Source organism: Balaenoptera musculus, chromosome 13, assembly GCF_009873245.2.
Source record: "Balaenoptera musculus isolate JJ_BM4_2016_0621 chromosome 13, mBalMus1.pri.v3, whole genome shotgun sequence".
NCBI classification, from domain to species: Eukaryota; Metazoa; Chordata; class Mammalia; order Artiodactyla; family Balaenopteridae; genus Balaenoptera; species Balaenoptera musculus.
In genome coordinates, this window is record NC_045797.1 from 65,270,055 (window position 1) to 65,406,848 (window position 136,794).

The window sequence follows — 136,794 nt, forward strand, 5'->3', positions numbered from 1 at the left end:
AATCTTTATATAAAATGGGATGCAGTGTGCACCTCCAAGTGTAGGTGGGTGACATGACATAAGGTATTTGAAACTCTTAGCACAATGCTTGGCGTAAGTTCTCAGTAATTGATAGCATTTACTATTACTTGTTATTTTTCAAAAAGCTCTGAATCAGCAGTTGCTGCTGAACCTGATGATAAAGTTGGTTTTTTTTTTTATATATTTCTTTTTTTTTTCACACACACACACTGTATTTTATTTTTACAAGAGATAAATAGACTGACACCAAGCATTGTACATGAATGACCACAACAAAAGCAACAATGATTGCAATTACCAAACATGAAACACACTCATACTATGTCATAATATTGACATTCAGTCCAGTAATCCTCCACTGTAACAGCTCCTTTACTTTGCAGTGAAAATTGATTTGTATATTCTTTGCCTCTGAGTCCTTGTGGGATATTTTTTTTTTAAATTCAGACAGAAAGTCACAAAAATTATACTCATCCTCATCAGTTCACTCAGTCCCATGTAATTAATTTTTTTTTTTTCATCTTGATCTTTTGTTAGCACTTTTATGAGTTCATCAGTTTTTCATTAGAGTTCTGAAACTCTAATTCAGAACTCTGATGATAAAGTTTTAATAACACTCTGTTTGAAAGCAGTGGTACTTTGTGGATGAATATCAGATGGATGAATCTATTTTCCCACAAATCCTAGTTTTCCAGTTTTTTATTCTTTTTAGCTAACTTTATAGTTCTGCACCTTTGAGGCCCACAGTAGGCAAACCTGAATGCTATGTTTACTTTTGGCAGTTCTTAGTGTGCTTAGAATTTTAGAGTCAGGGTAATGCAATATGTCTTTTTTAGCATCCTGGTCAGAATGGTCAATGTCTCTTGGCCATGCCTAGACCGTCTAACATGATATTTGCATAAAACTCAGAATCTGAAACCATTAACTCTTTAAAAAATTTCTTTCATCAGTGGTTGCCTGTTTATATGAGCTGCCATTTCATTTTAAGAGATTAGCACCAAATGTGGCAAGGATTCACAACAGAACAGGTCCCAGTGCATTTCTGCTATCTGTCATTTTTAAAATATTTCAATAAATATTTACTAAATTCTTCTTAGATGACAGACACTTTTCTGTGTCAGGCATAGCAGAGAGCACAATCATGAATAAGTCATGATTCCTACTCTGGAGGATCTCACTGTTTAGTGGGAGAAATAAGGCAGATTAAAAAAAATTACTCTCCCTAAGATCAGGAAAAAGGCAAGGATGTCTACTCTCACCACTTCTACACAACACTGGTCTGGAGATAACCAGTGTAATACACAAAACTTTAAAAAGAGAAATAATAACATAAATAATGGAGATGAATAATTAAAACTCTTTATTCTCAGACAACTAAAAACTTCTTGTATTTTGTCACAGTCTTTGTTTTAAAGTCTAGTTCGTCTGATACAAATATTGCTACCTCAGCTTTCATTTCATTTCCATTTGCATGAAATACCTTTTCCCATCTCCTCACTTTCAGTCTCTGTGTGTCTAGATCTGAAGTGAGTCTCTTGTAGGCAGCATGTACATGGGTCTTGTTTTGTATCCTTTTGGCCACTCTACGTCTTTGATTGGAACATTTAGTCCACCTATATTTAAAGTAATTATTGATAGGTATGCAATGTTGCCATTTTGTTAATTGTTTTGAGGTTGTTTTGTAGTTCTTTCTTGTTCCTTTTTTCTTCTTTTTCTCTCTTCCCTTGTGATTTAATGACTATCTTTAGTATTATGTTTGGATTCCTTTCTTTTGTGTGTGTGTGTGTGTGTATATCTATTGTAGATTTTTGGCTTGTGGTTACTATAAGGTTTATATATAGCAGTCTCTCTCTCTTCCCATTTATATATATATACTTATATATATATGTATATATGATTATTTTAAGTTGGTGACTTCAAGTTCAAATGCATTTTAACAGCCTTGAATTTTTACCACCCCCCCGTTTAATGTTTTTGAAATCATATTTTACATCTTTTTGTTTTGTCTATCCCTTAACTACTTATTGTAGATATAGATGATTGTACTACTTTTGTTTTTTATCCTTCCTACCAGCTTTATAAATGGTTGATCTACTACCTTTACTCTATGTTTGCCTTACCAATGAGACTTTCCTTTTGTAATTTTTGTATTTCTAGTTGTGGCTTTTCTTTTCTGCTTAGAGAAGTCCCTTTAACATGTCTTGTAAAGCTGGTTTCTTGTTGCTGAGCTCTTTTAGCTTTTGCTTGTCTGTAAAACTCTTGGTCTCTTCTTCAGATCTGAATGATGGCCTTGCTGGGTAGAGCACTCTTGGTTGTAGGTTTTTTCCTTTCTTCACTTTAAATATATTGTGCCACTCTTTTCTGGCCTGTAGAGTTTCTGATGAAACTTAAGCCGATAGTCTTATGGGCGTTCCCTTGTATGTAATTAGTTACTTTTCCCTTTCTGCTTTTAGTATTCTCTCTTTATCTTTTGTCTCTGCCATTTTAACTACAGTGTGTCTTGGTGTGATCCTGTTTGGTTTGATCTTGTTTTGGACTCTCTGTGCCTCCTAGACTTCATGCCTTTTTCTTTTCTCAGGTTACAGAAGTTTTCAGCTATTATGTCTTCAAATATGTTCACTGTCCCTTTCTCTCTCTCTTCTCTTTCTGGGACCCCTATGATGCAAATGTTAGTATGTTTGATATTGTACCAGAGGTACCGTAAACTGTCCTCATTTTTAATTTTTTTTTTTTTTTTGCTGTTCAGCTTGAGTAATTTCCACTACTCTGACTTCCAATTTACAGATCTGCTCCTTTGTATCATCTAATCTACTCTTGACTTCTTTAGTGTATTTTTAATTTTAGTTATGGTATTCTTCAGCTCTGTTTGGTTCCTCTTTATATTTTCTAATTCTGTTAGAAACTTCTAACTTCTTACTGTGCTCATCCATTCAACTCCCAAGTTCTTTGAGAATCTTTATAATCATTACCTTTATAATCATTATCTTTATAATCATTACTTTATTGGTAGATTGCTCATTTCCACTTCACTTAGTTCTCCTTCTGGGGCTTTATCTTGTTCCTTCATTTGGAACATATTCCTCCGTTGCCTCATTTTGTCTAACTATCTGTTTTTATTTCTATATATTAGGTGGGTCAGTTATGTTTCCTGATCTTGGAAAAGTGGCTGTATGTAGGAGATGTCCTATGGGGACCTGCAACACACTCCCCTCTGGTCACCAAAGTTATATGCTCTAGGGCTGTGCTCTGTGTGGGTTGTGTGGGCCTTTTATTATAATGGGTTGACTGCTGTGGACACACTGGAAGGCATGGTTGGCCCCCAGCCCAGTTGGTTGCTAGGTCCTGCCTAATGCAGAGGCTGCCAGCTACTGGTGGCCAGGACCAGGTCCTGGCATAGCTGGTTACAAGGCCTGAGGAGTCCCATCTTGGTGCTGGCCCACTAGCAGGAGGATCCAGGTATTTAGGTAGCTGCTTGCAATACTGGGGTTTCCAGGGCTCATGCCCACCCACTGGGTGGCAGGGCCAAGTCCTGGAGCTGGAGCTGGCCCACTGGTGGTTGCGGCATGATCCTGAGGTGGCTGGCTGAAAGGCCTAAAATGTTCTGGAGCTGGTGTCTGCCTGCTGATGGGTTGGTGGGGTCAGGGACCAGGGGGGTCCAGGAACGAGCACTGGCACACTTGTGGGTAGAGCTGGGTCCTGGGGTTTCTGGCTCAGGGTCCTGGAGATCCTAGAGCTGGTGTTGGCCTGCTCTTGGGTGGGTCTGTGTCCCAACAGTGGATAGCTCGGCCCTGAGGGTCCCAGGTCTAGTGCTGGCCCAGTGGTGGGTGGAGCTGGGTTCTGGTCCCTCTGATGGGTGGGGCCATGTCCTGGGGTGGTTGGGGAGCTAATGGGGGCCCATGGTGGCCAGTCTCCTGGTAGGTAGGGCTGTGTCCCCATGCAGCCAGTAGCTCATCCTGGGGTGTCCCAGGACTGGTGCTGACTGGCTGGTGGATGGGTCTGCGTCCCAAGGCTAATAAACTAGAGAGAGGATTCCAAAATTGTGCTTACCAGCACTAGTGTCCTCCTGGTAAGATGAACTCCCCAAAATGGCTGCCTCCAGTGTCTACGTACCCAGGGTGAGTCCCAGTTGCCTCCTGCCTCTCCTCTCTGGGAGGCTCTTCAAGATAAGCAAGTGGGTCTGACCCAGGCTCCTTTCAAATTACTACTTCTGCTCTGGGTCTCAGCGTGTGTGAGATTTTGTGTGCATCCTTGAAGAGTAGAGTCTCTGTTTCCTATAGCCTTCTTGTTTTCTGCAAAGCAAGTCCCTCTGGCCTTCAAAGCCAAACATTTGGGGGGCTCATATTCCCAGGGCAGGGGTCCTGGGCTGGGGAGTCCAATGTGGGGCTCTGACTCCTCACTCCTTGGGGAGAATCTCTGAAATTGTGATTATCCTCCCATTTGTGGGTCACACATCAGGGGGTGTGGGTCTTGACTATACTGCATCTCCCCCCAACTCCTACCCATTTTGTTGTGGTTCCTTCTTTATATCTTAAGTTGTAGAAGATCTTTTGTGCTAGTCTTCAGGTCATTTATATTCATAGTTGTTCTGTAAATAGTTGTGATTTTGGTGTGACTTTGTGAGGAGATGAGCTCAGGGTCTTCCTACTCTGCCATCTTGGCCACTCTCTCCCATGTATTAACTTTTTAAGAACCCCAAAGTAGAGTATAATACAGAAGCTCTACCTGTTTCTCCCCACTACTAAATCCAAACACCTGGTGACATTACCACCCAGTTGTCTTTCTCTTCTGTGTCTGGGAAGAAGTGTCCCTTCCCCTCCTCTGCAAAGCTAGGTTCCCTATTTGTGCTCTGGATCCCACCCCTTTTTTTTGCCTTATAAGGCTGTGCTTTCCTTTATTAGGGATTCTGCCTCCACCTCTCTTTAACCCTTCACTCTCCATTGGATCCATCCAATAAATATTCAACATTTGTATACTATCCTTGTTATTCTCATCTCCTCCAAGTATTGCCCCAATTTTCTGCTTCCTTACTTAACTACACTTCATTCAAGAGCTGTCTGTGTCATGTCCTCACCTCTTATTAATCCTTCAGTGTATTCACTTTCAGCTTCTGCATCCTCCACTCCATAGAAACCCATTTTCCTAGGTCACTACATGGTGCCAAAGCCAACGGTGTTTTCTCTGTCCTTGTTTTACTGGACCTTTTTGTGGCATTCTAAGCTGTTGGCCACTTCTTCTTTCTTGAAATATATGTTTCCTCTCTTGGCTTCCATGACACCATACTACCCTGGTTTTCTCCTAACTCCCTGGTCTTCTCAGACTTCTTTTCCAGCACCCCTGTTCTTCCTCCCCTCATCTGAACTCTAATACTTTGAGCTCTTCAGGGAGCAGTCCATGGACTTCTTCTCTTCTCCCTTTAAATCCTCATCCCATCCATTCCCATGACTCTTGACATTACTTTATATACTATGACCCTTAAATGAGTATCTGTAGCCCAGACCTTTCTTCTGGGCCTCAGACTCTTATATTTAATGACTTATTTGATATTTCTAATATCAAATGAAATGGCTCACAGGAATCTCAGAATTAACATGTACCAAAGAAACTTTTCATTCCCCTATTCCTGGCCCTTCATCATTCTTCTTCATCTGGGTAAATTTCATTCAGGCAAAACCAGCTCTATCTTTCCTGCTACTTTTCCTCATTCACTGCTCCTCTTCTCCCAACACACATTCTAATTCATCACAAAGTGCTATTGATTCTATATCTAAATCAATAGTCTTGGAATCATTACGGATATGTCCATCTCCATCTCCAGAGAGCTACCTCAGGCCATCACCATCTTTTGTTTGATTCCTGCTTAACGTCCAACCTTGTTTTCCTGTTTCAACTCTTGCCCCACTTCAATCCACTCTCCATGTAGCAGTAAAAATGATTTATAAATGGGTGTAAGATAATGTCTCACACTTACACATAAATTGCACCCACCCCCCATGATGGAAAACTATCAATGGCTTATTTCACTTAAAACACAATAAAACCCTTACCATGGTCTCAAGGCCCTGCATGGTCTATCTCCTCACTAACCTCCCCTTGAACTGCTTTTCCACTCACTCACTACACCAATTTCCCTCCTCCCATCAGTACTTCAAGTAACCAATCCCTTTTTCCATCTCAGGGAGTTTTTACAACCTGTGTGCTCTGCCTAGAACATTCTTTCCACCACTCTTTGCTTGGCTAACTCAGTCAACACTCGGTTCTCTCATCACTTCCTCAGTATGGCCTTCTGTCTGCTTTTCTGTCCCTGACAGCCCAGTGTTTTCCATTTTAACAGCCCAATTTGTAAATATATATTTATTTGTGTGTTTATTGGTTTAATTTCAGTTTTTTTCTAAATATATTTAATCTCTGTGAGGGTAGAGACCAGGCCAGTTTTGTTTGCCGCTGTACATCAGTGGGTTCAGTTCCTGGTCCATAGTAGATACTCAATAAGTATTTGTTGAATGAATTTATTGTTGAATATAATATACATAATGATAAGTTCTCCAACTCTAGGCCAGGATCAATTGTCTGTTTTTCTGTGTAACTGTCCCTACTCCCTTAATCTCTAGTACAGGCAGGATGTACCATCTCTTCCTACAAAGTTCTGTTTTAAAGCCCTCTGTATTTGCATTTACAGTGCTACTAATGTCACATGAATGAGAAATAAATCACTGTTCCTATAAATTATTGAGATTTGGGGGGCTGCTCATTGCCACCATTTAACCCGAACTACACTGACTGATGGACTCACTTCCTTGAAGTTAGATGTAGCCAGTGTTACTAGTTCTGCCAAGAAAATGTGGGCAGAAGTCACATGTATTACATGTATCACTTGGTCATATCTCTCCAGGCTTCAGAAGTCATACTTCTGGGTCTAAATGCAGTGGGGCGGTAAGGAATCAGGAACAAAATGCAGAGATTAGGTATTTATGACTTGGTAAAGAGAGAATGAGATTGCCTGGAAGAAGATCTTTTACATCTAATATAAGTGTGCCTTGACTCTCTCACCCAAATCCTTACTTCTGCCTTTGGGCCACCCAGCATTTTCTTGGATAGAAACAGACCTAAGGGTCATGAAGTCCTGGATGTCAGAGACTTAGTCCCATCTCTGCTTGGCTCCCCACATGTGAAGTGAAGGGACGTTGTGTACTTACTGCAGCCGTGTGGCCTAAGGCAGGCTCTCAGGAGGGGTTCATTCTCCTCATGCCTCCTGGTGGTTGCTGGTGTGTCCCAGTGTGGGATTCAGGAACTCTCCCCTAAGAAGTGCCTAACTGACATCACCAGTTTATTGACAGATGCATCTGGCTGGTAGGTTCTTGGGAGAGTGGCTAAAATACAGTATAAAATACTGCCAAGCTCCAACTTCTGCTTCAGGAAACATTTCCTGAATACCTGCTCTATTCCTGGAAATTAGCAAACATTTCTTCTTGCAACCACCAGATAAGGAAAGTATTATCTCCGTTAGGCAGATGGGGATGTTGGTTCAGAGACCATAGGGATCTTATCCATGGGTGCAGAGCTAGTGAGTGAAGAACAAAGGATTTGAACACAAATATTTGAATTTCTCTTTCTCTGTCTCTCTCTGTCTCTGCCTCTCTCTGTATGTTAGTGATGTTGTACATACAACTAAATGTACAACTAAGCTCTTAACATTCCCTTCTCTAAATCTCATCCCTGGAATCTTTTTCTTGAAAGCTCTTCCTACTAGCCTGGTGTTAAAGGACATTTTTCAGTCTCCTGGAAATTATTGCTTTGTGACAAAAATTAGTTCATAGAAGTTTGATGGAAGAGCCCAGAGGGACAAGCCTTGGGAATCAAAATAGTAAAACCTTCTTTCCTGATTCCTGTTGGTTACTCCAGCACAAGCTGTGCTGGGCTGATGTAGGGAACCAGGGATTCATAGAGCTCCCAGCTGGAGCCACTGGACTGACACAGTCCTCTCTGGGTTACTTCATACACCTGAGCCATCACTGTTGTCCAACTGAATACAGTAACATAATCCAGAAGAAGAGACCAGCTGTGGGGTCCGTCTCCCCAGGACACTTCTCAGAACTAATTGTGGGCTTCCCAGGTTGGAGGGCATGCCATAATTAAGGGGATCTGCTGGGGCAGCCACAGGCACCCACAGCTCAGACAGTGCCTCCCATCCCTCCCAACTGCTGCTGCCATACCTGTCCTCAAGGTGCTCTACCAGCTCTTGAAGGTGACTAATTATTATGTGGTGGCTCTGCTGGACATTTCAGGGCCTGTGGTCACTTGGGCCTTCAGAGAATTCCTGGTGTGAATTTGAATGGCATGTCTGTGTTATGTTAATCTTTGTACAGAACAGTGTCTTCCCACCCTCTTCCCTGACATTTCCCTTCCTTTCAGTGGATGCTGGTAGGAGGGGGCTGGATCTCCAGGCCCTTACTGAAGGAGAAGGCAGGTACTAGGTGTATGAAAGTGGAAGCAAAGTTGGGCTCTTTAATTTAGATAGTGTCAATTACCGCTTCTTGGAGTTTATATCTGCTTACATACCCTATTCTTTTTTTTTTTTATTTGAAGCAAAATTTATTTTTGTTTTTTAAATTTATTTTTTATTGAAGTATAATTGAATTACTATGTTGTGTTAGCTACTGCTGTACAGCAAAGTGACTCAGTTATACATATATATATACATTCTTTTTTATATTCTTTGCCATTATGGTTTATCACAGGATATTGAATACATTTCCCTGTGCTATAGAGTAGAACCTTGTTGTTTATCCATTCTATATATACCAGTTTGCATCTGCTAATCCCAAAACTCCCAATCCAACCCTCTCCCACCCTCCTCCCCCTTGGCAACCACCAGTCTATTCTCTGTGTCCCTGAGTCTGTTTCTGTTTCATAGACAGGTTCATTTGCATCATATTTTAGATTCCACATATAAGTGATATCACATACCCTATTCTTACACTCTGGAAAACTGGCCTTTACTGACAGGTGCTGGGCTTTAACTTATTCCTTATCTCATCTACAAAGTCCAGTACAACGCTGTGCTGCTTCCTACATAATGTAAAACTGAATAACATCTTCCCCACCCCATGTCCAAACAGAAAGGGACTGAATGCGAGAGGGCACAGAGGGAACATGGGGAGACCTTCTGGAGGAAAAGGGAGGCTCTGCTCTGACAGCCCAGCAGGGCAGTTGTTCCTTTCCAGAAGGGAAATAAGAAGAGATTGTTTTAGCTTTCCGGGGGTTTTTGTAGGGTAGGAGCAGTCAAGCCTGTGGTCTACCCCTTCCGGTCAGAGCTGACTCGGTTGGGTGCAGTTAGGTTTGCATCATACCACTGGAAACCATGAGGCCATGGGAGTGGGCAGATGTTCCTGGCTCATCCTCCCTCTGCCTGGGGTTGGCTTTCTTTGAGCTACTTCCTGGTTTCCTTCCTCTTCCTCTGCCCAAACCAGTTTCCCCATTTTTCCTTTCTCACTTTCCTTATAATCTTTACTTGTCCATTTCTGGACCACTTCCATCCCTTTAACAAACACTGTTTCCAAACCCCTTTCAAAATATTTCTTATAAGAGAGCACCCAGCATTGCCCATGACAGATTTCCAGACCATGAGTAACTCCCATTTGACCTACTGTTTTCTGGAAAGTCCTATTTCACTTAAGCTAGCATTTCTGGTGACTGGGGTTTACTTAAGCCAAACTCACTTCCCAATCCCTGGATTTTCATTGTTGGTTGTTCCTATTTTGTTTTATAAATGTTGAGGGTTTCCTCCCTGACTCCTTATTTGTCCAAATCCAATGTTGATTAGATCTCTGCACTGGTCAGTTACCAGGGTCTACATGAGCTTGTCAGTCATAAGAACAAGGGGGGTGTTACAAGTCGTAATCTCAGGGATCCAGTAGAGAGGAAAGAGCACTGAAACTGGAATTAAAACCTGGGGTTCAAGTTCAAACTCTGCTGTTCGCTCACTCTCAGATCTATTTCTTCAGATGAAAATGGGGCTTATAACATTATGTAATACTTACGAGGATACCATGAATTGATGTACATGAAAGAGCTGTAGTGCTGTACAAACCGTAGGGCATGATGACAAGTGCAGAGAAGTGTCACGATAAGAATAAGTGTGAGATTAAGATGATTTTCTCTCTGGATGGGAGGGAAGCAGACTTAGGTAAAACATGTGAGAAGAATCAGTGCCTTTCCCTCAGCCCTTTATAGCTGAGCAGAGGTCATTGAACAAATACTGATTGACCACTACTAGGGATACAAAAAAAGTAACATCTAGTCTGTTTTATGCCGTACTAGAGGTAGACATAAAATACATTGGAAATAGACGAGAGAGCAATGAATTTTCCTTGGTGTGGTTGTGTGCAGAAGTCTGAGGCTATGGCCTTTGGGGAGCTGATTGCATTTAAGCTGAGCTTTCAAGGATTTCATTATAGGGAGAAATGGGGAAAAGGGGTTCTAAGCTGAGGGAGTGAACTGGGAAAAGACATTGAGGTTTGGTGGTGAGTTTAGGGATTGGGGAATAGCCTATTAGCCAAAAGATGGGTTGTGTGGGCTGGGTCCAGATGGGTCCTGATGGCACAACCCTGTATGCTAAGGCAAAGTGGTCTGTGCTGTGGACTCTTGGTCCTTCTCACTGCACTTGGAATCTTTCTGTTTGCATTGGTTTGAGTTTTAGGAGAGGTTTTCCCTTAAAGCTGTGAGTCTTTGCCACTGCTCACCTACTTTCCCTCCTCTTTAATAATATTTATACAAGCTGTTGGAAGTGCACCACTTTCCAGACTCACTCCCAATATTTGCAGGGAGAGGGTACAAGTGGAAGCCCATTTGCTATATGTTTACGTATTTAAAAGTTGTAAACCAACTTAACAAATGTTAAATCAAGAGGTTCTATGCTCCTCAGTTGACAAATGCACCTTCGTAATCACCTTGAAGGCTAGGTTTTAATTTATAGTTTACGGACTCTCCAGCGAACTGCCCTCCCCCGCCTCATAGTGCATCTCCCCTTTCCACCTTGACTTCCCATCCTCAGCTCTATCCCACCCTGTGATGGTCTTCTCTCAGGCGGATGAGTGGATAAGGCAGCTCACAAATCCAAGCTATGCCCACTGTCCCCAGGAGTCACCCTCCGGGGACCTCAGGTTGTACATATCAGGAGCCAAGGGGTGGTCATAATAAGATCACAGCTCTCCTTTGCAGGAATAGATCAAGGAAAATGGCCAGATTGGGCCTTGGAGTGAGCTGGGGCCATTTGGTGGGAACCCAGGTACTTAGGGTATGCTATAAAAGGGGGAGTGATATAGGCTATGAGTGGTTACTTTCCTTAGGCCTAAAGGACCTCTCAACCTGTGGGGAGGGGAATAACCACAGGAAAAATGGAGAAGGGTCCTTTAAAGGGCAGGCCCAGGGCAGGGCCACCTCTTGCTTGGGCCTCAGGGTGGGGCTGTGATGAGCAGCTCCTATCCTTGGTGAGTCCTACTTTCAGGGTTACTGGGCTGACTTTGTAGGCGCACCCAACCTTGCCGGCAGGAAGACTTCTTGTCACCTCCATCCCCCAATAGATCTTTTAAGGGAGTCAACTCTATGCATTGGTGGACAAGAGTCTGACAACATATTTCATAACACCATACAATGTTATGATTATTTCAGAGGCTTACTAAGGAGAGGATTACTCAAGGATGCTCCATATTAGGAAATCCTGGTCCAAACAGTTATATGAAAATGATAAGCATAAAATAAACTAAAGCACTTCTATCATCTGATATTATTTTCCTTTCCTTAACACTCTGGCTACACTGATGTTGCACAAGAGTTGGGAGTGTTGTGATAGCAACGCACAACTTGCTCAGAGATGAGTGAGACTCAGAGGACATGAATATAAAGCACTGTTGCACACTTGAGCAGGCTATGCCATTGGAAAGAAGGATGCAAAAAACAAAAACAAAAAAGTCCAAGTATTATCCCACACCATAATACCCTAGTATGACAGAGCTGGAAGAATATGTGGAGTTTTATAGATAGGAAAGGGTCTTGCTGAAAGTGTCAAGGAGGAACAGATCCTTGGTTGTCACCTGAGTCTCTTGTCTCTTAGACTGAGACTTCTTCCATGGCTTCATCTCAACACAATGTTTGGTTGCCAAAATTCTCTAGATCAGTTGAATGAGGGCTCTGTTTCATAACAAAGGGATGGGAAGCTAGAAGATTTTGCCTTGGAAAAAGATATTCTTTTTTTTTTTTGGAACAAGTTCACAAACTCTGCTCACAGACCCACCATTGAGGCACTCTGATTTAGCCTCCAGGCAAGGTGCTTCATGCATTTCCTGGGAGCTGCTACTTCCCTGGCACCCAGACATGGCTACTGGGGCTGTGTGATTCATTCACAAGATCCTTGTCACCGTAGTTCCTACTTCCATATGAGATTCTCAGAATAATGGTGATAATTAGATAGAGATGATGAACAGGGGGTATTTAATATCATTGATAGTGATCAAGACTGAAAAATTATAGTTGCCAGGTCACTAAGGACTGTTAACGATTCTGGTCTGGCTACTCACCTGGCTCTAGAAGACGTCCAAGAATCACAGAGGTAGGAAATTAGACTAAGAGGCCATGGAGTGGTCCCTGAGGTAACTTCATCATCCTTGGGAACAACTCTATTTTTCCTCCCTTTGGGTCTGTCTTCCTTCTTGTCTCCTTATGTCCTAAATCTATCAGGCCCACAAGTATCACCTATGGGGGGTTAAAACTTTTCCCATCCAGGTTCATGTTCCCTTCATGCTCCAGGAAGCTACCAAGCCACCAAAGGGTACTGTTTTCCAGAAGCTTCCTTGTTCTCCTAAAGAAAAATGGCCAAGTCCAAGTGTCGGGTAGACCCTGCAAGAAGACTCCTGCCTTTGCCCTTCTCTGCACATCCTGGGCCTGGGATTCTGGAGGAGTGGTGACAGTAGTCACATGGCCTGTTTCATCTGCTTCTCTCCTGGTAGAGTGAGGCTGGGACCTGGGACCTTTTTCTTGGTCCCCAGCGAGTCAATTGTCAGATGGGTGACAGCTAAGATTGCACTGAATTCTTACTGTCTGTTTCTTCTCTCTCCCTAGAGCTTTTTTACACTTTACATTTCCTTTGGGATTATAGAATCCCTTAAGATTCTTGTACTCTGACACCTTGTAGTCTGACAATTTCTGTTCACTGGGTGATCTCTGTCTATGAAGCACTTTATGGGGACTGTAAGAGTAAAGACAGAGATATAAACCATCTCTGTGTATTTTCAGAAGACAGACCTGAACGGCCCCAAGCCTGCTTCTGCCATACTGCACACCATTCTCCTTGTTGTTTCATCCCCTACTCTACTCCTCTGATTCTCTCAAGGTCAAAGTTTCTCACTGCTGATACCTCTTCAGTGTTAAGTGAGACTTTTATCAATGAAGCAGTTTCTCCCCTGCCTCCAGCCCCTATAATAGGTGGTGTTGAGCTAGGAAAGCCTAGTCTCTGCTCTCTATTGCTTTCAGAAGATTCTAGAATCAGAGGAACTTGGGTTCAAATCCTGGTTCCCCCTTACCAGCCATGTGAATTACATAACCTCTCTGAGTCCAGACAGCTTTTTCATATAGAAAACAAGAAATGATATCTATCTTATAGGGATATTGTAGAAAGTAAATGAGATCCATATAGAATGCCTAATTTAGGACTTGGCATATATTAGTGGCTTCATAAATCTTTGTCCTCTTCAAAATGTCTCCTACTAGGGAGGTGATTTAACTTTGACCAGTAGACTAGCCTTAGGACTGGAGGCCTTCCATTGCAGCATTTATAGCAAGAACTATATACTCTCTTAAAAGACCTTAAGGTTACTTGCTAGATCAGTGAGGAGACGTGGTCGTCTTAATTTCTCCAGTCATCACAAAATGTACTAAAATAAAGCTAACAGTATAAGAAATCTCCTTAAATCACTCAATGAGAATCGCTCAGAGTGCTGTGATGTGGATGCAGCATTATAGCTCATGAGATTACAATTCACGCTTCAGGAAAATGGCAAATATTATGCCATGAAACTTTGGGATTATCCACAAATGGCTAAAATCTCAAACATTAATCCACAAATGCCAAGGATCAACTAGCTTTCAAGACTCTGGAGAGAAGGGTAGACTTCTTCCAAAAGTGCAAGAAAGGATGGAAGGGAAGGTCCCATCAGCAGTGGACAGCATCGGCCAGGCATGGATAAGACCACCAGGAAGGACTCGTGCAGAAGGGAAGACTCTATGCAGCAGATTGCTCCAGTTTCCTTTTCCTCTCCTTGAGCACTGGGAAGACTGAACTTAGTCTCGAGAACAGGTCTGAGGTGGCCAGCTTGCTCTCTGTCCCTGATTGCTTCGGGGACTATGCTCCCTTTTTGGGCTGTATGCCTTGGGATGTAAACAGTAGTTTAATGGATTTTTTTAAAAAGCAGGAGAGATGGTGTTCCTTCTTTTTTAAAGGAAAAACAAAGCAAATAGCATCATTAGCAACACTATGTTCCTGTGGAGAGTTCTGGTTCAAGGACTGATTTAGAATGGGAACAGCAGGTGATCTTCCTATACACTCTTGCACCCTGACTTGACTTCCCAGAGGCTACTGTATTAAAACTAGGGAGGCAGCCCTGGGAGGTCTGAAGGAAGCTCTCAAGTTTTCAGATCATAACTATTTAAAAAATATCAATATATATACGGGACTCCCCTGGTGGCGCAGTGGTTAAGAATCCACCTGCCAATGCAGGGGACATGGGTTCGAGCCCTGGTCTGGGAAGATCCCACATGTCACGCAGCAGCTAAGCCCGTGCACCACAACTACTGAGCCTGCATGCCACAACTACTGAAGCCCGTGCGCCTAGAGCCCATGCTCTGCAACAAGAGAAGCCACCGCAATGAGAAGCCTGCACACTGCAACGAAGAGTAACCCCTGCTTGCCGCAACTAGAGAAAGCCTGCGCACAGTAACAAAGACCCAACGCAACCAAAAATAAATAAATTTATTTTTAAAAAAATCACTATGTAAGCCTGAAATCTGCATCTTTGCTTTGGGGAATGGTGATATTTAGGAGGGAAGGTAATGTTCTGAAATGTTCAGTTTCTGAAATGTTGGCTCAGAAATCATGGATTACCTATAAGGTAAAATGAGGGTGTTCTTTAAGCCTCTTTGACCCTACCAAAGCCTGTCATAGTGCCTGAGACAGGGCAGAGTCCTATTAAAGTTGATAAATGAATGGGTGTGTGAATATTGCCTTGTATAGAAGTTGCTCTGAGCCCATCCTTAAAACAGAATTGAGGATGGGGACACTAAAGGCCAAGGATCTGGGAAGGAGACCAAAATTGTCTTCTGCTCAGGGACCCACAATCCTTGGTGGCCATCATTTACACACGCAGCTTTGCACATGGGTCAAGCCAGACATCTGAGCCGTGCTCCCTTGCCTTTAACTAAAACCAGGTCCCCTCATTGCTCTAATTCATTCGTTTGTTCATTCAGTATTCAAGAAATATTTCTTTCTTTCTTTTTAATCATTTGCTCCGTTTACATGAGAGAGACAGATCTGAGCTTATTTATAGAGAATTTGATTACTCTTGGGACTAACAAAAGACTACAAAGAAGAAATTTCAAAATACTTCTTGAATAAATATAGTGTTCACCATGCCCAGGCAGTGTTTTGCACTGACAAAAACACATTAACACATCTGTCTTTGGGGAACTTATTGTATTAGTGAATGTAATCCTAGATGTTGTAACAGACAAACCCAGAAATCTCAGTGGGTAAATACAATACAAGTTGATTTCTTGCTCCTAAAAAGTCAAATAAGCAATAAGGTAGGGGAGGAGAATGCTCAGATCATTGTAATATTTATTTAAGGACTTTGGCTGACTTGAAGCTCTGTTATACTTAGTGTGAGTCTTCCAAGATTACCCTGGACGTTGACATTAGCGATCAGAGAGTGGGAGAGAAAATGGCAATCTGGAGATTGTGAACATCACTTTCATCCATATTTCATTAACCAGAACTCAATAGTATAGCTTTATCCACATGTAAGGGGGCTGGGAAATGTCGCACCTGGCTGGCAATTGTTTCCCAGCAGAAACTCTCTATTAGAAAAGGAGGGCATGAATATTTGGTTGGCAGGTAGACACATCTGCCACACTTACCTTCTATTAGGTTCAAGTACATAGACAATACACATTTAAGTGAGTACATTATATAGTATTTCAGATGATAACAAGAAAAATAAATCAGGGGAGAGGAACAGGGCTGCAAACAATTGTGAAAATAGTTTTCCCTAATGGTACACATTCGGCCATATTGCCTACAGAGTGTATGTGAGTTGATCCTTTGAATGAGCAAAGTAGTAAGGACTCTCCTTCCTGAGTTGTGCTGGAGCAGCTCAGATTGGAAAGAGAGACTTTACTTGGTATCCAGACAAGCCCACATTTTCATCATCACAATGATGATGAGATTATAGAGTTTATTGAAAGATATTATTGGAAAACATAATAGGTGCAGACAGATAAAGCAGGTTTACATTTGCTTCTGGGCCTTTTCTACTTTTTGAGGTTTTGTTAGCAGTATTGACCCAGGCAGAAGTTCAGGTGCTTTTAGTTTTGACTCTGTATCCACTTTTGGATAATACCACCTTGTTGATTCTAAAAGGATCTACTTCGCAGATGTACATAGAAAATCAAGGGTTGATTTTCTCAGTAGTAATAGAGTAATGTGGCCTCTATGCTGAGGAATACTAGCTGGTTACCTAATATCAATGACAGAAGTTTAGTTGGAAAGAAGCTGGTGAGGGACTTTAAATGGTTCTAAGAATGTATGGAGTGATGGGAGAGAGTTCCATATTTGGCAAAAGACAGAGGCTTAGACATTTCTGAAAACTCAGTTCATTCCTTGCATTGTGGGCTTAATTCAATGGGCATTTATTGATCCTTTTTATATACCTGGCCCTATGCTGGGCACCAACAATATAGTAGTAAACGGTTCTGCTCCTGATCTCAGGGGCTCACCATCCAGGCCTGAGAGAAATACTTCAACATCCAGAAGGCTGAATTTCAGCTGGACTGAGAGTACCCATGAGTGCTATGCTAAAAATCTTGGGTTTTATGCTCCTAGTTAGTGAAGAAGTATCAAAGAGATGCTTTCTCTGCTGGGTAGTGGGTGACAGGTGTAGAAACCGGTACTTGCTTACTGTGAGACAGTTGGCAACTCAACTTATCGGACCACCATTTTCTTTGTCTGGAAAGGGAAGATAATAATAATTTCCCTGCTCATCTTGCAGGGCTTTTATAAGGATGAAAACATATCACATTGTGTGAAAGAAATGTTATTCAGTTGTTAAGAACTATTATTAGGATTGGTTAATAATCTAGACATCTGGGAGAACAAGGGAGGACTTAGGTGCTGGGCAGTGACGCTCTGAGAATATAGCAAAATCTTTCATCTAGAATGGGCGTATGTAAGAGGGAAACCAGTCTTAGCTAAAAAAAACAGAAAACCCAACAACTTAGTAAAAGATAATCTAAACAATGGAATATTTTGAAAGAAAGGTGATATTTTTTCAAGTAAAGTTTGTTGTAAGTGAAGGAAGTGAACAGGGGATGCCTGTCAGACACAGAAAAGATGCATATCTGGATTCAAAGAGAGGGAGTGAGCAGACCAGAGGCACTGCTGCCCAGGCAGGTTAAGGGCTGGCAGTGAGACTTCTGAAGGGAGCTGGGGATCTGCCAGGGCACAAGCTACCAGAGAATCAACTCAAAAGCAGCAAAGGCTCTACAGCTGTCGACCCAACCCAGCCTAAGCCTTCAGAGAACACGCCAAAGCTTTCCTGAATCGCTCTTCCTCTTTTGCAGGGAGTACTTGGCCCCAAGGGGGCTCACTCTTCCAGAAATAATGACTTGGTTCTTGGCAGCATTTTCTCTCTTCTTATCTTTTATGATTTCCTAACAGTGTTGTTCCAAGAGGAAGAGGTCTGTGTCCAGGAGGCCTCAGGGTTTATCTGACTTTTCTGTGGACTTTGGGACCTCACATGCCAATGCAGTGCATATTATAAACCAAGCTGTCCTTAGGAAAATGAAGGAAATTAATGTCATGTAAGTTATAGTTGCCCTATTTCAAGACCATGAAATCCCATTATTCAGCCCAAATTTGAGAATGCATCCCAACGTTGAAAGCATATACAGAAGGTCTTCAGCATGGGGAAGACCTAATTTACAGCATCTTGAAAAATTGCAGAGAAAGACATGGTCACAAATATTCTTCTGAATTAGAAGTAATCATATTAAGTCAAAGTATCAATATGTCAAAGTTTTGTTACATCTCAGTTTTATAGAAACTAGTTATTACAGAAATAAAATCTGAATGACAACATAAGCCTTTATCGAATTGTTCCATAATAACAGTGGAACTTCTTCTCCAGATAAGAGAAGGAAGCTAATGATTGGCTGAGTGGGAAGTAAATCAATCCTTACAATCAGTTCTCTGTATCCACCTGTTTCAAATCCACAGATTCAACCAACCAAGGGCAGGACATTTGATCCAAGATTGGTTGAATCCGCATATGCTAAACTGTGATTAGGGATATGAAGAGCTGACTGTATTCATTGTACTCTAGCCATTTTACATAAGGGACTTGAGCATCTGTGGATTTTGGTATCTGGAACCAATCCACCACAGATACTTTGGGACAAAAGTATATGTTGAGTATTTACTATGGGTAAAACATCTAACCTCTGCCTCATTTAATTCTCACCAGTGTGGATTCCTACACAGCTGGTATAGTTAGCCCCATTTCATAGATAAGGATGTTGAAGCCAAGAGAGTGATTTTTGCCAAAGGTCACACAGAACTGGTGGAGCTAATATTCAAGTTGTCTACCTAACACCAAACCTGAGCTCTTTACTCAGCCTTCCCCCTTTACCGTGAGAGTGTCCTGGTGCTTTGGCTAGAGACTGGCTAGGAGGAAGTGGAGGTCTTGTAAAGCTGGGTAGATCAGTGAATAGGGGAAAAGCCTCTCCATCACAGAGGTGTGGGCACTGTTGGGAGAATTGACCCATTACAAAACACCTACCCAAGCTTAACTCCTCTACCTCTCCCAAACTCCTTCCCTCTTATTCCTTTTAAGGCAGGATTTCTCCATTGACATTTTAGATCAGATAATTATTGCTTATAGGAGGCTGTCCTATGCATTGTAAGGTGTTTAGTAGCATCCTTGGCCTCTATCAATTAGATACCAGTAGGAACTTTCCCCAGTCATGTCAATAAAACTGATGGAAGAAATGTTCACATATTGAGGTATGGGGAAGTAATTCTGGCTTATATAAGATTTAACTTAAACTTTATGCTAACTAGAACAGCCTGTTTTGTGACCTATTAAACTACATTATACATATGCTTTAACCATTAAAGAAAAGAGTGCATTGACCAGAAGTAAAAATGTCTGTTTTAAAGATAAAGATTAAATGCCTCCATTCCTGAGACACCAGTGCTAGTACACTTCAATGACAAGGATCCTTTCCCAGGCGCCAAGGCTGTACTGACTTTTGGTGTACATGCTGATCTGTCGTCTTTGAAATCTTGAAATAATGTACGCTTGTCATGTTTGATGTTCTTTGTTCTGACAGGATATAAAACTGTGCTGAAAACCATGCTTCTCAGGATCAGTTCCTCAAAGCAATCTGAGAGTCTGAGGCTATAGTCCTCAGTTTAGCTCGAATAAAGCTCTCTTCTATTTGTATGGTAGATTGATTATTGATGATTTCCTTTGACGTTACTTTGTGTAGTCAGCAAGTTATCAGAAAAACCCACCTGAGGTCACCTGGAGTCTACTTTGGACTCAGTACCTAGCACAGACCCCTTGAGTCCCCACCGCCCTGGCTTCAGAGAATTCTTCCGATGCTTTGGTGAGTTCTTCCTGATATATGGACCTCCTTATCTTAAGTTTGACATTCCTGTGACTTTTGTTCAAGTTGTCATCTCAAGCCTTGGAGTTTTATTGCGGAACCGGTACAATTCCTAGGTAGAAAGGATCTAGGAGGAATCCCTAGGCAGGAATAGCCTAGAAGAAATTTTTGTTATATTTCCTAGGTGAAAAGGACCTAGGGAGAATTCCTAAGCAAGGAAAGCCTAGAAGAAACTTTGGAGTGCTTTCCTAGGCAGGGACCTAGAGGTGATTTCTTACCCAGGAACCTAGAGGGAATTCCTAGGCAGGAAAAACCTAGAAGGAAATTTAGAGTTAAATGTGTTGGCTGACCTCTTTTTCAAATTTGGCTTAAATTGGAAAGATTTGTATGTATATATTATGAAGAAGGTGTTTGAGAGCAAAATGAGAGACTGAGTCCATTCAGCTCTCAAAAGAAGGGACACTAGTTCCTTCCAGACCAGAGGCATTCTCAGGCAACTGACAACCTAGAGGAAGTGTCTGAGAAATGATCATCATAACGAGTAGTGGTCCCATAGGGAACCCCATCATGACACTTTATGTAGTTTATAGCTGTCCTGGGGATGCACATAAGAATTTGTCATTCAGTGCTCTGAGCCCGCACAGTGGTTTTAGACAACTGGCTGGAGAAACCGAGACACAAAAGAGCTGAACTGACTTGAGGGCAACACCTTGATGAGCTAAGCTCACAAGCAGCACACTTCTTTTTTTTTTTTTAAGTTTCAGTTAAAGTTAAAAATTTCTGCCAAGCCAAAACCTCCCTTACTCTACTTTCCCTTGTCCTATAAAAAGCCTGATCCTACTTAAATGCCGGAATCATCTGGTCTTCCAGTAGCCTCGATGCTCACCAGCTGAATAAAGCCTTTAACAAATTTTATTCTGTCATGCAAATCATTTTGTTTTGACAACTAACATATTCACTTTAGACTTTCATTTATCTTTTCTCTCTGGAGTCATGTTTTCTTCTTTTTATTCATTTCTGTTGTTTCATTCTGATTTATAAAAAACTTTTATTCTTCCTTGCCTTCCTCTGCATTTTTTACTTGAATATTTTTTAGATTTTATTTTGCAAATTATACATATTATTCTTTTTCTTTTCTTAGGCAGTTTTAATATTTTAACAAGCATTCTAACTTGAAATATAAAGTTTATCAACACCCCTAATAATACAAAGATTTAGAGCTTTGTAGTTGCAATCACTTTAAAAAATTTGCATTACTAATTTATTATTTATATTTATGTTGTTTTGCTTATACCCACAATTAGATATCGGTGTTGGTGTTTTTGTTATTATTGTTAAATAAAATTAATTATTGCTTGTATTGTGTATTTTTTCATGACATATTTTCTAATATTTCAAATTTCCATCCAGTTAATCCTTTCTTTCTTTCTTTCTTTCTTTTCCTTCTTTCTTTCTTTCTTTCTTTCTTTCTTTCTTTCTTTCTTTCTTTCTTTCTTTCTTTCTTTCTTGTGAGTTGTATAATAAAAAACTGAAATTAGTCACATTTATTGATAACAGTAGAGTCTATCATAAAACCATAATTGTGAGTTACTGAAAAGGGGGGAAATTGAGACCATTGGAGTACACAAAGTCTAGAAATTTAGATGCCAATATGTTGGAGAAATCGTCTAAATGAGTTATAAAAATCACCAAGAATTACAACTGGGATAGCATTGGAAAAAGTGACAATAATCTAGTTGCTAAGACATTCAAGGAACAATGACCAGGGTATGGCAGATGAATATTACAAGGAAAGGTAGCAGTCAGTATGACCTGATGTACTGTCATAGCATTCTTTTTTTTTTTTAAACATCTTTATTGGAGTATAATTGCTTTACAATGCTGTGTTAGTTTCTGCTGTATAACAAAGTGAATCAGCTATATGTATACATATATCCCCATATCCCCTTCCCCTTGCGTCTCCCTCCCACCTTCCCTATCCCACGCATCTAGGTGGTCACAAAGCACCGAGCTGACCTCCCTGTGCTATGCAGCTGCTTCCCACTAGCTATTTATTTTACATTTGGTATTGTATATATGTCAGTGCTACTCTATCACTTCATCCCAGCTTACCTGTCCCCATACTCATGTCCTCAAGTCCATTCTCTGCATCTGTGTCTTTATTCCTGTCCTGGCCCTAGGTTCATCAGAACCAATTTTTTTTTTTGTTTAGATTCCATATATAGGTGTTACCATATGGTATTCATTTTTCTCTTTCTGACTTACTTCAGTCTGTATGACAGACTCTATGTCCATCCACCTCACTACAAATAACTCAATTTTGTTTCTTTTTCTGGCAGAGTAATATTCCATTGTTTGTATATGTGCCACACCTTCTTTATCCATTCATCTGTGGATGGGCACCAAGGTTGCTTCCATGTCCTGGCTATTGTAAATAGTGCTGCAATGAACATTGTGGTACATGACTGTTTTTGAATTATGGTTTCTCAGGGTATATGCCCAGTAGTGGGATTCCTGGGTCATATGGTGAGGAAACACAAGCTTTAAATGACACATTAAACAATTTGAACTTAATTGATATTTGTAGGACAGTCCATCCAAAAACAACAGAATACGCTTTCTTCTCAAGTGCTCATGGAACATTCTGCAGGATAGATCATCTCTTGGGTCACAAATCAAGCCTTGGTAAATTTAAGAAAATTGAAATTATATCAAGTATCTTTTCCGACCACAATGCTATGAGACTAGGTATCAATTACAGGGAAAAAAACCTGTAAAAAATACAAACACAAGGAGGCTAAACAATATGCCACTAAATAACCAAGAGATCACTGAAGAAATCAAAGAGGAAATCAAAAAATACCTAGAAACAAATGACAATTTTAAAAAAATGACCCAAAACCTATGCGATGCAGCAAAAGCAGTTCTAAGAGGGAAGTTTATAGCAATACAATCTTACCTCAAGAAACAAGAAAAATTTCAAATAAACAACCTAACCTTACACTTAAAGCAATTAGAGAAAGAAGAACAACAACAACAACCAAAAAAACCCCAAAGTTAGAAGAAGGAAAGAAATCATAAAGATCAGATCAGAATCAGAAATAAATGAAAAAGAAATGAAGGAAACAATAGCAAAGATCAATAAAACTAAAAACTGGTTCTTTGAGAAGATAAACAAAATTGATAAAACACTAGCCAGATTCATCAAGAAAAAAAGGGAGAAGACTCAAATCAACAGAATTAGAAATGAAAAAGGAGAAGTAACAACTGACACTGCAGAAATACAAAGAATCATGAGGGATTATTACAAGCAACGATATGCCAATAAAATGGACAACTTGGAAGAAATGGACAAATTCTTAGAAAAGTACAACCTTCCGAGACTGAACCACGAAGAAATAGAAAATAGAAACAGACCAATCACAAGCACTGAAATTGAAACTGTGATTAAAAATCTTCCAACAAACAGAAGCCAAGGACCAGGTGGTTTCACAGGTGAATTCTATCAAACATTTAGAGAAGAGCTAACACCTATTCTTCTCAAACTCTTCCAAAATATAGTAGAGGGGGGAAAACTCCCAAACTCATTCTACAAGGCCACCATCACCCTGATACCAAAACCAGACAAAGATGTCACAAAAAAAGAAAACTACAGGCCAATATCACTGATGAACATAGATGCAACAATCCTCAACAAAATACTAGCAAACAGAATCCAACAGCACCTTAAAAGGATCTTACACCATGATCAAGTGGGGTTTATCCCAGGAATGCAAGGATTCTTCAATATATGCAAATCAATCAATGTGATACACCATATTAACAAACTGAAGGGCAGAAACCATATGATAATAGATGCAGAAAAAGCTTTTGACAAAATTAAACACCCATTTATGATAAAAGCTCTCTAGAAAGTAGGCATAGAGGGAACTTACCTCAACATAATAAAGGCTGTATATGATAAACCCACAGCCAATATCGTTCTCAAAGGTGAAAAACTGAAACCATTTCCTCTAAGATCAGGAACAAGACAAGGATGCCCACTCTCACCACTATTATTCAACATAGTTTTGGAAGTTTTAGCCAAAGCAATCAGAGAAGAAAAAGAAATAAAAGGAATCCAAATTGGAAAAAAGAAGTAAAGTTACCACTGTTTGCAGATGACATGATACTATACATAGAGAATCCTAAAGATGCTACCAGAAAAATACTGGAGCTAATCAATGCATTTGGTAACGTAGCAGGATACAAAATTAATGCACCGAAATCTCTTGCATTCCTATACACTAATGATGAAAAATCTGAAAGAGAAATTAAGGAACCACTCCCATTTACCACTGCAACAAAAAGAATAAAATACCTAGGGATAAACCAAACTAGGGAGACAAATGACCTGTATGCAGAAAACTATAAGACAATGATGAAAGAAATTAAAGATGAAACAAACAGATGGAGAGATATACCATGTTCTTGGATTGGAAGAATCAACATTGTGAAAATGAATATACTACCCAAAGCAATCTACAGATTCAATGTAATCCCTATCAAACTACCAATGGCATTTTTTACAGAACTAGAGCAAAAATTTTCACAATTTGTATGGAAACACAAAAGACCCCGAACAGCCAAAGCAATCTTGGAAAAGAAAAACGGAACTGGAGGAATCAGGCTCCCTGACTTCAGACTATATTACAAAGCTACAGTAATCAAGACAGTATGGTACTGGCACAAAAACAGAAATATAGATCAATGGAACAGGATAGAAAGCCCAGAGATAAACCCACGCACATATGGTCACCTTATCTTTGGTAAAGGGGGCAAGAATATACAATGGAGAAAAGACAGCCTCTTTGATAAGTGGTGCTGGGAAAGCTGGACAGCTACATGTAAAGAATGAAATTAGAACACTTCCTAACACCATACACAAAAATAAACTCAAAATGGATTAAAGACCTAAATGTAAAGCCAGATACTATAAAACCCTTAGAGATAAACATAGGCAGAACACTCTATGACATAAATCACAGCAAGATTCTTTTTGACCCAGCTCCCAGAGAAATGGAAATAAAAGCAAAAATAAACAAATGGGACCTAATGAAACTTAAAAGCTTTTGCACAGCAAAGGAAACCATAAACAAGACGAAAAGACAACCCTCAGAATGGGAGAAAATATTTGCAGACGAAGCAACTGACAAAGGATTAATCTCCAAAATATACAAGCAGCTCATGCAGCTCAATATCAAAAAAACAAACAACCCAATCCAAAAATGGGCAGAAGACCTAAATAGACATTTCTCCAAAGAAGATATACAGATTGCCAACAAACACATGAAAGGATGCTCAACATCACTAATCATTAGAGAAATGCAAATCAAAACTACAATGAGGTATCACCTCACAGTGGTCCAAATGGCCATCATCAAAAAATCTACAAACAGTAAATGCTGGAGAAGGTGTGGAGAAAAGGGAACCCTCTTGCACTGTTGGTGGGAATGTAAATTGATACAGCCACTATGGAGAACAGTACGGAGGTTCCTTAAAAAATTAAAAATGTAGCACACTTCTGATTCCCTACACTGTCCTTCGAAATTGTTAAGACCTTATAAATAAAATGAAAATAAAAGGTAAACAGTACTTCCAAAGCCTACCATCTCCCAGATGGGCAGCCACCCACTAGAACTCGAGCTGGGTTCATGTACCGTTGGTACTGAACCAATACAGTACTATCAAGTACTTATCTGGCCCTAAAATGACCAGGATGGGGCTCTTTTGACATTTTGAAACTGGTTTTTACATATGCAGCTAGAAAATAAAGCTGGCTTGATATAATATCTTTTCAAAATTCTGACCCATAGGGAACAAAAGTATTTCTAGGAGAAACCTTGAAGTTATAACTTTTACCATGTCTGTGAAATGTAAACATAGCCTACATCTCCTGAGACTATGGCCTTGGCTTAATCAGTAGAACCTAAAACTTGAAACAAACAAACAAACGAAAAAAAAAAAAAAAAAAGGGAGAAGAGACCTTTTCAAACTCAAGTAGGAAAACTGTGAGATCTCTGTCTGTGTATATCTGGATGTATGTATGTCTATGTATATGTCATAGACATGATATGTCTCTACCTTCAGGTGGTATTATCAAAATTAATTTGTAAAAGATCTCTATTTAAATAGCTTAAACAAATAGGTGTTTATATAAATTCTCAGAAATATAATAGAAATTTACTCAAAGGACTTTTGGGTTCATGAGATCTGGGAAATATTCAATATTAAATTAATATTCAGTATTAAAGTTAGTTTAAGTTGTTGGTATAATTAATACAGACATGTTTTTAGAGTCATCAACATTAGAATAATACTTTAATTGTACCTGGGTTTATGGGAAGTCAATAGACTCCTGTTATCTCTGTTGGAAAATTTGTCAATAAGAAAATTAACTTGGTATGATGATACTTTCATAAGTAATAAAATAGAAATAAATGGTTTTTAGGTAGATTCTTTAAGAATAATTATGTTTTATGGTATGTTTACTTAAAAATAGTTTCTCCAGATTTTTGTTTACTTGAAACTTTAGAGTTTTGCTAAGTTAAGTTTGATGATGGGAATTCATTTAATATCTAGATCATTTTTAATAAGATAAAATACTGAAACATTAATGCTAAGCAAGTCAATGTTTACCTACTTTTGTCTTTTATTAGAGAAAAACTAAAGATGTTTAGTTTATTGGACACACATCTTGTACCACATTGAGGAAAGAAATTATGTTGTGAGAATATGTATGTTTCTAGAGGTTATGGAATATGTACATAAGTTTGCCAGTCAGGAAATGCTGGTATACAGACAGTTTGCAATTGTTGCTTCTTGGTTTTTTGCTAGTGATTGAGGTTCTTAAGGATTAAAAATTGTAACATATATGTAATTAAACATACTAGAAAAATAAGAGAAACATTTCAATATGCAAGGAAAGTAGGATGTGTGATTCCAGTAAAAAAAGATATGAGGAATGGACGTGCATTTTGTTAAGGTAAAAAGAAAGTGACTTTGTCCTGAATCTGGTTATTTCTAATGGGAAAGAAAATAAGAGACAAATTTGGATATAGAATGTTGTGGGAGGTTTGTGGAAAAGGCACCCTGAGAAAAGTGGTGGTCAGGACTGGCTAAGATGAGATTGAATTTAAAGGTAAGCTGCTGCAAAACTAGAATTTGGTTCTCTCCCTGTTAGGAGGACAAAGTTTTCTTGGAATATTGATCTGTTTTGATAACAGATTGTAAAACTTTCTTTACATTTTAAGCAATCTGTTGTCTTTCTGTATTTGTCTTTGAAATATTTTATTGTCACTTTGGCTAAGTGAATGACTAAACATTTTTTTCACAGTGACTTATTTGACTGTTTTAAAAACCTTTTTGATATCTTTGAAAAACTTTCCCAAACTCAAATTCTAAATGAAGTCTTTTGGTTTAGAACTAACTTTGAGATATTTTTCTCTCCTTATAAAAAGAGAGATATTAAACTAATTAGGCATGTTGCCATGGGAAACACCGTCAATAAATAAAATATTCAGCTTTCTTTATGTAGTAATAAAAAGTAATATTCAGCTTTATGTAGTGTTCATACATATGGACACTACATACGCATTATAAGTGTTCCAGACACTTATATGCATTATAAGTGTTCCAGAAATTATGTGAAATTCCTGGAAGTCTTATATGTCCTGACATAAAATGTTATCTGTCATCAAAATTGAGACTCACACTGAAGGGACTGAACTCAAGTATAAGGGAAATGCCCAGCAGACTTTCATGCAAAGGCAAAAACAACAGAATCTGTAAAGATTATGGCATGTATAAAGTCCATTCTACTTCTGCAAAAAATTAACCCCTCACTGTCAGACTTTTGCCATCCTGATGTCCTTGTAACATGGCAACAGCCTGCTCCTAAGTCAGAGAAATTGAGATGAGTAAGGAATAGCTGTAAATTAAATAGTTGGGCCTTGGGAAACCCAAAACGACTGCTTGGCTCTTCCTGGATCCCTGGCAAACTCCATTTTTCATTTAATGGGTTAAAGCCTTCCCTTACTGCAAGGCTGGTGCCCTCACAATGACAACGAAACTGTTAGAAAATGTTTTCTGCTTGGGGTATACCTTCCACGGTCTCCAGTGATCAATGCACCCACTTTCCTGCATAAATTGTAGGAGCCTTAACAAAAACCTTGCAAACTTCTTGAAATTATCATTGACACTATTGCCTTCAATCATCAGACAAGATCAACAGAACTAAAGGAAATATTGGACTCAAGAAGAACAAGAATTAGTTACATGGGATTGAATGAACTGATAAATATAATGGTAATTTTAGTGATTTTTTTGTCTGAACTATTACTGACTCATGGATTCACATCTCTCATTTAAAAAAGTCCCCTCCACCCAGGTGGACTTTGACACCTATTTCTGACCTGGCTTTCACTGACTGAGGCAAGTACCATCAAACCAAGATGAGAAGAAGACATCAGTGGTAGGCAACGGACCCAAGTATCTGGACCAAGCCTGTAAGACCCGCTCTACCAGTTCAATTGAACTGTTTACCAAATGTTTATCTCTCTATCAAATTGAAAATTATTATTTCTAGCTATGCTTTTGCCCCAATGTACAGGATGAAAAGAACATTGTCTAGTAAAGTTGTCACAGCGTATAGCTACTGAGGGCAATTTAACAGATTGTTGGATCTGTCATCAAACTCCTCAGTGAATGCAAGACTGATTTAGGCCCCTCTTAATACCTGCCACTGACTTTCTGATGTTCCAAACATTACCACTCATCTAGAATGGCCTCTCTCTGGCCTAACATTTCAGGTTCAAATTCTTCTACATATTAATGTGTCCATCCCTTGTCTGATACTGTCCTCAGTCTTTAGAGACCAGATACAACGTACCCTAGGACTGCTTCACTCTGTTCCTAACTTAATTAACAGATGTCTTAAAGAGAAAAACACGAGTAAATTATGCCAGCTACTCTTAAATGTCAAATGCCATACAGATAGTTTTTGGAAAAGCTGCAAGAAAAATGATCCGTGGTTTAATACTATGTTAAGAAAACTTCCAATTAACAAGGCTATCAATGAGACTGCTTGTGCTTCCCCAGGTTTTATCTTAGCATGTGGTATTAGAATTGACCCACTTTCGCAAAGATGGGCATATAGATGTCTTAATAGCTGACAAATAGAATCATTATGTTTACTGGTACATTATGCTACACCATTGTTTCTATATAAGGCAATAGATGAACCTCCTTTCTCTGTTCATTACAGAGTCAAGAGATCCATTTTAGCAGGATACCAAGATACCTGGTGGGAAAGTCTTTTGGGAATCTCGATTCGTAGTGCAGGAGTATATGTAAGCAGAGAGATGATCAGAAATCTATCAGTCACCATTGGCCAAATAGCTGAGGACACTGCAAAAAGCATTGCAGCACAACAGACAGCCCTAAACTCCTTCGCCCAAGTAGTATTTGATAACAAGGTTGCCTTAGATTTTCTGCTGGCTTAACAAGAGTTGTTGTGCTATTGCTCACGTTACTTGTTGCACTTATATCAACACCTGTGGAAAAGGAGGCATACACTTAGGAAAAAAATTCCCAAAAGACAAAAAGGCTAAAAGATGTGTGGGAAACTAACCCTTTAAATAATCTTTGGTTAGCTTCCTTCAGTAATCGGTCTTTTTTTTTCCTGCTTTGCTTTATAGATGATTGTCATTGTTGTAGTATGTATTATTATTCTTTTCCTAGCTGTCAAGGTACTCACGACATGTATCACTGTTTGCTCTAAGTTGACTGCTCCAAACACATGTATAAAGTTTGTGCAACAATTTGATATAATTGATAATATAGCCTATGTTTATCCATCGTCCTATACCTCTGTGTTTACTTTGGTTGATGAATTAATTACTCCCCAATGAGAATAATTAGGCAACTCTTTTCCTAGAAAAAAGAAAAAGAGAGGAAGTCCTAGCACTGAGGGCCATGTTGGACAGGCAGCAACCACTCTGGCATCAAGGGACAAATATTTTGGTCATCACTGCTTTCTTTTGAAAGATTTTATTCAATCAAAAAAAGGAAATGATGGAAGAAATGTTCACATATTGAGGTATGGGGAAGTCATTCTGGCATATACATGATTTAACTTTATACTAACTAGAACAGCCTGTTTTGTGACCTATTAAATATACGTTGTACACCTGCTTTAATTGATAAAGAAAAGGCTGCATTGACCAGAAGTAAAACTGTCCAGTTTAAAGATAAATAGTAAATGCCTCCCTTCCTGGGACACCAGTGCTGGTACTCCTTTGATGGTAAGTCTCCTTTCCTAGGTGCCAGGGCTTTACTGACTCGCTGTGTATGTGCTGATCTGTCTTTTCTGAAACCATGAAGGGATGTACTCTTGTCATGTTAGATGTTCTTTTTTCCAACAAGGTATAAAACTGTTCTGAAAACCATGTTTCTCTGGAACTATCGGAGACACTGTCTCCTGGAGTGTAGTCCTCAGTTTGGCTCAAATAAAACTCTCTTCTATGATTATTATTAATTGATTATTGATGATTTCTGTCAACAAAACATATCCCCAGACATTGCCAAAAAGGCTCCTGGGATGAAGATGTCCCTTCCCCAGTTAAGAACCACTGTTTTGTGCTGACCAATCATCCTAGTTTGCCTTGGACTGATTTGGATTTGCCAGGGATTTAGTGCTAAAACCAAGACAGTTGGGGACAAATTGGGATGATTAGCCATCCTACAAGTGGAATTTCATCTCCTGCTTAAATAAAGTCTGTTGTGGAGAGGGGCATTGTGTTGATAACATGGTGGTTGTCCTGGCAGTCTTCAGTTTCTCTAGATTATTTCTGTACCAAGCACATCTGCCCAATACTGCTTTCTTCCCCGCTCATATTTTTCAAGGGGTGTAGGGGAAGTGACCTACTTCACAGAGGCTAGCTTAGTAGAAGAAGACCAGAGAGAATGCTGTTGTGTGTGTGTGTGTGTGTGTGAGAGAGAGAGAGAGAGAGAGAGAGAGAGAGTTGGGAGGGGCAGTTGGACGCTGGACTTTAGAGCCCATTGGTGCTGCCTGAGTAGGTGATATGCATGTGTGTTTACACCAGGAGTTAATGGACACTGGATGGGGGAAGGTTTTCAGCTCTGTATTAATTTGGCCTATGCCTATGAGATATGCACATTTTATTTGGTACAGTATTTTGAAATATTTTTATGAGTTATTCTGACAATTTAATCAAGGGTATTTCCCTGAGAGAAACAAAAGGAAAACCTCAAAAGTGGTTTGTTATCAGGATTATTTTTGCTGTGCTGTTGAGAATATATTTGCAATAGTAATAAAAATTTTGGTTGTTTGCTTATTTACGAAGCACTTCCAAAAATACATCATTTGTCACTCAGCCTTTTGCTCTTGATGTCATTCATTTGCCCATTTACAGGATGAAAATAAGTGAGTTCTGAAAGTGATAAGAGACCTGCTGAGGTCAAATGCAAGATTTTGTATCTGAATAACTGGACTCTGCCTCTTATGACTCCAGACCCCTCCAGGCTCTGGGAGAATGAGTCCTGCATGTAAGTTCTGAGTCTGGGTTGCTGTAAACCTAAATGGTAAAATGACAAGTGTAGGGCTTCCCTGGTGGCACAGTGGTTGAGAATCTGCCTGCCAATGCAGGGGACACGGGTTCAAGCCCTGGTCTGGGAAGATCCCACATGCCGCAGAGCAGCTGGGCCCGTGAGCCACAATTACTGAGCCTGCGCGTCTGGAGCCTGTGCTCCGCAACAAGAGAGGCCGCGATAGTGAGAGGCCCACGCACCGCGATGAAGAGTGGCCTCCGCTCGCCGCAACTAGAGAAAGCCCTCGCACAGAAACGAAGACCCAACACAGCCATGAATAAATTAATTAATTAAAAAAAAAAAAAAAAAGACAAGTGTAGACGCGGAGGGTGTGAATCATCTCTATTGCCGGGACTGTCACTATGACCGTGGCCCTTCCGCTTTCTCCGTCTTCAGCAAGTGGGAGGTTGAAGCAGGTTCTGTGAGGGTGGCGCCCAAGACCCCCAGTCATCTGGCACCAAGGCATCCTCCTTGCTGATATCTGCCTGTGTCTTCCTCTGTGCTCTTCGACACAGGTGTTGAGGGTGTGATTTGCTGTGTGTGATTGCATTTTCCTTGATTATGTAAACGGGTGGCTTTTGCCAAGAACTCTCCATGCCCCGAAGCTCTGAGCTTGGTCCCTCCCATCGGCTGACTTCATTTCATTTTTTTGGGAGGCGTATTTTTCAAGTTGCAGAGCAGTAATAACTGGCAGTGCCTCTTGGGCATACGGTACCTGGAGTTCAGGGACCCCCAACCCGTGACAATGACAGCAGATGAGTTGGTTTTCTTTGTGAATGGCAAAAAGGTAAGCAGAAGCTGACCTTTTCTCTGGTTTCCCTGATCCCTGGGAGGGATGTGTGTCCTCTGGAAAAGACCTGTTCTTGTTCTCTCTCTTTTGTGTTCTCCCTCATTTGTTCGCCTTCTCTCTTTCTCTCTCTTCCTTCAAACCTGTTGCTGCATTTGGGGTAACACTGGGGAAAGAAGACCTTCTCAGGGTTAGAACACAGTCAAGATACTCACAGGGCAAAGGGGTGATGGGGAGGGAAGCGAGAAGAAAGGCGTCTGTGAGTTCCACCCTTGCTACCTGCAACCTCTTCTCGGTAATAGAGACATTGGCAGGAAGCTGAGAAAGGTGGACAGGGTTCTAGGTGAGATTGGAGGTCGTCTCCGTTTCTGTGTATAATCAAATGTATCCTAAGGCTCTTGTTGCTTTCTTTACCGAGAAAAGGAGCAGGAAGGTGTTTTCTTGCTAATCTCAGGGTATAAGATGTACACAGCTTTGAGTCTGATATTTCATCGGTGTAAATGTAACAGCTAAGTTGTGTGAGGACGTATACTGACATCTTGTGGCAAGCCACAATTTTTTATTTCTTAAAGGGCACGCTTCTCTCCCCGCGCCCCTCCACCCCACACTTAGTTATACATATAAATATTGCAAACCTCTTACTTTGATAAAAATTGCTCACTTGGATTAACTTCATTGGTGCACAGGGACCTAGGGAAGGTGGGGATGGGATAGGGCAGAGGGCGGTCTTATGAAAAGGGTACCAGTCCTTGCAGCACCGGAAGGGTGAGAATCTTTGCAGATTTTAATGCAGGTGCAGGGAGAAGAGGGGGCAAGCACATCACATTGTCTCCACCGTCCACTTGCTCTCCCTACACAGGTGTTGAGGTGCTTGCGTCTGCTTCAGCTCCCTTGTTGGAAAGGAAAGCGACAGTAAAAGGGTAGCCTTGGTTGCACATTGTGAATGGCCGTGTGCACAGTATGAGTGATTATTATACCCCGTCATAAGAGCAATTTTATTTGTTTTGCAACATTGGCAATTTTGAGTTGAGAAACTGGGTGACTTTGGAGGCAACGTTCAAGAACTAAAATGCATCTAGTGCTTAAATTGTCAGAATATATTTGGGTGACTAGCAGGGGAATTCCATGAGCCATCACAATGTCAGTGCTCCCAGGACTGTTGGATTCAGTTTGAGTGGTATCACTGGGTGGCCCTGGGAACTGGGGTCAGCTGTGCTCTTCCAGGTGCAGAGCTGTCTCTCTGTGCCGACTTCTTTTCAGCATTGGTCTCTGGTAGCAAACTAAGAGGCAGGGCAAATCTTCCTTGTTGGTGGCTGTTAGACTTGCAGCCAAGAATTCCAACGACTTTGTCACATTCAGCAATTACATTGTAGAGATTTAAGAAACAGTCGTTGAATTGGCTTTCTCGACCCATTACTTACACAGTGGCATCTTCATGGCATTTTTCTAAGCAATTTTTATATTGGGTGAGCAAACGGATTCAGTGACTTCCAAGGAACAGTCTCACTCTAAGGTTTGATTATTTATTAAGCCAACAGTTCACATGTGACGGTGCAAGCTTCTGTTCTTCTTTGGGGACGGTTTGCTATGATGCACCGGATCTAGAAGCGAGCATTTCAAGGTGAATCTGGTTTGGTGAAAATTGTTTCCCCACGTATTTTATTTTCACCTTAGGAAAGCAATTTAAAATTTGTAGTTAGTATCATTACATCAAACCCTACTATCTCTTGAAGCTTCTACTACTACAGGTTTCTGTGATGAATATCAGTGCTTTTAATTTTATAAACACACAGACTTTTGAGAATCTGCTGGAAAGGTGGTGAGGCAATGCAAGGAGGGATGAGGTGAAAGCAGCGCTATAAAAACTAGACCAAGCAAGGGAATTCCCAGTCAAATAAAGACAGCTGTAAGTTTCTTCCCAATTCGATTCCCAAGATAATCTAGATCTTTTGTTACCAGATATTGTGCAAGGAGGTTACCAAAGAAGCTGTTGGTACTTAGTGACTCACTCTTAAATATGAGCTTCCTACTCTCCCTGTTTCAGGCCACTGTCCAGGACTCTGTCTTCACTCGCTGTGGTCCTGGAGAAGGTGTAAGATGTAAATGATCAAATACCTCGAGGGCCTTCTGTGGTGGTGACAGGCCTTGGTGACTATGGTTTCCACATCTGATCTAGAGTCAGAGTCGAAGGGAAAGAGCTGCCCAGGATTTTGGTATCACCGTAGTGATCGTCCTCTTGGAGGACAGGATTCTTGTTTTTCTGAACAGTCACTCTCTGGTTAGTGGAGATGGTGGCCCCGAGAGGAGTCTGGGAAGATTCGGCATGTAGGGTGCAGCTGAAGGTGTCCAGGAGTGACCCCCATGAGAAGCAGCAGTCAGTGATGAGACAACACTCACTCAGTCACTCAACCACCCACCTACCCATGTCGTCAACATTTACAAGCTCCTCCCAGGCCTGAGCCTATGGGACACATATGCGCTGGGGGAATACAATCTCTAAGACCAGGCACTTACCATTCGGGAGTTTATGAACTAGTTGGTAAAGTGGATTGTGATTAGGTAAGGTACCATATTCCAAAATGTATTTCAAAGAAAAGTATCCCCACCAGATACTCTTCTTAGATATTCTTAGACCACGTTGTATAGTGTTGGCACATAGTAGGTGCCCAATTAATGTGGACAGAATGAATGGATGAATATTAAAGCCCTGAGAAACCCTCTACTGAAGAAATTTATTTTTCAAACTTTGTACTTTAAAGGTATTTTAAATTTACAAGGAAGTTGCAAGAAGAATAAAAAGAAATATTAAATAGACTTGCCCACGTTCAACACCTAACATTTTGCCACATTTGCTTTAACATCCTCTCTTTAAGTATACATACATGTGTGTAGATCTATGCATATAAATAGATATATAGATATAAGAATACATAATTTAATATATATATTTATGCATGTAATTAATTGGAATAAATACATAAAGTATAAAATTTTCTTTCTGAAACATTGAGGATAAATTTCAGATATCAGGGACTTCCCTCATGGTCCAGTGGTTGAGATTCCTCCTTCCAATGCAGGGGATGCAGGTTCAATCCCTGGTCAGGGAACTAAGATCCCACATGCTGCAGGGCAATTAAGCCTGTGCACTCTAGAGCCCATGCACCACAACTAGAGAGCCCGCTTGCCACAACTACTGAGCCTGCATGCTCTGGAACCTGCGTGCCACAACTAAGACCCAATGCAACCAAGTGAATAAATGAATAAATAAATAAGTATAAAAAATAAATTTCAGATATCATACTTCTCTATCCCTTAAACTAAGAATAAGTGTATTCTTACATAACCACAATCTAATTATAAAAATCAGGAAATCTAGTGTTAATATAATACTAGTCTAATCTATAAACTTTATGCAGAGCGTTATTCCAAGCTTCCCAGTAAAGTCTTTATGGCTTTCACCCCCCAATCCCAGGATCCAGGATCATGCCTTGTACTTAGTTGTCATATCTCTTTAGTTTCCCTTAATCTGGAACAGCTCCTTAGCTTTCCTTTGTCTTTTGTGACATTGATGTTTATGAAGAAAACAAGACATTATTTTTTAAAATGTCCCTCATTTTGAGCTTGTGTCGTGCTTTCTTCTAATTAGACTCAGAGTCTGCATTTTGGGCAGGATACCAGAGAAATGACATGTCTTTCTTGGTGGATTATATCAGGAAGCACATGTTATCAGTTTTCCCCATTATTTGTGATGTGAACTTTGATCACTCAGTTAAGGTGGTGTCCACCAGTAGTCTTACAATCTCCACTGTAAGATTACTTTTTTCCCTTTATAATTAATGAATAATCTGTGAGAAGATACTTTGGGACTATGTAAATACCTTGATTATCAAACTTTCATCTGCTAGTTGCAGCACCCATCGATAATTCTTGACCAGATCAGTTATTGTGCTGAATTACAAAATGGCCACCCAAAATGGCCACTAGTTGGTATTCTTCTGTCAGGAAGAACTTTCCTTTCTCTCCTACTTGTTTGTTTATTTATTAATGATCGGTTTGGACTTAAGAGTTTCAATTCTATTTAATGGTTTGTAATCCATTATTGCTATTATTTGTTTTGGTGCTTGAGTTTTACCAGAGCAATCTGTTTAACCCAGCATTTCCTAAGCTCACTTCCCCACAGTGTTTTTCTTTTAGAATACACATTTCCTTTGGGCATCCTGTTGAGAGAGGGTTCTGTGGAGTTTGCTAGGACAAACACTACAGCCATACCATGAGAGTGGTATGGTCATTCTCTGAGGAATTCAAGGAAGGTTGGACCACTTGTGGCTGGGGTGATAGGAAAGTGTTTGGGGTCTTCTAATAAGTCAAGATGCAGGTGAAAGAGGAATGGAATGGCCAAAGGCACAGGAGTTAGAAGGTTTAAGTTGTATTTTCACTGGAGTATGAAGACCAGCTTGGCAGGGAAGCAGGAGGGGGACAGGCTGAAAATGAAGACTGGGGACACATTGAAAAGGGTCTTGAAAGACAGCCTAAGGAACTTGGATGCTACCTTGAATACGTGGGAGGTCACTGAAGGCACTGAGCAGAGAACTGATGGGATATGATAAAAGGAGAGCAGCAGGGCAGGAGGAAAGGGAGGCAGGAGCCTCTTAGTAAGCTAAGAGGACCTTATTGCCATCTATGAGAAAGGTAATAAAGATTTTTATTTTGTGCATTTATGATTTCATTTCCAAGAGAAAAGAAACAACTCCTTGTGTGAAATTTGTAACCAGGAAAATTTGAACAAGCTGGACCTGTGGGGTGTAATCATAAAAGAAAATTAATTTTATCTTCCACTTTCCTTTAGACTTTATTCAAGGGTAAATTTTGGTAGTTTCATGACCTTCTGGATTACTCTTAGTGAACAAAAAATCCTACGGGCAATTATAAGTTGCCAAACACAGTTTCATTTCAGGACAGAGAGGAGAGGGTAGTGAGAAAGTTCTTATTTATTAGGTGCTGGTGTAGGATGGCTTCCCACTGCTGGGAACCTTCAATTGCAAGCCTCATGACATGGTGCGGGGGGCTGTTTTCTCAGTCTGGCTGTTCTCCCTCAGCCTCCAGTTTTGGGAGGTCCACTCCACACAGACTCTGATGGAGGTCCCATCACCTCCTGTAGTCAGTCTTTCAGGAATGATTTAAACACCTCCAAGCAAGTTCTCTCTCTCACGTATGGGCTGTGCTAGGTCCACGGCACAACAATTTCACATCCTTTGCTCTTCCAAACTCTGGAAGTGCACATCAATCCTTACACTACAATTCTACCTCAGCTTGTCTGGTAAGACTTTCTCTAGCTTTTAGCTAAGCCAGACCACCATATGCCCTGCTGCATGTGAGCTTTACATGTAGGGCTATAGAAGCCCCTCATGAAGCTGGACGGGTGAGGCAGATACCTCCTCCTCCTACTTTAGGAAGATGTGAGACTCATAATACAGGTCTCTCTAAAGAAACTCTTATCACACATTCTCTCCCCTTAATCATCCCAATCACCCAGACCCTTTTAGGCTTGATGATGCATGAGGAGAAGTGAAACAGGTTTTCATAGATTTCCTTTGATGATTTGCATCTGGAACTGACACCACACCTCGTGGACAACCTTTCTGCCTTACTGAACATTCTGTTCGTGGGCCTTTGGTTGGAGATTTCTCCTCCATTTCTAACCTGTGTTAGTGCTGTTGACTGTGAGGACCCAACGCATACCACACTCTGCTATGAGCACGGGACGGCAGACTGGCCGTCCACCGCCTGAGTCCACCCTCCAGGATGCAAAGCCAGAGGTCTGCATGCCCCTGCTCCCAGCTGTCCCTGGCGTTCACAGATGTGCTCCAGCAGCTGGAAATGAAATGACTTGTTCAATTTGAAGGGAACTTTGCCTTGGTCAGCCCACGGCCGGCGCCGCACCTAAGTGCTCTGTGGTGGGTGCAGAATTTTAGAATTGCAGCGTGTCCGCAGGTACACGATTTGGCTTGCAGCTAATATGCTCATCTTATAGAATTAAGAAAAGCACCTCCGTTTTCATGATATATGTAGCACATCTCCATCAACTCTACAAATTCTTGGGTGAGACGATGGCTAAGTATACCTCTGATATAGTTTTCTTTGGTGTTTGCTTTTATAGGTGGTGGAGAAAAATGCAGATCCAGAAACAACCCTTTTGGCCTACCTGAGAAGAAAATGTATCCTGACTTTGGAGCCGGGGTGAGGGAGAGGGGGCACTTGGGGACTCATTCTGTGGGCCTTACGCCATTTGCTAGTGACTGGTCTGGAGGCCGTGAAGTGCAGAGGAAAGAGCACTGGGTCAGGGCTCTGGACCCCTGTGTCTTAGTTGGAACTCTGCCACTTGGCAGCTGTGTGACCCTGGGAAGTCATTTGAGCCTGGTGGGTCTGAAATTCTCAGCTGCCGAGTAAGAATATGATTCTTGATGTTCTTCAAGTCTCCTGCATTTAAGGTTCTAGTAATGCCAAGGTTTTATCCTGGGCCTGTAAAACAAGCAGCTCCAAAAGACCCTCCTTAGCTCTGGCAAGCTTCATGGTCATTCCCCTCCCCCCACCCCCAGGAGGAGCAGAGCCTGCCTCAGCAGACCTTTGTTAATACATAAATGGGCTTCCCAGGCAGGGTTTCTTGCTCTGCGAAGGTGGAGGGAAAGTCAGGGGAAAGGGTATTTTTTTGGGAAAAGGATGCCTGAGGTGGGAATCGTGTAGAGGTACCATCCACTGTGGGAAGGGCAGGCACTGGGAAGCATGGGGTGGGGGACTCCTGAGCGGGGTTGGGGTGCTGCTCTGCTCCCAGGGTGGGGAGGACTTCTGTAAGATCCCCCATCCCTTTTGTTGTTTCCTAGTAGGAAAGTATTCTGAGGCTCTTGAACAAAACCAGCAGTAAAGCTAGAATAGGAGCCAACATTAATGGGCACTCACTACATATGGGTGGAGTTCAAGGTGATTTATGTAGGCTCTCTCACTGATTCACAGCGATCCCTTTAACAGAGGAGGAAGTGAGGCTGGATGTGTTAAGGGACACAACTCTCCCTCGTGTGTTCTGGGCAAATGCTGGCAGACCTGGACTGAAGCCGGGAGCCATGCTCTGAACTTCCCACCCACACTGGAAACTCTCTAGGGGTCTGTTGTAGAATGACACCCATCCTGACCTCTGTCAATAAACCCTGTGGCTCCCAGAGGCAGGGATGTCTGGTGGCTCCTTGCAGTGACATACTTTGGAACAACAAAGGATCGTTTCAGCACCCACAGAAGCCAGCCTGGAATCCATGGCCTTGCCTCTGGTTCTTTCACCTCCTATCAGATAGCGGCTGGCTCTAGTATACTTTGCCCTGGATTTTTGACCTGGCGGGGGCAGGTCTGGAGGTTCACAGCTCATGGACCTGATGGCGTTCTTTGTAGACCTGGAGTCACTCAGTGGGATCAGGGGACTGCATGGGACTCCATTTCCAGCCCATCTACCTGGGTGGTCTGGAAAGAGAAGCTCACTCTTAGAGATTGTTGACGTCAATTTTAGATTTCTAATACAGTTTTGAAGACCTGACAGCCTCAGAAATTCCTGATCATAGCAGTTGGCTGGTTTAAAGGCCAAATCTCAAATGAAATCCAAACCTGAAAGTTGGCACGTAAATATGAAGTCCTCATGACTTGCTGTTGCCTGTGTTGAGAGTTGATTTGTGGGAGTTCCAGGCAAGAGAGAAGACCCTAGCCTTGACTTCTACCCTGGCTTCCAGAAGGATGCCCAGGTTAGCAGAAGACCTCTAGACTACTTTGAGCTGCTTCCATTTGTCCTCATGTGCCCCTAGAGTGGTCTAAGCTGCTGATCTCATACGTCCAGACTAGTGAAAAGAATAACTTGAGATCTAGAGATCCCTCCCCAGCTGTGCTTTAAAAGAGGCAGCAGCATGGTGGAGGAGGAGTCAGATGGCCGTGTTTGTGCCCTAACACTCAAGGTAACACAAGTGACTGTCATCTTGCAGGGCGCACATTACATCTTGGGTCTCAGTCTTCCTCCCTCCCTTCCTTCCTTCCTTCCCTCCTTCCTTCCTTCCTTCCTTCCTTCCTTTCCTTCTTTCTTTCTCTCTTTCCCTCTCTCTCTCTCTTTCTCTCTCTCTGTCTTCCTTCCTTCCTTCCTCCCTCCCTCCCTCTCTCTCTCTCTCTTTCTCTCTTTCTTTCTTTCATCAATTCCTGCCCTACCTGCTAACCACATTATTGTGAAGATCAAACGGGTCCGTGGGTATAGCTGCTTTCCAAGTAGAAGATGCTGTATCATTGTTAGTTATTAATTTTATCTTGAAATTAGGGAAGTGACCAGGGATAATAGCCTCAGCTCCTTCCATCTTCAGTAGGAAGACAGATGGCCTGGAGGCCTGTGGACCTGAGGGAAAAGCAGCAATGGAGCCTGTGTGTCCCAGGGAAAGAGGCCACCATAACTGCTGTTCTCCGGAATAGCCTATTAGTAAGGCACTTTTCAAGCACAAAGTATCAGAGATTTTGTTTCCCCCAATATATAAGCGGTGGCTCCAATATTGGTTTCTGACCTCAAAAATATCTTCATTTAAATTTCCATTCACATATCCTATGGGATGGATATTCAGAAGCCCCTGGTCCAGCCTTAACTTTGGTCCCTGGACTTCATCAATCCAAAAGGTTCGGCGGGGGATGAGGGAAGCCGAACTCAGCAAGTCCCATGCTGGCCTGAGTGGCTTCCTTGCACGACCAGCTGGGGTGATGTGAGGGCTGCCCCACGTGCCCAGTCTTTGAGGTGCCTGATTTACCTGCCCAGTGAGGCCACAGGGTTGGGGGACTGTTAAGACCACACCTAGAAGACCTTGATCCCAAGAAAATCTCCAGGATTAGAGAGCAGTGGAACTCCAGTCCCAGGGGATGACACGTGGGTGCTGGTGCCTTTCCTTTTCTGTACAATGGAACTGGCCTCATTCCCTGCTTCCCCGGGATGCAGGGCAGCCTGTCTGAATGGGAGGCCGTGTGGGTCTGCTGCCTCCCGGGTAGAGAGGCCTGAGCCTGTGTGTGGACGAATGGCTCTTCACTCGGAGCTCAGTCCAGGCATTTCCCAGCAGCCCAACAAAGACTTTTTTTTTTCTCTGAGTTCATATTCTTTAACCCTTGACCATCCAGTGGGGCTGAGAGGGACAAAGCTGGGCTGCGGAGAAGGCGGCTGTGGGGCTTGCACGGTGATGCTTTCCAAGTATGATCGTCTCCAGGACAAGATCATGTATCCTTTGCCTGCTGGCTGCTGGCCTTTGAGGACTGTGACGCAGGGGTCAGCTTTTGTGTGAGTGTGCGTGTGTGCGCATGTGTGTAAGCTCTTGCGTTTCTAAGTAGGCTTTGGTCATGAAGAGGGACATTATAGAATGATGTCTTAGGAAGTATCTTCCTGGCTTATAAATATGGACAAGATTCTGAACTGCTGAAAAAAAATCATCTTTATAAAATTCAGACTTATATCACATCCCATGAAATCCTTCAGTAGGCCTCCATTGCCCCCAAATTAAAGTCCAATCTTTTTGTTCAACATGTGAGGTCCTTCAATTTTCCCCACCTTTCCTCTCCAGTTTTCTTTCTCTTCGTGGGTCCAGCACTCTGTTCATGCAGAAACAATTGTGAACTACCAATGCTCCATGCCCATTCATTTCTTGGTCTTTGCAGAAGCTGTTTCCCGTCTTGAATGTCCTTTTCTCAAGGACTTCTCTACCTGGCTAACTCTTACTAGCACTTTAGGACTGGGCAAAATATCACCTCCTCTAGGAAGGCTTCCTTGACCTCCCAAGATTGGGTTAGGTGCCCCTTGTCTCTGCTGGTCCCATGGTGCCCTGTGCATAGCCCTTCTGAAACACTTACTGTAAAATATTTAAATTTCATCTTCACACTGGCTTCTGTTTTCCTGAGTTGAAGGCAAGCTATTAGAGGACAGAGATTCCATCTTATTCACCTTTATTTCCTCAGCCCTCGGCAGGGTGCCTGGCACTTGGTTGGCCTTCAGTAACTGATGTTGTCTGTATGAGTGAATGAGTGATGCATAAAGGGATGGATGTGGGGAAGCTATGTCTAAGGGGTTGGTGTCCCATGTCACCTGGGGATTTCCCCTCCCTCTCCCCACAGAGGAATGGGAGAAATGGAGGAGGTGAGTGAAAGCAGAGAAGCAAAAGTGACAGGACGTTCTGAAATTGAAGTGGCTAAGGACGGGCCCTGCAGAGAGAGGAGCACACTTTGGGCCTGGAAACTGCCAGAAGCTTCCTCTTGACTCAACCTCCAGTGTCGGGCTAACAGGCAGCTGAAAGAGACCCTGGCTCCCATGCTCCGGCTCAGAGGCCTAGGGCGCACTGATGTCTGACTCCACAGGACGCTGGAGGGGCTCGGGTGCAGAGTCTTGGGTAGAGAGGTGAGGACACCTGTAGAAAAGACAAGAACATAATGTAGTGAAGAGAAGTGACACAGGCATCACAGATCTCCCAGACCCTGCACTCAGGTCTGCTCTGATGACCTGAGTTGTCAATGGAATGACCTTAATCTGGGTTCCAGTCACTTTTCTGCCAATGCCTGCCTGGCCCCCATTTGCTCCTTGCACCATGTTGCCGTGACAACTGTGGAAGGAATCGGAAGTACCAAGACGAGGCTGCATCCTGTGCAGGTAACCAGAGGCTCTTACCAAGGCTGCAGACTTGCTCTGGGTTATTGGGCTGAGTGTCACTGCCCAGGGCAAAGGTGGCATTCTGGCCCAGCCACCTCCCCAGATCCTCGTGGAGGTGAGGGGATGGCTGTGAGGCAGAAAGTGGAGGCCCCCGAGCCTGAAGCTCCCTCCTGTGTCTGGGTGAATGGTGACATTGCATGCCCCATGGGAACCAAGAGGTCAGCTGGATCTGGTGGCTGGTAAGTCCAGCTGTGTCAGAGCTGGAGGGAGGAGGGGCAGGGGAACTTCCTCACCTTGTGCCCGAGTGTGCTTAGGAAGCCCCCTTGCCGTCTCAGATTGAAGATTCCAAATGCTCTGTGCCCCTTGATAAAAAACCCACCTACTCCCTGCTCCCTCCAATGGTAATTTCATTGCACCCCTCACCTTCCACCCACGGATCATATAGACATGGGTTCATTAAAATGGAGGTTAGCAAGGGCTGAGTCAGAGAGCAGAGACACATGGGTGTCTGACCAGTGCTTTCTCCCTGATGGTATCAGGCACCTGAGGATGAAGCGAAATTGGGAACACTTTGGGGAAGAGTGGGCAGTAGTCTGAGGGGTTTGTGGAGAGAGAAAGGATGCTCGTAGACAAGGTGGGATGGAGCCCATGTGGGAGCAGAGCACAGCGGGAAGGAAAAGCCACTGTTCCCGGTGCTTACGTTTAGGGAAACTGAGGCAGGAGGTCCTTAGGAGACTGCATCACGGAAGGTGCCTGAGCCAGGCCCTTTTCTTAATCTTCCCTTGACCGTGTCATTCAGATCCTGCCACCCTTGTGCCCCTTATGAGAGTCTGGAGCCAGGGTCGCTGGTTGAGCAAACTAATTACACTCCCTAGTGGGAGCATCCTGGGCCAGTTATGTGGGGTCAGAGTGGGGTGGGGTGGTATTGCTTCACTTCTGTGTCTTTGCTTCCTAGACAGGAAAAGGGCAGATTACTAAACTTGTCCAACCTGCAGCAGATGTGAGAAGATTAATGAGGGCTTGTAATTTTCTTTGAAACATAGATGAAAGAAAGAATGAACCGTTTAAACACAGGGATCATATCCATACAATCAGGCGAAAACCCTCTCTTTCCAATGGTACAGATCCTTATTCCTGACGTACTTCTTTTGGCTCCAAATAAGCTGTAGATTCCACTTCCCCTTGTCCATTTATGTTTCTCTCTTGGCTTCTACGACACCACACTTTCCTCGTTTTCCTCCTGCCTCCACGCTTGCACCATGTACAGCTCTTCCTCGGCTCAATCCCTAATTGCTGCAGCACCCTGGGCTCTGGCCTGGGTCCCATCCCTTCTCCACCTTCACACTCTCCTGAGGTGAGTTTAATGCCATCTACATGTGAATGTATCATATTTGTATCTTCAGCTTCGACCTCTCCTCAGAGACCAGACTCCTATTTCCAGCTGCCTACTTGAATCACTAGATGGATATGTCTAATCTCAGACTTAACAAAACGCTATTTCCCCCCCAACTTCTTTCTTCCCTGGTCTTCCTCCATCTGAGTCAGTGGCAAAAGCATCCACCCAATTGCTCAAGATAAAAATCTAGGAGTCACCTATGATTCTTTCTCTTATACACCACACCCAATCCATCCAGAAGTAGTAACTATTCTACCTCCAAACTTTACAATGAAATCTTCATTTTTTTTCTCTGTTTCCACCATTAATGTTTGGTTCAAGTCACTATCCCCTCTTGCCTAGGCCACTTTAGTGTCCTGTTCCCCTGTTTCTTCTCTTGCCCCTACAACTATTCACTGCCCAGCAGCTAGAGTGATTCTTGAAAAACACAAATTTGATCATCTCAATCCCTGCTGAAATTCCCCTTAAAGGCCTCTCATTATCACACCCAGAATAACAATCCGGATCCTTAACCCTGGCTTATGAAGAGCTGCATCGACTGGCTGCTGCCTTTTCCCCCAGCTGACATCCCTTGTCCCAGGATTCCACCCACCCTGGCCTGTCAGCAGCTCTAGCACATCAGACTTTGGCACTGTCTGTGCTCAGAGCCTTTGCACTTGCTGTTCCCTCTGCCTGGGATACACTCTTCCCTGCTCCAAATTATGTCATTAAGTTCAACTCAAAGGTCACTTTTTCAGAGTGGCTTTTCTAACCACTCCAAATAGCCACTAGTCACGCTGGGTCATGTCCTCTTGTACTAATTCTCTGCATAGAACTGACCTCCACCTCAAATTTTCTTCTTTGTTTTTGTCAGTATTTCCCCTGCTAGGATATGAGCTTCATGAGACCAGGAACCTCATCTCTCTTCTTCACTCTCTGTCCCCAATGCCTTCACCACTCCTGGTACATGATAGTGTCTCAGTAAATATTTGTCAAATGAATGACTACCCATGCTAGGCACTGGGGATACAACATTCTAGCAATTTTACTTAATGTAAGTTCCAAGAGAGATTCCCAGAGATTAAAAAATAGTGTAGATGAGGAGAATCTCCTTGTAATAAAAATCTTGCAGGTTTGAATGAAAATTCTGTGACATTCAATGCTTTTAGTGAATTCTATATCGCACATTTCCCAATTCTTAAGTCCCCACCCATTGGACTTCAAGGATTGCCTTCACATAAGAATACAGCAGCATTCTAATTTGGAATAAAATGCATTCATTTGGTTGATTTTGGATTGTGGGGTAGTGTAGTTAAAAGAACCTGACACAGCTCTTGCATTCACCATGTGTGATCTTGCATACATCTCTTAAATCTCTGAGCCTGCTTCCTCCTCTCTCTAGTGAAGGGAGTGAAGGTTGAGAAGCCCCTCTGGCTCTAACAGTCATTCTTTGAGGGGGCTGTCCTATTAATAACTCCCATGGGTTGACTGCCTCCTCTATGCCAGGGATGATGTTAAGAGTTTTACGTGAATGATCTCACTGAATCCTCTAAGTGCTAGGATGGTCCTAAACATATAGACAAGGCTTAGTGAGGCTTGGTAACCTGGCCAAGGTCACAGCCGGGAAGTGGCGGCACTACGATTTGGCTTCACGCCGTCTGCTACCCTACACTGCCTGTCGACATGGGCTGGCTCCAGTTGAGTCACAAGGGAGCCTGGGAGGGGTTCTGCAACACAGGTGTCTACGTCATCTGCCCCTTTTAGGAGAGGATCGCCAAAAGCCACGGCTCCCAGTGTGGCTTCTGCACCCCCGGCATCGTCATGAGCATGTACACGCTGCTTCGGAACCAGCCCGAGCCCACTGTTGAGGAGATCGAGGATGCCTTCCAAGGTATGGGCGTTGAGGCAGGGCCCGGGAGGTGGAGTGGCAAGTGGGGCTCTGAGGAGGGCAGGGCAGGGCCAGAGTGGATGCCAGGAGTGGACCAGGAGTTCCAGGCACTGCCTTTTGAGGGAAAGGCTCAGGCCATCCCACCATGTTGGTTACGATTGACTGGAAGGTTGGTGCTTTCTTAATTTGAAGAACACTTGGGCGGTTTGGAGACCTTCTGGGGTCTCCTGCCTTAGCGATCATCTTCCTGAGGTGTCTTCCTGCTCCCACCCCGTGCTGGGATGGGATAGCCATGAGTGGCCGGAGTGGGAGGAGATCGTTTGGGAAACCGCACAGAAGCTAATGACATGGCGTCTTCCCTTGCTGCTTCCTCAGAGCAGGATTCTGCAGGGCAAAGGCCACATATGAGGAAGGAGGCCATGACTCTGAGCCTTGAGCAGTGACTGGCTTCCCACTTTGCCTTCTGTGAATGGGCCCAGATGGTTGGGTCTGGTATCTGTTCCTCTGAATTGAGTAGAGAAGGCTCCCCACTCATTCAATCCATTTCAATGCATCATTTATTCTGTCATTTATATGAAGTCCTATCATTTGTCAGGCACTATACAGGGTACAGGGGACACAGGGATGAAAGACACAGTCCCTCCTCTCAAGGAGTTCATACTCTGAAGGGGAAGAGAGCTTATAATGTAGTTTGATAAGCTCACTGATAAAGCTATGACTAGGCACCATGGGAGGACTTAGGAGGAGCACCTGATTCAGTCTAGGCATTATAGCAAGGCTTCCTGGAAGAAGTGGTAGATGTTTTGAAGTCAGGGATACAAGCAGGAGGAAGGTCATTCCAAGCAAAGAAAATCGAATATGTAAAGAGAGCGTTTAACTGAGCTAGGAGCAAAGCCACAAACCCCTTAGCTGCTCCGGGGCCTGCGCTGACACTGCAGCTTTTTCCTTGGCCCACAGGAAACCTGTGCCGTTGTACAGGCTACAGACCCATCCTCCAGGGCTTCCGGACCTTCGCCAAGGTAAGTTGGGGCCCTGGGACAGCAACGGCCCTGCTCCTGAAGCAGTAACACTCAGGAATCACAGCTGGGAGGGATGCCAGGGGCCTCTGGGTTACAGAGAAAAATGATTAGATGGCCAGCTGGCGGGTCCTTCTGCCACAGGTACCTGGCAAGGGCGTTGGGCTCTGCCGTTCTTATTCTTGGGGGTGGAGGGAGGTGGTGGTTCTCATCAATAGCACGGAGACTTTCCTTCCAGGGAAGGCCTGGAGAACTGGTTACTGGAAGACATGCTGCCTAAGAGCTAATTTCCTCCAGGGCATTCGGGCTTGGCATCCTTCCTTGGTGACTGGCATGCTCAGCCCATGGCACAGGAGCTGAACGTGGCAGTTAATAACAACCCAGCCTGACTCAGCACTCGAGCCCCTCCTGCTTTCCTGTCCCGGCTGCTCTCTGCAGCTGGCACTCTGCTGGGCTTATGAAACCGCTAATTAGGTCTTCAGACAGTGTGTGAACCCCTGTAGTGTTCATATAACGCTGAGTGAGAAACCACAGCTGGGGTGCATGAGCATTGATTACATAAATGCAGACACACACCTGTCATCTGGCAAGGAGGACGGAGGGCTAGCTTCTCCTTTCTTGGCTTAATCTCCCCAGATTTTACCCGATTTCCCAGCTGGGTCAAGTTGATCCTGACTCCAATCAAACTGTCTCGTCTCAATTTGATTCTGGGTTGAGGGGAGAGTCACAGACTCCTGTGCCTTTCACTGGCTTTTAGAGTTGGCACAGTACAAAAAGGAGTATTGTGTCCAAATAGCCCAAAAGGGTGGAGATGGAGATGGAGCCTCTAAGGATGGAAAATGCCACATCCTGGTGAATGCTGTTGATGATGAGGAACCAGGAGGTACGGATTTAAATGAAAATGATTGAAAGCTTAGATTCAGAATCTGCAGACCTGGGTTCAAATCCCATTCCATCACTTAACTGACGCATGATATTGGGCAAATTTCCTTGTTTCTAAAATGGGGATTGTAGTAATACCTACCTTACAGTGCTTGTGGAAAGGACTTCTTGTAAAGCTCTTAGGACAATGCCTGGCACTTCTTACATTTTCAGTAAATGGCAACATAAATTATGATGCTGGTACATTTTTTCCGTTACCCATATTTGATCTTCATGTATTGCTTAGGCTCCCCTGAGAACTAGGGATTGTTAATCTTGTGCATGTACTTATTTCATAGGAGGCTTCTCAAAGAAATACAATCTGACCAGCTCTCCTAGTTTCTCCAGAGAGAAGGGCTTTTGAGTGTAGCTGACAATTATACTCCTTCTGTGGGTCAGAGTTTTATCATCATTTACACAGTTCCTGAGTCTATTGTGACACCATGGGAGGAGGTGAGCCGCACCCCCTTCACTCCAGCTGCCTGGCAGTGTACAGCAGAGCAGAGTAGAGCTGGATGTTCCAAGCAGGCAAAGTGACTGACGCACAGAATGTGCTCAGAAGCTCATGCATGTTACTCATTGGAGGCCCCCAAGGCCTTTATTCAGAGCCTTTTAATTGTTACCTTACACACAGTTCTAAAAAGCTCATCTATCTAGTTTTCATGGCCGTAGCACACACCGGAAGAGGGTGAGGAGAGCATGCTATAGCGAGGCAGCCTGTTCACAGCAGGAAATGACAACGTTCATCTAGCAGCAAGGAAGGAAATGGGGGAACCATAAAAATAAGCCCAGTAGTTTTAGCCTACTGAGAAAAGTGGAAATCTCACTGGGGAAAATCCCTAGCCTCATCCAACCGCAGTAGACCTTGAGGGCAGTGACACATTATTGTACGTTACAGTAATTTATGTCATAAACACATCAATGAATTATCGAGGAAAAAGATCTAAGTAAGAAAGTGCTGGCACTTTCATTATCTGAATAATCCACTTTTGCGAAATACATCCTTCCCCACAAGGACCAGGTGAGGGAGGCTGTTGTCTTACTGTAAGCAGGGCCTGGTAATTCTCCACATCACTCCTCCAAAAAGAGAGATGTGAAGAGACCCTCTCCTTTCTGTCCAAAGACAGAGGGGAAGGGCAAGGTGGAGGTGTGGCGGTATAAGATAGACGGAGCCGCTCTGAGATCCAGTGGCAAAGCAGTGAATGCAGGAGGGGTCTGCACGCAGGGCAGCATGTGCAGGGGGGCTGAGGCAAGTCTGACAGCGCTTGCACGTTCTCAGAGGCTACACCTTCGGCCTCCTTGGCCCTCTGAGAACTTCCTCAGGGACGCTGGTAGGTGGTGACTCACCCTTTGGGAAACGTCGGCGTGAATGGTGTCTTCCGCGATTCACATTCGGAAGGGCCACTCCCAGCCTGCTCCCCCAGGAACAGCTGCCCTGGAAATGTGTCCCAGGTCTATGCCTGGGAGTTCCCCCACTTTTGCCTCTTAGCACAACTCCACGATTCTGTAGTGTCTTCTGGGGCCCTGAGCTGAGACTCCTGCCTCCTTGGGCTAGATCAGTCAGGTGAACACACCCTTTCCCACCTTCAGTGCATTGGTTTTGGGAGGTAGCAATCTGGGCTCTATTCTGTGCTCCGCCATTGGCACCCCAAGAGGTTCTGAGCAAGTCCTTTCCCCGTAGGTGATGAGTCATCAGACCTGTACACATCCTCCAGAACAGGCCTGCAGTGAGGGGTAAAGAGTGGGAGCTTTCTGGCGAGAAGTGCCTGATAAGGAGTGGGAAGGCCATCAGGCACGCTGGCCGGGCACACCTCTGGTCCTGAACGTCTTTGGCAGGAGCCCCACAAAGACTCCAGTCTGGGAGGCGCCCAGCCAATTCCCATAGAACTTGATGGTTTAGAAGTAGAGGCATGAGGGGCTTCCCTAGTGGTCCAGTGGTTAAGACTCTGTGCTTCCCCTGCAGGGGAGGCAGGTTCGATCCCTGGTCAGGGAACTAAGGCCTCCTCAGGAAGCAGTACTGAAGAGGAAAGTGGGCACAAAGAGGTGATTTGATAAAATAGGACTAGCTTTTATGGAGACATTTTCTCATAATTAAATATCCCTGCTGCTTCCAGGAGAGGTCCGGTTTGTTTACTCTCAAGTTATTTAATCGACGTTAACCAAGTGAATGTGGTTAAAGCAGAGGCCTTGCCTCTGTGCAGAGGCAGGTGGGATGGGGTCGGGCATCTGCTGCTCCTTTTGATGCTGGAATAGGTATCACACCCAGATTTCATTTGATAGTAATACTCTAGGTTCTTTAGCTTCTGTGAAAACTCTTTGCAAATATCTTTGTGTGAATGTTGGTCATCTCTCTAGGATGGTGGATGCTGTGGGGGAAATGGGAACAACCCAAACTGCTGCATGAACCAGAAGAAAGACCACAAGGTAAGTGGGTCCTTTTCAGCCTGGAAGCCTGAGGGCCAACCTCAGATCAAAGGAGCCAGTGGGCTCTCTCCACACTCTGGGCAGTGGTGGCTGGAAGAGGAAACAGTTACGCCCCAACCATGAGGGTGGTGAATGTATACATTAGCCCTGGATCCTCTGTCAAGACCTCCTTGTCCCTTCTTCCCAGGAGATACCAGCTCCTCCACCAGCCTGCTGGGGTCTGTGGATGAGCTCGCTTGGACAGAGGGCTAGGCCAGCCCTATGGGGCATTTTAAAGGAGGGGACAGTGTATCACTCATCTGTCCCCTTTTCCAGCAGGTCACTCTCTCGCCATCTTTATTCAACCCAGAGGAGTTCACGCCCCTGGATCCCACGCAGGAACCCATCTTCCCCCCAGAGTTGCTGGTAGGTGATGCCCCATGAGCCCCTGGAGACCTGTTGGGTCCCACTCGTACCCACTGGGACCTTTGTGTCCTCCTGGTCCTGTAGGTTTCAGCCTGAATTTCCCTTCCTTTCTCTGACACCCAAACATCAAGTCCCTGAGCCACATACTCCCACAGGGACCCACACTTCTCTCCTTCTCACACGTGTCACTCTGAGGGAGTGGATCCCTTTGGCACACTGTGTACAGTAACAGGAGCTCCAGGAGTATTTGGTGACCTCCTGGCTAAATCTCATGGATAAGCCCTCAAGCAATCCATTCTTCTTTCTGTTAGCAGTCCATTTATATACGAAACAAACAAACAAAGAGAGCTGTGTTCAAAGGACACAATCCATGGCCTGCAGCCACGTCTTAAGGACACCTCTCATGCCTACTTTCTCACCTTGATGATTCTGCTCCTTCACTCCAACATTCATGACCAAAATAATAATAATAATAATAATCAAGCCACTCTCAACGTTTCTCAAGTGCAGATTTCTCAGGCGGTGGTGAGCTCATGAAGCTCACCATGAGCTCATGAATTCATGCTGTATGAATTCAACAGGCCAGAAAGAACGGCTTTGCAGCAGACTGCCAGCATGTCTTTCTCTGGATTGTGAAACCTTGAAAAACCATCAGTTTGATTTGGGGGTTTTCTCTCTCAGCCCCGCATCACCCCTCATGCTCTAGAGCCAACCTTCCATTGCATTCCCTTCTGATACCCCTCTCGTACCTCCTGGAGACAGTGTGGGACAGTTCAAGTCACCTTGCGGCAGTGACCTTCAGCAGGTCCCATAACCTGATCGTCAGGTTCCTCCTTCACCTGTAAAAGATGAGACTAACAGTGCCTCCTTCCCTGAGATCTTCTGAAGACTAAGTGACATAATGTCTATAAAAGAGCTGCAACGTAATTCCTGCCTCAATACATGGTGTTCTCCCTCTCTTCTCCCCTGACGTGCATTTTCCGTCTGAATTCAGTATTAAACAAATCCATAGAAGAGCTGATCCCCTTGCAAACTTAAAGCAATGGCCCTGGGAATGGCAGTGGGGAGGAAGAGGCAGCACAGTAAGAAAACTTCATTTTCCAGAGGCTGAAAGACATTCCGCAGAAGCAGCTGCGTTTTGAAGGGGAGCGTGTGACCTGGATCCAGGCCTCGGCCCTGAAGGAGCTGCTGGACCTCAAAGCGCAGCACCCCGAGGCCAAGCTGGTGGTGGGGAACACGGAGATTGGTAAGGGCGCGGGGTGGCCCTGGGCCAGTCTGCCCAGTTCAGTCCCTGTGGCTGTGTGTCCTCTGTGTGTCCTCTTCTGCCCTCACTTCCCCATTTCATATGTGGAGTAATGACACCTCCTGTAAGGGTTGTTCTGAGTATTAACCGAGCTCCTTGCTGACTGTTCTCCGTAAACACTGACAGAGAGCCGGCTCTGCGCGGTACTATGGGAGAGCCAGGGGTACCCAGATCACCTGAACCAGACCCCTTCCCTTCAGTGTCTCCCAGTCTAAAGGCGGAGGGAGCAACGTAGCTCACATGTCTGGGCCGGTGCCTGACGGACACTAGGGGTTCCATAAAGGTCACTCTCTTGCCCTCCCTTTTCTGGGGGTGATGTGGTAAGGCTAGGGAGAGGAGATGTCCACGTGTGACTGTGCTGGGTTGCCCATGACTGTGGCCACCTGCTGTGTGGTGCCACCACCTGGGACATGAGGCCCACAGTACGTGAACAGGTCAGGGAGACACCAGATGTGCAGCTCTCGGGCTTGGTGCTTGAAGACACAGGAGCAGAGTTGCCCAGGTCCCTGCTCGTCTCCATCCATTTATAAACCTGGCTTGGCCCGTTTCCACTTGGCTGGGACCCAAGCCCAGTGAGGATCCAAGGAGAGGATGGTGGCACAGACGAGGTCTGCCTCAGAGGAACCCTGGTTTGGGGGGACTTGACATGCTTTTAAGCAACCAAGTCCAGCTTGTGGGGGACTCCTGGCTCTGGCTCTGGAGGGACCCCCAGAGCCCTGGGTTCCGGTTGGTTCTTCAGCCACAGAGAGGAGGGCCTGGCTCAGGTCTGTGCTGGTGAAGTGCTGACCTGGGCCACCCTTGTGAGCACAGGTGCTGTACAGAGTCCCCTGCTGCCGTAATGTGACACATCAGGATGGCAGGGTGGCCTGTGAGACGTGCCTCAGGTGATATGACCACAATGGCTGGCCTGTGTAGCCATGACCCAAGGGCCCAGGGTCCCATGAGTTAAGGTGGAGAATGAGGGGCTGGAAGAATATTTGGGGTCCTTGGGTATATGACATGTTCCTCGCCACGAGTCACACAATGTCCTGGGTTCAGTTAGATTCTGAGAGAAAGGCATTCACAAAGATATGATAAGCTCCAAGTTAGAAATAATTGCTTAAGACCATGCCCAGCTCCACCCCGGCCTCCCTCACACACAGTCCTCACAGCGTAACCACCTACAACCACGATGTCGGGGGAAGTGGGTCATAGAGAGCCCCTCGTCAAAACGAGCCACTTAGTGCCTCCCTCTGCATTCTTCGTCCTACGAGCTGATATTCAAACAGGCCAGACTCCTCAAAGCCTGCGCCTGCCTTCAGAGACCCTCAACAGCACCGGAAAGTGGGGGGGAGGGTTGATGCACAGACATTTCCTTCTTACCCTTTTCCATCTACAGCCCTGTGCGCGGGGCTGGGAGAGGTGCTGTGCTAACTGGGTCTGAGGAACAGAAGCAGGTCTGTTCGCAGAGGTTTCTTACTTGACTCACCGGAAGGACAGAATCCAGAACACAGACATTCGGTCCCACCAAGCCGTGCACCTTAAGAACTCAGACAGCTACTGGGAACTGGGAGGCCAACTTGAAGTTTTCTCTCTCAGTCAATTTTCCTGTTTTGTCTGAATGTTAGACTTTCATATCATATTACTATTACATCCCAATTCTAATAATTGCTCCGGTACTGAGATATGCCCTTTCTTAGCTGTGTAATTTGGGCAAGAAATTTAACCTCCCTGTGCCTCAGTTTCTTCATCTATAAACAGAGAAAATCACAGTGTTTCATAGGGTTATTGTGAGGATTAGATGAGTTAAAATATGTAAAGTGCTTAGAAGCATTCCTGACTTATTTTCATGCCCTTTTTCTAATATTGTGATTAAACACACATGCACATATGCACACACGCACACACACACCACACACACGAATTCAAGTTCATCTTATTTGAATTCCGATGGGGTTTTTTGAGAGGGAGAGAAAGACATAGCTTTCAGGCTGATTGTGCGGAAACTGCACTTAATCCCACATCTTGTCCACTGCACCCCCTCATCCCAAGACACCCACGGAGCATGTTATGATCGTGAATATATCCTCCGTCCTGTGTGCAGTGGTGGGAAAAAATGCCCTGGTGATAAACAACAGACCTATAACTTGAGGCTTCTCGTTTGTCTTGAGGCATTGAGATGAAGTTTAAGAATCAGCTGTTTCCTGTGATCATCTGCCCAGCCTGGATCCCTGAGCTGAATTCAGTGGAGCACGGACTGGAGGGTAAGGGGAAGTTTGCCTGAGCCCACAGAGGGGCTGGGATGCTGGAGGTGGGTCATGCGGGGGGATGGCGAGTGCCAGGAAAGACTCCTCTTTGGCTCCCGCTGCCACCTGCTTTTTTGGGAGCCGCCCTGCATGGGGGAAGCGGGCACCCTCAGTGCCCTCCTCCACGGAGCATCCATGGTAGGGTGCCAGCGGGCAAGGGGCTTGGGATTCTCCGTAGTTGTTCTCTATCCTGGCTGCATGCTAGAATCGCTCATGGAAATAGGGGGTAGGTGGGGGGAATTTTTGGGGTGCTTTTTTTAAAAACATGCCAAGACTTCACCCTCAGAGATCTGATTTTATTGAGTTGAGGCCTGGGGTTGAGTCCTGGCTCTTTTATTAGCTGTGTGGCATTGGGCAGGTCACTTGACCTCTCTGAGCCTTAATTTCCTCATCCATATAAGGATGTGTGTCCTGGTTTAGCCTTACTGGGGTTGCTGTGTATGGAAGTGCTTTCCGAGCTGTGACGGGGGCTGCTGTGTATGGAAGTGCTTTCCAAGCTGTGACTGGGGTTGCTGTGTATGGAAGTGCTTTCCAAGCTGTGACGGGGGTTGCTGTGTATGGAAGTGCTTTCCGAGCTGTGACGGGGATCGCTGTCATTCCGAGCGTGTGTTCCCAGGTATCTCCTTTGGAGCCGCTTGCTCCCTGAACTCTGTGGAAAAGACCCTGCTCGATGCGGTTGCTAAGCTTCCCACCCAGAAAACAGAGGTGTTCAGAGGCGTCCTGCAGCAGCTGCGCTGGTTTGCCGGGAAGCAGGTCAAGTCTGTGGCGGTGAGTCCCTATTTAGGGGCCCAGGATGCACGTTTTCATTGCAAGGCGAGGGGGGCTAGTCTGGACTCTGCTGCAGACCCAATGGGTGTCAAACTTAAGTGCTTAGAATTGCCTGGGGTGTTTGTTGAAAATGCAGATTCCTGGGCCCCACCCTCAGAGAGTCTGATGGCGGGTCTGGAGTGGAGCCCAGGGGTCAGGGTTTAACAAGCCCCACAGGTGTTTCTGATGAAGGTGGCCTGCGGGCCACCCTTGGAAGCACCCACGCTGTGACTCAGTCTTTACCCCTGAGGTTGGAGCCACCTGCCCCCCTCTTCCTGGACTTGGCCGAGGCTGCCAGCAGGTAGATGAGAGATAAGTTAGGGACAAGCCGAAATAGGAAAGGGAGACTGCCTTTCAGAGCTGTGGAGAGAACCAGAGGTAGACCCCCTGAGAGGAGGGAGAGGCCCACCTGTTGACTGTTTGTAATAAGTCTTCAGCCTAGCCCCCAAATTCTGGGTTTGCAGACGGCGTTCTCACACCTGGCGCCATTTCAGTCTCACAGTGGTTGATGGAGTTGGGAGAAAAGCTGGCCCTTCCATTCCACTGCTGTTGTTGTTTTAAATTAGAACAAAAAACAAAGCAAAACAGCCTACTCCCATTCTCATCACCCTACCCCAGGCACCTGCCTCCTTTGATTACAGTTAAGGAGACATAAACCCAGAAAACTCTACTGAGTTCCCAAGCTCAGATGCAATCTACTTCTGGGAAGGATTTTTTTTTTTTTTTTTTTCCTGGAGCAACTGGTTTTCTTCCTCTTTTCTAATAATAGGAATCCTGTGTCTGATTCTCCTTACATTCTTTGCCAAGGAAGCTCAGTTAGAACACACTGTTCATCCTTAAGGCTTCCTCCTCATTTTCCTTGATCTTTATCTTTTATTTCTCTTTTACTAAATCTCTATGGCCTCTGTGATAAACCACCTCAACCCTTTCAGAAAAAGTTTGAGTGAAATCGATCAAACAAACAAACAATTTAAAGGGGCTGATCCCGGTTTACCAACAGGTAAACTTCAGAGCTGAGCGCCAACCCCAGGCATTGGAATCTCTTGCATGTTGCCCGAATGCCCGAGCTCTTACTGTGCTGATCCTGTGTCTCCACAGGGGTGGAGAACCTCAGGGCTCTCCGTTCAGAAGGTGTCCCCCACCTTCTGCGTGTTCGGGAGCCAGCTGTGTGAGCAGGGCTTCCCTGGGGTGGGCTCTCTCACGTGCTCTCTCTGCTTGTCCTAGTGCATTGGAGGGAACATCATCACAGCCAGCCCCATCTCCGACCTCAACCCTGTGTTCATGGCCAGTGGGACCAAGCTGACCATCGTGTCCAGAGGTGAGCTGCCTCACTCAGTGGTCAGGAAAGAGGGCTGGGGATGGGGTGGAGTCTCACAAGATAGGTCACTTTCTGGAGAAGCAGGGCCCAAAGTTCAATGATGCAGCTTTCCTAAAGTTTGGATCCCTGGCAACTGCAAAGGGAGATGTACCCAGGTTGGGGGCCAGGAGAGCTGGACCATCACTTTATTAAGAATTCACAACAGGACCTGTCAACCAGATGCCTTACTTAGCGGTGTGTGCTGGGGCCAGAGTACACTGCTCACCACAGCTGATGGCTGGGTTTTCAGAGAGTCTGAGCATTTGTTAAACATGGCAGCGATTAAAACTTAAACTATGTAACCTTACAATGAAATAAGGTATATGAACAAAGTATTAATAAAGTATAATAAACAAAGGTAATGGACTTATATACACTATCAAATGTAAAATAGGTAGCTAGTGGGAAGCAGCCGCATAGCACAGGGAGATCAGCTCGGTGCTTTGTGACCACCTAGTCACAAAGCTATGCATATACATATATCCCTAGTGGGATAGGGAGGGTGGGAGGGAGATGCAAGAGGGAGGAGATATGGAGATATATGTATATGTATAGCTGATTTCACTTTGTTATAAAGCAGAAACTAACATACCATTGTAAAGTAATTATACTCCAATAAAGATGTTAAAAAAAAAACCAAAGGCAATAAGTACTTAAAATTCACCACTTCCTAATTATTTTATTTCATTTTACAGTTGTCTATGCCCTTGAGGTTATTTCCATTTATTATATTTGTAGAGTGGAAATGCTACATAATGGTGTACTCCTGTCCATCTTTCCTCATTGGAGGGTCCCCAAGACCACCTCTAGGTTTGATGACTCTTAGGAGGTCAAGGAAGACTCACAGGACCCAGCATAGAGTCTTACTCATGGCTATGACTTATTACAGCAGGAGGGTAGAAAGCAAAATCAGCAAAGGGGAAAGATGCATGGGGCAGAGGAAACCAGGCACAAGCTTCCAGGGCCTCCTCCCAGGGGAGTCACACAGGACATACTCAATCTCCCCAGTAATAAGTTGAGCTGTGACAACACATGTGAAGGGTAGTCTACCAGGGACGCTTGTTAGAGACTCAGCACCCAGGGCTTTTACTGGGGGCTGGTCATGTAACCCTGCCTGGCACATACCAGAAGTCCAGACTCCCAGAAGGAAAGTCAGGTGTTCAGCATAAACCATATGATGTGTACAAACATTTCAGGCCCAGTGAGCCGTTCTTATCAGGGCATGGTGGGAACTCTCCTGAAATCCAAGGTCCCACAGGATAGCTAGTGGCCAACCTTGTAAGCAGGACTTTCAGAGGAGGGCAGGTCTGCTGTGTCAACTCTTTGCTACCCGCCTTCCAACATCACACTGAGCGATGTTGCTCTTTTAGCTTTACATTGGCCGTGGTAGGAGTATTTATACCACAAAAACTAGCAAATACTTTGAATCAGGGCTTTTTCTCAAAGAACTGGTTGTTAAACAGTCACCAGCACACCAGTGCTTAAGGATTTCAAACGGAGCACCTTGGCCCCCGTTGTGCCAGCCACTGCCTCTGACTGTGGGCATCAGAGACCAGGATGGAGAATTCCACTGGTGGTCTGTCCTATGCTTTCCTCACATTGGTCCCTCTCTATCTTGCCTCTGTACAGGCACCAGAAGAACAGTTCCGATGGATCACACCTTCTTCCCTGGCTACAGAAAGACCCTGCTAGGTCCAGAGGAGATACTGCTCTCCATTGAGATCCCCTACAGCAGGGAGGTGAGATGCTGTCAGAAACATCCTGAATCACCCCTACTCCTGCCAGGCTCCAGACAGGGAGACCAGAGCCTGCCTCGGGAACCAAACTTAGCATATCTTCACTTTAACATTGATGTTCTTGGCTCTGAACCTTGCCTTTGACCAACCGTATTACCCTCTGGACAATGAGGAGTTTCAGGGTAGGGGGCACAGGGCATAGTCAATGAAACCAGACAGGAGATGTGTGATCCTGAGTGAGTCATTCATCTTTCTGAGCCCCAATTTCCTCATCTGTAAAATGGGCCCATATTACTGACTGTGTGGGTTATTGCGAAGACTGAAAAGAAGGAATTCATAAGGTTCCTGGCAGATATCCAGGAGCTGGTGGAGATCACCAGCTAGTGCTAGCGACATAATTCCAAGAACACATCTAGTTGTGGAGTATCCCTGCCCCAGTTTTCGTGTGATGAAGTGTGGAGTTTGCGTGCTGGGTAGAGAAGCTACCTGTGAGTCAGGTCCTCACATGCTGACCTTGGGCTTGACAAGGTGCTTTTTCACTGACCTTGCCCTGTGTTGTCTTGGATGGATTTCTGCTTCACGAGACGGTTTTCTGGCTTGTTGGGGCAGGTCTGGGTTCCTCTGGCTGCCTTGCTCTTGTTCCTTGGGGCCTGTGGTGTCTTGAGCTGGTGTGGTTTTGTCCTATACATTCCTCAGTGGGCCTTTTAGAAAAGTGATCTGTGAGAGCCAGGAACCAGCTGTAAAGGAGAGTATTAAGGGTTTACCAGAGCTTGTGCTTTAGCGAGTGTTAACAAGGCATCTTGCTGATTTTGACCTCCTTAATGAAAATACTAATTAAATTAAAGCAGTTATATCCCTAGTAGTGGTTTCTTAATGATTTTCCAGCTTGTCCTTATAGACCATTTTGAACAGGGATTCCCAGAGTTTTTGTATTTCACAGATCAGTAGATTTTTTTTTTTTTTTTAATTATGAGGTGGGGAAAGGAAGAGGAAACAGGCGTAGCACTGCCCAGTTTTTATATTGCCAGGTAGGGACATTAACAAAAAACATTTTATAAATGAAAAGAGGTTTTAATACCCAGAATTAGGTCTTTCTCAAGAAAGAACAGCTGATGACCTGATGCTGACACTGCATGAACCCCGGGAAAAATGTTGCCGTGGGCGAGCACAGTCCTGGAAGTGAGTGGCTGGAACCTGTTCCAGAACCGAGCTCAAGCTCTGGGCTCATGGCCCCAGGGCCATGTTAGACATCAGAGATCTAGACAAGCTTTCTCATTAGGAGGGGTCTCCGTGGCTTCTTCAACAAAAGTCTGGGGCCATTTTGAACCTGAACAGTGGGGCTCCTTGTTTCTCCAATAAACCTTTCCTAAAACCTCCCACCTTTGACATTCATCAGAACTTGTGGTGCCAGGGTGAGCTCAGACCTCGAGCAGAACCTGAAACAGATGGTTCTTACCTGGAAAGTAACTCACGCTCTCCTCCTATCGCCAATGACAGAGATTGGCTTGGATCTGGGGGAGATGTATGTTCAAAGCACAAAGGCAGCTACTGTTTCATAGTGAGTCTTTCTTTCAGGAAACAAGATTTCTAACCATAGCCAGTAGACTGGTAGGAGACACAAGTCAGGGAGAGCATCTGCAGAAGCCACAAACACCTCCATCTGATGCTGGGTTTCAAACACCCTTTGGCATCGCACTGTACCTGCTTGAGAGGTGGTCAGGCCAGTGGAGCCTTCAGAACAGCTCTGGGGAGGCCGGGTGGACATGATACTGGGCACCAGGATGGGGAAGCCGTGGTGGGGCTGAGCCACTCTCTCAGGAGCCTTCGTGGAAGCACCTTGCCTCCTCCTGCTCTTTGGTTGAGAGCACCCAGTTCTCCTGTGTCCCTGATTTCCCATTTTCCAGACTGATAGGCAGAAATCCTGGCCCTGTCGCAGCTTCCAGGAACATTATCTGGAACTTCTCCTGAAAAGGTGGTAGTTATGTCCCGATCTTTGACCTCTACCACCAGCTCTTGGCTGCTCTGTGATGGTCTTACCACCTCACCCCATCTTGTATCCCTGCTTCAGGCTCACCATTTGCAGTCCTTGCAAAACAAGGTAGGAAACAGGTATTTTTCCGTTATTTTTAGGGTGAGTTTTTCTCAGCATTCAAGCAGGCCTCCCGGAGAGAAGATGACATAGCCAAGGTGACCTGTGGCATGAGAGTCCTGCTCCAGCCAGGAACCACGCAGGTAAAGGAGCTGGCCCTTTGCTATGGTGGAATGGCGGACAGAACCATCTCAGCCCTCAAGACCACACAGAAACAGCTATCGAAGTAAGAGCTAACAACAAAATAAAATTGCTCCTGCTGCTACTAATATTATCACTGCTGCTGCTACTACTATGACTACCAGCAGTATTACCATTGCTGCTACTACTGTTACTACTGTAGCTGCTTCTACTACTACTACTGTGATTACTGCTGCCACTAGTGGTATTACTGTTAATAGTGTTGCTGCTGCTGTACTACTATTAGCATTGCTACTACTGCTGCTTTACTAATACTATTACTACTTATTGCCGCAGCTACAACTACCGTTACTATTGCTACTACTGCTGCTGCTTCTACTACTCCAATTGCTACAGCTAGTGCTACTCATGTTATTTCTGCTACTATTATTACTACTGTTCTACTACTACCATTACTGTTATTCCTATTGCTATCACTACTATGACTAATATTACTATTGTGGCTACTGCCACTATTATAGCTGCTACTACTACTGCTGTCTCTTCTACTACTAATATACTATTATTGCTGTTACTCCTAGTATTACTACTACTGGTGTTACTGCTGCTGCTACTTTTAAAGATGCTACTATTAATGCTATTATTATTGCTATTACTACTACTGTTACTGCTACTACAACTATTACTATTGCAACTAGCATTGCTGCCGCCACTATTACTACTAATAGTATCACTACTGCTGCTGCTGCTACTTCTACTACCAGTAGTATTACTGGTGCTATTGCTATTACTACTGGTTCTTCTCCTATTTCTATTATTACTTCTGCTTCTACTATTACTATTGCTTACACTACTACTACTATTACTGCTTCTGTCATTGTTAGTATTACTGCTACTAGTATTGCTGCTGCTACTATTGCTATTGCTACTATTACTGTTACTGCTGCTACACTATTATTATAGCAACTACTATTACTATGGCTACTATATGGCAGCAGTTCTACCAAGCACTTTGCTGGCACTGTCCAATGTAATCCTTACAATAACCATATGGATAGATAAAGCTTAACTTTGGAGTTTGCTTCCTTGGTTCCAATTCCTGGCTCCAATACTTAACAGATGGGTAATATAAGTCAAGTTACTTAATTTTTCCATGTCTCAGTTTTCTCATTGGTAAAATGAGTATAAAAATTTTCCCGACTATACCTTTTAATTTAAATTAAAAACGACGTTTCATATAAAGCACTTGGGACATTATCTAGTACATTATAGGAACTCAATAGATTTACCTATTATTATTTTTGTGGTCTTTAAAAAATTGTATCTATTTTTAAAGAAGAGAAAACTGAGGCTCAAGGAGGTTAAGTGACTTGCCTAAAGTCACTTAACTATAAGTGTCTGAGCCACATTTTGAGCTGAGGTTCATGACTCTAAGGCCCTGTGCAAACCACTCACACAGTGGATTCTGAGAGCTGGGTGGGAGCGCTCTCCCACAGCCTGCTCTCTGTCAGGTTCTGGAATGAGGAGCTGCTGCAGGACGTGTGTGCAGGCCTGGTGGAGGAGTTGCCCTTGTCCCCAGATGCCCCAGGTGGCATGATTGAGTTCCGGCGCACCCTCACCCTCAGCTTCTTCTTCAAGTTCTACCTGACAGTGTTGCAGAAGCTGGGCAAAGAGGACTCAGAAGATGTGAGTGTGGGGCCTGGGCAAGGCAAAGACTTCCTGCAGCACTTGTGTTTAGGGATCTGGGAAGTTGGCCGGGATAGGAGAGTGCCGTGGACCAGGTGGTAAACGTTCCTCTCCTCTGGATGTCTAAGGACAGAGGAGCAGGGACCAGGGACACAGCCTAAAGAGCCACATGGAGATGGGAGCCAACTGGGTGGCTGAGAGGCAGAGCACTGGGCTGGGAGTCGGGGGTGTGGGTTCTTGTCCTGGCTGTGTCATTACCTCAGGTGAGAACTTGAGTAGGTCACCACTGTTTCTATGTCTTAGCTATAAAATCTGGGGGGCGGGTACACCAGATGATCCTTCCAGCAGTGTAGCTGATACAACTGTGGTTGAGTAGTTAGAATGGGAATGTGATGTGATGAGAACGTGAGGTGGGGCTGCTACAGCCAGGGGAGATGTGCATCCAGGAGAGGATGCTAGTTGAGGTAGAGTCCAGCTCCTGAGATGGGTTTGCCAGCAAGTATTTATTTTGCACCTATTACATCATAAGATTCTACTGTGTGCACTAGGGGTGGCAGGGGGGAGCCTAGTGTGGGAGAGAACGGGATCAATAAAGGTCAGCCTGGTGTGACAACTGACGAGATGGAATGGGGGGTGGGGCACAAAGGAGAGAAGGCTTCACAGCTGTGGGTGCAGTGGAGTGAGATCCCTTTTTATAAACATTTGTAATACTTAATTTTTTCTGATTATGTAAGTAAGAAATTTGTGGAAAACTTGAGAAATTCAGAAATGTATAAAGAAAAAATTAAAATTACTCTCAGATCTTAGATAAAGCCACTGCTAATATTTTTCCTTATTTCTCTCATCTTTTTCCTATGTTTATCTGTCCATCTGTCTGTCATCCTATTTGTCTGCTCCATCTCTCTCTCTCTTTCTATCTGTCCTTCCATCTGTCTATCTAAATATCTATCATCTTCCTATCTTTTGATCTGGATATATCATTTTCTAAATAGATTTGGTGTCATGCTGCATACAGAACTTCACGTTCCCCTTAATCTCGTTGAGAAGATACTATGAGAATTTCCCCTACCACTAAATATTTCCCACAGAATTGAGGAGAAAAAGGATGACTTTTCCAGGAAGACTGAGGGAGAAGGATATTCCCAACAGAGAAAGCAACATGCATAAATGCAGGAAGGAGGGAAACTTTGGTTTGGTGTGTCAGAGGAAGTAGGGTGCAGGGGTGGGGGAAGAGAAGCTGTCAGAGCCCACGTTCGGATGTTGAGATAGATACAGCCAGTACCAGGAGTGTAAATGAGGAGATGAGAAAGTTGTTACTTTTACCACTTGGGAACAACCAAGGATGGGACCAATGATGGAAATAGTCATGATCACCTCTGTTATCTTGTCTCCACAGAAATGTGGTAAACTGGACCCCACCTATTCCAGCGCCACCTTACTCTTTCACAAAGACCCTCCAGCCAACATCCAGCTCTTCCAAGTGAGTACAGACGGTATGTAGCTAATATCAGTGGCCCTTGCAGGACAACTTAGATGATGCTGACCATTGGTGAATGACCGACTCACCTTGTATGTGGGTGCTTAAAGGTCCTTACCGTTGTGCATAAATGTCTAGTGAAGGAAATGGGAATTATATTAATATGAATGAAGCCATTTACCCCCTTGCTCACCTAAATTTCTCTCTTGGGATTCCTCTCATCTTCACCTGCTCCTTAAAAAGCTTTTTTTCCCCATTTTGTTTTTTTCTAGTTCCTGTGTAGGGCTAATGTGCAAAGCTAGGAGTTCTCTTGAGCATGTAAACTAAACAAAATTTAAAAAACCCAATTTCTATCAACAGTAATTTTTTGAGAGGTATTAGTTAAAGGGTAAATGTTTTGGATTTTTGTGGGCCACAATTCCTCAACTCCATCATTGCAGCACAAAAGGAGCAAGATGCAATACACAAATGAATGCGTGTGGCTATGCACCAATAAAACTTTATTTGTAAAAACAGGGAGTGGGCCAGATTTGGCCCATTGTCAATGATTTGTAGACCCCTTCTCTAGAGTGTAATGGTCCAAAGCATGAACTCTGGGCCTGACTGCCAGCACTTGAATCCAAACTCTGCCATCACATAACTGTGTAACCTTGGACAAGTTACTTTCTCTCTGTGCCTCTTGGGCAAGTTAATTATGCCCAGCTGCAAATGTGGCTAATGAGGGCCCCTGTTTCACAGTATGGTTTTGAGGATTCAATGGGTTAATAAAAGTGAATAGCTTAGGTAGTTCCTGGTATATAGTAAACTCTCAATAAATACTAGCCATCATTATTATTACTTTGAAAAAACACACAAAACAGAGTTTTATTATAAACTGAATACATTTTAGAACATTTTGGAAAATATAGAAAAACATAAGAAAATAAAAATCACCCCAAATCTCACCTCCAAGAGAAAATCATTATTATATGTTTGTATACTTCTTTCCATTTTTTCCTATGCATATATGGACATATTTGTACTATATTTATAACATTTTTCCACAGAATTTTGAGTCATTACACACACACACAATGTTGTATGCCCTGCTTTTACACTTAGCATGAGCATTCTTTCCTTCTAATTAAAATTCTTCAAAACTGTCTTTTAACAGTTGTATGTTATTCCATCCTGTGAGCATAGCATAGTTTATTTACCCAACCCTCAAAAACATTTGGTTTCCTTGTTTTGTTTGCTCCTGCATACAGTCAGCCCTCATCTGTGGATGTGGAACCCATGGATACAGAGGGCCAACTCTACTGCCCCATTTTATATAAGGGACTTGAGCATCTGCAGATTTGGGTATCCATGGGGGGTCCTGGGCGGATGCCCATGGATGACTGTATAGTGATACTGTGACCACTCTTCTCAATGCCTTCTTACCTGCCTTCTGTCTCTTTCACCCTGTTCCCCGCCTGCCTCCTCCATTCTCACTCCTCACATTTGCTTTGGCCTGAAGCTCTCCATGGCTCCCTGGGGCCTCTAGGGGAACTGTGTCCTCTGCAGCTCAGCCTGATTGGTGGCCATGTTGTTCCAGGAGGTGCCCAAGGGTCAGTCTGAGGAGGACATGGTGGGCCGGCCCCTGCCCCACCTGGCCGCGGCCCTGCAGGCCTCTGGGGAGGCTGTGTACTGTGATGACATCCCTCGCTACGAGAATGAGCTGTTCCTCCGGCTGGTCATCAGCACCCGGGCCCACGCCAAGATCAAGTGCGTGCAGTAAAAACACTTGGGAAGGGGGGTGCTGGGAGCACCTGCCAGGCCCTGGAGATGCCACGACGACAAGCCTCCTCCAGGGCCTCCTGGTCCAGAGAGGAACATGGGAACTCTTGTTAAAACCAGGCTGGAGAGGAGCAGGAGATGTGAGGGGCTCAGGGGTGCTGGGAGGGTGGGGGGATGACATTGGAGAGATAGGCAGGGGCCAGATCAGGAAAGCCTTGGGGTGTTGAACAGGGACGTTACACTTGGCCGGAAAAGCAATGAGGAGCTGCTGAAAGGCCTTTCTTAGATCTGCACTGTGGATATTGGGCTAAACTTCAGTGTAAGTCTTCAGGAGAACTTGAGTCAGCACCAAAGGGAAGAAGGAGGCTTCAGCGTGCCTGGCATTGACTTCCTATTCCAGTGCTTAGCAACTTGACCTTGGCTTGTGTGCTTAAGCTCTCATTTTCTCCATAGGGTACTTTTGTGAGGATCAGTGATAGTGTCCACAAAGGACCCAGCAGAGAATAGTCACTTGTGGCCATTTGTTGAACTTTGAGAGCCCAAATGGCAAGAATTGCTACCTCGATGATGATGATGATGATGATAAAAACACTCACATCACACAGTATTTGCTGCAGCCTGGTTTAAAGCATTTTACACACGTGGCCTTATCTCTTCCCCACCACAACCCTATAGGCAGGTCATATTATTATCCCCATGTTCCAGATGAGGAAACTGAGTGGTACAGCAAGGGCCCTAATGTGCTGAATCTGGATAGGTATTAGCTGTGATGTGGGTGTTGGAGCTCTCCAGAGTAAATGCTTTTCGGTTCTCTTATACTTGGAGACCAAAATAGGGCATTGTACAAGGTCCATGGGGACAAACATGTCCTATTCATCTTATACCTCTCACAGCACTCAGCACGGTGGCCTCCATGTGGTAAGCATTTAATCAGCATTTGCAAAATAGGATAGGATAGGATAGAAGGTAGAAAAGGGAAGCGTTAGGGTGGAGGAAAAACTGTCAAACAGAAGACAAGGTTAGGGCTTCCCTGGTGGCGCAGTGGTTGAGGATCTGCCTGCCAATGCAGGGGACACGGGTTCGAGCCCTGGTCTGGGAAGATCCCACATGCCGCGGAGCAACTAAGCCCGTGCGCCACAACTACTGAGCCTGCGCATCTGGAGCCTGTGCTCCGCAACAAGGGAGGCCGCGATAGTGAGAGGCCCGCGCATTGCGATGAAGAATGACCCCTGCTTGCCGCAACTAGACAAAGCCCCCGCACAGAAGCAAAGACCCAACACAGCCAAAAATAAATTAATCAATTAATTAATTAATTTAAAAAATATATATATATATTTAAAAAAAAAAGAAGAAGACAAGGTTATCCAATTGGGTAATGGGTCTTTTTTTTTTTTCCCATTTAAGTTCATGGATCCCTGAATTCTATCAATAGACCCTTTGAGAGTATAGATCCCTGTTCTAGATGATAGTATCTGTTCTCCCTATGGAGGGATGGATGGGATTGGATGGGGAACTACAAGGAGCAAGATTTATAAGATATAAAAATATAGCTGAAGATATTTTAGAAATTTTCTCTATTATACAACCTTTTGGGAAAAAATTATTGATACACAGGTAGAAGAACAGCATAGTTCATCATTGTGTCAGGTGACAGGTCTTCCGCTTCAGTTTTCCTCCCTGGCTCCTCACATTCCTCCTCCTTCTTGCAGGTCCATTGATATTTCAGAAGCTCAGAAGGTGCCAGGGTTTGTTTGCTTTCTCTCCGCTGATGATATTCCTGGGAGTAATGAAACTGGACTTTTTAATGATGAGACAGTCTTTGCAAAGGATGAGGTACGTCTTGGATTTTTTTAAAAAAAATATGAAGTTAGTGGAATGAGTATTTAAGTTTTAATTTGTGTTTTTTCCTCCAAATCCCTGATCTTGAAAAGAGTATACATTTGCACATATCACGGCCATCATCCAATTAGCCAGTATCCAGGACAATCAGTAAAGGGATAGAATATGCCTGGTAGCACTTTTACTTTTAACTTAATGTTTATTTATTTATTTAATTGATGGCTGCAGCTTGTACATAGTATAAGACATAGTAGGATGACTCCATGCCAAAGTGGCATTAAAAAAAGGCTGGTGACTGTATTTTAACTAACAATCAGGTTTTTTTTTTTTTTTTTTTTTTTTTTATTCACACACACACACACTGTATTTTATTTTTACAAGACATAAATAGACTGACACCAAGCATTGTACATGGATGACCACAACAAAAGCAACAATGATTGCAATTACCAAACATGAAACACACTCATACTATGTCATAATATTGACATTCAGTCCAGTAATCCTCCACTGTAACAGCTCCTTTACTTTGCAGTGAAAATTGATTTGTATATTCTTTGCCTCTGAGTCCTTGTGGGATTTTTTTTTTTTTTTTAATTCAGACAGAAAGTCACAAAAATTATACTCATCCTCATCAGTTCACTCAGTCCCATGTAATTAATTTTTTTTTTCATCTTGATCTTTTGTTAGCACTTTTATGAGTTCATCAGTTTTTCATTAGAGTTCTGAAAATGCTTATTCATTCAGTTCAGCAGTACAGTCAGTTACCAGAAACCTGTACTTGTCAGAGTCTTTTCCATGAATTTCTTGAAGATGAAACCCTTTTATAGGAACATATTTGCAAAATCATCAGAGTACACCCAGAACTGTCTGTAAATGACAAAAGACTTAAAAATGACCACGGTTAAAGATTTGATGAAAGTTCATAATAATGCAATTGACAAGAAAATTAGTTATTTCTGAGATATACATTTTAAAGTAATAACTAGGATTATTACTTATAACATTATACCAGAACATATAAGATTTTTAGAAATTTCATGTAATGTCTGAAACATTTATATTAACATATTTCCATACATATTTCCATACAAATACAAATATAAGATTTTTAGAAATTTCATGTAATGTCTGAAACATTTATATTAACATATTTCCATACATATTTCCATACAAATACAAATATAAGATTTTTAGAAATTTCATGTAATGTCTGAAACATTTATATTAACATATTTCCATACAAATAACCCAATGAAAGTTTAGTATTAGTTGTTTTGTTTGTTTTTTTTATACTGCAGGTTCTTATTAGGCATCAGTTTTATACACATCAGTGTATACATGTCAATCCCAATTGCCCAATTCAGCACACCACCATCCCCACCTCACCGCAGTTTTCCCCCCTTGGTGTCCATATGACCATTCTCTACATTTGTGTCTCAACTCTGCCCTGCAAACTGACTCATCTGTACCATTTTTCTAGGTTCCGCATACATGCATTAATATACGATATTTGTTTTTCTCTTTCTGACTTACTTCACTCTGTATGACAGTCTCTAGATCCATCCATGTCTCAACAAATGACTCAATTTCGTTCCTTTTTATGGCTGAGTAATATTCCATTGTATATATGTACCACATCTTCTTTATCCATTCGTCTGTTGATGGGCATTTAGGTTGCTTCCATGACCTGGCTATTGTAAATAGTGCTGCAATGAACATTCGGGTGCATGTGTCTTTTTGAATTACGGTTTTCTCTGGGTATATGCCCAGTAGTGGGATTGCTGGGTCATATGGTAATTCTATTTTTAGTTTTTTAAGGAACCTCCATACTGTTCTCCATAGTGGCTGTATCAATTTACATTCCCACCAACAGTGCAAGAGGGTTCCCTTTTCTCCACACCCTCTCCAGCATTTGTTGTTTGTAGATTTTCTGATGATGCCCATTCTAACAGGAGTGAGGTGATACCTCATTGTAGTTTTGATTTGCATTTCTCTAATAATTAGTGATGTTGAGCATCTTTTCATGTGCTTCGTGGCCATCTGTATGTCTTCTTTGGAGAAATGTCTATTTAGGTCTTCTGCCCATTTTTGGATTGGGGTGTTTGTTTCTTTGATATTGAGCTGAATGAGCTGTTTATATATTTTGGAGATTAATCCTTTGTCCGTTGATTCATTTGCAAATATTTTCTCCCATTCTGAGGGTTGTCTTTTCGTCTTGTTTATGGTTTCCTTTGCTGTGCAAAAGCTTTGAAGTTTCATTAGATCCCATTTGTTTATTTTTGTTTTTATTTCCATTACTCTAGGAGGTGGATCAAAAAAGATCTTGCTGTGATTTATGTCAAAGAGTGTTCTTCCTATGTTTTCCTCTAAGAGTTTTATAGTGTCCAGTCTTATATTTAGGTCTCTAATCCATTTTGAGTTTATTTTTGTGTATGGTGTTAGGGAGTATTCTAATTTCATTCTTTTACATGTAGCTGTCCAGTTTTCCCAGCACCACTTATTGAAGAGACTGTCTTTTCTCCATTGTATATCTTTGCCTCCTTTGTCATAGATTAGTTGACCATAGGTGCGTGGGTTAATCTCTGGGCTTTCTATCTTGTTCCATTGATCTATGTTTCTGTTTTTGTGCCAGTACCATACTGTCTTGATTACTGTAGCTTTGTAGTATAGTCTGAATTCAGGGAGTCTGATTCCTCCAGCTCCATTTTTTTCCCTCAAGACTGCTTTGGCTATTCGGGGTCTTTTGTGTCTCCATACAAATTTTAAGATGATTTGTTCTAGCTCCGTAAAAAATGCCATTGGTAATTTGATAGGGATTGCATTGAATCTGTAGATTGCTTTGGGTAGTATACTCATTTTCACAATGTTGATTCTTCCAATCCAAGAACATGGTATATCTCTCCATCTGTTGGTATCATCTTTAATTTCTTTCATCAGTGTCTTATAGTTTTCTGCATACAGGTCTTTTGTCTCCCTAGGTAGGTTTATTCCTAGGTATTTTATTCTTTTTGTTGCAATGGTAAATGGGAGTGTTTCCATAATTTCTCTTTCAGATTTTTCATCATTAGTGTATAGGAATGCAAGAGATTTCTGTGCATTAATTTTGTATCCTGCAACTTTACCATATTCATTAATTAGCTCTAGCAGTTTTCTGGTGGCAGTTTTAGGATTCTCTATGTATAGTATCATGTCATCCGCAAACAGTGACAGTTTTACTTCTTCTTTTCCAATTTGTATTCCTTTTATTTCTTTTTCTTCTCTGATTGCCGTGGCTAGGACTTCCAGAACTATGTTGAATAATAGTGGTGAGAGTGGACATCCTTGTCTCGTTCCTGATCTTAGAGGAAATGCTTTCAGTTTTTCACCATTGAGAATGATGTTTGCTGTGGGTTTGTCATATATGGCCTTTATTATGTTGAGGTAGGTTCCCTCTATGCCCACTTTCTGGAGAGTTTTTATCAGAAATGGGTGTTGAATTTTGTCAAAAGCTTTTTCTGCATCTATTGAGATGATCATATGGTTTTTATTCTTCAATTTGTTAATATGGTGTATCACATTGATTGATTTGCGTATGTTGAAGAATCCTTGCATCCCTGGGATAAATCCCACTTGATCGTGGTGTATGATCCTTTTAATGTGTTGCTGGATTCTGTTTGCTAGTATTTTGTTGAGGATTTTTGCATCTATATTCATCAGTGATATTGGTCTGTAATTTTCTTTTTTTGTAGTGTCTTTGTCTGGTTTTGGTATCAGGGTGATGGTGGCCTCATAGAATGAGTTTGGGAGTGTTCCTTCCTCTGCAATTTTTTGGAAGAGTTTGAGAAGGATGGGTGTTAGCTCTTCTCTAAATGTTTGATAGAATTCACCTGTGAAGCCATCTGGTCCTGGACTTTTGTTTGTTGGAAGATTTTTAATCACAGTTTCAATTTCATTACTTGTGATTGGTCTGTTCATATTTTCTGTTTCTTCCTGATTCAGTCTTGGAAGGTTATACCTTTCTAAGAATTTGTCCATTTCTTCCAGGTTGTCCATTTTATTGGCATAAAGTTGCTTGTAGTAGTCTCTTAGGATGCTTTGTATTTCTGCGGTGTCTGTTGTAACTTCTCCTTTTTCATTTCTGATTTTATTGATTTGAGTCCTCTCCCTCTTTTTCTTGATGAGTCTGGCTAATGGCTTATCAATTTTGTTTATCTTCTCAAAGAACCAACTTTTAGTTTTATTGATCTTTGCTATTGTTTTCTTTGTTTCTATTTCATTTATTTCTGCTCTGATCTTTATGATTTCTTTCCTTCTGCTAACTTTGGGTTTTGTTTGTTCTTCTTTCTCTAGTTTCTTTAGGTGTAAGGTTAGATTGTTTACTTGAGATTTTTCTTGTTTCTTTAGGTAGGCTTGTATAGCTATAAACTTCCCTCTTAGAACCGCTTTTGCTGCATCCCATAGGTTTTGGGTCATCGTGTTTTCATTGTCATTTGTCTCTAGGTATTTTTTGATTTCCTCTTTGATTTCTTCAGTGATCTCTTGGTTATTTAGTAACGTATTGTTTAGCCTCCATGTGTTTGTCCTTTTTACGTTTTTTTCCCTGTAATTCATTTCTAATCTCATAGCGTTGTGGTCAGAAAAGATGCTTGATATGATTTCAATTTTCTTAAATTTACTGAGGCTTGATTTGTGACCCAAGATGTGATCTATCCTGGAGAATGTTCCGTGCGCACTTGAGAAGAACGTGTAATCTGCTGTTTTTGGATGGAATGTCCTATATATATCAATTAAATCTATCTGGTCTATTGTGTCATTTAAAGCTTCTGTTTCCTTATTTATTTTCATTTTGGATGATCTGTCCATTGGTGTAAGTGAGGTGTTAAAGTCCCCCACTATTATTGTGTTACTGTCGATTTCCTCTTTTATAGCTGTTAGCAGTTGCCTTATGTATTGAGGTGCTCCTATGTTGGGTGCATATATATTTATAATTGTTATATCTTCTTCTTGGATTGATCCCTGGATCATTATGTAGTGTCCTTCCTTGTCTCTTGTAACAGTCTTTATTTTAAAGTCTATTTTATCTGATATGAGTATAGCTACTCCAGCTTTCTTTTGATTTCCATTTGCATGGAATATCTTTTTCCATCCCCTCACTTTCAGTCTGTATGTGTCCCTAGGTCTAAAGTGGGTCTCTTGTAGACAGCATATATATGGGTCTTGTTTTTGTATCCATTCAGCCAGTCTATGTCTTTTGGTTGGGGCATTTAATCCATTCACGTTTAAGGTAATTATCGATATGTATGTTCCTATGACCATTTTCTTAATTGATTTGGGTTTGTTTTTGTAGGTCCTTTCCTTCTCTTGTGTTTCCCACTTAGAGAAGTTCCTTTAGCATTTGTTGTAGAGCTGGTTTGGTGGTGCTGAATTCTCTTAGCTTTTGCTTGTCTGCAAAGCTTTTGATTTCTCCATCAATCTAAATGAGATCCTTGCCGGGTAGAGTAATCTTGGTTGTAGGTTCTTCCCTTTCATCACTTTAAGTATATCATGCCACTCCCTTCTGGCTTGCAGAGTTTCTGCTGAGAAATCAGCTGTTAACCTTATGGGAGTTCCCTTGTATGTTATTTGTCGTTTTTCCCTTGCTGCTTTCAATAATTTTTCTTTGTCTTTAATTTTTGCCACTTTGATTACTATGTGTCTCGGCGTGTTTCTCCTTGGGTTTATTCTGTATGGGACTCTCTGCGCTTCCTGGACTTGGGTGGCTATTTCCTTTCCCATATTAGGGAAGTTTTCGACTATAATCTCTTCAAATATTTTCTCTGGTCCTTTCTCTCTCTCTTCTCCTTCTGGGACCCCTATAATGCGAATGTTGATGCGTTTAATGTTGTCCCAGAGGTCTCTTAGGCTGTCTTCATTTCTTTTCATTCTTTTTTCTTTAGTCTGTTCTGCAGCAGTGAATTCCACCATTCTGTCTTCCAGGTCACTTATCCGTTCTTCTGCCTCAGTTATTCTGCTATTGATTCCTTCTAGTGTAGTTTTCATTTCAGTTATTGTATTGGTGATCTCTGTTTGTTTGTTCTTTAATTCTTCTAGGTCTTTGTTAATCATTTCTTGCATCTTCTCAATCTTTGCCTCCATTCTTATTCCGAGGTCCTGGATCATCTTCACTATCATTATTCTGAATTCTTTTCTGGAAGGTTGCCTATCTCCACTTCATTTAGTTGTTTTTCTGGGGTTTTTTCTTGTTCCTTCATCTGGTACATAGCCCTCTGCCTTTTCATCTTCTCTATCTTTCTGTAACTGTGGTTTTTGGTCCACAGGCTGCAGGATCGTAGTTTTTCTTGCTTCTGTTGTCTGCCCTCTGGTGGTTGAGGCTATCTAAGAGGCTTGATGGGAGGCTCTGGTGGTGGGTAGAGCTGACTGTTGCTGTGGCGGTCAGAGCTCAGTAAAACCTTAATCCACTTGACTGTTGATGGGTGGGGCTGGGTTCCCTCCCTGTTGCTGTGGCGGTCAGAGCTCAGTAAAACCTTAATCCACTTGACTGTTGATGGGTGGGGCTGGGTTCCCTCCCTGTTGGTTGTTTTGCCTGAGGCAACCCAACACTGGAGCCTACCGGTGCTCTTTGGTGGGGTTAATGGCAGACTCTGGGAGGGCTCACGCCAAGGAGAACTTCCCAGAACCTCTGCTGCCAGTGTCCTTATCCCCACGGTGAAACAGAGCCACTACTCGCCTCTGCAGGAGACCCCCCAACACCAGCAGGTAGGTCTGGTTCAGTCTCCCCCAGGGTCACTGCTCCTTCCCCTGGGTCCCGATGCACACATTACTTTGTGTGTGCCCTCCAAGAGTGGGGTCTCTGTTTCCCCCAGTCCTGTCAAAGTCCTGCAATCAATTCCCACTAGGCTTCAAAGTCTGATTCTCTAGGAATTCCTCCTCCCGTTGCCGGACCCCCAGGTTGGGAAGCCTGACGTGGGGCTCAGAACCTTCACTCCAGTGGGTGGAATTCTGTGGTATAAGTGTTCGCCAGTCTGTGAGTCACCCACCCAGCAGTTATGGGATTTGATTTTACTCTGATTGCGCCCCTCCTACCGTCTCACTGTGGCTTCTCCTCTGTCCTTGGACGCGGGGTATCCTCCTTGGTGAAGTCCAGGGTCTTCCTGTCAATGATTGTCCAGCAGCCAGTGGTGATTCTGGTGCTCTCGCAAGAGGGAGTGAGAGCACGTCCTTCTACTCCGCCATCTTGGTTAATCCTATCAACAATCAGGTTCTTAAGTGTACAATATTAAGCTCCTTTATTAAAAGAAAATAAAAATACATTAAACAAACCAACCAGAATAGAAATTACAATTACAATACCACCATGTGTATTGATAATTCACTTACATGAAATTTTATCTATTGATTTCAACCATATATGGAGTTCTGCCAAAAAAAAAAAATTCCAAACATTCAAGGCAGCTGCTACAAAAACCTATATACTCATAGGACAGTTGTCAGTCATTTTATAATTTCAGTACAGATCAAATGTTGCAAATTGGAGGTTGATAGGTGTTGCTGAAGGACAAATTCAACTTATTATTAAGGTAAAAGTGAAGGAGAGAATGAAAAACTATAACCCTGAGACACAAGGACTCCAAAAGGAGAGCATTTGATAGAAGACAAATTGCTTTACAAACTTCAAGAGCCTCTAAGACCATAACTAGCATTATGGTTAGTGAGAATCAGCCAGGTTCAACAACCACTAGGCTAACCAATTAAGTCAAGAGCTTAATTGGGTTCTGAAGAGGTAATTATCAGAGACAGACATGTTAAGTATTGGTTCCTATTGTCAGAAATCTCATATTCCAAAGTGATGAGTTGGACAATTTTTTTGTTTATTTTTGGAGGGATGTTGGAAAAAAATTATCCCTGAAGGAGATCCATAAAGTTTCTATAGGAACTGAATTTATTAAATGAAAAGAAAACAATAACCATTAATTATTTTATAAATCTAACAACCAAAAAAACTGGTTTATAGGCCATAATGTTTAAGAACCAGTATTGGGGAATGACCACTTTGGGACATCTAGGTGAAATATAACACATGATTGCTGCCTTTGAGAAACTTTTGGTATAAATCTGAGAAACAGAAGATAAACGAGAGTAGAGTGGTAGAAAGAAAATAAAACTGGAAGTCAGGGGTTAAGATTTAGTCATGGTCTAGTAATGAGGCAATTGTGATCTTGCTATCTGGGTATCCATCTCTTCATATGAAGAACAAGGGTGTTGGGGTAGATCTGAGCTGACAGATATACTTTATGGTGCCGTGCTTTCCATTCTGCTGCTCATGGCAGACATCACTAATCAATCACCACATTTTATCCTGGGCAGCTTCTCAACAGGCTGCCATCAGATACTAGTTATCCCCAAGTCCTATTCCAGTTCTACTGATTCTAAACACTTATGAAGAAGCACGTAACCCCAAATAGTAGGATAAGAACATGAAGAGGCCCCAGGACATTCCTTAAATGTACCTTAAAAAATTATGGGTGCGGGACTTCCTTTGCTTTTTTGAACAATCAGAAATAATTTGCTTCATGAGGAGCACGTTATGTTCTTTAACCATCTGGCTCTGCTCCTAGGTGACTTGTGTTGGGCACGTCATTGGTGCTGTGGTCGCCGACACCCCAGAACACGCACAGAGAGCCGCCCATGGAGTGAAAGTCACCTATGAGGATCTTCCAGCCATTATCACGATTGAGGTAACTGGGGAATGGGCTGCCTGGAGAGGGGAGAGCTACCTGTCCCTGGAGGCACCTTTATTAGGATCCTCTAGGGGAGATTCGAACAGCAGGTGGAATCTGACCAGATAAGTTTTTAAATCTCCTCCAGCCTGCGATTGTGGGGTCCTATGAATCCTTCCCCATCATGATCCTAGACTCAGTCCATAAATGGCCAAGCTGAGTTCTTCCTTCCCAATTTCAGCTCCAGCTGGTTCCTTGAGGGATTCTTTGCTGTTCCTCAAGATCCAGGGTTGTATGTCTATATCTAATGAAATAGAGAAATAGGACACCCTGGGCTACAATTGAGCTTTAAGTCTATATAAGAAACTTACAGAGATGGCTGTGTGACTTATGTGGGAAGAGAGAGGTAATAATTCCAAGAGCTTCTCTTCTCCAATCCCTTAAATCCACCTTCCGTCCTTTAAAGCCAAGTCACTGAAGCTTCGTTTTAATCCTCAGGATGCTATAAAAAACAATTCCTTTTATGGATCTGAGCTGAAGATTGAGAAAGGAGACCTCAAGAAGGGGTTTTCGGAAGCAGATAATGTTGTTTCAGGTATGGCTGCACGATGCAGCAGTGGGAATGGGGTGGCCCTGGTTTATGAGTTAAATTCAAGAGCTGTACCTGAGCCCTGGAGCAAGGGAGTGATTTCCTGACATTTCCTAACAGAAGAGTCTCTCTGTTGTTTGTAACAAAATACTAGACAGGTGGCTGGGAAAGAACTTCAGCATCTTAGTCTCTACTCTCCTGTCTCTAGACTGGACATACCTAAGTGATTCTGGAGACATTATAATGTGTTGGATTTGGAAGACTGTCTAGGGAAAATAAGGGTCACAGATGTCTCTAACACAATATTGTAAAACAATTATACTCCAATAAAGATTATATAAAAAAAAAAAAGGGCCACAGATGTCTGACTAGTCTTGGGTCTGCCCAACCTCTGGCTACACAGACTTCTGGTCCTCCCCATCTGCCTGAAGGCAGTCTTCACCCATCTCCAGCTAGTGCTCTCTCCCCTCCTCCCCCTTTCCCTCCTGCACTGTGAAATTAGGTCCAGAGCTCTCACCCCAGAGCAAGGCTGCCTATCAGCCCCCTTTGGGGATGGTTTTCTACATTGGTTTCTGTGCGTTGCTAAGTTACTAGTAAGCCAGCTATCCAGCTGGACTGACAGCTTTGGGTCTGGAAGACGCTGTTTATTTTCAGCTTCTGAATCACACCTGTTAATTCCTTTTTTACTTTTTCCAAAATTTTACAATGATAGTCTAAAAATCTTTCATTTCCACTGGCTGCAGCAAGAAGGGAGCTTCACACCTGATGCATTTCAGTGTCGTTCAGATTTCTTTGTTAGGGTGCGGGGGTTCAGCCCCCAGATGGCTAAGACTTTGAGACCCTTTTCCATCTCAGTTGGGGAACTGAAAGGTTACCTGTGAACAGCTGGTAACTGCACAGGGCCCTGGATGAGTACATTCTCTCCTTAAGCAAACTCACCATCTCTGTAGCATCGGGCTCACTGTGAGGAGTCTTGTTGCTTCCCCAGGCGAGTTGTACATCGGTGGCCAAGAGCACTTCTATCTGGAGACTCACTGTGCCATTGCTGTCCCAAAAGGCGAGGCAGGGGAGATGGAGCTCTTTGCGTCCACACAGAATATCATGAGTACCCAGGTAGGTGTCCAGTGGGTCAACAAAGGGCCAGGGAAGAGGGAGACATGAGCTGATCCAGGAGGGGATGTGAGGGTAGTGGTTCGAAGCCAGGCCCTGTCACCAACAAGCTGGTGTCATTGAGCTTGTTATATAACTTTCTCATCTATAAAATGGGGCCTGTCCAGGACGTTGTAATGATTAGATGAGTTTTAAAACTTGGATGGAGCCTAGAAAATGTTAGCTTTTATCATTCCAATGCTATATTGCCTTGGTCAGATCATATCTGGCCTCAGTTTCCTCATCTGTTAAATTAAGGGGTTATGCTAAGTGAGAGCCATGGGGACCACTACATTATCTGCAGTGGCTCAAATATTCCTAATTTCTCTATTGCGTGTAATAGGACAGTGGTTGCCAGTGTTTTGGGCAACTGGTCTTACCCTCATGACCCACCAGTTCCTGGCCAAATGGAATGAGTTTTGGCTCTGAAAGTATGCTGTGAACAGCTGCTCACCCCTCTGGTTAAACATGAGTGTCTGAATTCAGTGTGCAGTGACTGATGCGCGCTAGACCCTGGCACCACTACCCAAAGGCTGCCCTGGGACAGGAGGGGGATTCTCGAATCAAGGAATTTCAGAGTTCATAGCAGTAATTAGGCTTCTGTGTGTCGGGTAGGCTCTGGGTCAGGCCTGAAGTAAGTCCAGGTGGCATATGCATTCACTGGGAGTATTTTGTTCTTTTGCCCACAGTCCTTTGTTGCAAAAATGTTGGGGGTTCCAATAAACCGGATTCTGGTCCGAGTGAAGAGAATGGGAGGAGGCTTTGGAGGGAAGGAGACCCGGGGCATCATGATGACTGTGGCTGTGGCCCTGGCTGCATACAAGTGAGTTCCCCCTGTGGGCTCTGGGAAGAGGAATAAGGCTGCCTCTGCCAGGAAGGCTTGCTGGATTTCCCCCTTTGGGAAGTAGATTCCCCTTGCTTCAAAATTTCACAGCCCTCGGTTTTTAGAACTCGTGGGCATAGGGGTGAGGGCAACGTCACCTGGTTCATTGTATTCAGATGCATGTGTCCATGTCCTATCTCTCCTACCTGACTGTGAGGACCCCAATGGCAAGGACACACTCCACACCCCATACCCCACACCTGCACATCCCCCACCTTGTCCAGCACAGTGTCTAGACAGCAAAGCAGCCCAGTGTACCAGGTGGAGAAAGAAGGCTTCCTTGCTGTTTTAATCCCTGAGACTCACAGGGCTGGGCTGTTGTAGAGGTTTCTCACTCTCTGGTGCCTCCCCCAGGACTGGCTACCCGGTGCGCTGCATGCTGGATCGTGATGAGGACATGCTGATAACTGGCGGCAGACACCCCTTCTTGGCCAGATACAAGGTTCTAGATGTCGGGAGCTGTGCCGGGTGGGCAGTGCCCTCTGCTTAGGAAACTGGGGATAAAGATTCAGGGATCCTGGGATATACTCTGACTTTTGTCATGACTACCTGTAGAAATTCAAAGAAAGGATAACAAGGAGAGAAATTCAAATCAACCAACAGCAACATAGGAGGGTGATCCTGGGGGAGGCTGGCAGGCCACTTCCCAAGAGATGCCACAGGACGCTGTGCATGACTTTTGTGAATTTGCTGTGGTCCACATCTGGTCTTTGTCCACTCAGGCTCGGAAACATGATTTGTCAGCAGATCTGGGGTAAATCCATCCCACAGGATGGCCTGATGTTAATGTGTTTACAGCCTGATGTCAAAGTCAGAATGACCACTTAGTAATTTCCAATGAGAAATACAACTTTCCAGGGGCCTGGTCAGGTATAAGCTGTTAGGGTGCCTGCTCGGCCAGACCATGTACGGCTGGGCACTACCCAAGTGCCCTGTGGGACTGTCCCTTTTCTGGGCTTCTGTGGATGACCAACTACTGTTCTGACCATGCATCCTCCCCTCTGCGCACCAGTAGAGCCTTACAGGTCCCAGTCTAGTGCTGTAAACCTGGGAGCCCTCTGTCCCACAGGTTGGCTTTGAACATCTCCTCTTTAGCCTCTTCTGACTTTATTCCATGATTTAACTCACCAAAAGGGATTGTGTTTCTCTTATTCCCAAATTCTTGTGGGCTCCAAGAAAGTAACTTGGTCTTTTGGGGTTTCAGGTTCCTCACTCATGAAATGACCTGTCAGGGTTTGTTTAGATAGTTTACACGAGGTTGGGGATGTGAAAGCACATTCATGCTTGTGCAAGGTGTAACTTTTGCTGTCTTCTGGCCAAAAGCTGTGAGGGAGTCTCGAGTTTCTCTCCTAGTTTCTCTTCCCAGCCCTCCCCTCCCTGACCTATCATGACCAATGTTCTTTCTTCTACCTCCTCACTTCCACTGGTAGAACGAGAAGCCAGGAGTAGGGAGGAAGAAGGAGTGTAGGGAGAAGGGGTGTCCAGGGTCCATCACTGGGGAGATGTTAGTTCCTCTCTTCTTCACCTGTGAAGTCTGGTGATCTCTTAAGTTCTACTTTATTTCGTAGTGGGATGTCTTATTCTTTCTGTTTTCTCCAGGTAGCATAAGTGGGAGGAGATGGTTAGAGACAGACAAAGGAAGGGGACAGTTGAGAACTCACTCTCCTTTTTTTCAGGTTGGCTTCATGAAGACGGGGAAGATTGTGGCTCTGGAGGTGGATCACTACAGCAATGTCGGGAACAGTCAGGACCTCTCTCTCGGTGTATGTAGGACGTGCCCCTGCATCCGGGGTGACTGGGAGGTCACGGGTGTGCCCCATAGCCTGTTTGCACACGCGGGGATAGGCTTCCTCAATTCTTGCCTGTTGTTGCAATAGCCTCCTACTTGGTCCTCACCTTCAGGTTCTCCATCCTTGGTTATTCTCTAAAGCATGGAAGTGATCATATTACTTATCTGACTAGAAACTCATCCTTCTGGTGCAAGATATTTTGCCAAGCAAGTAAAGTTAGTTACAAAACTTTATGTATAGTATGGTGACATTGAGTGCGTGAATGTAATACTAATTTGTGTGTGTGTGTGTATAATGATATGCATGACAAAAGTCTGATAGACCATACTCCAAACAGTGACTGGGTGGGATTAAGGGGGGTACTAACTGTCATTTTCTATATTATGCATTTCTGTGATGTTTGAATTTTAAATAATGACTTGATTTACCTTTTTAAAAATAATTTAATTGAAATATAGTTTACATAACATAAAGTTCACCCATTTGAAGGACAGTTGACCTTTGAACAACGCAGGCATTAGGGGCACCACCCCCAACCCCACAGTCAAAAATCTGTGTATAACTTTTGACTCCCCCAAAACTTACCTACCAATAGCCTACTGTTGACTGGAAACCTAACCAATCACATAAACAGTCCAATAACACATATATTATATGTTATATGTATTATATATGTATTTTTACAATCAAATAAGTTAGAGGAAAGGAAATGTTCTTAAGAAAATCATAAGGAGAAGAAAATACAGGACTGTACTATATTTATCGATACTGTAAATTTACATAATCTGTTTATAAGCTGAACCGTCTGTCTGTAAGTACCTACATCAATATTATCTTATATGATACAAAACACTGTAGATGTTATATGAATTACTAACACTAGACATCAACAATGAAAAGATAATGTGAAAGAGAAATTCATGTTTATTTACAGATACAGTGATTCATGCATTGATAACGAAGCAGCAGCAGTATGATTGCTTTATGGTAGCCCAGTGTAATCAATACAATTGCTTCAGGATAGCCTAGCCTATACACTAATGAATGAATCGTTATAAAATTTTTATGGCATACAGTAATTTTTATGGCATATAGTATATGATTACAGTCATAGACATAATATAGTACTGGAAACATTGTAACATTTTTAAAAACCCACTTCCCTGTGATGATAGGCTGATAGGCAGTTTCTCCAATTACAAGAGAGGGGCATACTGAACAGTAATGTAATTCTTTGAAAGCAAACTTATAAAACAGTAAGAAAACTAACATGTTATTTTACATTTAAGATCACTTATGTTATACCTATGTAAGGATAGACTAATATCTACATATATCCTATGCCTTCATGTCATACCTTTTTTTTAATTTTTTGATATTTCTAGCCTATTCAGTTCATCTTGAGATTTTTCAAATTGTTGCAAATCTCCAAAAAAATTTCCAATGTTTTTATTGAAAAAGTATGCTTAGAAGTGGACCCACACAGTTAAAACCATATTTTTCAAAGGTCAACTGTTTTACAATTTAATGGTTTTAGTGTACATTTAAGGAGTCAGGTAACCATTATTGCAATCCAGTTTTTTTAACACTTCAGTCCCCTCAAAATTATCTCTTATGCCCACTTGCAGTCACTCCTGTTCCTACCCCTCAGGCTCAGACAACTACTAATCTACTTTCTGTCTTTATAGATTTTCCTTTTGTGGCCAATTAATATAAACGGAATCATATACTATGTAGTCTTTCATGTCTGGCTTCTTTTCTCTCAGAATAATGTTTTTGAGGTTCACCCGTGTTTTAGCATGAATCATTCCTTCATTCCTTTTTATTGATGAAGAATATTCCATTGTATGAATAGACCATTTTTTGTTTTCCATTCACCACTTTAAGGACATTTGGGTTGTTTCCAGTCTTTAGCTTTTATGGATAACGCTGCTTTGAACCTTCTCATATGACATATACTTTTGTCATTTTGCAAATTAACCAAGTTACCTTGGTGGTACTACATTTTAAGTTTTTTAAATCTTAATTTTATAACCATATTAGTTATATATGCATAGATTCTTGTTAAAAAAAAAAGTCAAACATTTCAGGAGAAGCAGAAGTTCCCCATTATTCCCACTTTGAATGTGCCAAGGGCTTCTCTAATTGGCTCAATTAGGAAACATTATACTTCAGATCTAATGTAGGAAACTGTTCAAAAAAGAAAACATTTCTGGTAGTCTCACCAAATATAACACTTGCTTCTTGGTGTTGTAGGAAAATCAGGTTGAAAAAGATATAGGACTTGTCCCCAAAGATTTTACAAGTGTTAAAATTCAATCCAGCAAATATTTATCGACCCCCTAGGGTGATGACGTATAGAAGAATATGGCATTGTTTCTGCCCTCAAGAAGGTCACAGTATGGTGGGGGAGACAGATAATAAAAGATAAAATGAAGTACAATTGACAAAATGCTAAGGGAAAGCAAAAATGGAATTGAGACATATAAAAATCATCTAGGATGACTAAGACTGAAAAAATCAAAGACCCCCAAAAGCAACCTGTGGGAAAGAGGCTATAAATGGGGAAGTAAACTAAAGCCAAAATGAAACAAACAAACAAAAGCTACCATTTAGCTCATCAGAGAGATGAGTTATTACACTTTAAAGAAAGAACAGGATGCTATAAAAATGAAGCAGTCTAAGAATAAAAATGAAGCCTTGTGAATTGAAACTGTGAAAACAGAAGGGTTGAAAGAAACTTGAGGTGCTCTCTTAAAAAAAGAGAAAACAATGGGGAAAAATAGCAAGAAAATACAAGAAAATTTGAGGACCAGTCCAGGAGATCCAAATAATAGAAGTTTCAGAAAGAAAGAATAGAAAAAAGAGAGAGAAGGAAAACTATTAAGAAATAATTCAAGAAATTTCCCAAAACTGATGGGCATATATTTTGAGATTAAGAGAGCCTATCCAGTAACCAGCACAATAAAGGAAGATAGACTTATGCTAATTTACATTATTGTGAAATTTTAGAAACCTGGGGACAAAGGAGATATTACAATTTTCAGGGAGGAAAAAAAACGGAACTCATTCCAAGAGTTGGAAAGGTATTGGTTGGATTTCTCAATACTGGGGAGCTAGAATGCATTAGTAAAAATGCCTTCAAAAATGCTGAGGGTAAATGGGAAACTTATTGCCAGCCTAGAATTCTGTATACAGCCAAATCATGAATTAAGGGTGAGAGTAGAATAAAGACATTTCAGACATGCAAGTTCTCAAAAATGTACCTCTAGATATACACTTTTTGGGAAGATATTGACGGTTGTACTCCAATAATATAAGGGTGTAAAACTAAGAAAAGGGAAGACATGGGATCTAGAAACAGGAGATTCAATGTGGAGAGAGGCAGAGGGAATCCTTGGGATGAATGTGAGGGGAAAACCCCTGGGTGACAGCTGAACAGAAGCCTAGGGGCTGCCAATTTAAATTGAAGCTGGCCAGAAGGCTCCAGAAACAATTTCTTCAAAAAGATGAGACTGATAGAAAATCAAATGTGTTTGAACATATTGAAAACAAATTTGTAGTAATATGTGCATAGAAAATGAAGCAAATGAAAAAAATAAAGATAATTGTTAACTCCAAGGGGGGAAAATATTATCCCCCAAGAAAGAGAAGTAAACCTAGTATAACTACATGGTTCAACTGTAAGTGATGTTTACAGAATGATTAAATGGACGGTTGATGAGAAGAAAGTATAACTATACAAGGACGAGCAGAGACAGGAAGCTGGTGTATATGTAGAGAAAGGGGGTTGGGCGGGAACTAAATCCTCCTTTTCCATGATGGGAAAACAGTATAAAAAGTCTAAAACCGAACAAGTCAAGAAATGGCAATATAAACACATTATTTAGAGATGTGGAAGACAATGTAAATAGCTGACAAAGAGTAAGTGGTTGCTTCTGGGGAGTGGAAGGAAGAAAGTGGAGGCGGCTGCTGTTTTTCATAACATGGCTTATGGAAGTATTTGATTCTTTAAACTATTTGCAGTACAAGTTTAATGGGAATAAAGTCACCAATTTTTTAAAAGAGGCAAGTGATCAATTCCAACTAGAAGATCTGGGAGGGGCTCCTCCATGTGGGAGCTGAATGGGGATTTTAGCAGGTGGAGATGGTGGGGAGGGGCCTTACGGGTGAGAGTAACATGCAGTCAGAAAAGAGGATCAAAAGTATATTGGGGGGACTTCCCTGGTGGTCCAGTGGTTGGGAATCCGTCTTGCAATGCAGGGGACGCGGGTTCGATCCCTGGTCAGGGAACTAAGATCCCACGTGCTGCGGCGCTGCTGTGCCCTTGCACCACAAGAGAGCCCATGCGCCTTAACTACAGAGCTCATGCGCTCCGGAGCCCATGCGCCACAACTAGAGAGAAGCCCGTGCGCTGCAACAAATAGCCCACTGCAACGAAAGATCCCATGTGCTGCAACTAAGACCCAATGCAGCCAAAAAAAAAAAAAAAAAGTATATTGGGGGGACTTCCCTTGTGGTGCAGTGGTTAAGAATCCGCCTGCCAATGCAGGGGACGTGGGTTCGAGCCCTGGTCCGGGAAAATCCCACATGCTGGGGAGCAACTAAACATGTGCACCACAACTACTGAGCCTGCGCTCTAGAGCCCGCAAGCCACAACTACTGAGCCTGCGTGCCACAACTACTGAAGCCCACGTGCCTAGAGCCCATGCTCCACAACAAGAGAAGCCACCGCAATGAGAAGCCCGCGCACGGCAACAAAGAGTAGCCCCCGCTCGCCGCAGCTAGAGAAAGCCCGTGAGCAGCAATGAAGACCCAATGTAGCCAAAATAAATTTATTTATTTAAAAAAAAAAAGTGTATTGGGGAAAGGTCAGTAAGTGTCTTGAATTCCATGCTTAAAGATATACAGACTTCACTCTGGAGATAGTAATTGCCACTTTGAAGCAAGTGCTTGACCTGCTATGACCTTATATTTCAGAATGAGGCATAAATTAGAAGGAGGAGACACAGGAGGCCAGGAGTGCACTAAGGAGGTTTGCAATACCCCAGGAAAGCAATAATTTGGGCCTGAGGAAGGACAGTTGACTGTGGGCCTGGCAGAGGTGGGGATGGGCACAGCCCTTGAAATTCCTTTTCTGAGGAGCCAATGAAATCCATGCATTGTTCTCTCCCATTTTGGTTTCTTCTGCTTCAGATAATGGAACGAGCTCTATTCCACATGGACAACAGCTATAAAATCCCCAATGTCCGGGGCACTGGGCGGCTGTGCAAGACCAACCTGCCCTCCAACACGGCCTTCCGGGGCTTTGGGGGCCCCCAGGCATTGTTCATTGCCGAGCACTGGATGAGTGACGTCGCGGTGACCTGTGGGCTGCCTGCAGAGGAAGTAAGCGGGGAATCTGGGGGCACAAGTCAGAGGGGGTTAGCCTGCTTTGTATCTTGGACATCTCCCGTGGGGGTAGAGGATGGGCAGGCGCTGGTGAGGGGCAGGAAGCTCAACTTCCAGTTATGCCCCACTGGTCTCTTGCCACCGACCAGGCCTCAGTGTCTCTCTCCTTGGGAAGGTACGGAGGAAGAACCTGTACAGAGAAGGGGACCTGACACACTTCAACCAGAGGCTTGAGGGTTTCAACTTGCCCAGGTGCTGGGATGAATGCCTGAAGAGCTCTCAGTATCACGACCGGAAGACTGAGGTTGACAAGTTCAACACGTAAGCGCCAGGAGGGGAGGCGCCTGACGTTGTGGGGCTCTCTGGGTTTCAGATTCTATAGCCTTCTTGCTGAACTCAAAATAAGAATAATAACTTAATAGGTAACTTAGGAGGCTGCTGTGTTTGCTAACTCAGTCACAGCCATCTCTTTGAGATCCTGAAATGGTCTTCAGCCCTGGGGCTCGGGGCTCACAGCACTCAGCGTCATAGCACGTCAGCGTGGTCCATCTTTATACGTTTGTCTGCCTTCTGGGCAGATGATGTTCTAGAGGACACCGGCCTGGGACTAAGAACACCACGTTATGTGCCTACCTCTGACACTAATCTATAAATGTGACCTTGGCAGTCACTCCATCTCCTTGGGTCTCAGTTTCATCATCTGTAGAGTGGGGATAATTGTGCTGGCTCTGTCTTTCTGACAGAGTTACTTGGATAACCAAATATACAGCACAAAGAAAGTATTATCATTATCATCAGCGAGCCACAGTTCCTCCTTGGGGCGAGTACAGTCCAAGATCACCAGAGCACTCTGACCCAATCCGAATCCCACTCAGGGAAGCAGAGCGATGACACTTTAAAGTCAAGACTTTCAAGGGTGGCCCCTGTTTCAGCTCCACTGGAGGATCTAGAACCCAAATTTCCACTGTTCTCATTTTGTCTACACAATTGAAGCACAACTCAGTTATGACAGAGACTAAGTGGGCAATTCCAAGGATGCTTTGTCCCAATTTTACAAAGATAGTGACATAAAATATGTCCAATCTGACATGAATAGAGTGGAGAAGCTGCTATGAGGATTTTTTTTTTTTTTCCTTCAGGGAGAATTTTTGGAAAAAGAGAGGATTGTGCATAATTCCTACCAAATTTGGAATAAGCTTCACAGTTCCTTTTCTGAATCAGGTAATTGCTTTATATAATTTTGTCCATCTCCACTGCACTGGGGCCCCATTTCCCCCTCTGCTTGCAGTGTTGCAAGGGAAAGCCCATTGTCACGGGAACAGAGCTGACCAGAGGAACTCTTTGCTGTTTAAATGAAAGTTGAACTTGCACATCCCTATTTGATCTGGGGTCAATGTCTAGTTCTTATCTTCCTGCCTATAGGACTATGGACATCTGTTCTGCCTTTCTGATCCCATTTCTTCGTCAGGAGAATCAGGACAAAGACCTACCTCCCTCTTAGGATGGGTGACAGAGAGATATGAAAAAAAAAAGTAGTTTTGCAAACTACTGAAAGACTATATAATTAGATCATGAGATTTATACTGCTTTGATTTTTCTGTCTGAGGTTTCTATCCAAATTTCTACTGCTGGTTTTCTTTTTCCTGGGCTCCAGTACTTTTGGTCCCAGGCCTTAAACTGAGTTAGGATTTGCTGAATTTTCTGTTTGGTGTCGTTCTCTTCCCTTAGGCAGGAGCCCTGATCCACGTGTACACAGATGGCTCTGTGCTGGTGAGCCACGGGGGCACAGAGATGGGCCAAGGCCTTCACACCAAGATGGTCCAGGTGAGCAGTCTGGAGACCGTGGGCATCCGCCCCAGCACTGTGGTGTCTGCGTGAGGGAAGATGCTATGAAAAAGAGAGCAGTGCCACATACCAGAAGCAGAGGCGGGCCTAGGCTCTGGCCCTAGCCCTGCTGCTCATTTACATGTGACCCTGGGCAAGTCTGCTCCTCCTCTTGGCCTCAGTTTCCCCATCTGTGCAAAGGGGTTGGCCAGGTGATGATTCAGGCCACTTCCATCACCAGCCCTCTAGGGCTCTGTGACTGTGTGTAAGGTGTGTGTGTTATGCGTATTAAGGTAGCTGGCTACCCTCACTCACACGGGACTCCTCCCAGGGGCGCTGAATTAGAGTTGGCATACCTGCTTGGCCTGTGGGCATGGGCCAAACTGGATTTTTTTAAAAGCCAGGGTTAGTTTAAAAAGGCATTGTTCATCACCATTACATTTATGACTTTTTTTTTTAATTAATTAATTAATTTATTTTATTTATTTATTTTTGGCTGTGTTGGGTCTTCGTTTCTGTGCGAGGGCTTTCTCTAGTTGTGGCAAGCGGGGGCCACTCTTCATCGCGGTGCGCGGGCCTCTCACTATCGCGGCCTCTCTTGTTGCGAGGCACAGGCTCCAGACGCGCAGGCTCAGTAGCTGTGGCTCACGGGCCTAGTTGCTCCGCGGCATGTGGGATCTTCCCAGACCAGGGCTCGAACCCGTGTCCCCTGCATTGGCAGGCAGATTCTCAACCACTGCACCACCAGGGAAGCCCTATGACTTTTTTTTAATCCAACCAAACCACTCCATAAAGTGCTGCTTCAGATTCAGACAGATGTGAGAGCATCCGAGTCTCAGTAGAATTATGGTTTACGAGATGATTTTCTTTCCTGTAACAGTGAATCTGAATCCCATCTTGGGGAGAAGGTAGGAGAAGGTAGCCAAGCCCTTTCCTAGGGAGTGATGTCCTCTCTGTTCGCAGGTGGCCAGCAGAGCTCTGAAGATCCCCACCTCTAAGATCTACATCAGCGAAACAAGTACTAACACTGTGCCTAACAGCTCTCCCACGGCTGCCTCTGTCAGCACCGACATCTACGGACAGGCCGTCTACGTAAGGAGCCTCAGGGGCCACCGCGCTGAGGGCCAGCCCAAGGCGGGGGGCCTGGAGAGTCCCCGGGCTGGGGGCTGGAGTGGTTCCTTGCAGGCTCGCGGCTGTGGCCATGCCTCTGGCTCTCTTCTCCAGGGGACACCAAGCTGAAAGAGGGGCTCAAGACCCACAGCCGCTTCCATCAAGGCCAGGAAGGATGAACGTGGGAGGGCAAGGGCAGCTGGAGGGAAAGCAGGGGATTCTGGGAGGACACAAGACAATGGAGCGAAATTGAAATTCGATTGTGGGGTCAGCCAGGTCAGACCACGTGCTTTGTTTGATGTCATCCAACAAAGGCGTTTGATGGGAGAAGGCACCTCCTTAGGGATCCCTCAACATCTCCCCCTCTGTCAGCCTCAGGACTGGGTCAGGAAGTGCTCTCCAAGCAAGGGCCAACGGCTTCTACCCGGGGACTCAGACATTCCCAAGAGGGTGGCAAGGCTGTCTGAGTGGCACTCTGGGCACAGCATCGCTTGGAGGACCTCGGGGTTTTGTTTGGGTCTGGGAACGCAGAGGACTGATGTGTCTGCCGTGTGGGGCATGTGTTCTTCAGGAAGCCTGCCAGGCCATCCTGAAAAGGCTGGAACCCTTCAAGAGAAAGAATCCCAGTGGCTCCTGGGAAGACTGGGTAAGTCTGAGCTGATTCAAGTCGCTTTTGCAAACTAAAGTGAAGTTAAGAGCAGGGCTTTGTCCCCGACCCTGGGCAGGAAGAGGAGGTCGGGATCTAGTCACACAGGCAAAGAGAAGTTGAGGTGCTCTGTGTGCTTTCACAGGACAAGTCAACGCTCAGCCATACTGGGCCCCTCTCTACAGTGTTCATAGTTGAGGGAAGTCACTTGAGGAGAATTTTTGATCCAGAATCTTGACAGCCCTGTGGGAACTAGGGGTTCGGCTACCCTGAGCCTCAGAAGACGGGGTGAGTGCTACCTCTGCCTCACTGGGAAGTCTTGGTCCCTCGGGGCTGGTCCCTCGCCCCACTTGTTTACAGTCTTGCTGAGCCTCGTTCTCTCCAAACCTCCATCTCTTGGAGGGCTGCCCCAGGAGCCTCTCCCCTTGCCCAGCTCTGGGGTCCGGAGACTCTATCTGTGAGGGGGCAGGGAAAAAGATACTGCCCACGGGTTTATATCGTCTCTGTGATTTTAAGAGTGACACAACAAGCACTCATGATAAGAATGAGCCCAGTTCTCTGAGTTCTGGTTCAGAAGCCTGCATGTCAAAAACCCTCAGAGGGAGCTGCAAGGAAGTGTCTCTCAGGTGGGAGACCTCAGCTGCTCCCATGAGCAGAAATAGCAATGGTGGCCCTGCCTCACCTTCCCCTAATGTTGGAGTGAAAGGACTGGATATAATAGTAACACATAAAATGTGACCACACGTGAACCAGCACAGATAGTACAAGTCTCCCTCAATAGAGTCAAAGAAAATAAGCTATTTCTCTCTGACTCACTCACCTTACTACGCCTCATACAACCTGTACTTCCCTGCCCACACTCATAGATACCACATGAATGTGGGTTGATTTTGGTAGTTTGAATTTTAGTATGGATTTGTAAGGCAACGTAATTGTTTTTAATAATGCCTTTCCGATCCGTTGACCTGGGCTTTGTCCTCAACTATCGGCCATGTAGTCCAGTGTTCCTTATAGGCAGATAACCCCCAAAAGGCCATTATCAGAAGGGTGTGATCAGGAGATGACAGGCATCAAAGCTCTTTAGTGTTTGTACTGTACTGAAACACAAGCCATTACTGCCACCACTATGATCTATGTATATATTTGATATCATGCACATATAGTAAGGATCCTAGAGAAATTTTTTCTCTAAACCTTAGTTTTCTCATCTGTAAAATGAAGATAATAATCTTCATAAATGCTGATCTTATAGGATTGCACTGAATATTAAGTAAGACGGTATCTGTAAAGGACTCAATAGCATCTGGTATATAGTAAAGTGCTTGGTAATTGACAATGATTATGATGCAAACTATATCAGTAACAAATTAAATCTTAGAGCTGTGGATATTGAAAGAAAGAGAGAGAGAGGAAGGAAGGAAGGAAGGAAGGAAAATTTATTATGTAGCTAAAGAGACAGAATGGGTGGAGAGATGGATAGCTTTACTAATAGGAAAGTATAAATAAGAACACAAGGCTAACATGTTAAGTATCAAATGAGCAGTGTACAGAGCTGCTGTTGTAATGCCCAGATTAGGGAGTAATCACAGGAGAAGTGGATGAAGAGGCAAGCTTGAGCTGGTTGCTGAGGGAAGAAAAGGATTTGGGCAGATATAGCAGAGGACCCACATAAACAAAGGTGCAGACGTGTGGGGACATGAAGGACTGGGAGAGACTTAACACTTGATTTTGGCTGGAGTAGCAATGGTGTGTGTGTTACATAAAGCCAGAGAGAAGACTGGGGTCCTGAATGTCAGGCATTTGGTCTATTGCTCTGTAGGCAATGGGGAGGCGTGGAAAGCTCTAGAGTAGGGGAGTGACATGGGTAGTGTGGTGTGTTAAGGTGATCCCTTGGACTTGGCTGGGCTACACGGCAGGGCGAGGAGGCGACTTGAGGCAGGAAGACCAGTTAAGAGGCTACTGCAGTGCTCCAGGCTTCAGATGAGGAGGACCTAGTGCAGGGGGTACGGTGAGAAGGGGAGGTAAGGTATGGAAGTGAGAATCAGTAGTAAAAAGAGTTGATCAGCTTCCAGATGAGGAGGACGAGCTCCTGAAAGTTTAGTGCTGGGCCAGGGTTTCTGGAAACCATGGTTCCCCCTTCCTGATGGTCATTTCCTCTCCTCAGGTCATGGCTGCCTACCGGGGTACGGTGAGCTTGTCTGCTACGGGGTTTTACAGGTAAGTAAGGCACTGATCTCGCCCACCTTACAGTGTGTTGTCATCCTAACCTCTGCAGGGCCCTCCAGCACTGAACTCTGTCAGCCTATGGTCAGGAGAGAGCAGTTCCACCAAAATGCTTGTCTCTCCAATGGACTTCCACTAGCTTCAATTTAAAGATCCTCTAAAATACGTGGGCTTACCCAACTCTGTGCCAAAAGCACGAGCTGTCATATCGGAAGACCTCTGTTCTAGTTCTGGTCTTAAAGTATACTATTCCACTTGGGGGAATCACTGGTTCTCTCTGAACCTGTCTCCTCATTTATTGACATAGTGCATCAATTACCAGCCACTCCCGCCTCAGCGTTCTCCTCAGCAAGAACCAAAGGCGTCTGGTGTTCCGAGTTACCCGTGTGTGTTACTTTGTGCTACACGTCAGATTTCTTTAAGGAGGCTTTCCTTCAAAAGAATGAGAGGAGGATTTAGAGCACGTAGTCCTGTTACAAAATACAGAATTCAGGGGACTTAAAGTGAGTTTTAGAAAAGAGCACGTATCTTCCGCAACCTTAAAATTCAGTAGCAGAGACCCTGTCCAACAGCTTTAGAAGCTGTAAAAAGATATGATCGTATTTACTGTCAGCCATAATGTTTTAGCTTTCTCTGGGAAATTTAACTAGGACCTTTTCTTTCACAGATCAGTGGATTTGGAAAATAGTTCAATGTTTGCTTTAAAAGGTCTTGTGTGAATTTATGAATATATATAATATACATGTAATATAAATGTATATATATACTTTTAGGGCAAAGTAATGTTTTGCCAGTGCTCCTTGGGTTATGTAATATTTGACCTACACAAGCACAAACTAACGCAAATTTTCTCATAAGTTTCTATTTCATTTTTAGAGTTGATAAAACTGGGGTTATATCAGGGAACACCCAGATGAAGATGGTGAGGTCAGAGGTCAAAGAAGGTGATGATCTCCTGGGAGAAGCCTTTTCCCTCAGCCCTGTATTGGTTTTGTTTTCATGCAGATTCTGATCACATCAGCTCACATCATTATTTCTGTGTAGTGAATAGAATAACACAGATACAGTGTTATAAACAGAGAACACACACATACATTCATATATGTTGACTCATGCAAAATTGGAATCTTATAAGATATTCAGGATTGAAAAAGAAAAAAAAATTATAAAAGAGCATCTGTTTTTATTAACAACCCTCTGCTCAAATCATTTGTTGAAACTTAGAAGGGGTCTGTAGATGAGGAGTAATACCAGGCAAGGTGGCTGCTTTAAGAGGCACCCAAGTTGGCACGAGGTACTGATCTTACTACCTTTCACCTTGAGAAAGGTGAGCAGCCCCATGAGCAGGTGAACTTGTATGAACAGCTCACAAGCCAGCCCAGAAAGAACCTTTGGTTCTGAGATCTTGAATTCCTATTCAGTAGATCATTTGGAGTGTAGCTTACATGTCCTTCATGAGCTCAGGCAGATCTGTCACCTCTCTTTCTACCATGTAGAGGCCAGCATGCTGGGACCCTCCACTGCTCTGCTCTACAGAATGATTCATATAAAGGCCATTGGCAAAATAGAGCAGAGACAAGGGACAAAATGCTCCGGAGTGCCTGGGTTTCATGAACAGGTTCAAAATGTTCAAAACTCATGGACTTTTTTGAAGAACAGCTGAATAAAAAATAAAACTTTTAGGGTCTTAAGATTTTATGGGACAAGCTATTTGTGTTTGTATGAGTGGGGGAGCATGTTCCTCTTAATACATGTGCAGTATTTTCTCTTTTCTCCCCCAGGACACCCAACCTTGGCTACAGCTTTGAGACGAACTCAGGGAATGCTTTCCACTACTTCACCTATGGGGTGGCTTGCTCTGAAGTGGAAATTGACTGCTTAACAGGGGATCATAAGGTAAGAAGTTTACAAAACTTTAGTACTAAAGGGAAAAAGAGAAACGTCTGAAATTGCAATACAAAGAGCTGATAGGAATGAACTTTCTGGTTGGGAAAATAATGTGTTAAATCATGCCTTAGCAAACTTCCTATAAAGGACCAGAGAGTAAATATTTTAGGTTTTCTGGGCCACAGAGGCTCTGCCTCAATTATTTCACTCTGTCTTGTAGTGTGAAAACAGACATGAACGTGTGTCAACAGATGCTCATGGATGTGTTCCCATAAAATGTAATTTATGCACCCTGAACGTGAATTTCGTATAGTTTTCATGCGTCACAACATATTCTTTTTATTTTTGTCATCATTTAAAAATGTGAAAACCATTTGTAGCTCACAGGCCCTAGAAAAACAGGGGATAGGCTGGGTTCAGCCTGTGGAATGTAATTTGTGAACCCCTTCCTTACATGATCAACCCAGACACAGACAGGTTCAAAGCCTCAGGAACCTGGGGACCTGCCCTTCCTACTCACACTCCTGCCTGAGTGTGCCCGGAGTGCTCTGCTTGTGAAAGTACTACTCAGGTTGGCACTTAATAACCTAAGGGTCACCAAGACCCATCTATCATTCCACACATCCCTTTCTTTTCAAACTGCTTTTATTTTGCTGTCTGCACTAGAACCTCCGCACAGACATCGTCATGGATGTTGGCTCCAGTCTGAACCCTGCCATCGACATTGGACAGGTAAGACTCCTGGGGGGTCAGAGTGGTGACAGACTTGGCCACTGATGTGCCCCACCACCTCCTAGGGTCCCCAGACACAGCATGTTGTCCACTGTCATTTTTAAGCAGGTCTGAGCACGGTACCAAGTGAGTCTCCCTGAGTGGGATTTAGGTAGATGAGAGCCCACCCACCTCTCGGGGCGGAAGACAAATCCACGTGGTTAAACCTGGAAAGGGCACTCATACATCAGAAAACAAGATGATGGGTGGTGGGAACACTGGGTGTGCACACACTCAAACGCACGCACACATGCGCACACGCGCACACGTGCGTAGTCTGAGCGGGAGCATGAGGGGGAGTGGAGATTGAGTTTGGGATCAATGTGCAGGCCGTGGGATCTCGGGTCAGAGGCACCTTCTCCCTCCTCATTCCTCTTCTACCGAGGACAGCTGTTGCACCCTAGGAAGTAAATGCTACCAAGCGTGGGGTGGTGGAGGGTCCTGGGAGCAAAAGACATGGGTTCCAGCAAGAGGAATAAAGGGATGGCTGGAAGAAAATCACTTTGGGAAAATAGAGTATTAAGCAGAGCAGCAGAACAGAAAAAGACAGAGGGAGGAATCAAGAACTGAGGTACTGAACATCTGGCAGAAAATGTTCATTATGTTTCTCGAAACTGGACAGTTACTGAGTATAGAGAAACTTAGTCATAAATCTGTTTATTAACTCACTGAACAGTTGTGGTGAGGAGCCCCTCCTACAGGCAGGCGCAGGGCTCAGCATGGCAGACACAGATGCTCAGCCCCCGGTCTCCCCCAAACACACTTGTTTAGCTACGATGGTGCCACATATCACGACTCTGAGCAGTGAGGCTGGGAGAGCAGACGTGTGGGCCAGCAGAGCATGGCAGTGCCCTTTAAGAGATCTGTAAGCTACAGCAGAGGCGCTCTTCTCCCGGAGGGCAGGCAGGGCTGGGAGTTCAAAAAGCCTCAATTCTACTATCCAGGAAAGTCCTCCTCTCTTGTGGGGCTGCCCCAAAGCGCACGGTCCCACTCAGCACACAGGAGGGGCGTGGGCCCCTGCGGGACGCTCAGCCGCCATCAGCCCACGAGCTTGCTTCTCAGCTCGGGGTCGCAATTTCTCCCCTGGCAACGTGGAAGGAACATCTCCATCTGCCGCGCGGCAGGTTCTAATGGGAAATTACGCCTACAGCTGCGTGTCCCTCCTGGAATGGCCGACAAGTTCTGAAACTGATTTCAACCTCAGTGCCTTTGCTCTGCCTACACTGATGCCTGGCAAAGGCCCAGATCAGTTATCCTGGGCTGGGGAGGGAGCCAGGGAAGCAGTGGGGGGCTGTTTTCAGCTTCTTTCCAGGCTCCACTGCAGGTGGGGCTTGGTGCCCGCTGTGGGAAGCAACACCTGTCTTTGGGTGAGGGGGGCGGGAAGGCAGGGTAGCCACGGTCTCTGCCTGCCCTGCAGGTGGAAGGGGCATTTGTCCAGGGCCTGGGCCTCTTCACCCTGGAGGAGCTGCACTACTCCCCTGAGGGCAGCCTGCACACCCGCGGCCCCAGCACCTACAAGATCCCTGCGTTCGGCAGCATCCCCACGGAGTTCAGAGTGTCCCTGCTCCGCGACTGTCCCAACAGGAAGGCCATCTATGCATCCAAGGTACTGTTGCCCTGTGTCTGTGCTACCTTCCCGTCTACACTGTGGGAAACCACGGGTGGTGATGAGGGCCTCCAGCCACCCGCCATGTGGGTCTGCGGGGGGCTCGTGTGGAAGAGAGAGGAGAGCCTGACACAAGCCTTGGTGAGGGTGATGGAGGGGTGGGCAGTCCTGCCTGGGAACATGGGGAACTGGGTCAAGGGTGACACCACCTCTGTGTGGTCCAAGCCAGCTCTTGCGGGTATGCTCAGAGGGATTTCTTAGTTCAGTCCTGTAGGTCGAAGCCTGACCTACACCCCCGTCTCAGGTGTGCATCCCCGATGCTTGATCTTAGAGATGATCTCACAGGTCCAGCACCCATGTTGTCTCATGAGAATCAGCCTATTCACTGCACATGGGGCAGCGCCTCTGTGCACACACTTTCACCTCCTTCAGGGTCCACCACTACACCTTAAGTCTTGATCAGCACTCCTGGATGGTTATAACCATCCTCTATTTCCTCCATGCCCTGAATAAGTATGAAAAAATGGTTGAAAATCAGTCAAGCTGATTGATACAGTCGTTGGTCTAGGAAGGAAGACAGATAATTACTTGTAACCAATGAGACACAGCCCTTTGCTCATCTCACGGTTTACTTTCCTGTGGGAGGGCCTGGGATACTTTGTGATCCGTGCCATTGGCTCTTACACTTTACTGCACATCAGATCACTGGGCGGTGGAGCTCATGATAAAAATGCAGCTCCACTGGGCTCACCCTTAGAAATTTTAATTCGGTAGGTCTGGGGTACAGCCCTGGAAACTGCATTTTTAGCAAGTGTCCCTAGTGATTCTGATACAGGCAGTCTGTGATCTATGCTTTGAGGGGATAAAACAACCTCTGCTAGAAAATAGTTTAATTCCTATTTGTCATGATGCCTCTATTTCAGCAAAATTGTAAGAATAATTATGATGCCTGTAAATGTTGGTGACAGAGCTGCAGGTGGATTATTCCCCTAGGCTTATTGCTGTGAGGAAAGGGTCAGATTGTTTTTTTTGTCTGTAAAATATAGTTACTTAATATAACTTTCAACGGTCCATTGTATTTGCATGGTGTCATCAGAGAAAATCACATAGTAAGAGTTAGAAGAAATAGACCCACAAGGTTGAGTCGTTTACTAGACTGATTGTTCTCAGCCTCCGATTAATTTTGACCGTCCCTCCTGTCTTGCTCGATGCAGCCACTAGTGCCGCTGGGCTACCCGGCATCCCCAGCCCTGCAGATGTGGAAGCTGGGCCCTCCCCTGACTCCCCGCCTATACTCTGCTCTGCCCACTCAGGCTGTTGGGGAGCCGCCCCTCTTTCTGGGCGCCTCCATCTTCTTTGCCATCAAGGATGCCATCCGCGCAGCTCGGGCTCAGCACACAGATAATAATACGAAGGAGCTTTTCCGGCTAGACAGCCCCGCCACCCCGGAGAAGATCCGTAATGCCTGCGTGGACAAGTTCACCACCCTGGTATGATGCCCCCTCAGTCTGGGGAGGCGGGGCATAGGCTGGGGAAGGTTCTCTTGCAGAGAGAGGGGTGAGACAGTAGGCTCTCTCTCAACTGGGAAGCCTTGGGTCCACGCCTGCCCTCTGCTATGCAGTTGAGGTACCTCCTCCAACCTGCAGGAAAATAACAAGAAACCCCTTAAAGCTGCAGCTTGCAGCTAGGCCTCCTGAGAGGAAGGAGGGCTGTTTGATGCACATTTATCACCCACAGGTTTCATTATTTTCCATAAAGTTGAGGGTGATGGATAAAACTCCAGAAGAACCTAATCTTTTGTGCCCATCCCTGGCATTTTTGAGACCCTTCTTTGTTAAACACACTGTGTGAGGTACTAAGGAGATGGAGAGAAAAAGAAGAATTAATTAATGAATGAGATGGGCCACATTTGTTCTGTGATTACCCTGTGCCATGCTGATACTGGGGACACATAAGTGTCCTTGAAGAATTTGCAGCCTTTTAGGAAACCAGATGATTGCACTACGTGGTGATCGGTTACTACCTTGGAGGCGTGTGTAGCAGTGAACTCCACGGTCACTGGAATCATTTTGGGGAAGCCCCTATGTGATGCCTGTGGAGACAATGCCTGGCAAAAGGAGGCTGTGCCGGGACAGTTTCATCCACTGTTGGAGCCTCAGAAGCAGCGCATTCTCTGAGTTGGGCTGAAGTGGGCCCTGCATACACAGGACTCTCCAACTGCCTTTGCAGCCTCTGTTGAGTTAGCAGAACTGGATTCTTCCTGATACCCAAGTTGGATTTCCTCTTGGGTATTTGATAGGAAATTCGATAGGCCTTTTGGGTTTCAAGATGAAGTGGGTACTCATGAACCCAGTGTTCCAGGGATGGGAAGGGTACAGGAGAAGCCCTGGGGGCAGGCAAATCTGCCATCAGTACTGAGGGTGAGGAAGGCAGATGGGTCCCCAGTCAGGCTGCCCTTTAGGTTTTCCAGTAGATTTAGCTTCAGCTTGAGGACCACACAGCTCATGTGCGGGGCTCCCAGGCAGTGAGATGCCCACACCTGGGCAGCAACCTTCCCATAGCCCAGAACCTTCCCACCGTGGCCCCAGTGCTGACCGTTACCCAAACCCCATTCTCACAGGGCAGAGGTGCTGCATGGCCTCCAATAAGCGCACACAGATTGCAAAGTTAGCTCCTTGTAAACAGTCTGATGCAGAACTCAATGATTTAATGAGCCCCTCCCTCTGAGGCCCTAGACCTAAAGCAAAGATTCTAACCTAAGCCCCTTCCTTTGTGATGCTACAACACACCGGTGATTTAAAATGCCTGCAATGGATTTGCATGAGCAGCTGATCCATGAGCCAACTGTGCTTTTGAAGGACTGTGTCACATGACAAAGGACCACTTCTGTATTTGGTCATCCCTGGATCTCCACAGCCTGCCACAGTGCTTACCACATGGACCGTGCTTAATAAAAATAAACGAATGACTAGGAAATTAAGGGGTCCTGCCCTGGGGGCACTCCCACCAGCTGGGACTGCAGAGTGGTGTCTGGTCTTGGAATGGTGGTTGGCACTGGTGTCCCGAGCTATGTGAAGACCCTGCAATAAGTTCTCTATTGTTCCTTCCTAGTGTGTCACTGATGTACCAGAAAATTGTAAACCCTGGTCTCTGAAGGTCTGAAGAAAAAAGCCCCATTGGAGTCTTCTTATCCTACACTGGGGATTCCATGGAAGATGGAACTTGCCCTGCAGAACATGAATTTATAAAAGTTGCAGGATGACAACGATGTGATTCATCAGGATGGTGTTTGGAAGAACACTGAATGCATTGGAAGATTTTGATCAAAAATATGATTTATAAACACAATGATAAGCAAATTCAGAAATGTTAGGCCCAAGTGGCTAATAGGCAATTAGCATCATTTCATGTCTGTTGTAATCATGTATTTGAAATAGGTTTAGGAAGTGTTTGTGCTATGTCCCAACTCACTGGACAGCCTGTATAACCTCGTGTTGACAGCGTCTGTCCTTCAAAGAGGATTTCCACAAACCTCCAGAAGCGTAAACCAAAGTAACTCTAAATCTGTGTGCCTTCCTCAGAAAGCTTTTCCTTCAAACCAATGAGCGTCATATTATAACCTCATATCCACACTCAGATTTGCAATGGGACAGTGGGGTGAGATTCAAACCTCTAAGCACTTCATTGGAGAGAATAAAGAATGAAACAAATTCAAGGTTAATTGGATTTAATCTTCTTAAGCTGCATGAAGTAAGATTATTCTATAACACCAAAAGCCAACAAACCCAGTTATTGAGTATCTACAATGCATTAGCTTCTTCCTCTTCTCCTTTGTGCATTAAAAAAAGATCAGGTTTAAAAATCTTCAACTGAAGCCAGTAGTTCCCATCTACAAATGAGGCTACTCGAATCAAGATAGGCCAGAGAAAAAACAGTCAAGGAGCCTGGGTTCTCTTCCCGGCCATGTCTCTAACTATCTTTGCGACCTTAGACTGTCACTTCCCTTTTCTGTGCTTCATTTTACTGCAAAATGAAAGGATTGGACTGGAATAATCTCTTAAGGTCTTCTCTGGATCTAAACGTCTATAAATATATGACCTAAAAACTCCAGTTACATAAGGGAACTGCAGCGCTCAGAGGCTTGTTTCCCTTACTGTGATGTGCTATCTGGGCTTCATGAACTTGACTTAAATCCCCCCAAGTGTCTGAGGTTGGAAAAGACAATAGGAGAAAGGCAAGGATCCCCTCTGCTTGCTCTGACGGGTGATTTCATCACTACCTGGTGCTAGGTGGACAGTGTGACCTTGTCATGTGCCTTCACTGTATAAAATATCCAACATTCTGCTGGATGGGATCCACGGTTCTGGCCACAGAAGGAGGACAGTGTAAACCACGCAGCTGAGCCCGGTGCTTGATGTCACTAAGAAATGAAACTGTCAGCTGGTTGGCATGTGAGAAATGCTTATTAATCACCATAATCACACCAAATGCTGACATCTGCCATATATTAGCCAGCCTTCATTGCTAGAGAATGCACACACCAAACATTCACATGTACACACACACACACACACTTTCTTACAAAATTCCTTTCTTCAGAATATTCTAGACTGTTTTACAGCATGATGAAAACTGAAGAGCTTTAGAAATAAAACCGGTATTTGCACCGAGATCCACACAGGCCCGTTTCATTGATCTTCTGGAATGTTCTAGGACATGGCCTGAAACTGAGATGTGTCTGTCAGCTGTTATTAGTCTATCAGGGCTGAGCAATGACTGAATTCCCTTCTGAGCTTAGGAACAGAGGCAAGGCAGGGTGGTCATGAAAATCAAACAGGCAAGTGCTTTGTGAGCTGTAAATCACCGTGCTATTCCGAGGTGTTGCCTTCCTCGGACACCTGGCCTTGCCTTGTTGTCTTACCTGTAAACTGCTTCAACTCTGTAAAGTGAGGGTCCTTGGGCTTGGTGTCGCACAGGCGATGCCAGCATTGACTGCAGTATCTCACTGCAACCTGCAGAGGGCAGTGGAAGACTGGACATGAGACCATAGTCTCCAGCTGGCCCGGCAGCTTGGCGTCTGCTGTAGGTTAGTTACCGGGGAGTTGCTTTAGTGCCTCAGGATAGACCGGGTATCTTCAAAGGTCTCTTCAAGAGCCGGATTTGAAGCTGATTTAGGGTTTCAGACTGACAAAAATCTCCTCAAAGGAGCTCTCAGAAGACATGGGTCAGCTGTGGGAGTCCGAACTCCTGGTGAATGGCTGGCAGGGGAAGGCAGGTCTTACTTTCTCAGCATCTACAACTTGCCAGGTGCCAATTTTCGTGTTTTACATACGGGATCTCATTTAATCATCCCAGTGGCCTTAAGAGGTAGTACTTTAATCTCTGTAATGACATGAAGAAGAAACCCTGCCCACAGCCGTGCAGAAGGGTTACTCACGGGCATTTACTCCTGGAAAACAGGCTGCGACTGAGCCATGCAGGCAGGGAAACCTGGCACATACTGGGAGTCCATCTGCCTGTCAGAGTGGACCCGTGCTACGCAGGCTCCCAGAGGTTGGAGGAGGCCCCGATCGCCTATCTGTTCGCCTGTGTGCAGGTTAGGATTCTCACAGGGGCGTGACTAAGCCGTGGACTGTGGTCCGAGGGCAGCTGATGAACTTCAACTTACTGCAGCTAGAAGGTGGCTGGGGAGCCCGGACGGGGAGGGCAGGATGGATGGAGGTCGTAGGAGGAACCGTGGGCAAGGGATAAGGACAGAAATAGTCCCAGCGGATTGATTTACGACTGGGAACATCCCCGGGCCCATGGTATTTTTATCTTTAGCGGAGGGGGAGCCTGGAAACCATTTCTTTTGCTGCCTATTTTAGATCCTGGGACAAGGCTGTTCGGAACACGCAGCTTCCTTGACCTGCTGAGGCTTGACGTCACCCTGGGGCCCCCCAGACCCAGGGATCTGTCCTTTTGTTTTGTCTCTATCCTGGACTGGGGGAGTACATGTCCCCAAGGCAGGAGACAGATCCTGTGACAATCTCATCACCTGAAACAAAGCAGCCCACCGATGGGAATGGAAATGTCAGGAACTGCCCAAAGGGTTTTTGGCATCATCTCTGTCCTTGAACTGGCCTAGCCCTGACCTTGTCCAATCTTCTAGACCGACTCAGCATCCTAGAACTGGAAAGAACTTGGGAACCATCAAACTCAAGCTATTTGTTTAAGAGCCAAGAATCATAATCCCAGAGAGGGTAACTGACTTGTCTACTGTCCCACAGCCCTTTAGTGGGAGAGACAGGCTTATGACAAGGCTGCCTGACTCCTGGTCCAGATGCTTTAAACTAAATCATACATCCACTAGTCAAGCGAGCCTTCTCTTAGGCAACCTTTGGGTCAAATTGCGGGGAAAATGATAGAATTCTAGTCAGGTGGGGTGGGAAGAAGATATGGACATCTTGGAGCCCAAGACAAGCACTGTGCCCTACTGTCGCCTGTGATCTAGGACAGGATGCTGCAATTGGAATCCTTCTGAAGCTCCACAGGTGGGAACAAAATAGTAAGTGCAAAACATCCCCTTGTTCCAAGTGATGGGCTAGGTCATCTATGCGAGACTTGGATAGGGGCTTGGCTGGAAACGGACTTTGCTGCCTTTAGCTCATCACCTACCTCAGGGAATAAAGAAATGAAATATAGAGTTTGAGATATTGGAGAGAGAGTATATCTTTGAAGACAGCAAGATGTATATCCTCCCTGTTAAAGAGAAAGGAGGGAGGGAGGAAGGGATGGAGGGAGAGAGAGAGAGACTGTGTATGGGGCAGCGTTTTCCCCCACCAGGTCAGGGGAGGGGGAGCTTCAGGGGTCCACTCAGAGACCCACATCCTGAGAGCTTCTTGAGTGGCTGTGGTTGGATCAGCCTGAGGCAGCAGAGCAGCAAGAGGAAGTGGGTGAGAGCGAGTTACCCATCCTCCAGTGTCAGGGCAAGGATACCAGTGTGGCCACACTGGAGGAAGCCACCCAGGAGGACTGCCTGGAGGGGGCGATGTAATCCCAACAGAGGGAGAGACCATTTTGTGCCTAGGGATCAAACTAGCCTCTGGTCAGCTTGCTCCAGGGTGGCCCACTGGAGCACCTTTCCGAGTGCTCTACTGTGCCTTTGTGATGGCCCGAGCCTGAGACCTGAGATTTCTCACTCAGAAATCTTTCCTGAGATTGAGCCCTGAATGTTGGGGGAGGGGGCTTAAGAACAGCAGTGCCCAGGCTGCTCCCACTGTTCTGATGTACTCAGAACACCAGCCCTAGAAGCACAGGGCGCGTTTCTGAGAGTCTGGGCAGCGTGTGGCTTGCTGCCTTCTCCTCCTGCCTGCCCATCCCCATCACATCCTAGCTGGGCTGCAGACCAGGGCCCTTCCTCTGCGCAGCCAATTGTCCTCACCCATCAACAGTGTTGAACTGACCCATGCGTGTGCCCTGTGTTCTTCCTCCCATGAGATGTGTATTTCCTGGGGTCCTCCTGTCCATGTGCTGTACTGGAGGGAGGCTGCCTTTCCTTGCTTCCCACCAAGGCTGGAGTGAACACCTGCCCTGGGCAGTGGCACCAGCATGCCTCAGGCAGTGCTTGGCTATTTAGGAACTGAGTGTGGGCGGGCCAAGCTCCTCTGCTTCTCCTCTTCTTCCTCTCTCTTGGGCAAGTCACTTAGTTCCTCTGAACCTCAGTCTTTTCATCTGTAAAATCGGCTTGAATAATCATACCAACCCTGCAAGAAATTTTTATTTCTAAATGGACACGCATGAGGTATCCACCGCAGCATGGGGAATTGCCCTTCCTGCAAAAAGATTATAAATGGAGATACTCGACTTTGGTACTTGCTTCTAGTCCTTTATCAGACCCACATAATTGTTTTGTACTATAGTTTCTTAAAGCATTTCTATGTACTGAAACAATTATACACAGAAGTGGAACATCTTGTCTATTACTCATGTTTTGAGTATTGTGTTTATAACCAGATACACTGTGAATGTTTGTTTCCCTGTGGAGGGTCTGTTTTTCCTTTAAGAACTTTTTTCTTGAATAAATTCAATTACAATGTATATCAAACATAAGTAATATGGAGAAAAATAAAAGACACATATATACTTCCCACCCAGTTCTAAAAATGTTTGTTTGCCCATATTTGTTTCTCATGCTTAAAAATGAATAAGTACAGTTGAAGCCTTCCATTTCATTCCACCCCCGCCCTCAGACTTGCCTCTCTGCCTTAAGGTAGTCAATATTCTAAGGTTGGTGTATATCCTCTCCCTTCATGTTTTTATATTACATGTATATTCATTCACAGGCAACGTACAGTAGTTGTGCATGAATGTGTTTCAAAAGTCATACCCATCAACCACCAGAATGACTAAAATTAAAGAGACTAAAAACTCAAGTGTGAATAAGATGCAGAGTAAGTGGAACTCTCACATACAGCTAGGAAAGTAAATTGGTAAAACCCTTGGGGAGAACTACTGAGAGTCTCTACTTAAAGCTGAAAGTCTGCATACCTCCGACCCAGGAATTGCTGAGCTTATACCTAAGAGAAATGCATGCACATATGCACCAAAAAAAAAGTCCAAGACTGATCATAAGAGCACTGCTTGTAATACCTCCAAACTAAAAACATCCCAAATGTAGATCACCAATGAAAGACATAAATTATCGTGGCACATTCCTACAATGGAATCCTAGCATAGCAAAGAGAATGAATAAACTATAGCTACATGCTTCAACAAGGATGCGTCTCCCAAACATAATATGGAATTAAAGAAGCCAGACAAGAAACAAGTACACACTTTGTATGTGTATGATCCCATGTATATAAATTTCAAAAATAGGCAAAACCAATCTATAGGATTAGAGGTTACGAGAGTAGTTACGTTTGGGCAGGGGTAGCAACTAGAGTAGAGCAAGGTGGAGGAGACATCTTCTGGGATGCTTGGTAACGTTCTATTTCTTAACCTGAGTGTTGGTTACAAGGGTGTGCCACTTGGTGAAAATTCATTGAATGGTTCATTATGATGTGTACATTTTTATGTATGTATATTGCTCTTCAATAAAGTTTCTTTTGAAAAAAAACCCACATCCATGATATCATATGGTGAAATCCTTCTGCAACTTGCTTTTCCACTCAACCTTACGCTTTTAATATGTATTCATTTGATCTAGTTCAGCCATTTATCTGTTATGTAGTGTTTTATTGTATGTATATGCCAAATTTTATTTTTTCATCCTCATACTAGCGGATGTTCATGCTGTTTCCAATCTTTCATTGTTACAAACAACACAGTGGGAAACATCCTCGAACATACCTCCTTCTGCAATGGGTGAGAATTTTCCTCCACGGCCCATACTCCAACTTGGCATTTCTGGGTATGTCTACTTTGTTCCTTTATTTCTGACTGTTCACGTTATGTTTTAGTTGAGTCTCTTGTAAATAGTATATAAGATGAGGGTGTGTGTGTGTGTTTAAATGCAATTTGAGAATCTTTCTAACTGGCAAAATAGGGTATTTACAGGAATTGTGATTAATAATGTATTTTGATTTATTTCTGTCATTTCATTTGGTGTTTCTCTAATGACCATGTTTACTCTCTTTTTCCCATTGTCTTCCACTGGCGTAATCAAGCTATTTCTTTCCTTCCCGCCCTGCTCTCTCTACTAGTTTTTTGGTGCTACAATCTATTTCTACTCTTTTAGAGATAATCTTTACATTTTTAACATGCACACTGTATTTAGAAAAGCCTATGTTTAATTAAATATATATGCTGCCACGAAACAGGTTAAGAACCTTAAAATGCATGAACTCTGATCATCCCCTCTCTTCCTCCATCTCTGTAACTGAGTGGTTTCACCTTGTTCTAACACTTTCTTTAGTCACTGTTGTGTTATCCTTGAAAAGTTTAGTTGTATTCATATGTTTGCCTTTGTTTTCTCATCATTGCTTTTATATCCCACTCTTCCTTCTGGGTTCAATTTCCTTCATTAAGAAACACATCTTTTAGTAGTTTTTCAGTCAGAGTTTGTGAATGGTAAACTCAGTCTTTTTTGTAAAAATGTCTTTATTTTGCCCTCATCCTCAAATCATGATTTAGTTGGGTATTGAATTCTAGGAAGCAGCTATTTTCTCTCAGTCCTTGCCATATATTTTTCTGATGTCAGTCAAATTGTCATTCTTTTGCAGGTAATACATCTCTCACTGGCTGCTTTTCTTCTGTTAAGGTATTTTAAGATATTTCATTATCTAGGTATGTGTTAACTCTTTATTTATTATGCTTGGGATTCTCTCTGTTTCTTCATTCCTATGTCAGCGTCAAAGGATATTGGTGGGGATCTACTCTGCTCAGTCCCTCAGGGACCAAGTGTAACAGAGGCTCCATCATCTGGTAGTTGCACCAACGGGGCTGTGAGGTCTCTTTGGAGCTCTTACTCTTGACCTTCTGACTTCAAGCTCCCTCTTCTTTTTGGAATGTAGGGGTCTCCCTTTCTTTTTTTTTTTTTTGAGCTCAGCTGGGTGTTATGTTACATTTTCTTCTACATGTCTATCCCTTTGAAGCAGAAGAAGAACATTCATTTAATTAAAACTTCATGTTGCCAAGAAGTTGAATCTTTTAAGAGGTTATATTCTAAAACACTTTAGATAACTTTCAATCCTATTTATTTTGCATATGAATTTACATCTCAGAGCCAACTGCCGGAGCATGATTCCAAGCATCTCCATATTCATATATCCTTCTGTTGCCCATTCTAGTTTTCCTTAGGCTGTCAGAATCCATCATCAATCAGCTATTCCTTTCTATATTTGCAAATATTTCTAGGGTCCATCTTTCAATTCCTAATTGCCACAGCAATTCATCTTATTAAAATAACCATCCGTACAGGCTGTGAAACATACTTCCAAGAAAAATTTAGCACTGACTACACATGAGGTGCTGTGCCCTGGAAGGAAAATAAAGATGAATAAGCCTCAGATGCTGCCCCGAGTAGCACATCATCTAGTAGGATAAATATGACATGTACATAAATAACCCTAATTATATAACCCAGGGGGACCATGGCAATGGCTGAAGAGGCTCAGGGGCAGAATGCTTTGAGACTTCAGAGGGGACACACCGATAGATGGATAAACTGGAGAAGGCTTCATGGAAGTGGCATTTGTACTGACTGATGGTGCTGAAGGATGGTGTGTTAATTTTCTATTGCTGCCATAACAAATTACCACAAATTTAGTGCATTAAAACTACACCTTGTAATGTACAGCATGGTGACTATAGTTAATAATACTGTACTACATATTTGAAAGTTGCCAGGAGAGTTATTATCCCACAGTTCTGTAGGTCAGATATGTGGGTACCATGTGTCTCTGCTGGGTCCTTTGCTTAGAGTTTCACAAGGTCAAAATCAAGGTGTTGGCAGGGCTGCATTCCTTTCTGGAGGCCCTGCAGATGAATCTGCTTCCAAGCTCATTCAAGTCGTTGGCAGGATTCACTTCCTTGTGGTGGTAGGACTGAGGTCCTGATTCCTTACTGGCTGTCAGCTGGGGCCTGTCTTTGCTCCTAGGGGGACATTCACGTTCCTCCTCATGCTTTCCATGTGCCCCACCCCTGCCCCCAGCAGTGAGGGCGAATCCTCTCATGCTTTGAATATCTGTGATTTCTTCTTCTTGTCTCTTCTGACCCCAGCTGGGGAAATTGATTAGATTGGGCCCCACCTGGATAATCAACCTATTTTCAGGTCTGTAACCTAATTTACATCTGCAAGGTTCCTTTTGCCTTGCAAGGTAAGGTATTTACAGGATCCAGGGATTAAGGCATGGACTTCTTTGGCGAGCCATTATCCTGCCTACCTTTGATGGGTAGAATTTACATAGGCTGAGCCTGGCCAGAGGGCTCTTCAGGCAGAGGAAATGGAAAGAATGAACTTTGGAGACAGGAGACCTGCTGCAAGGAGCAGTGAGAACAGCCGGGTGTCCCCCTAAGGAGCAAAGACAGGCTCCCAGCTGACATGTCTATTAATATTCTTCCTCCATGTTATTTTTAATGGATACATGGTTTCCTATTGTATGGATGGCACCGTGGTTTATTTAATGAATCCCCCAATGTTGACATTTGGCTCGTTCCCAAGTGGTTTCACCGTCATAAACAATGCTGAGATGAGCATAACAAAGGTTGTTTTTATGGACACAGCGGACAGGATGTGCTCAGACTCCCAGCAGGAATGCAGAGGGGAGCCTGGGTGCAGTGGCAGCTGCTGGGGTGAAAGCCTTCTTGCCCGTGTCCTCAGCGGGGCCTCTTGGCTGTTCCCATGTGTGTCTTGTTTTGCAGTTAACTTGATCCAGTTGCACCCAGGGCTCCAGTTGGGACCCTGGAACTGCGGCGCGATGTGAGGAGGGGGTGTCGGAGCAGCGGTTGAGCGCTGCCGCAGACGGTGGGTGCTCAGGGTGCGAAGGCAGTAAAAAGGAGTGACGGTAGCTGTGTGCAGTGCAGGGCAGGTTAAATGACTGCCCGCAGCCAGCTGACCCTGCCCTTTATACTGCCACATGGAAAACCAACCTGATTACAAAAAGCTATCGTTCTAAAGCAAATTTTGGAGGGATTAGTTATATATATACACACAGGTCTGCTTTAGCTTTAAGATTACTCATATTTTAACAGCAAGCTACATGTCTTAAAGTCTAGTTATTGGGAATGTTCAGGCCCCACTTGTGTTGGTATCATTCTGCACCCTACATACTATACGGCTCACCATATAATCCATAATAAACTAAATCAACAATGACAAACCCACGGTAAGTTATCATTAAAGACCAAGAAGAGCAGCAATTCAGAATCATGACCAACTCAAGACAGTGAGGGGCCTCTGACTACAGTGAGTCCTCCTAAACATCTGTGGGCACTTCAGTGTCTTTGTGGACATGTGCCCCTGGAAGTCCACAGAATGGCCACATGGCTGCCTTCCTCCCGGGGAGAACAGTGAGTTGGGGTCCACTGTAAACCTGACTAAATTTTTAATGTGAGTTTATAGATCCCAAATAATAGTAGTAATTCACTTGATAACTCACTTGGTAGGTATTTGGTAAATAATCTTTTGATATAGAAATAAAATTTTATACAAATTAAAGGGACGATCAGTGAGGGACTTATCAGAAGAATCTTCCCAGTGCTTGATGGGGTAAATATTATACACTGAGAAGCCTTAATCTAGAGCAACAGAATCACCTGAGCTGGTTACTGAAAATGCAGCTTCCAGGGACCCCCCACAGAGATTCTGGTTAAATGGGTCAGGAGTGGGAGCCCAGGAATCTGCATTTTAAACAAGCAGGGAATACTGATGTAGGTGGTTCACAGACACAAATTGATCAAAAACACCTAGAAAAAGAGTGGGCCCACTCTAGGCCAGATGCTTGCGTACCTGCTATTCTGAGAGAATTTCCAGGGCTGTAGTCTGCCTTTATGAGTTGGGGGTGGGTAGGTGGGTCAGGCTGGTTTATACAGCCAGAGACAGGGAGGGCAGTGAGGAAGGGCTCAAGCAAGGTGGGCTCTCTATGTTGGAGAAATCTTCTGGTTTGATCCTTGAGTTGTGGCAGCTGAGAGAAAACTAAAGTCCTCTTAGAGGGAATGGGACCAAGGAATGAGAGACTCAGAAGCCAAGGCTGGAGATGCAATGTGAGAGGGAGAAGACCACAGAGAGGGCTGCAAGGACATAGGGGAAGTGATAAAGGAAAAGGAATGTACATCCACACAGCACTGACTGTGGACCAAGGGCTTTACCTATCTATCTCACTCACTGCTCACCACAATGCTCCGAGCTGGCAATAGCATTCCCTCCTACATGTGCAGAGAGGGTGCCTCGGAAAGGTTAACCAACGGGCTAAAAAAAGGATGGCAGTCAGGATTTCATTCCAGGGCCATATGGTTCCTGAGCTCTGGCTCTTTACCTAGCGCTTTGAAAGATGAGTAAATTACATGCAACCACTCTATCCATCTATACATTTATTCATTATTTCATTTATCCACCCAACATGAATGTGCTGCTACTAAGTCTCAGGCACTGAGATAGCGTCCAGGGATTGACTGGTCAACAAAAAAGACATTATCCTAGATTTTAATAGACGCATACGTTAGACAACCACACAGGTTAACTATAACTTTGCAAACAGTTGTAAGAACTAAAAAAGAAAATTGCAGGCTCTATACGAAAGAAAGCAGGGACTCTTATTTTAGGCTGGAGGATCAGAAAAGGCCTCTGTGGGAATGTGACATTTAGGCTGAGACTTGAAGGATAGGTTGGAGTTAGCCAAGCTTGAGTGTAGGGAAGACTGTCCCAGAACTTCTGTGATGATGGGAATATCCCATATCTGTGCTGTCCAGTATGGTACCAATGAGCCACATGTGACTCTTGAGCCCTTGAAATGTGTTTCATGTGACTGAGGAACTGAATTTTAAATTTTATTTAATTTCAATTAATTTAAGTGGATATATAAAAAAGCCACGTGTGGCTAGTGGCCATTGTATTGGACAGCCCAGCTCTAGAACAAAGGGAAAGTTTGTGCAAAGGACCTGTGGTGGAAAAGGATTTGGTGGCTTCCAGGAGCCTAGTGTTGGGCTGCAAGGGGGGAGATGGAGCAAGGTGTCCAGGCCTCAGGGGGGTTTTCGATTTTACTGCGATGGGGAAGTTGTTGAAGGGTTTTCAGAAGAGGAGTATCTTGGGCAATTTAACTTTTTAAGAAGCTCACTCTGTGCTATGCCAAAAGAATCACAGAGGGTGAAAGTAGGAGAAAAGAAACCAGGGAGGAGGGGATGGTGATGGTTCAGCCTAGGGCGGAAACTGGAAATGAGGAGAAGAGGACAGTTTTGTGCTACCATTTTCAGGTAGAATCGACAGAACATGCAGTTTAAAAGAGACAGAATCCATCTCCCTAGACCTGTGTTGACTAATATGGTAGTCACCAGCCCCTTGTGGCTACTTAAATTTAAAGTAATTAAAATTAGGGACTTCCCTGGTGGTCCAGCAGTTAAGACTCCATGCTCCTAATGCAAGGGACTCAGGTTCCATCCCTGGTCAGGGAACTAGATCCCGCATGCTGCAACTAAAAGCCCACATGCTGCAACTAAAAGATCCCACACATGGCAGCGAAGATCCCACATGCTGCAACAAAAACCCGGTGCAGCCAAATAAATAAATTAATTTAAATAAATAAATAAATAAAGTAATTAAAATTAAATGAAATAAAAAATGTTATAAATAAATAAAAGAACGTGAATTTCTTAAAAAAAAAAAAAAAATGTTGCTTGCCCACACAAGGCACATTTCAAGTGTTCAGTGGCCACACCTGGCTACCGGCTGCCATTATTGGACAGTGTAGCTTTAGTGAACATGTCCATCATGGCAGTAACGTCTACTGGCTAGTGCTAAGATCATTTGGAAAAGTATTTACAAATGGGTCTATAAGAGATCAAAGAGGTCATTAAGTCCAACACCCTCATTTTAGAGGTGACCTGTTGGAGGACGCCCAGGTGATGTCACTAGAGGGGTACCCACGCAGGCTCTCCTATGGCAGCCCCCTACGCTCGCTTGCTTTGTAAGCATCATTGGCAGAAACTCCAGCTTTCCGGCTCCTGGAAGGCTCAGGCCTGATCCTGACTCAGACCACTTAATCATTCCATAGCAGCCTGGAAGGAGAAGGAAGGGTGAGATATAAACAAAACATAAGCACCATTATTGTTTCCAGCTAACATGGCCCAGGGCTGGAGGCCCGGAGGACATGTCTTTAGTCCTTTCAGCAGGAAAGGATGCATTGCCTCTGAAAACCACACACCACATGGGGAGCCTCATTTTGTCATTCAGTCCCATCTCCTCACTCAGCCTCTCCAAAGATACCAAAGAAGTGGGTTCCAAAGAAATACTACCTGCTCACACTTTACACTCAAGTCTAGATCCCAAGTAGATCTTGTCATCAGAGAAGCAACAAGAAAAAGAAAAAAGAAAGGAAAAAACTCAACTAGCGAAGCTTCCTGGTGACCTGGTTAATTCTGGGAACAATTAAGTGAGTTCACAGGAAGGAGGTGAAACGAGAAGAGAGCCTGTTTTCATCGCCTCTGAGCTTCTGGTTATGGGCAGGGCTTAGCTTCGGATGAGTCAAGTGGAGGAAGGGGTGGGGGAAACTGTGTGAGGAGCAGACTTGGGAAGGAGACGGTGGAGGACAGCAGACGTCTAAGGGTTCATGATACCCCCCAACACCCTGATTTGCTCAACCTGGGACAAACTTTACTATGGGACAGAGGGTTCATCTCCACCTCCCCTCCCACAGCGCAGGCTGCTTAGGAGACCACCACATCCCTCCTCAGTGGAGGCAGCGGTGCCCTGACAGCCTTCCAGCATTCCTTGTTGCCCTGTGCCTTCTTGGACTGCAGAGACATGATTCATGACTATGACGTACCCATATGTCACCCCCTCAGACAATGCTTGGCTTCACATCCCTTACATTAGTGTTTTCACTAACATTTGAGTAGGCTAACGAGCAGAGCTCCCATTAGTTGAGCCCCATCTATGTGCTGGATGCTGTGCAAAGTGCTTCACGTGCAGTAGCTCAATCAAACATCATGAAGAAAGTGAGGCTCAGAGAAGTTACAGTGACCATATGATCCAGCACTTGTACTCTTTGGTATTTACTCAGATGAAAACTTTACTCCATACACAAACCTGCACGTGGATGTTTATAGCAGCTTATTCATAATTGCCCAAACTTGGAAGCAACCAAGATGTCCTTCAGTAGATGGGCTGAGAAATAAATTGTGGTACCTTGGGACAATGGATTATTATTCAGTGCTAAAAACAAATGAGCTATCGAGCCATGAAAAGACATGGAGGAAACTTAAATGCACATTACTAAGTGAAGAAGCCTATCTGAGAAGGCTCCGTAGGATATGAATCCAACTATATGACATTCTGAAAAAGGCAAAACTATGGAGACAGTAAAAAGACCAATGGTTGTCAGGGCTGGAAGGAGGGAGGGATGAATAGTCAGAGCACAGAGGATTTTGAGGACAGTGAAAATATTCTGTGTGATACTAGAATGGTGGATACATGTCACTATACATTTGTCAAAACCCACAGAATGTACACCACCAAGGGTGAACCTGAATGTAAACTAAAGACTTTGAGTGATAATGCCTTTGGGTGACAATGTAGGTTCATCAGTTGTAACATCAGGGCAGGATGTTGATGGTGGGGAAGCTCTGGATTGGGGAGATGGGGAGATGGAAGTCTCTGTAATTTCTGCTCAGCCTTGCTGTGAACCTAAGACTGCTCTAAAAAATAATCTACATTAAAAAGTTTTAGTGCCTGTCCAAGGTCCAGACTGAGTGGAGAGTGGAACTGGGACCCAGTGCAGAGCTTTTTAACCCCAAATACCCTGATCTTCACCTTCACCCTATCCCACCTCAGTGTAACCTTTCATATTATACTTCACAAATACTTTTGTTTTTAATTCACAGTGACTCTATGATGCGGGCGTGAATCCTATTTTCTAGGTAAGGAAATAGGCTTCAAGAGGTTAGCTAACTTAAGTTACGAGTTGGGTGGGTGAGCAGCTGAGTCAGAACTTGAATTTAGGTCAGCTGACTTGCAACTCTGTACTCTCAGATAACACCTTGACCCCCCTGATCCAGAAACTCATCTGACCTAGAAACACACAGAGTGGTGTCCGCGCTGATTGCCTCCACCTCCCAGCTACAACGTGACGTTCGCAAGATGTTGAGTTATTCCATGAGCTGCTAGCGGTGGATGGATCCCTGTGTGTCACGGGACTTGGGTCATTCTCCACCAAGGCAGGATGCCATTGGTCCACACCTAGAATAAAGGGGTGTGTGCTACATGGAGAGAGAAGGGACAAGAGAGGTGACTGGGCTTGTGTGCCGGGAAATTGAGATGCAGGCCCAACACCTCCCGCCTCACCCCAGAGGGCTCGGTTCCTCTTCCCACTGACGTAATGGGCTTCTGGGCCGCCTCGTGGGTGGCCAGACCTCCTGGCTGCAGGGGAAAGCTCGCAGTAGGAATGGAGAGGCCCTTTGGAAACACTGGGAACATTCAGAGCTCCCTTCTCCCTAGGTCCCCTCCCTAACTGGAAGTTTGACAATGCCCTCTTCTCCTCTGTACGCTGAGAACTTCCCTGATTGAAATCCTGACCACATGCTGGGCTCCCCTCTCCTCTTTCTTTCCTCCGATTCCAGGCTACACTCCTTTCCCTGTTCTCTCCTAGGAAAGGAGGAGATGAAGGGTGCCACACCCTGTCTGTCTGTCAGGTTGGTGCCTTCTTTCTTGACCAGTCTACACTCTGGCCCACCGATTTCACTGCTCTACGAGGGGACAGCCTTCGAAATAGTGAAATGTTGAGCACACAGCCACCCTGCTGCAGAAAAACAACTCAAAACTTAAGGTGATAACCACAGGGGTTGCCAACGTGGAGTCGGGCAGGTTGGACACTGCCCAAGGGTGCCTGGCACCGGGGGTGAGTGCTGAGTGGGGTCTGAAATAGAAACCTTGGTATCTTCACCAGGCTGTACTCCCTCAGCCCAGAGGGGCATCTAATGAACACAGACGTGCCAAGCTGCCTGAGGTATTTTAAAGGCGGTGGTGATCACTGTTGTAATCGGCATTGCTGTCGTTATTTTTAGTCCTAATACTTGACCCAGCGTGGAAAGAGGCTGAGAGATTGGGAGTCAAGGCCCCGGGTTCCATGTAACTTCTCCACTTATAGGAGGTAAGGACTTTGTAAGTCTCTTGACCTCAATTTACCAAAAATGCTTCCAAATACATATTTTCATTGACTTTCAGAAAAGAAAAAGAAAAAAAATTTTAAAACTCTGTAAAGAAAGCAAAGCTTGAACTACCAGTCCCATTTCACAGAGGCAAAGTTAGGTGATTTGCCCAAGGCCACCAAGTTAGTAAGTGGCGGAGAAAGCATGGGACCTGGGTCTTCTCTTTTGGTTCCAGCCTACTTCTCTCCAGCACACACCCACCCCCGCTCCAAACCCGCCACGGTTTAGCAAACCTATACACACTAGTATGACATTTGAAGCACTCTCACATTTGTTATCTTATTTGAGTCTTAAAATGAACCAGACAAAGAAGACAGTGGATGTGTTTAGGGCAGGTTCTGCTGATATCTTGTTTAATCCAACACTAGGGGGATGAGTGTCCAGAATTAGCCACGAACACAGTGAATGAACACAATTCACTGGCCGTTCGCTAAATGATATTCTCTTATTTTTGCATAGCCCTTTGCAGTTTAAAATGTCCTTCCAAACATAATATTTGAAGCTCTCATTTGCTCTCCCACACAAGCCAGGGAGGAGCCGGGGCAGATCAGACCGATGAGGGTGTGGCAGTGAGAGGAGTGGGCTGACAGGGGCAGAAGCGTGGGGCAGAATCAGACATTCTGGTGCTGAGCCAGTGCCCCGCCCAGGACTCCCTTCTGCCTGGAGCCATGCCCTAACCTATTGGTTTTCAGAACTCTTGAGGGCTTCCTGGAGGTGACTCCAGGGCTTCCCCCTGAGGTTTGTGTGTATGGGGGCGGGGGAGGGGATCATTTGCATCTGCTCTAATAACATTATTTAAGTTTTTAGTAGATAATGCATACGCAGTGAACAGACTTCAGAAGATGTATTTATTTGGCCAGACACACGTGTGGGTGCTTGGCCCTGCGCCAGCATGCCAGACAGAGCAGGATCGGCGTGCGGTGTGGAAGCTTGATTAGAGAGTGCTCTCGGGATGGCCATCTGTGGAAGGAAGGGAAGGAGGAAGCAGCACTGAAGTGAGGGGAAAGCTGTGGGCTAGTGCAGCGGCAACAGACAAAGGCCTCCGCCAACACCGTGGGGAGCCCGGAAGCTGGGGTGGACCTTCAGAGTCGGATCGAGTGGTAGGGATGGTACAGGGCTTTTACACCTCCGCATCCACCAGTCACTGGATGCAGGTTGCCCTGGGAAGAGGGTGTCATTTGGGGCGAGGCAACTCTCTACCACCAAGGCAATTCTGAAGGGGGTTCTCAGCTGGCAGCACTTCCAGCCCCTGAGGGAGTAAGTTCTTTAGTCCTGAAGCGGCCTCTGGGCTGCTCAGCACAGCATCTTCCATGGTCTATCTTTTGTGCCACTCAGACCCACTTCTTCTTAGAAGTTCTGGAAGCAGCTCCTCCAGGATTCTGGTGGTCTCTTTTCCTGGGAGACACTTACAAGAGGAAATGAGACAAACCCCAGCTGGTCTCAGGGCCACATCTATGCTCATATCTCCATCCTTGTTGCCCACACCCTCAGCCAGCCCTTCTACTGGTCTCAACAGCTTCCCTGGTGGTGTGACCCAGATAGACCCTCATCCCTGAGGTGTTTGAGTCTCTTCAATGCTTTTCTAAGCCCATGACTGCTTCATTTTCCATATACTGTCAAGATTGGGGCAAAGAGTAGCAAGGGCACCCAAAGGAATGGCCTGGTGCCCTTACTTCTCCCTGCTCCCACCGGGTAACAGCAGCCTGACCTCCTCCTGCGACCATGTCAATCACCCCTGCCAGGACGGTGAGTCTGCTTACTTTCCAGCCTCATGACACACACACACACACACACACACACACACACACACACACACACACACACACACACACACACACACACACACACACACACACACACACACACACACACACACACACACACACACACACACACACACACACACACACACACACACACACACACACACACACACTCTCTCAAACTCAACATGTGCAGGTGGCAGCTGTAGCTTATCATTCAATGGACCTCCTTGATCCCAGGTAGAAGCTCCCCTTTAGAAAACCCATTGGATGATAACAACAGGTTTTTCTACTTTTTATTTCATTACAATTTTGAACTACAAGGAAACACATGACAGACCTTAGTTGGGTTTCTTTCTAAGTAAGCATCAGCGGGCCTCCTCTATCATTTTCTTCTAGGCCCTTCCAGGCTCCAGAGACACTTCTGCTCCCAACTCTCTTAGCCAGAGCCCCTCAGAGCAGAGGCCCCCAGGCCCCCACTGGAGGCGACTGCTTTCGCAGCCAGGGGCTGCTCTTGCCTGTATCAGAGCCTGTGGCCTCACCCTCGGGCCCTGGTGCGGAAGGCATTCTTTCAAGGGCTCCAAGTATTTTTAATCATCCGTGTTTATGGGACATGGAATGGGGCAGGGCTCAGTGGGCGCTCTGTGGTTTTTTTCTTTTTCCTGGACAATCAGCTGGGATTGTCAGGAATTCCAGGCTGTGTGTATTTACGGAAGGCCATGGGGTCCTGAGAGAGGGAAGTGACATGCTGACCTCCCTTCCCATGAGCCCCTGGGAGCCTAGAGCCTTCTCCTTTCCGCTCCCCAGAGCCTGTGGTCCCAAACCCAGGACACCATCCGGGGGGAGAGGTCACTGAGATGTGCAAGGAAGGCAGGGGAACTTGGCCGCAGAGCCTCTAATCTGGGGTGTCACCCACCTCTGCCCCTGCCCAGTCGGCAAGTATTTCCAGAATGTATCTCGTGGGCACGCAGTGCTTTCCTCAGCCTGGGGAAACTGCTCAACTCAGGGCCACTTAAGGGGGGAACCAAGAGACAGAGAAACCGGTACAGCCCTGATGGCCAGAAGCACCCAGTAAATGCTCACGACGGGAGCGATTATTCCCGGCCCGTATCCATAGCCTATTGCCGACTCTCTATGTGAGCTTCTTTCATTCCAGCCCCACCTGCAGCTCCCCCGGGCCACAGGGCAGCCCCCCCAGAAATGTCAGTGAGTTGCAGCGTGGGTCTGAGAAGCACGTGGCTGACCACCACCTCCCTCCCCGCCAGCCCCAGGATATTTTTGCAGGGTGCTTACCAGTCTGGGCCCAGCCGAGATCTTCTTTTACCCAGTAATCCTGCTGGCAGACAGGTGTGAAAGGAACCGAAAGCAGACAGCACGGTCTGTTGATTGAATTATTGCTCTTCGGAGCAGCTGAGTTTTGGTCTGGAAAGCTCCTAATGGCAGGTCTGTCTGTGGAACAAGAGCAGACATTGTGAGCTTCAAATAGGGGCTTGACAAGCCACAGCTGACGACACTGGGCAGCCAGTCCGGGCAGCCGGTCCGGGCAGACTCCTGTGGCTTTGGCACCCTTTCCCTGCGCCTCAGGTGTGGGCCGTGGCGCTCAGATGAGCTCCCGTGCTGGCCAGAAGGAGCCTGCAGCCAGGACGGGGAGGACGAGGCGGGGACACCCCTCGGGGGACGCTGAGCCGTACGTTGCACGGTCCAAGAGGTGCGTGTCCTTTTCTTTATTCACTCAACAAGCATTTGTTAAGCACCTATATCATTTGCCAAACGTTGTTCTTCCCTGGGGATTCAATGGTGAGCAGGGAGTCACAGTGGTGAGTGGTCAAATGCCCCGTCTTCCTGGAACTTTTGTTCTCTGTTGCCCTTCGTCTGGTGCCCCTGTCTGGCCGTGAGTTTGCAGATAAGAGGAAAGCTTTTCAGGTGCAGAGTCTCCGAGAACAAGCGTCTTGCAGAACGTGGCCCCAGGCCTGAGGTTATGCCAGTGTGGGCCCTGAAAGACCCCAGTGAAGTGTGGTCCTGTCAGCATGCTTCAGGCAAATCCTGGCTCCTCAGACAGCCTCAGGCGCCAGGTGAACGGCCGGCTTTTCGTGCTGCCCCAGGTGGCCATTTCTGATGGCCTGCGTTTGGTGGGGGAAGGGCAAACCACGTATCAGTAAGGCCTAGCCATTATTTCAGATATTCTCGGGGGTACGGGCGGAAAACCGTGGGCGAGCGAGGCCATGTACCAGGGTGTTTGTGCAGAATGAACGGACAGGAGTAGCGACCTATCCATCTGTCTTTGAGCTGTTCAGAGACCGCGGGTCAAGGTCTTTGTCGGGGTCTCTGCTGGCACCGTAGTGCTCCAGTCCGGGCCACCGTAACCCTCACCTTCCACCCGAGCCCACGTGAAACAGCCACACCACCTCCGCGTGGCCTGTTCTGGGCATGCTTGACTGCCCGCGGCCCTGATGGCGTTGCTCTCGCCTCCTCAAACCCGCAGCCTAGTGTGGCTGGGTGGTGAAGGGCTGTGAAACAAGGGCGTTTTCAGCAGCGAAAGGATTCAGACGGGGCACTCGAACACCGAAGGATCAGTCAGGCTATGCCTTTCCTCTCTGGTTATCTCAATTTACAATCCTATTTTCTTCCGTCACAGGCATTTATTTAAAGCCAATATCAAGGGTCCCACTCTGTGTCAGGCATTGTGTTTACATGAATTGTTTCATTTAATCTTCCAGACAGTCTTGTGAAGAAGCATGATGAAACCTTATCTTACAGAAGAGGGAACTGAAACTTAACAAGGAAGGAAGTTTGCCCAGCATCCCTCAGATAGTTACGGGGTTTGACCCTCATGGGCTGGCCTTGGAGCTCCTGCCCTTAACCTGCACTCTGCGGACCCTCCAGGCCAAATGATGCCCGTGTCATGCTTGTCTCATTCATGGCCAAGGCTGAGGTTCAGCCTTGAACTTGTCATTCAGTTAGTTCTGGGAGGTGGCTGATTTTCTTGTCTCTTCCTTTCAAAACCTAGGGCTCTGCCTCTCCATGCCTGAGGGTGAAATCTGCCCAGGCCCATAACCCAGCAGTCCCATGGGAGTCACCTGCTGCTCCTATGTCCACCATCCTAGGTGCCCTCCAAGGGGACCACAGAGATGGGGGAGGGGTGGTGGTATCTATAACCACCCATGGAGCTCTGCTCCCATGCTCACTCTCTGTGTGATCTTGAGCAAGTTGCTAACCTCTTTAAGCTTCAGTTTCCTCATCTGTGATATGGAAGTAAAATGAGAACTTACCTCTTAGTCTGTTGGTGGATTATATGAGTTAACTCACAGTAGACATTTAGCAGAGTCTGGCGTATAATAAGCACTCAATAATTATTATCTACTAGAGGTCCACATTCTGTTATCTACGATTCTGAAGTCAAAACTCTGAAAATTGTGTGGTTGGTGTTGAAACTCATTTGGAAGTAAAACCTCTCCTGATGTGCAATGCAGCTATATTTAGAAATACTAATGAGGTGCTGCTTTGGACACTGCTGGGGTTGTTACAGAATATATTGTATATGCACCACATCACCTTTCTGAAATCTGAAGAATTCTGAATTCTGAAACACACCTGGTTCTGAGAGTTTAGGATAAGGGGTTGTGAACCTGTATTGCTTTTAAAAGCAGAGTCAGTATGGCCCCTAAATGAGTCTCAGTAGTGGTGACTGTCAACCCTGGAACTCTGAGAGCCAAAACCCTGGAAGGAATGGAATTAACTCTCTTTTCTCCTAGAAGAATTTTCTTTTTAACATCTTTATTGGAGTATAATTGCTTTACAATGTTGTGTTAGTTGCTGCTGTATAACAAGGTGAATCAGCTATGTGTATACATATATCCCCATATCCCCTCCCTCTTGCGTCTCCCTCCCACTCTCCCTATCCCACCCCTCTAGGTGGTCACAAAGCATCGAGCTCATCTCCCTGTGCTAATGCGGCTGCTTCGCACTAGCTATCTATTTATTTTTGTCTTCTTTCTCCTAGAAGAAATTTTGGATTTCTATTTAAGGGCAAAAAGAACTAGAGGTAGTGAAGTCAGTTGAAACAATGTTCTTTTCTTCATTTGCTTGTGTGATCATTGAGGAGTTTCTAGAGTGGTCTGGTCCTGGATGAGAACAATCTTTTTTTGTTTGTTTGGTTGGTTTTTTAAATTTATTTATTTTTTTGGTGTGTGTTTTTTTTTTTTTTTGGCTGCGTTGGGTCTTCATTGCTACGCACGGGCTTTCTCTAGTTGTGGTGAGTGGGGTCTAATCTTTGCTGCAGTGCGCAGACTTCTCTTATTGAGGAGTACAGGCTCTAGGCACGCGGGCTTCAGTAGTTGCAGCACGCGGGCTCTGTAGTTGTGGCACACAGGCTTTATTGCTCCGTGGCATGTGGGATCTTCCCGGACCAGGACTCGAACCTGTGTCCCCTGCATTGGCAGGTGGATTCTTAACCACTGCGGCACCAGGGAAGCCCGAGAACAATCTTTAAGGACCATTTAATTTCCCAGATCCCAGGACATGGTGGTCACTTTCTGCTTATTTAGCATTTTTCTAGGCAGGGATGAGGAGAGGGGAGCAGAGCAGTCATCCTCTCTCAAGGAATCTATGCTTTTATCGAGGATACAAGCTACGCATGCTTGAAAGAAACAGTCATATGTTAGTGCTGTAGGAAAAAATGTGGCGAGAGGATGGTCACGTCCCAGGCCTTGGGTGAGTCCCTGGGATTGGCCGCCAAGTGAGGATCCTTAGCTTCATGCTGGAAAGAATTCAAGAGTGAGTCATAGTAAAGTGAAAGCGGGTTTATTGAGAGAGATACACATTCCATAGACAGAATGCGGTCCATCTCAGAAAGCAAGAGCCGCCCCGAAATATGGGGTGGTTAGTTTTTATGGGATGGGTAATTTCATAGGCTAATGAGTGGAAGGATTATTCCAACTGTTTTGGGGAAGAGACAGGGATTTCCAGGAATTGGGACACTGCTCACTTTTTGGCCCTTTATGGTCGGCCTCATAACTGTCGTGGGTGTGTCATTTAGATGCTAATGTATCACAATGAGCATATAATAAGGATCAGGGTCTACTGGAAGTTGATCCTCTGCTATCTTGGACCTTGTTGGCTCTAACCAGTTTATGTCCTGTCCTGTCCTTGACAGCTGTGTCATTCTTTTAAAGGTTGTGCCCTGCCTCCTTCCTTCCTGTCTCATTAGGAGACTCAGTTAGATTAGAATATATTAGACGATTATGAAATCAACATTCAAGTGAGTAACATAGCTCGTATGCACAGTAGGAGTGCAGAAAAGAGACCCCCCCCACGTGGGAGAGCTAATCTAAGGCCAGCTCATTCATAGCGAGAAGAGCCCCAAGGAATGACTAAGAATGGAGAGAAGAGGGGAACTGACATTGGAGTGCAGGGAAAAGCAGAGACTTTGGAATTCAGTCCACACTCCACGGGTACTAGCTTTGTGGCTTGGCTAACCTTCTGAGTCTGTTGCCTCATCTCTAATGTGGAGACAGTTCTATCTCTGTCTAGCTACAATTATTATAAATATTACACAAAACAGTGAATGTAAAGTGTTGCCGGAACACCCTTTCTTCTTTTGGGGGCCATGTCCCTGCAATTCGGCTCTCAGAATCTTAGCGTTTCTACTCCAAGATGCCTGTTGACCCTGGGCTGGGCAGCTCACAGCCTTGCTCAAAAGTGTGTGTTTGAAAGGCATATAAATCAGGAGGAAACAAACACAAACAGCCATTCAACCAGCTAAAACCTCAAACAAATAATCCGTGCCCCCATGGCAATATTTGACAACAGGCTCCATTCAGCCCCTCCAGAGCTCTAATTAAGGTAACTAACGTAGCACTGGAGAGGGGAAACCAGCCAATCCAGGGAACTTTGCCCACAAGTCAAAGATGTTTGTTCTCAAAGATCTCATTTGATCTTCTTCTTTTTAGGACCTCTTGGCCTGTTAACACACAGCACCACCCCATGGGAAGGTTCTTGATAGATGGCAATTGTCCTGGTATCTTGGCTCCAATGCCATCGTCAGGCTCAATAGGTCATACAAATACCAAATTCTACATATCAACCCGGGAGAGGTTAAGGGGAAATGTAAAATGAAAGGGGGGAAATGTAAAACGAAAGGGAGTAGATGTTATCGTGGGAGAAATGCAGAGTGAGAGAAAGCTGCACCATATCTAATACAGAAGAAAGAGTCACCAGAACACTTAACACCAGAGCCTACCCCACAAACAGGGAGCTTAGGAAAACCGACTCAATTTGATGGGAAACATCCTTACCCCACTATAAACACCTAGGAGAGCTGGGGCATATGAGGTTTTGGATGAATGGAAGCTATTATTAATAGTAGCATCAGTGGTTTGGTAATATCATCGTCATCACCCACCTTTATAGAGGGTGAAGGTTCATGAAGATCATCTCTCTTAGGAGGGCTGGGCTCGGGAAGAGCACACGTACCTCAGTGACTAGTGACGGGGGGAGATCAGTCTGGCTAAAGTAGAGGGGATGTTGGCAGTTTAGATGTAGAGATTGGAAGACTTTGAACACCCAGCTGAAACTTCATCTCTAGTCACTGGGATGTCATTGGGCATTGCTGACAGAGCAGATGTCGTGAGTGAAAATGGTGTGAGGAAGCCCTGAGGTGACAGGTGACTATGAATGTTTGACGGAGGAGGAGAAAGGAGTCAGGGAGACTAGTAGGAATTAAAACGAAAGGATGAGTCCCAATGATATTCTTGTTTTGTTCAAATTAGTTTTATTGTTATTTTATCAACAAAAGTATTTATACCATTTATTGAGATAAAATTCACATAACATAAAATTAACCATTTTAGAGTGAATAATCCAGTGGCATTTAGAACATTCATAATATTGTGCAACCACCACCTTTATCTAGTTCCAAAACTTTTCTGTCATTCAAAGTAAAACCCTGTACCCATTAAGTCGTTTCTCCCCATTCCCCTCTCCTCCAGCCCCCGGTAGCCACCAGCTGTCTTCTGTCTCTATGGATTTATCTCTCCTGAGTATTGCATATACGTGGAATCATATGATATGTGACCTTTCATGCCTGGTTTCTTTCACTTAGTATATTTTCATGGTTCACCCACACTGTAGCATACACTAGTATATACTTTATTCTTTTTAATGGCCGAATAATGTTCCGTTGTATGGATATACCAAAATTTGTGTATCCATTCATCCATTAATGGACATTTGGACTGTTCCACATTTTGGCTATTGTGAAGCGTCAACAGAAACACGCACGTACAATCCCGATGACATTTTAAAGGTGACTTTAAAATGTGTTTTGATGGCTTCTCTGCTTGGATGCAAGTCAGACTTTGTGAAATATATCTCAGAAACTAGTTTCCCAATTTTAGTTACTGCTGAGCCAGGACATGGGCATCAATAGGCAGAAGAGGCTAAAGATCAAATAACCCCCATCCTGGGGAAACAGCTCCAATTCAGCTCAAGAGGTCTGGAAGAGAACGTCCTAGGTTGGGGTCAGGAGACAGACAGCTGTTTACATGATGATTCTGCCATCCCCAGGCTGTTTAGCAGCTGGGCAGGTCTCTGGACCTCAGCCTCCTCCTTTCTCAAAGGTGCTGTGATTGCTGCTTGCCTTCCTCACGGAGCTGTTAGAAGGCCGAGGAGCTGTCTGGTGTCGGGGTGCCCCTCAGCCAGTCCAGGATCACACATTTGTGCTGAGACTATTACTTTCCTGTTAGAAGACACACCATGTGACACCTCTGACTCACCATCAGTACACTGTTGCGTTCATCACAGTGCTTTATTTATAAGTATTAGAAAATGGAGATCTTCAGAAGGCACCTGGGTAGCCCACAGAATTGGAGAAATGAATAATCAGACTCAAAAGGGGCAGGGGCCAGACAAGGTCCGGGCTCCTGGGGTCAGAGGCTGACTGCTGGGGTGAATGGGTGATGGTCATTTTTCTGTCTTTACATTCCTCCACTCAAGGTTTCAAATCCCAGGACAGGGTCTGATTGATGGGCCGCTTGACCAGGGGAGGGCAAGAATCCTTGACTGATAGTTCCATCAAGCCAGCGCATTGAGTGGAAGAGGTGATTCTCCAAATGGAAATGGGGGAGCCATTAACAGAAGGAATGGGAGCTGGATGCTGGGAGACCCCAAAGCCTCAAATGTCCACTAGAGACAAACTCTTTGAATTGTTTATGCAGAAGCAAGCACAGCGGGGACTGCTGAGCCAAAGGCTCTGAGCTACCCTAGAAGCAGAGCACAAGTTGGGGTGACCAGGGATTTGTGGTGAAGGCTGAGGCCTGGCACCTGCACACTCCGTGCAAGGTGCCACCCTGATATGCCACGTTCCATGTGTGAGGTTCAACATCTCAGCCTGAGAATCTGGACCAAACTGCATCTGGCAACTAAAAATATCCAGGCCCCAGGAAACTAGCAGAAAGAACTTTCCAAGCTAGCCAAGGTCTTCAATGTATGTAGGAAATTATTCATCACACCCTGTGATTCTTCTTGGTATGAGCTGTCTTTACACTTTAAGAATAAGTAAATGTGGACCAGGGCCCACCGGGCCCCTCCTTTCTGTAATCATCCATCTCGGAAGTAGTTGGTAAACCCTGCTGTCCATGCCCCCCGATAGTCTTCCCTGCTCCCTGGAAAAACAGGAATTTCTTATCAGATCAACAGGAAATTCTATTTTTACTTGATGTTAGAATTAGAAATACCACAGGGAGAGAGAGGCACTCCCATATCCAAGCTGGGCACTAAGTTTATCCCCCACCCCCCCAACTGAGGAGTTCGCCTCCCAAACTTTGGTCGGGGGTTCACTCCCAGGGTTGACTCCCTCTGAGACTGGCCCCAGATAGCACGGATGGACAGAGAGCTGTGACATCCCAGCTTGGTTTTCTTCCTAACCCCAGGTAGCAGTGTTGCCAGGAGGACCACCTGTGACTCTAGGAGGGCGAAGTTCCATGCACGCCATGGTTGGGCCTAGAAGGGTGCTCCAGAGACATCCATTAAGACACTGAGACAGGTCCAGCTAGCAGCACTCCGCAGCTGACTAAGTAGCCCTGGCTAAGAGTGGCCCTTAAGCCAGAGAACCCCTTTCCCTAAAGCAGTTAGGAGAATGGCATTGATTTGCTATGAGAAACCAGCCTCAGGAACATCAGGGAAGGAAAGGCGAAGTTTACTAGGGCCTGACTGTATGCCAAGGACCTACTAGCGGGACCAGGCCATTCAGTGTCCCCCGCAGCCATCAGTGGAAATTATCATCAGCGTCTTCCCCAATTTACAGAGGAGAATGCAGAAGCTCACAGAGGTGGTCAGGGATTGGAATTCGGGTCACCTTGATTCCCGAACTCTATCTCTTTTCTCTTTACCAGCGATATTTAGTTCAATGTCTTGCTGCAGGTCAGAAACTAGGCTAATGGATCCAGTGGCCACTAGTGTGGGCACAGCCAGCTGGATGGGTGGCAGCCCTCCAGGACTCCTTTCTCCTGGAAGGAGTATCTGTTTAGCAGCGCAGCTGCTTTTGCTTGGCTTTAACTGGAGCACAAATAACTACCCCACTCAGAGAGCAGAAGAAATTCCCTCAATGCCCAACTTGCTTGAACTTGAAAGTCACATGACTTCTTGTACTCTGCTAAAGTACCTTCAGCATTTTTGTCTGGGTTCGTATAAACCAATACCTTATTTGCTGCTGAGTGGTATTTTTGTTTTGTTCTGGTTTGGGGTATTTTAGTGGTACCACTAAAACGGTATTGCAGACACCTAGGCTTTAACCTGCCTCTGAAGTGGGGATCTTGATGTCATTCATTTCTCATCTCAGGGCCTCAGTTTCCTCATCTCTAATGATAAGAGGCTTCACTAGACCTGTGCTCTCAATACAGAGGCCACTAGTCACAAACGACTAGTGAGCACTCGAGCTGTGACTGGTCCAAATGGGGTGTGCTGTAAGCCTCAAATACACACTGGATTTTTTTTTTTTTTAACATCTTTAATGGAGTATAATTGCTTTACAATGGTGTGTTAGTTTCTGCTTTATAACAGAGTGAATCAGTTATACATATACATATGTTCCCATATCTCTTCCCTCTTGCATCTCCTCCCTCCCGCCCTCCCTATCCCACACCTCTAGGTGGTCACAAAGCACAGAGCTGATCTCCCTGTGCTATGAGGCTACTTCCCACTAGCTATCTATTTTACGTTTGGTAGTGTATATATGTCCATGCCACTCTCTCTCTTTGTCACATCTTACCCTTCCCCCTCCCCATATCCTCAAGTCCATTCTCTAGTAGGTCTGTGTCTTTATTCCCATCTTGACACTAGGTTCTTCATGACCTTTTTTTTTTTCTTAGATTCCATATATATGTGTTAGCATACGGTATTTGTTTTTCTCTTTCTGACTTACTTCACTCTGTATGACAGACTCTAACTCCATCCACCTCACTACAAATAACTCCATTTCATTTCTTTTTATGGCTGAGTAATATTCCATTGCATATATGTGCCACATCTTCTTTATCCATTCATCCGATGATGGACACTTAGGTTGCTTCCATGTCCTGGCTATTGTAAATAGAGCTGCAATGAACATTGCGGTACATGACTCTTTTTGAATTATGGTTTTCTCAGGGTATACGCCCAGTAGTGGGATTGCTGGGTCGTATGGTAGTTCTATTTTTAGTTTTTTAAGGAACCTCCACACTGTTCTCCATAGTGGCTGTATCAATTTACATTCCCACCAACAGTGCAAGAGGGTTCCCTTTTCTCCACACCCTCTCCAGCATTTATTGTTTCTAGATTTTTTGATGGCCATTCTGACTGGTGTGAGATGATATCTCATTGTAGTTTTGATTTGCATTTCTCTAATGATTAATGATGTTGAGCATTCTTTCATGTGTTTGTTGGCAATCTGTATATCTTCTTTGGAGAAATGTCTATTTAGGTCTTCTGCCCATTTTTGGATTGGGTTGTTTGTTTTTTGGTTATTGAGCTGCATGAGCTGCTTGTAAATCTTGGAGATTAATCCTTTGTCAGTTGCTTCATTTGCAAATATTTTCTCCCATTCTGAGGGTTGTCTTTTGGTCTTGTTTATGGTTTCCTTTGCTTACACACTGGATTTTGAAAACGGTTTCAAAGAAAGAATGTAAACTTTCTCATTAATAATAATTATATTGATTACACATTGAACTGACAATTTTTGGATATATTGGGGTAAATAAAAAGGTATCATTAAAATTAATTTCACCTACCTGTTGTTTTTTTACTAATGTGACTATTAGAATATTTAAAATATAGATGTGATTTGTAGTATGTTTCTCATGGACAGGTTAGGCCAGACTTTCTGGGTTCCTTTCCATTTTTGGTCTGGTTGGTTAACTAGCCTGGAGTTAGGTGAAAGGGGGGCTTAATGGAAGACTCGAGGTGGCTGCAAGGACACTGCCTCTGGCTGCTCCTGGGTCATTTGCTCTAATGTCCCTCACAGAGTTGGCCAAAGCAGAAAGGGGAAACCCAAGACTGCCAGTGTCCTTGTGAACAACATACTCCTGTGGCAAAATATTTGCTCTGAAAGGAGCTGCTCCAGGGCATGGCCTGTCCTCTCTGCCACCAGTATGAGGAAGAAGTCACCCAGGCTCTGAGATCCTTCCTGCTCTGGGTTGACCAACTCCTTAAGAATGTCAGGCATGTGACTGATGGCTGAAGGGCAGCCTTGACTTTTGACACCATGTCCAGGAATACATGATGGTCTGCCATGTTTTAAGAACTTCCTGTCTTAACTTCCAAAGAACTGGTTCTTTTCTTGTCGAGGCAGCTTAAGGAAAGGAGATCAAAAGACAAAGAAAAGGAATTAAGAGTATGTCCTGGACAGAAACCTGATGACCTGATTAAAAGGCTGACAGCACTTAGAATACTCAAGAACTGAGGTGTGATAAGAAAAAACAAAAGAAACAAACACACATGAAAAAACAAGCTCACACCTCATGGACTCTATTGTCAAAGGCCAGGTGCTTGTGTGGAGTTGGTTAAGGACCGTACATGTTAGTTGAATAAATACCAATTAAAGGCAGGGCCTGGTAGATGAGAGTCAAGCATAAACTCACAGCTGTGGGCAGCTGGATGAGGAACTAGGAGATGGGAAGGGTGATTCAAGAGTGAGTCAGTGCACGTAGTCTGACCTTTGCCCCACCTGGAGAAGTCCTGGTTACTCCCAGGGAGAGATGAGATAAGCCCTTGAGATAGCTGGTTGGTCCTCCACATACACAGGGCACCATCATGAACACTGAGGGGTACAGGACAAGACAGCCTAGAAGGGTTTTTGTCCCGTATTCTCATTCTAGAAGTGGGGAAACAGGTCTGTGAGCAGGAGTGACTTACCCAGGATCACACAGCTAAGTAGTGGAGGGCCGGTGCTGAGATCCCAGACTCCTGCTGTTAGGTCCTTGGTCTCAAGGATCCTACAGGATGGTGCCATGGAAGCAGCATTGGACTGGATGTTAGGGGAACTTGGCCCTAGACTTGAGTCACTACTAATGATGTGACCTTGGGCAAGTCATTCCACCTCCTCTAAGCCTTAGTTTCCTCGCCTGTAAAGCAGGAGATGGGCTAGTTGTTCTCTTAGATTTCACATCATAGCAGTCAGGATAAGCCAGATTTTGCTGTGATAACAAATAACCTCCAAATCTCAGTGGCTTATGATGCAAAGACATTTCTCACTCCCACTATATGATCATAGCAGGTCAGCAAGGTCTCAGGCTGATGGAAGCCTCGCCTTGACACATGTTTCATGGGGAAGAAAAAGTGGCAAAGTATACACTGGCTTTTCAAGCTTCTGGCCAAAAATGACACGGATCACTTTCATTTACATTTGTTGGCCAAAGCAAGTCACGAGGTCGTCCACCAAGTGCCCAGCAGAAGAGACTGGGAATATTTGGCAACAGTCCTACCAGCCATATCGTCCCTACATTGTGACAAAACAATACGGAGAGCTGTGTGGGGCAGTGGGGATGGGAGCACTGGCCCTGAGCAGCCTTGATGGGGAGACTTCATGGAGAAGGCTGCACCCTGAGAGGCAGGGATTGGAGAGCACAGGATCTAGAAGGATTGGCGGGGGCAGAGGCAGGGCTGTGGCAAAGGACAAGAAATGTGAACTTAATGGGGAACTACCTAGTTTGGCTGAAGTGTAGATGCACGAGGGGAGGAATAATAAGAGAGAAATCTGAGACCAGATCACGCGGGGCTTTGAGTGCCAGGAGAAGGGGCGTGTGCCTTGTTTGCTAGGCTCTGCGATTTCTGAGCAGGTTTGTGAACGTATTGAGTGGTGTGTGGATGGTACCAGCAGCTCTAGAGAAGTAGGGATAAGAGTAGTACAGGGTAGGGGGAGACCAGGTAAGAGGCCACTGCTGTCCTTGGGTCTGGAGGTGATGAGACCCTAACTAAGGTCCTGAGGCTTTATTCTAGGCTGGGTGCAGCAGGGGAAATGGGACAAATGCAAGTGAGACTACCTGTGAAGGAACCTAGCACAGGTCTTGGCCGCCTAGACCTCGGCTGTACAGTCTGTGTTCTCTGAGCATGTGTGGATACCCACACAGGGGCAAGTATAAATAGTCTGGGAGTTACCTGGAGCTGCCCCGAGAGGTTCATGCTTCTAAGGGCACCTGGGACCTTCTCGGGAGGGAAAGGGGATAACCCTGAGGGCCTGTGGGAGCTCCCTCCTGAACTCTAAGGGGAGAATCAGGCTGAGCGACAGTGTGGACACTCCTGCCTGGTCTAGAGTCATGGGCAAAGTCATGGGTAACATCCAGCGCCAAACAAAGGGGACCCCATGCATCAGCTGTCCTTCTCTCTCATTCCAACTGGCCGTTTTGTGCATTTTGTCCCGATCTCAACGTGACATTTCTAAAGTGGCTGCAATTGTCTGGAGTTAATCCAGAAAAGACGCTGATGCACCCTCTCAGCCCCTGCTGCTATGATCCTCCAAGACTCTGAATATGATTATTTAAAGTAATAATGAAAAGCAAAACAGGAAATTCTTATCCATTTTGGCAGGAAATTCTTTAGCTGCGTGGAAGGTACTGCTCCGGGGGTTTGTGCCCTCCAGGAACCATTTGGAAATGATTTATGGTCCAAGATGGCGCCAGTCCCTCCTCAACCCCCCACGTTGGAAGAGGGAGGGATGAGCTGGGCCATGGGAAGCGGGACCTGCATTATCTCGGAATGTGCCTTTCTGTTGATAACATGTTCATTGTCTCCACTAATAAGTTATGGTCCTGTTTTCGTCTTGCCCTGGGATGGGAAGTACCAAATTTAGGCAAATTAAAGATGTTCCATTTCAAGTTTGAAAAGTTTAATTCCTCAATATGTATTATTTTATGTGGAATCCTAAGTAATAGGACTTAGGGGAGAAGGTTTACGTTGATTAAGGACACATGAGTTCCACATGTTGTGATAGACCTTCTCTATGTGTCATGTTATCTTCTCTAATTATGGGTATTATTTTCTTCATCTCACAGATGTAAAAACTGAGGCTCACTGAGGTTAAGCAACTTATGTCTAAGACATATAAGTAGTAAAGGGTAGAACCAGAAGAAATGTTTTCAGTAGACTCTGAAGTTACCTGAGGGCCCAGGCCAGGTCAGCTTTGTTCACCAAATGTGTCCCCAGCACCTGGCAGAGTGCCTGGAATACAGTATGTTTAACCCCCCGCCCCCCCGCCCCAAAAAGTTCTCAAATGAAAGAATTAAAGTGTCTAGGAAATGGAGAGGCTGATTATCAGAGCTTTGCTGCAGTGTTATATGACGAGGACCCCTTGTTCTGTTCCTGTGAGGTCTTTTGATTATTTCTAGTATACACAGTGCCAGAGAGGACAGCTGTCATTAAAATGTTGAAGGATTGTTGATTTCTACCAAAAACCAGTGATATGGGCTGAATTGTGTCCCCCTCAAATTCATATGAAGTCCTAACCTCCAGTACCTCAGAATGTGACTGTGGTTTGGAGATACGATTTTAAGGAGGTAATTAAGGTTAAATGAGGTCATTAGGATGGGCCCTAATTCAATATGACCAATGTCCTTACAAAAAGAGGCAATCGGGACACAGACACACACAGAGGAAAGACCATGTAAAGATACATGGAGACGACAAGCCAAGGAGAGCGGCCTCAGAAGAAACTAACATGCCCTTGATCTTGGACTTGTAGCCTCCAGGACTGTGAGGAGATAAATTTCTGTTGGTTAGACCACCCAGTCTGTGGCACTTTATTATGGCAGCCCAAGCAGACAAATACAGCCAGCCTCCCTCTGTGTCTCATTACCAGTGGGAATCACGTCCTTATGTTGGTTTCTGGCACATTCCTTATTGCACTTTTATCTCGGAACCTGCATCAGGGCAAGGCCAGTGCTGAAAGCAGTCTGAAGCTCAGCTTAGGCTGAGGGTCAGGGGCAGAAGATCTGTGTTTGAACCTGCCAGGTCCACAGACCCTCTTCTCTCCCCCGGGGGCCTTGACGATGTAATGCTTGCAGTTGGAAGACAGAGATTGCAGTCATCAGGCTGCCACGAGCGGGCAGGCTCTTCCACTCTCTGAGCCGGTTTCTTCATCTGTATTTGTGAGGCTGGCAAAGGTTTTGTTTTTAACCGATTTTTAAAGGCCTCCGTTGAAAAGGGCGTACGTTCTCTGGTTCACCACCGCCCAGCACCCCGCTGTCGTGTACCTGTCTGCTTTATTCGCTTGCATTTGGGTTGGAACCTCTTCTGGCTCCGGCAGCCTCTGTGTGTGTGTTGCTAGGACAGCTGAGCATGTGGCTGAGCCTGTGCATGGCCCCGAACTGAGGAGGCTTCTCACGGCAAGGCCGGTCCCCTCTGCTGCGAGGCCTCTCCTGTGGCTCGTGTTTACACCTGGTGTCCTGCCAGCTTGTCTGTCTTCATACTGCCGACTTACTTCAAATTCCACCTCCGTGAGCTTGGGACTGCCCCCTCCTTGTTTCATACCTAGGTTAGCACTGTTTTTGGGTTCTCCCCAGGTCTGATCATGTCAGCAATCCTATATTCACTCATTCATTTATTCATTCATTCAACAGATATTTTTTGCTGGCTTTCCAGGATGTCTTTTCAGCTCATCGTTACCTCTGGTGCTGCTAGCTTATTTATAGTGTGGCTAAGAATTGGCAAACTGTTTTTGTTTATCGCTTCTCAGTGAATTAGGCTGACACTGGGAGGTAGGAATTTATAGACCCATTTTACAGATGAGGGAATGGAGGCTTGGAGAGCTTACTCACCCAGAGTCACGTGGCTAATAGCAGCAGAGCCAGCAGCTACTCTGGTTCTGTATTTTCAGGATACCCTGTTTGATTCTAACCCCTGACAAATATGAAGGGGAGAGGTTTGTCAGCTTGGAGAATTTCCTAAATTCTAAGAAAAGATACACTAATAAGGAATTGTGTACCTAAACCCTGCTCCTGAGAAAGCACTGTTAAAAGAAGTGGACCCAGGCTGGGGGAGGCTGGGGAAGATGAGGTGTCAAAGAGGGATTTGAGGATGTGGGCTCTGCAGGGATGTGGCCAGATGGGAGCAGGAGAAGGTCAGGGGACATTCTAGCAAGCCCACCCATACGCTGCAGGCCTGAGCACTTCCTGGCCATGAAGCCCTTGGAAGAATGTTTTGATCCAAAGCAGAGGCCTGGCCTGGGACCTTGACTGTAAGGAGCTTTATTTGTCAGGGGCTGAGGACTAACAGTGAAAGCTTGACTTTGATTTAGAGGGCAGAGAGCTAGAATGTCAGCGACCAGAAGGTTCTAGATAGTTGAAACGAGTTAACCAAGAGCTTGAACGGGGAGTAGCAGGAGACACCAAGACTTCAGCCCTGAGCCAAGCTAACTGAGCAACTGAGAATGTGTTTCTATAATCCGTAAACCCAAATGTTCTTTGTGCACCAAGAGACTTCCCAGTGGAATAAAAACTGGTGTATAGAAAGCCTCCCTTTTCAGGTCAGCCTTTCTACCTTTCCCAGGATCCTGTAATTCCCTCTCTCCATCCCCACTCTGTCCCCTTTGCATTTTTTAGGATGACCAACTCCTTCCGGTTTCCTTGGGACGTTACCAGTTTTGATGCTACAAGCCTCATATCCCAGGAAATGGCTCAGTTACAGGCAAGCCGGGAGTGTAGGTTACCCTAAAGATCTTTTCCTCCACTGACTCCTTCCTAACCTAACATTTGCTCATGACTCCTCTTTGTTAAAAAATTCCACTTCCTTTTGAGCTCCTATTCCATTCTTTGTCATCTATGGATTGCTAAACCTCTCCCACATGTAGTCCATCAACTCACTATGTCCCTGCCCCCTTCCGGATGACTCCTGAACCTCCCCTATCAAACTTCACCAGCCTTCGTTCTTGGTAGCTTTTCCATTGCATTTAGTACCACTGGGTTCTGAGATCCCATTTTCTGCTTCCAGCTCTGAAGTGGCTGGTGCTCTGTCTCAGGTCTAAGGAGTGACTGTGCCCTTCCCTCTCTCTGCCTGTTTGGGACACCCCTCAAGGCTCAGGTCTTGGTCCTGTGCTCTCGCTGACCTACAAAATGCCTAAAAGAGTAGGTGGGTGATGCGATCTGTTAGGCAGACTGAGTAGGGATGGCGTGAAGCGGAGAGTCTGTGCCCCATCTAGAGAGGTCTTCTCTTTAGTAGGTTTTCAAAAGAGTTGGCCACCCTTGGTTTGAGTATTTTTGGAGTTCAGCTGTTATATGAAGTCAATTTGATCCAACCTGGGAATGGGACATTTCCACCCAGAAGCATGGAAACAAATCTGGATATACCTTAGGCAAGAGTTCAGAGTTTTGGGAAATATCCTATCCTTGACTTGGGAGAAGAGTTCTTGTCCTTGCATTGGGGTGAGAAGGCTCTCTCCTCACCTGACTTCTCACCTTTCCTCCTCCCAAGCAGGTAATCAAGTTCTTAGTCACAAGGCTCTCACAGTACAGTCAGGACCTTGATGCAGAGAAACGAGGGCCAGCTTGTCAAGTCCTGGGAGCATTGTTAACGTGGAAAAACTGCTCCTATCTGATGAAAGTCTTTTCACTCATCAGAGACTTATTATTCTTTCCATTGCAATTAAGGGATAGAATGTGGCAATATAATGAGTGCACGATGGTCAGCAACTAAGGATCAGATAGATCACGAGACATTTCAGACATGAACAAGGTCAACAGCTTGACTATTTAAGCTATTTTAGTATCCAATGTCACAAGTCTAGAAACAACTTTGAAGAATAATTTGTCTATTCTTCTGGTCCCTAGTGGGGCTGTGTGTAAATAATCTCAGATTTTCTATATTCTAATTCTTATTATTTCCCTAAAGAGTTTGTGCCCTTTGCTCCTTTTTTAAAAACAATTCCTTCATTCCTTTATTAAGCATTTTTTTAAGGCAATATAGTTGGATATAAAAAGTAGAAGAAGGTGTATCTCTCTCCTTGAAAAGTCTCCAGTTATAGAGGGGAAGACGAAATATACATAAATCCTTGGAAAGACTTCCCGTTGCTAATCCAATCCTGCCACTTCATGGATGTCAAGCTGGGGCAAGTTAACAATCAAGTCTCATCTGAGTCCGTGCAAGGCTGGAGGCTTCTCTGACTGCAGCCCTCAAGGGACTCCATTCACTGGGCCTGAGACAATCTGTCCAACACCAAATACCAGCAGATTGCCCCTGGCTCGTCCAGGCAGTTTGGGAGGAAGCAACAGGAACAGGAAACTCAAGCCTGCCCGTGGAAGCTTGGAGTGTGGTCAACAGACAAAATAAAGACACTTGAGACCCTTAATAAACAGCTCAGTCTTAACGTTATTAGGTGCTGAGTGTGTGAGTGCATCCAGTTCAGGAAAGGGAGAGGCCACTGTGGACTTGTGACCAGGGCTGAAAAGAGGGGAAAGTGATGACAAGGAGAGAGGGCATATTCCCGAGCTGCCTTCTGTGGAAGGGTGTTGGCAGGCAGCACCAGGAGGAAAGGGTGCAGAGCCCTTACATTTTACAGATGTGGTTCAAAGAAGGGTTCAACTACCTGCCCAGATGATGGGCTGCAGAGGACCTGGTAATGGGCTTGGTGGCCTGCAGACCTGACTGGTTCATAATAGGTCAACATTGTCCTGAGTCTTCAAATTGCTCAGCTGGAAGCACTTTTCCATGTTGTCTTTCCAAAGCTGGAATTGCTTAAGAGAAACGGGATAGGAACGTTCCGCTAAGGTGTTTTGCAAAGTTGTTCTCAGGTACTCTCCAAAACCGTTGTACCACTAGAGAAACAGGACAAAAGTAGTTATCAACACACACACGCAGCCACACACACAAATACCCACACACAAGGCACACATAAATGCTCACAGACACTTTCTCTGTCTCTCTGTCTCTCTCTTTCTCTCTCTCATACACACACACACGAATGTTGAAGCCCTGTAGACACTGCACTACTCCTAACACATACTTTGGCAAAATTGTTGAATTAGGGCCAAAACCTACAGTAACTGAAATAGCTTTGTATGAAATCTTTTTGGGCAGTGGGAAGAGTCAGGGGAAGGGCATTGGAAGGATTACCTTACTTTTCATCCTTATTTGATTAATTCTCACAGAGAAAGGGTACGTGATGAAATTGATCATATTCCCCACACCCCCCAATCTGCCTTTTTTATTGAACAAAAAAATGATTCTGGTTTCAGACACATAAATGATACATTTGGTTTTCAAGGGAAATTTTATTTTTGCATTGGAAGAAAATTAAAGAGTTCATTTTAAAAAAAAACTTATCTAGCGAGTTGCATTTCCTGAGCTGCAAAGAAAAAAAAAATTCTTTCCCTTCTCGTGACTTATCTCCTTTTCTCTCAGCAATAAGTCATCTTGGGTTATTTTTTTCCGTGCCTGGATCAAATGAGACCAACAACAGAGGGAAATGATGGGACATGATGGTCTCAAAGCTTGGTCACGGTGGAAGGCAGGCCCTCAGTAGTAGAACTGAAATGGGGAGCTGAAAAGGGGTATGAGGACAAAGGGACCAAGTGCTCCTGAGATTAG

The 136,794-nt window shown here is 44.6% G+C and overlaps 1 protein-coding gene and 1 long non-coding RNA gene across 3 annotated transcripts; one reads left to right on the plus strand and one right to left on the minus strand.

Annotated features, from left to right (window-relative positions):
- Positions 1-32,258: 32,258 nt before the first annotated feature.
- Positions 32,259-100,815, plus strand: XDH (xanthine dehydrogenase). Of its 2 annotated transcripts, none has more exons than XM_036873474.1 (36): positions 32,259-32,389; positions 38,547-38,604; positions 41,561-41,657; positions 42,965-43,073; positions 46,213-46,339; positions 47,294-47,355; positions 50,629-50,697; positions 51,016-51,102; positions 52,207-52,348; positions 54,556-54,648; positions 55,307-55,458; positions 56,722-56,815; positions 58,484-58,593; positions 60,721-60,905; positions 62,332-62,506; positions 63,903-63,986; positions 65,560-65,729; positions 67,451-67,574; positions 76,178-76,297; positions 76,778-76,874; positions 77,857-77,981; positions 78,707-78,840; positions 79,255-79,342; positions 80,577-80,663; positions 85,887-86,078; positions 86,257-86,402; positions 87,221-87,302; positions 87,810-87,905; positions 88,869-88,997; positions 89,587-89,661; positions 91,826-91,878; positions 93,666-93,780; positions 94,438-94,503; positions 95,960-96,148; positions 97,462-97,638; positions 99,260-100,815. In XM_036873474.1, the coding sequence occupies exons 1-36, from the start codon at positions 32,348-32,350 to the stop codon at positions 99,308-99,310; spliced, it is 4,002 nt and encodes a 1,333-aa protein (XP_036729369.1). In that variant the 5' UTR covers positions 32,259-32,347; the 3' UTR covers positions 99,311-100,815. The 2 variants fall into 2 exon arrangements, with proteins under 2 accessions (XP_036729369.1, XP_036729368.1); XM_036873473.1 differs by having other exon boundaries at positions 32,260-32,389; positions 51,013-51,102.
- Positions 100,816-115,817: 15,002 nt separating this feature from the next.
- On the minus strand, positions 115,818-118,199 carry LOC118906383. The gene is made up of 2 exons (XR_005022480.1): positions 118,045-118,199; positions 115,818-116,393 (listed from the first exon to the last, which is right to left on the minus strand). It is a non-coding gene; the product is annotated as an uncharacterized LOC118906383 (long non-coding RNA).
- Between the last annotated feature and the right edge of the window lie 18,595 nt (positions 118,200-136,794).

Bases quoted from the DNA above. Each gene is read 5' to 3' on its own strand.
- XDH (XM_036873473.1), top strand. From the start codon at position 32,348: ATGACAGCAGATGAGTTGGTTTTCTTTGTGAATGGCAAAAAG. The intron at 51,103-52,206 runs GTAGGTGATGCC...TTCATTTTCCAG, and splicing joins TCTTCCCCCCAGAGTTGCTG to AGGCTGAAAGACATTCCGCA. The intron at 76,298-76,777 runs GTAACTGGGGAA...TTTAATCCTCAG, and splicing joins CAGCCATTATCACGATTGAG to GATGCTATAAAAAACAATTC.